Raw genomic sequence first — 144,179 nt, 5'->3', positions numbered from 1 at the left:
CATTGTTTAAATACCTACAGAGTTAAAAAAAAAAAAAAAAAAGCGCCAGATAGTCAGATGACATATGGTGTCAAAGTTCATGGTTCACAAAAGGTTAATACAACTTTGTCGGCACAGAATTCATTGAAGGATAATCTTGCATTAATTTATATTTACAGGATATTAAGTTAAGAGATGGTAATCAGTTGGTTAAGTTAATCGGTTAAATGTCTCTTCAATGAAAAAAAACAAAAAAAGAGGAAGGTAGCTGATAAGAACCTGTAAGATGAGATTCCCCAGTTACGTAGGTCTGCTGCATAATGCACAGGCTACTGAGCCACACTATTCAATTCTTTGCGTATAAAAGCTATTGATTATTAAGTTTGAATTCCACCTTAAACAAAAATGTATTATTAAAAAAAGAAATCTTTTATTAAAACAACTACTAAAAAAAAAAATATAGATATAAATTCCTGGATAGGTTGTCTCTATTTCTTTTTTTGGGGTTGTTCCATTCTATAATATCAGGATTGAGATACAGAAAAAAGTCTGTTTGTTTCTGTTATGCTGTGGTTTTGTTTCCTCTTGTCTACAGCAGCAATCAGCTGTGCCAAAGGATCGCCTCCCAAGTAAAAGTATACAGCACATCACCAGCCCCACTGGCGAACATGCACTTTTTTATATTTCAAAGAAATAATTTCATTAGTGGGGATTCATTAAGCTATAGAAGTCACAATCCAAACACATGTCAGCACAATAAACACATCCACTCAAAAGACATTTGCTTCACATCCACATACATAGGAAGCACATACAGTACATATAGAGTAGGTCATGCTATAAGAAACTTTGACAGATATATAGTCTTAGATAATTGAGGGACTTCCTTTCTTAAAAATAGGTGACACATGCACACGATCATCTAATTTTGCATGCATTACAGCTAAAAAAGGCTTTTTTTTTTTAATCAAGGCAAACCTTGGAAGTAATTTAACTCAATTGGGAGCGACATGGCACTGAGCTCCAAACAAAAATATATGTCCACACTTCAATCCAGGAGATCGACACCAATACAAACCAATCAACCACATCAGGGGGCTATATACACACTAGACTATTTACTAGATATATTTCTCACGAATTAGGATATATAGATTCAGGAAAGAAATATATATTGGTACCGTGTTAGCCAGTAGGTAGAAAAATATTTAGAATTGAGAGTCTTCAGTGGTTGATACCTTTTAATGGCTAACTGAAAAGATGGTAACAAATTGCAAGCTTTCGAGACTACACAGGTCTCTTCATCAGGCAAAGACTAAAAGAAAGTCTGAAGAATCACATATTTATGCACAACATAGTATAGAAAAAAAAATATAGATATATAGATTAAATTATAAAAAAAATAAATAATTAAAAACATTATTCATAGCAAGGGACAAAAAATACATCAGACTATTTGATCATTTTTATGAATTAAAAAAAATATATATATAGATTAGCATTTATAAAAAATAGAGATTACATAGACAATTCTGTATACATAACCAAATTAAATGAAAGCTGCCCTCAGTGATCTCATTCAGACCCTGGGTTTCAAGCTCCCTAGTTTGTACATCCAATACACCTCCTTTCTATTTAATTTCATAGTTCTGTTGGGAACTTTTTCAGGGATGTGATCAATGGGACTGATTTTCAAATTCTTAAAATCCTTATTATGTATTAGAGTGTAATGTCTAGGTAGTCCATGGGTAAGGAGGCCCTTTTTTATGTTGTGCCTGTGTGAATTTAACCGTAGATGGAGTGGTTGAGTGGTTCTACCAACATACTGTTTGCCACAAGGGCATTCAATTACATAAATTACATATTCTGAATTGCAATTCAGAAAATGAGAGATCATAAATTTCTCTTTGGTGACAAAAGAGATAATGCTGTCTGCTTTATGTTTGATGTTTTGGCAGCACAGACAGTTTTTTTGATCTACATTTATAAATCCCTCTGATTGTGTTGGTAATATGATAGTTTCAGGCTATCACAGAGCAGGTGCATTTATATGGAGACTTGATTACACACAGGTGGATTATATTTATCATCTTAAGGCATTTAGGACAACATTGGATCATTCAGAGATCCACAATGAACTTCTGGAGTGAGTTTGCTGCACTGAAAGTAAAGGGGCTGACTAATATTACACTCCCCACTTTTCAGTTTTTGAATTTCCACAAAAGTTTAAAATAACTGCGGCGCCCCAGGATCCTGGTCGTCGCAGTGGTATTGCTTTCCTCTTGGGGAGAGTTATGCTACGTTTGGAGGCAAAGAAGGATAACTGCATCCAGGTATCACAAACATGCAACACATTTCACACTCCAGGCCACCAGGGGGAGCTCCTGCTCCTATTTACTAGGTCACTCCCCACATTGGTAAAACTGCTCGCCTGTAGGGAAAGTTAGTTAGCTGCTGGCTGAGCTCCGCTCAGTTAGTTGGTCCCTGCAGGGGTGGGATCCTGTCAGAGAACGAAGGAGAAGGACACGGAGCTGTGCATGCCCTCACAGCTGCAGCTCCTAGAAAGAGACATCAAAGGCAGAACTGTATTGCAGTGAGCGTGCAAAGAAGTCGTAACAAAGGAGTGGATACCAGAAGGGGACCAGCCCTACACAGGCTGCCTCCTTCTGAGGTGCAGAATGCCAGTAGCCGGAACACCGAGGGAGTAATGACCTTTATGCCTTGCTCCAGAGACCGGCAGGACAGCTAATTTCATGTTACCTTTCCGCCCTACACCCAGGAGGCACGGTGGCAACCTTTGGAGGCAGGGGCGTGCTAGAGTCCCCCTATAAACAGCCTCTAGCCACTAGTCATACGGGTTTGTCCTATACTATACGGAGGACAGAGAGAAAGACATTACATCTGTGAGGACCTTACGTGAAGCCTTAGGCAGTAAGGAACTAGAACACTGCAGCGCAAGGGAAGGCTATTGATTTCCACTTGGACAAGGGGACTCTGGACTTGCCTCCAAACCGGCCAGACTTTGCCTGCCCTGTGATCTGGTGCCCTGGACTTTGGATGCTGAAGTCTTCAGTAAAGGTAAAGAGACTGCAACCTTGTGTCCTCATTCTTCACTGCGCCATTCATCATTCACCATCTACACACTGGGAAGCCCTGGGGACATACTTTACCCATGGGAAAGTATACCATCTAGCTGCCATAACATCACCCCAGCGGACCCCTTAAAGCAGCGTCGGTCAACCTGACCGAATACCACAGGTGGCGTCGCGAACACAAACTTTATCCCTTTAAAGACCTTTCCCTTTTACACGGACGTCCCAGGGCCACGGACCGGGTCAGCCACCGTGACATCCCCCTGTGAACCGCAGGACCCGGTACAGAGTACCGCACGGTACCATGGGGGCGCTCCAACTTTGGCGTCATGAACAGGATCTACTAAAGCCTGAACATCGGGTCATGTGCGCCTAGAGACTGTGCCAGAACTGTGCCTAACCGTGATTTATGCTAAATGACTGTGTGACTAATGAACTGTGTTTTGCCGCCAAAACCGCCACCATTACAGTGCCACGAGGAGCGCTGGAGAAGAAGGGCGTGCCATCGTGGGCGAAAAATAATGGCCGCCCAGTCCAAATACCTCTGTACCTTGAGGACGTGTCAGTCAGCAGATCCACCTCCTGATCCTAAATGGTGGGAGGAGACAGAAAACGGTACCGCCCCTGGAGGAGAGAGCAGGAAAGAGATCAGGATGGAGCAAACAACGTGGAGAACGCCATGGCCAGCTGCCCGGAACCAGAGCATGGGGTGGAAGCGGAGGAATCCCCCAGCCACCTGGAAAGATACCGCAGCCAGGCATCACCCGTTGGCCCTGACTTCCTGCAGGCCGGAGTGGAGGAGCTCATAGACCAGTTCCTGCAGATGCAGCTGGGCGCCAAGGCCACGTATCGGGCGGTGTCCGCGGAAGACCCACCAGCACCGCTTCCAGCACTGCTGCCAGCACCGCTTTATACTCCGCCACCAACAGGACCGACCGGCATTGGAGACACCGCTGCGGCAGGTAAGGACGCCGGTGACCGAGGAACTGTTAGTAGGCCCCGTAGCAGCGCCACCTCCCTAAGGGTCCAGCCGGCTCCAAAACCTTGAACCATGGGACCAGGTCACGGGGATGGAGAGTTTTATGAAGGCCCCGATAGCACCTACCACCTTGCCAGGTGAACTGTATGCGGAAAAGACAGTGTACCGCTGGGTCAACCCTGGACCCAACCTCATGGGGTTCCCCGAAACCGCTAAGCAGGAGGGAGAAACCCTGGAGGTCCAGACCTGGGACGAGTATCAGGGACAACTCGCCCACAAATGTGAGGCACAGGAGGAAGAACACCAGGCCCAGTGCAGAGCCTTTGATAAAAAGGATCTCCAGGCCAAGGCCCAGGGGCGCAAGGACCGCTCCATTAACCAGGCCCCGCGTAAGTAGGGCATAGTAGTGGCCTTTAAATTAACTGGAGGCTGGGGCTTCATCAAGGAACAGGGACTCTATGCAAAGATCTTCGTAAACAGGAGGGACGTGGAGTCTCACTTGTGGGAAGGACACCCGGATAGGGATCTGTACCCAGGGGATCGTGTCACCTACACCAGGCACTTTGGTGCCAAAGGGTGGTTCGCTCTCATTGTGCACAAATACAAGGACCCTGTCACTAAGTCACCTAGCACCAAGATGCCAGCTGCACCACTTTGTGCAGTCGCAATGCTCCCTTGTGTTAAAGCAGCTGTCACTACCCTTACCAAGACAACAGTGTGCACAATCTCCACTACAGAGACTGCAGTAGCCACAGGACCAACTGTCACCTGCACTAAAGCTGCTGTTGTGGAACAGAGAACAGTCAGCACTCAGACCCCCGTCTGGAGTGAGGGAGCCCCATATGTAGCACCTGGTAGCTGCCAGTACCCTAAAGGACTACCTCCACCAGTGCTACCTCCAGAACTGCAATAAGGGAACCAAACCTGAACCATGACTGTACATAGTTTATTTCCATCATTTTGCTGCTAAAGTTCACTAAAGCCGACCAGGGTTATTTCTTAAAGGGGTCCTCCGTTCCAGGAGGATCCTATGTTTGCACATGTTTGCACAAGTTGCTTTAAGGAACTGTGAATCATGAAGTGTGCATGATCGGAACTTTGTTGTAAATAGTTTGCACCTTCTTAAAGGTGATTTTTACTGGTTTTACAAAAGAAGCTTTTACAGAGACTACTTCTAAAAGAGACTGTTTCTAATCTTGTCATGAGAATTGCTTTGTTTTACAGAGACCTGAAGAAAAAAACCCGTTGGTGTGGCAGAATTCCGGGTCAGGATACACACCTTGTAGCCCGCCCAACGCCAACGATGGGGGTTAATAACGGGTCCCTCGCATCGTTCCTGCTGTTAACACTTTGCACTACCTCAGAAAAAGAGACTCGAGTTCACCCTTAAATGGAATGTTTGCTAGTTGCACTTTGCTAGCATACATTACAGAGTTAATATAGTAGGTAGTATTGAAAGCTGAAACTTGAATAGCTGATAATGAGTATTGATGTCCGGATGCACTGTTAATAAAATGAAGAGTAACAAAAGTAACCCATGGGGGTTAGGCTACTTTCACACTAGCGTCGGACTCGGCCCGTCGCAGTGCGTCGGGCCAAGGTTCCGACGCTAGCAGTGAAAGCGCCGCACAACGGAGGCAGCGGATGCATTTTTCCTGCGCATCTGCTGCCCCATTGTAAGGTGCGGGGAGGTGGGGGCGGAGTTCCGGCCGTGCATGCACGGTCGGAAAAAGCGGTCCTTTGGCAGCTCCCGGCGGTCCGCCACAACACGGCGCAACCGTCGCACGACGGTTGCGACGTGTGTCAATGCGTTGCTAATGTTAATCTATGGGGCAAAAACGCATCCTGCAAACAACTTTGCAGGATGCAATTTTTACCCTAAACGACGCATTGCGACGTATTGAAAAAAACGCCAGTGTGAAAGTAGCCTTAGTCAGAAACTTTGCACTAGAATAAAGATAGAACGTTTGCCTTTGCAATTAATATAGTATACCCGTTCGGGTAATCGTATTTCATAGTTAGTAAATTGCTGCACTGTTCCATTAAGTTGTTTTATGTTTAAAAAGTGAATTCACAATGTAAATATGTTTTTGTTATGCAACGTTCAAGAGTCCTCACCTCCCATAAAGGTAAGCATCAGTTATATTACCTTATTTATAGCATTTCAAAATTTGTATGTCTTTTTGCTAACCTGTATCTGTTGTTTTCTTTTCCCAGTCCGGGAGTACTGGATTTTACGTTGCGTCGCCTTAGGGCCCTGGTCGTCGCAGTGGTATTTCTTTCCTCTCGGGGAGAGTGATGCTACGTTTGGAGGCAAAGAAGGGTAACTGCATCCAGGTTTCACAAACATGCAACACATTTCACACTCCAGGCCACCAGGGGGAGCTCTTGTTCCTATTTATTAGGTCACTCCTCACATTTGTAAAACTGGTCACCTGTAGGGAAAGTTAGTTAGCTGCTAGCTGAGCTCTGCTCAGTTAGTTGGTCCCTGGCAGGGGTGGGATCCTGTCAGAGAACGAAGGAGAAGGACACGGAGCTGTGCATGTGCTCAGAGCTGCAGCTCCTAGAAAGAGACATCAAAGGCAGAACTGTATTGCAGTGAGCGTGCAAAGGAGTGGATACCAGAAGGGGACCAGCCCTACACAGGCTGCCTCCTTCTGAGGCGCAGAATCCCGGTAGCCGGAACACCGAGGGAGTAATGACCTTTATGCCTTGCTCCAGAGACCGGCAGGACAGCTAATTTCACATTACCTGTCCGCCCTACACCCAGGAGGCACGGTGGCAACCTTTGGAGGCCGGGGCGTGCTAGAGTCCCTATAAACAGTTTCTAGCCACCAGTCATACGGGTTTGTCCTATCCTATACGGGGGACAGAGAGAAAGACATTACATCTGTGAGGACCTTACGTGAAGCCTTAGGCAGTAAGGAACTACAACACTGCAGCGCAAGGGAAGGCTACTGATTTCCACCTGGACAAGGGGACTCTGGACTTGCCTCCAAACCGGCCAGACTCTGCCTGCCCTGTGATCTGGTGCCCTGGACTGTGGATGCTGAAGTCTTCAGTAAATGTAAAGAGACTGCAACCTTGTGTCCTCGTTCTTCACTGCACCATTCGTCATTCACCATCTACACACCGGGAAGCCCTGGGGACATACTTCACCTGTGGGAAGGTATACCATCTAGCTGCCATAACATTACCCCAGCGGACCCCTTAAAGCAGCGTCGGTCACCCTGACCGAATACCCCAGGTGGCGTCACGAACACAAACTTTATCCCTTTAAAGACTTTTCCCTATTTACATAGACGTCCCAGGGCCATGGACTGGGTCAGCCACCGTGACATCCCCCTGTGAACCGCAGGACCCGATACCGAGTACCCCAAGGCCCCATGGAGGCGCTCCATAACCAATAAAATTTGTTCAACTTCACAATTGTGTTCCACTTGTTGATTCTTCACCAAAAACTTACAATTGGTATCTTTGTTTGAAGCATGATATGTAAGGAAAGGTTGAAAAGTTCCAGGGAGCTGAATACTGTCGCAAGGCACTGTATAAAAGTAGCTGATGCAACTGTAATTAGGATTATGTCTCCAGCGTGGAGTTAGCATTTTTTGATTGGTCATCTTAGCGTGCTAAGATGACAAAATACTGAAGGCTCAGTAGACTGAATAGATGATGTAATAGACGAGCGACTAACAATGCAATAATGATGATGAAATAATGAAGATTCAATTTTTCTAAAAACCTGCATGAAAGGTGTCATAAGTAATTACAACTTTCTATCGATCTTGAAAATTAGAGCCAATCAGTAAATTTAAGAATCACATTCATTTTCAGCAACACAAAATTAGTTCAGTTCAACTGTTTTCACCTCTGAACCAATTTGTCTGTAGAACCGTGTTATAGCCGATCGCTGGGTATTTTAGCATTAGGACACTTAATGGTGATCCTATTGTCTTACCTGTTTTGTCTAAAGCATAGAACCCCCTCTAAATTTAGTGCAAATCCTAATGGGGGGACTTCATATAAGGAGTAGGGTGTAAGTGCTTATGAGGATTTTGTAACATAATTATAGCTAGAGAGTTCCTAAAAACAGTTTGCCACTTCCTGGACTTGGCTGCTACCAGAAGTGGTCAAGATGATCACACACAAGCAGAAGGAAGACCTATCTGAAGTTTTCAGTAAAGATCTGCTTTAATTGTGCACATTCCCAAAGTATTTGGTTATATTGTGCCATTGATTTGAAAATTTTCCTTGAATTGATCCCCATATTTATTGACACTACTTATGAACCAACCATTATATATTTTTTAGGGGTAACAAGAGACTGGAATAACATTCTACTGCATGCAAGTATGCTTAATTGCATTTATAAGGCTTTGTTCACGCCACATTTTATTCAGTGCATCTGTAGTTTGGCTAAATATCTATAAAAATGGGACTCAGATGAGCCTATTAGATCACTTGGTGAGGTGGTTTCTCTAAGATATAGGTCAAAGTGAGCAGCACAGACTAGAGGCAATGATGTACCTGGTTATTGACTATCACATGAATCAGTGAGGAGCAGGACTTTCAAGAATGGTAGGAAGCACCAGGTGAAGCAGTGACAGGTGTAAATGGATAGGCAATTTGGTAAGTTGCTTGCAGAAATTCAGTTACACTCAAGAATAGTAGATGTACAAGCGCTTCTTACAAAATTAGGAGATCACCAAAAAGTTAATTTTTCAGTTCTTCAATACAAAAAGCGAAAATCGTATATTACAGTTGTGTTCAAAAGTTTACATAACATGACAGAATTTTTGCTTTTTTTTGCCTTTTTTCAGAGAATATGAATAACACAAACTTTTTCTCCACTCGTGGTTGGGTGAAGCCATTTATTGTCAAACTACTGTGTTTTCTCTTTTTAAATCATAATGACAACCCAAAACATCCAAATGACCCTGATCAAAAGTTCACATACCCTGGTGATTTTGGCCTGATTACATGCATGGAAGTTGACACAAATGGGTTTGATTGGCTACTAAAGGTAACATGCTCACCTGTGACCTGTTTGCTTGTAATTAGTGTGTATGCATAAAAGCTGAGTGAGTTTCTGGGATCCAGGCAGAGTCTTGCATCCAACCACTGACGTTTCTGGATTGTGAATCATGAGGAAAGCAAAAGAATTGTCAATGGATCTATGGGAAAATGTAGTTGAACTGTATAAAACAGAAAAGGGATGCAAAACGATATCCAAGGAATTGATAATGCCAGTCAGCAGCATTCAAACTCTGATTAACAAATGGAAAATCAGGGGCTCTGTAAAAATCAAAACCACGGTCAGGGAGACCAACAAAAATGTCAACCACAACTGCCAGTAAAATTGTTCCGGATGCAAAGAAAAACTCACAAATAACATCAGCTGAAATACAGTACTCTCTGAAAACTAGTGGTGTGGCCGTTTCAAGATGCACAATAAGAAGGCACTTGAAGAAAAATGGGCTGCATGGTCGAGTCGCGGGAAGAAAGCCATTCCTGCACAAATGCCACAAAGTATCTCACCTACAATACAGAAAACAGTACAGAGACAAGCCTCAAAACTTTTGGAACAAGGGAATTTGGAGTGATGAGACCAAAATTGAACTTTTTGGCCACAACCATAAATTATACATTTGGAGAGAGGCATATGATGAAAGGAACACTATTTCTACTATAAAGCATGGAGGTGGATCGCTGACGTTTTGGGGATATGTGAGCTAAAAAGGCACAGGAAACTTGGTCAAAGTTGAAGGAAATATGAATGCAGCACGTTATCAGCAAATACTGGAGGCAAATTTGCACTCATTAGACCGGAAGCTGCGCATGGGACGTACTTGGACGTTCCAACATGACAACAATCCAAAACACAAGGCCAAGTCGACCTGTCATTGGCTAGAGCAGAACAAGGTGAAGGTTCTGGAGTGGCCATCTCAGGCTCCTGACCTCATTATCATTGAGCCACTCTGGGGAGATCTCAAGCGCGCAGTTCATGCTAGATAGCCCAGGAATTTACAGGAACTGGAGGCTTTTTGCCAAGAAGAGTGGGCAGCTTTACCATCTGAGAAAATAAAGAACCTCATCCACAACTACCACAAAAGACTTCAAGCTGTCATTGGTGTTAGAGGGAGAAATACACGGTTATAAGAAATGGGGTATGTGAACTTTCAATCAGGGTCATTTGGATGTTTTGGGTTGTCATGATTTGAAAAGAGAAAACACAGTAGTTTGACAATAAATGGCTTCACCCAATCCCTAACCATGAGTGGAGAAAAAGTTTTGGAGTTATCATTCATATTCTCTGAGAAAAGGCCAAGAAAGCAAAAATTCTGCTGGGGTATGTAAACTTTTGAGCACAACTGTACTACAAACAGAGTGATCTATTTCAAGTGTTTTATTTCTGTTAATGATGATTATGGCTTAAAGCCAATGAAAACCCAAAAGTCATTATCTCAGTAAATTAGAATAATTAACAAGAAACACCTGCAAAAGCTTCATAAGCATTTAAAAAGGCTCCCTAAGGCCGGTTTCACACGTCAGTGGCTCCGGTACGTGAGGTGACAGTTTCCTCACGTACCGGAGACACTGACTCACGTAGACACATTGAAATCAATGTGTCTCTGCACATGTCAGCATGTTTTCACGGACCATGTATCCGTGTGCAAAACACGGAGACATGTCAGTGTTCGTGGGAGCGTGCAGGAGACAGCGCTACAGTAAGCGCTGTCCCCCCCACTTGGTGCTGAAGCCGCCATTCATATCTTCTCTCCAGCAGCATTTGCTGGAAAGAAGATATGAAAAATCCTTTTTTTTTTTTTCGTGTTTAAAATAAAGATCCCTGTCCCCACCCCCTGTGCGCCCGCCCGCTGTTAATAAAATACTCACCCGGCTCCCTCGCAGCGTCCTGTCCTCGCTGCACCTTCTCCTGTATGAGCGGTCACGTGGGGCCGCCTGTTATGAACTGGTGGTTTAGGAGCAACATGGGACGAGCTCTGAAGGAGGTGGTACCTGTACTGACCGCAGTCCCTAAGCTCAACACGTAGCCGTGGGATGCTCCTGACACTCCCTAGGCACCTCGTCACAGCCTGAGAACTAACTACCCCTAAAGATAGAAACAGGAAAACTATCTTGCCTCAGAGAAAATCCCCAAAGGATAGATAGCCCCCCACAAGTAATGACTGTGACTGGAGAGGAAAAAGACATACACAGAATGAAACCAGGATGTAGCACAGGAGGCCAATCTAGCTAGATAGATAAGACAGGATAGATTACTGTGCGGTCAGTCTTAAAAACTACAAAAATCCACACAGAGTTTACAAAAATCTCCACACCTGACTAAAGGTGTGGAGGGTAAATCTGCTTCCCAGAGCTTCCAGCTTAACTGAAAATCAATACTAACAAGCTGGACAAAACATAGAATGCACAGAACGAATAAGTCCACAACATGTGGACAGAAAAGAGCAAAGCAAGGACTTAACTTTGCAGGACTGGTCAGGATATCAGGGAAATCCAAGAGAGATGTGAATCCAACCAGGAACCATTGACAAGTGGTACTGGCTGAAGGGAAAAGCCAGGCATAAATAGCCGAGCAGAAAGACAATCAGTGGAAGCAGCTGCAGACTGCTAAATCCAAGGAGCAGCCATACCACTTAAAACCACCAGAGGGAGCCCAAGAGCAGAACTCACAAAAGTGCCACTTACAACCACCGGAGGGAGCATAAGAGTGGAATTCACAACAGGCGCCCATTACAGTAATGAATATGCAGCTCCACCCCTATGGGAGGTGGAGCCGCATATTCATGACTGTAATCATGACAGTCCTAAGTTAGGCATGACCCGAGGAAAGGATGCGTCTGCCCAACTTACTGACATGATGTCACCTGAAGTGTACCACAATATGACTAGTAGTGGTCTGGTAGTTAAAAAGAGTGGAGCTGACACCCAGATAGAGAGTGGGTTGAGGGTTCACCATATTGTGGGGTGTGACACAGACTCTTGGGGTGACTGTGACTCTAAGAAAGAAAGGGAGTACAGTAAAGAAGAGCCCCACAAAGAGGGCAAGTTCTCCCATAGCTGGATATGTAAAGGGTGCAAAGAGGCTGAACAAGATGCACCCTTTGCGGATGTAATTAAAGAGAAAGCAGTGACTTGTGCTTGTATTCAAGACATGAGTACTCTTTCAGGAGGTCTTCTGCAAGAGAAGAAGTTGGTGATCGCAGACTTACAGTGGCAGTGCCAGAGTGGTAACGAGGCGGAGCTACAAATGCCCATCTTGGCGAAAGGTCTTGAAGAGGGTAAAGCTCAGGAAGAGTTTGCGCTAAGAGCTGAACAAGACAGTCACCTGTCAGGGCAGATGACTTGCGGGAGTCCTTCGTCCAGGAAGAGAGTGAGTCTTCGCTCTTCAAGTGCATGGTAGTGGTATCTGAAGACGTGCGAGAAGTGTGTGCTAGTGTGGATGTGCATGAGGCCTTTAGAAAGGCAGTAGAAGCATGTAGTGTTAACTGGGCACCAGAGATGAAACAGTTGGTGATACTGTCAACTAGGGAAGTCACAGTGAAGCGGGTTTGCTATCCTGACGGATGTGCACCTACGATGCCTCCACATGAAACAGATGATCATGTTGAGGAATAAGGAAGCCGCTCAACGCTTGGAGCATGCCAGGAAGGCTGGGCTTTGTTAAAGTACCCAGAAATCTGGTGAAGAAAGTCATTGGAAGACATGGAAAGGAAATGGTGAATAAATCCAGTGTGGTGAGACTGAGGATACCAGCTGATGATGAAGCCCAGGTAGCTGGTGAAGATGGTACCATTTGTCATTATCGGCTCAATGGGAAGCCTTATGTATATCCGAAAGCAGTAACGTTTTTTGTCTGCGGTGAAAAACCGGACAGGGCCGAATCCAGCGCTTCCGGCTTTTGGCTAGAATGGAATCCAATTGTATCGGAGCCTTTAAATGAGCATGCTCCGATACAATTGGCTAGCCCCCAATTAGGAAACAGATATAAAGCCTGCCATTTACCATTCATCCATTTACCAGCAAGCAAGACACAGACCTGCCAACCACAGCTGAAACTGCCACCAACCAGAGCTGAACCTGCCGCCAGCCAGAGCTGAACCTGCTGCCAGCCAGACCTGAACCTGCCGCCAACCAGAGCTGAACCTGCCGCCAACCAGAGCTGAACCTGCCGCCAGCCAGAGATGAACCTGCTGCCAAGCCAGAGCTGAACCTGCCGCCAACCAGAGCTGAACCCGCCGCCGGCCAGCCAGCTACAGCCACAGCCAGCCAGAAGCCAGCCATAGCAAGCCATGTCCCTCCCCCACAGCATCAGCGCTGTGAGGTAAATAAATGTATACAATCCTTGGCTTGAAAAAGGATTGTATCGAAACGTTGCCACGCTATTTGGGCAATAAACATCACTTTTTTTTCTGGAAGTCTGCTGTGCTGTTTCCCCCCTTTTTTTCTAATATATACAATGCCTACAAGTAGTATTCAACCCCCTGCAGATTTAGCAGGTTTAATAAGATGCAAATAAGTTAGAGCCTTCAAACTTCAAACAAGAGCAGGATTTATTAACAGATGCATAAATCTTACAAACCAAAAAGTTTTGTTGCTCAGTTAAATTTTTATAAATTTTAAACATAAAAGTGTGGGTCAATTATTATTCAACCCCTAGGTTTAATATTTTGTGGAATAACCTTTGTTTGCAATTACAGCTAATAATCGTCTTTCATAAGACCTGATCAGGCCGGCACAGGTCTCTGGAGTTATCTTGGCCCACTCCTCCATGCAGATCTTCTCCAAGTTATCTAGGTTCTTTGGGTGTCTCATGTGGACTTTAATCTTGAGCTCCTTCCACAAGTTTTCAATTGGGTTAAGGTCAGGAGACTGACTAGGCCACTGCAACACCTTGATTTTTTGCCTCTTGAACCAGGCCTTGGTTTTCTTGACTGTGTGCTTTGGGTCGTTGTCTTGTTGGAAGATGAAATGACGACCCATCTTAAGATCCTTGATGGAGGAGCGGAGGTTCTTGGCCAAAATCTCCAGGTAGGCCGTGCTATCCATCTTCCCATGGATGCGGACCAGATGGCCAGGCCCCTTGGCTGAGAAACAGCCCCACAGCATGATGCTGCCACCACCATGCTTGACTGTAGGGATGGTATTCTTGGGGTCGTATGCAGTGCCATCCAGTCTCCAAACGTCACGTGTGTGGTTGGCACCAAAGATCTCGATCTTGGTCTCATCAGACCAGAGAACCTTGAACCAATCAGTCTCAGAGTCCTCCAAGTGATCATGAGCAAACTGTAGACGAGCCTTGACATGACGCTTTGAAAGTAAAGGTACCTTATGGGCTCGTCTGGAACGGAGACCATTGCGGTGGAGTACGTTACTTATGGTATTGACTGAAACCAATGTCCCCACTGCCATGAGATCTTCCCGGAGCTCCTTCCTTGTTGTCCTTGGGTTAGCCTTGACTCTTCGGACAAGCCTGGCCTCGGCACGGGAGGAAACTTTCAAAGGCTGTCCAGGCCGTGGAAGGCTAACAGTAGTTTCATAAGCCTTCCACTTCCGGATGATGCTCCCAACAGTGGAGACAGGTAGGCCCAACTCCTTGGAAAGGGTTTTGTACCCCTTGCCAGACTTGTCTCTGATGGCCTTGGAATGCTCCTTTGTCTTTCCCATGTTGACCATGTATGAGTGCTGTTCACAAGTTTGGGGAGGGTCTTAAATAGTCAGAAAAGGCTGGAAAAAGAGATAATTAATCCAAACATGTGAAGCTCATTGTTCTTTGTGCCTGAACTACTTCTTAATACTTTAGGGGAACCAAACAGAATTCTGGTGGGTTGAGGGGTTGAATAATAAAAGACCCTCTGAAAAGACTTTTCACAATTTAAAAAAAACAAAACAAAGAAATAACATTCTTTTTTGCTGCAGTGCATTTCACACTTCCAGGCTGATCTACAGTCCAAATGTCACAATGCCAAGTTAATTCCAAATGTGTAAACCTGCTAAATCTGCAGGGGGTTGAATACTTCTTGTAGGCACTGTATATATGTGTATATATATATATACAGTATGTGTATATATATATATATATATAATTTTTGGATAACAGGAAGCTGCAGCATCAGAGGTGCTTCCCGAAGCAGACGGTCAGGGTGGAGAAATACCCGGAGTGGGCTCGCAATTGCTAAGTTTCTTACATGCATCGCAGAACCACATCATCACAGACATCACCGTACACACAACACATAAGCCTACATCCAAGCACATTTTTTTTTTTTTTATTCCGCTTTATGTTGTTGTTTTGAGTCTAATGTCTTTGTTTTTTGTCTTTTTTTAACAGGCTTCATAGCGTGCTCCTGACTCGGACGGTGAGGAGGCCGGGCTAGACATCGACCTCCTCATTGATCTAATCCGAGAGTGGGAGCCGCTGTGGAACATGGGAGACCACCGCCACACAGATCTTGGTGTTACCCGTCGGCTCTGGGAGGAAGTATGCCAACAACCTGTGGACCACTTGGAGGACCTCGATGCTCGGGCCCAGAATCAAGCGCGTAAGTATTCACAGTTCTGTTATGTTGCTGGATGTAATGTATTGTATACTAACCTATTTTTGCTTTCACTTTTCAGGCAAAAGAGTTGTCAAGCGGTGGCGGTCAATCAGGGATCACTTTAAGAAGGAGTTTAACAAGGAGATGCGGGCCCCGAGTGGATCGGGAGGACGCAAGAGCAAGTATAAGTATGCAAGAGCCCTGTCGTTCCTCCGGTCGACGATGGTGAGCGGAAGGTAAATATTACCCACCCCATTTAATAAAAATGTTTACGTCTAACACGTTTTTGGGGGTTTCAGCCAGGGCCAAGCAATATCAATATATTAATTACCTTTTTTTTTTTTTTTCCACAGCACCGTCTGCAGCACTCGGGAACCTGCAGACTTGAATCCTTCTGGAGCGATCCCTCAGAAGACTGCCACCGTGGGATACTTCAACAGACTGACCCCTCTGCACCTTCTGAGCCTTCCCTCACATCTGATCCCTCGGTCCCATCCACCAGTGCTGGAGCATCGTGGCTGACTTTGTTACATGAAGCTGCTGGTGAGGATATAGCTTTTCCTTTACCCCACCCCTCTGATGCTGCCACCTCTAAAACACCTGTGGGTTCTGGGCTGCAGCGCCAGAGGGATCAGGAAAAGAGCTATGCTTCCAGAACTGTCTGAAACTGTTGTCTGAGCAAATGACTGCAGGATTTAATTTGCTCGACAACAGTATTCTTGAGTTACACACACGTCTGGATAGGATGCATTCAGATGCAAGTAAATCGTCAAACCACTCGTTTTTCCAGGCAGTACTCGAGTGCATAGACAAGCTATCTCCTGACCAGAAGAAGCATGTAATGCAAGCCTGCCAGTTTGCCCAAGCACATGTTACCTCCCAAGCCCCTCCACCCACCCTGGTAGTTTCTCCTGCACCTACCCCCCTCCAGCCACTTTCCCTCCTCCCACTCTTATACAATACCAGCATTCTGCCCCGTACCAGTTCCCAACCACATCATCTGCGCCTCCACTCCCTGCCCAAACTGTACTCCCTGCCCACTACCAACAGTCTCCTTCCACACCCATCATGCCCCAAACACAACCCTCTTCTCCACCCACCACCTCTTCTGCCTCCCAATCCCTCCACTCCATCCCTCCAACCTTCCAAATTCCCAACACTACTCCCGGTTTCATGTCCACACGTTCTCTTTCTTTCTCCACCCCTTCTCCTTCTGTTTTTCCTCCTGATCAGTCTACACCACAATCCTCTCGCCACACTCCCACTGTCGAAGTGTCCCAATCTGACAGCCCCTCCAGTATTATCTCCACCCCACACTTTTTAAATTTATAAACATTTTGTAAATAATTTGTAAATAAAACAGTTTTTTTGGTTTAAAAATGTTGTCTTTCATTTATTAAATTATAAGGTTCAATACTTTGGGTAAAACAGGTACAATACTTTGGGTAAAACCCAACCAGGTACAATACTGTGCGTAAAAGAGGTACAATACTTTGGGAAAATCCCAACCAGGTACAATACTTTGGGTAAAACAAGGTTAAATACTCTTGGTAACAAGGTCCAAGACACATTTTTCAAACTCTCTCATCCTGCCAGTCTACACTTCCTTGAGGTGAAATAAAGTATTCAGCAAATTTGTCCCTCATTCTGGAAACTGAAACAGATCTTCCAAAAGTAATGTTCTGATAATCATGCAAGGTGGTTTCTTCAGAGTGGTCATCAATGGAAATATGTTCCTTGCATATGACAAAATTGTGCAGGACCATACAAGCTTTCACCACCTCGTCAACAATCTCAGTCTTCAGGTTAATTGGGGTCAACAGAACTCGCCATTTGGCTGTGAGAATCCCATCCCTCCACCATTCTTCGTGTTCGTGTTAGGCGGTAACTAAAAATTCTTTTAGTTTGCGTCAATCCACTACTGGAGTATGGTTTCAGCAGGTGTTCCAAGAGTTGGAAGGCTTCAGCTCCAACACATACAAATGGCATTGGTGGCCCAGAAGTTTCAGGCAGTGTTCTTGGGGGTGGAAATTGGAAGGTGTTTCCATAGATATGACGCCCCATTGCAGACACTTTAACAACTTGCGAATCATTGGAGCAGCCATAGGCCCCAATATCGACCACTATAAATTTGCATTCTGCGATGGCCATGAGCACAATGGAGAAATATTTTTATAGTTAAAATATTCATATCCAGATCCAGCAGGTTTGACGATGCAGATATGTTTCCTGTCCACTGTGCATACAAGCAACTGGGAAACTGACATATTTGTTACAATTTTTCTGCTATTTCCAGCCAACTCTCCGTTGTGGGATGTGGCATAAATTCGCTATGTAAAGAGTCCCACAATGCACGGCAGGTGTGCTTCACAATTCCGGATATGGTGGAAATCCCAAGTCTGAACTGGAAATGGAGTGATGAAAGGGATTCTCCAGTTGCAAGGAATCTGTGAAAAAAAAGAGAAAAATTAGTACAAAATACCAGCAATAACAGTACAGTTAGAAGTCAGCTTTAGCATTAGGAGATACAATGAAAACTATATTTAAAAACTACTAGCAACAACATTACAGTTATAAGTGTGCTTTAACAGTAGGGCATACAGTAAAAATGGCTTACATAAGAGTCACCATCAGATGCTCCGCCGGTGAAACTGAGAAGCGGCAATATGTATCACTTCTTGCGATGAGGTGTCCAATCCGTTCCACCAACAAATCGAAGATCTCCGCTTTCATCTGCACGTAGCTGAAAAACTTCTCAGGGTTTCCTCGTAGCTCCATGTATAAAGTGATTGGGTGTATCCACAAACGCCGCTGACGCATGATGCGCTGTCTCTCTCGCTCCTTCTCCAGAACAATCGCTTTCAAACGATTCGCCTCAACAGTAAAATCCACATTAACCTTCAGAATGTTTGCCATCACGCCTTCCATCTTCGCCACTTGCTCCGCTTCAACCTGTCAAAGATGGGCTGTAGGAACACTGTATATATAGGTTTGCAGTAGCCAATCGCGTTTGCGAGCCTCCCATGGGCGTTTTTAAAAAACGGATCCATCCCATCAGTTTTTCACAATTTACGCCGGATCCATTGCTCTGATGCGCCGCTGGATTCAGCCTGATGTGTGAAAGTAGCGTAAGCGAGTGTCCCCCAACACATGCAGTAAGCGTTATCTTACAGTTGGCTAAAATGTTTGGTCATGATCCAAGATTTTAATAGTTTGGACATTTACCTACAGAGTAGCTGCCTATTTCACTCATTAGAGAGACCATTTTCTCCTTTCTAGAGGAGACCTTTTTTGCATAACTATTTTCAAGAGAGCATTGCCTTAACTGTAAATCTTCCTATGTCAGCTGGTGCATTCTGCAAGAAGAAACAGGACCCCTCCAGGAACTACACCCAGTGCCTCAGAGTGAGCCAATCACTACTAATCTGTTCCAAGAAGGAACAAAATCTTGAGACTGCTGTCTACAGTAGTTACTAAGTTCCTGATATTATTGGGCAAGTAAACTGCAATCAAATTCATAACCTGTATCCCCTAATCAGAAACTACAAGAGTCCAGATTTATCCATAATATAAATCACAGTCTTAATAAAACAATCTAGGTCGGCGTCAGCACCCAGGCAAGTGTCAATGCTCTGAGCAGGAAGGAGACACTCGCCGTAGGGAACTCGCTATGCGAGCCTGGTGTCTGTGCCAGTGCCGACAACTTCAGTGGCATCCCCCCGCTTACTCAGGGCCCTGATACTTGCAATACTTACCTCTTCCTGTTCCTCCGCTGCGGCGTCTTACATGTCTTCTGACTGTGAGGTTTCAGGTCATAGGGAACGATGAAATCACGTCTGTGCACCCTCTGTCTGAACAGTCACAATGCAGAGAGCTGGAAGATTCCAATGCTAAGGAGTCCGGATCAGAGCAGGGGCCAGCGAGGAGACATGAGTATTTCATTTTCTTTAATGTATAGAGCAATATATGGGGACCCATAAAACACTGGAGCATCATATATGGGGCCCATTATATATGGAGAAGTATATGGGGCCCATCATACACTGGAGCATCATATATGGGGCCCATTATATATGGAGCATTATATGGGGCCCATCATACACTTGGAGCAGCATATATTATTATTATTATTATTATACATTTTTATAGCGCCATTTATTCCATGGCGCTTTACATGTGAATACGGGGCAAATATAGACAAATACATTAACCCCTTTACCCCCAAGGGTGGTTTGCACGTCAATGACCAGGCCAATTTTTACAATTCTGACCACTGTCCCTTTATTTAGTTATAACTCTGGAACGCTTCAATGGATCCTGGTGATTCTGACATTGTTTTCTCGTGACATATTGTACTTCATGATAGTGGTAAAATTTCTTTGATAGTACCTGCGTTTATTTGTGAAAAAAACGGAAATTTGGCGAAAATTTTGAAAATTTCGCAATTTTTAAACTTTGAATTTTTATGCAATTAAATCACAGAGATATGTCACACAAAATACTTAATAAGTAACATTTCCCACATGTCTCCTTTACATCAGCATAATTTTGGAACCAAATTTTTTTTTTTGTTAGGGAGTTATAAGGGTTAAAAGTTGACCAGCAATTTCTCATTTTTACAACACCATTTTTTTTAGGGACCACATCTCATTTGAAGTCATTTTGAGGGGTCTATATGATAGAAAATACCCAAGTGTGACACCATTCTAAAAACTGCACCCCTCAAGGTGCTCAAAACCACATTCAAGAAGTTTATTAACCCTTCAGGTGTTTAATAGGAATTTTTGGAATGTTTAAATAAAAATGAACATTTAACTTTTTTACACAAAAAATTTACTTCAGCTCCAATTTGTTTTATTTTACCAAGGGTAACAGGAGAAAATGGACCCCAAAAGTTGTTGTCCAATTTGTCCTGAGTACGCTGATACCCCATATGTGGCAGTAAACCACTGTTTGGGCGCATGGGAGAGCTCGGAAGGGAAGGAGCGTCGTTTGACTTTTCAATGCAAAATTGACAGGAATTGAGATGGGACGCCATGTTGCGTTTGGAGAGCCACTGATATGCCTAAACATTGAAACCCCCCACAAGTGACACCATTTTGGAAAGTAGACCCCCTAAGGAACTTATCTGGATGTGTGGTGAGCACTTTGACCCACCAAGTGCTTCACAGAAGTTTATAATGCAGAACCGTAAAAATAAAAAATCATATTTTTTCACAAAAATTATATTTTTGCCCCCAATTTTTTATTTTTCCAAGGGTAAGAGAAGAAATTGGACCTCAAAAGTTGTTGTCCAATTTGTCCTGAGTACGCTGATACCCCATATGTGGCAGTAAACCACTGTTTGGGCGCATGGCAGAGCTCAGAAGGGAAGGAGCGCCGTTTGACTTTTCAATGCAAAATTGACAGAAATTGAGATGGGACGCCATGTTGCGTTTGGAGAGCCACTGATGTGCCTAAACATTGAAACCCCCCACAAGTGACACCATTTTGGAAAGTAGACCCCCTAAGGAACTTATCTAGAGGTGTGGTGAGCACTTTGACCCACCAAGTGCTTCACAGAAGTTTATAATGCAGAACCGTAAAAATAAAAAATCATATTTTTTCACAGAAATTATATTTTTGCCCCCAATTTTTTATTTTTCCAAGGGTAAGAGAAGAAATTGGACCTCAAAACTTGTTGTCCAATTTGTCCTGAGTACGCTGATACCCCATTTGTGGGGGTATACCACTGTTTGGGCACATGGGAGAGCTCGGAAGGGAAGGAGCGCCGTTTGACTTTTCAATGCAAAATTGACAGGAATTGAGATGGGACGCTATGTTGCGTTTGGAGAGCCACTGATGTGCCTAAACATTGAAACCCCCCACAAGTGACACCATTTTGGAAAGTAAACCCCCTAAGGAACTTATCTGGATGTGTGGTGAGCACTTTGACCCACCAAGGGCTTCACAGAAGTTTATAATGCAGAGCCATAAAAATAAAACAAAATTTTTTTCCCACAAAAATTATATTTTAGATGGATTGGTCTGCAGGCGTCACATTGCGTTTGCAGAGCCCCTAATGTACCTAAACAGTAGAAACCCCCCACAAGTGACACCATTTTGGAAAGTAGACCCCCTAAGGAACTCATCTTGATGTGTTGTGAGAGCTTTGAACCCCCAAGTATTTCACTACAGTTTATAACGAAGAGCCGTGCAAATAAAAAATATTTTTTTTTCCACAAAAATTATATTTTAGCCCCCAGTTTTGTATTTTTCCAAGGTTAGCAGGAGAAATTGGACCCTAAATGTTGTTGTCCAATTTGTCCTGAGTACGCTGATACCCGATATGTGGGGGGGAACCACCGTTTGGGCGCATGGGAGGGCTCGGAAGGGAAGGAGCATCATTTGGAATGCAGACTTAGATGGATTGGTCTGCAGGCGTCACATTGCGTTTGCAGAGCCCCTAATGTACCTAAACAGTAGAAACCCCCCACAAGTGACCCCATATTGGAAACTAGACCCCTCAATGAACTTATCTAGATGTGTTGTGAGAACTTTGAACCCCCAAGTGTTTCACTACAGTTTATAACGCAGAGCCGTGAAAATAAAAAATCTTTTTGTTTTCCCACAAAAATTATTTTTTAGCCCCCAGTTTTGTATTTTCCCAAGGGTAACAGGAAAAATTGGACCACAAAAGTTGTTGTCCTATTTGTCCTGAGTACGCTGATACCCCATATGTGAGGGTAAACCCCTGTTTGGGTACTTGGGAGAGCTCGGAAGGAAAGGAGCACTGTTTTACTTTTTCAACGCAGAATTGGCTGGAATTGAGATCGGACGCCATATCGTTTTTGGAGAGCCCCTGATGTGCCGAAACAGTGGAAACCCCCCAATTATAACTGAAACCCTAATCTAAACACACCCCTAACCCTAATTCCAACGGTAACCCTAACCACACCTCTAACCCTGACACACCCCTAACCCTAATCCCAACCCTATTCCCAACTGTAAATGTAATCTAAACCCTAACCCTAACTTTAGCCCCAACCCTAACTGTAGCCCCAACCCTAACCCTAGCCCTAGCCCTAACCCTAGCCCTAACCCTAGCCCTAACCCTAGCCCTAACCCTAGCCCTAACCCTAGCCCTAACCCTAGCCCTAACCCTAGCCCTAACCCTAGCCCTAACCCTAGCCCTAATGGGAAAATGGAAATAAATACATTTTTTTATTTTTCCCTAACTAAGGGGGTGATGAAGGGGGGTTTGATTTACTTTTATAGCGAGTTTTTTAGCGGATTTTTATGATTGGCAGCCGTCACACACTGAAAGACGCTTTTTATTGCAAAAAATATTTTTTGCAATACCATATTTTGAGAGCTATAATTTTACCATACTTTGGTCCACAGAGTAATGTGAGGTCTTGTTTTTTGCGGGACGAGTTGACGTTTTTATTGAAAACATTTTTGGGCACGTGACATTTTTTGATCGCTTTTTATTCCGATTTTTGTGAGGAAGAATGACCAAAAACCAGCTATTCATGAATTTCTATTGGGGGAGGCGTTTATACCGTTCCGTGTTTGGTAAAATTGATAAAGCAGTTTTATTCTGCGGGTCAGTACGATTACAGCGATACCTCATTTATATCATTTTTTTATGTTTTGGCGCTTTTATACGATAAAAACTATTTTACAGAAAAAATAATTATTTTTGCATCGCTTTATTCTCAGGACTATAACTTTTTTATTTTTTTGCTAATGATGCTGTATGGCGGCTCGTTTTTTGTGGGACAAGATGACGTTTTCAGCGGTACCATGGTTATTTATATCTGTCCTTTTGATCGCGTGTTATTCCACTTTTTGTTCGGCGGTATGATAATAAAGCGTTGTTTTTTGCCTCGTTTTTTTTTTTTTTTTTTTCTTACGGTGTTTACTGAAGGGGTTAACTAGTGGGCCAGTTTTATAGGTCGGGTCGTTACGGACGCGGCGATACTAAATATGTGTACTTTTATTGTTTTTTTTTTTTTATTTAGACGAAGAAATGTATTTATGGGAATAATATTTTTTTTTTTTTGTCATTATTTTAGAATATTTTTTTTTTACACATTTGGAAATTTTTTTTTTAACTTTTTTACTTTGTCCCGGGGGGGACATCACAGATCAGTGATCTGACAGTTTGCACAGCACTCTGTCAGATCACTGATCTGACTAGCAGCGCTGCAGCCTTCACAGTGCCTGCTCTGAGCAGGCTCTGTGAAGCCACCTCCCTCCCTGCAGGACCCGGATCCGCGGCCATCTTGGATCCGGGGCTGGAGGAAGCAGGGAGGGAGGTGAGACCCTCGCAGCAACGCGATCACATCGCGTTGCTGCGGGGGGCTCAGGGAAGCCCGCAGGGAGCCCCCTCCCTGCGCGGTGCTTCCCTGCACCGCCGGCACATCGCGATCATCTTTGATCGCGGTGTGCCAGGGGTTAATGTGCCGGGGGCGGTCCGTGACCGCTCCTGGCACATAGTGCCGGATGTCAGCTGCGATAAGCAGCTGACACCCGGCCGCGATCGGCCGCGCTCCCCCCGTGAGCGCGGCCGATCGGCTATGACGTACTATCCCGTCCAGGGTCAGATAAGCCCAGGGCACCTCGACGGGATAGTACGTCTAAGGTCACAGAGGGGTTAAACATAAGCAGATAACAAGGCACACGAGTACATAAGGAGGGAGGACCCTGCCCGCGAGGGCTCACAGTCTGCAGGGGGTGGGTGAGGATACACTAGGAGAGGGAAGAGCTGGCTGTGCGGCTGTTCAGTAGGTTGAGGATCACTGCAGGCTGTAGGCTTGTCGGAAGAGATGAGTCTTCAGGTTCTTTTTGAAGGTTTCTATGGTAGGCGCGAGTCTGATATGTTGGGGTAGAGAGTTCCAGAGTATGGGGGAAGCACGGGAGAAGTCTTGGATGCGGTTGTGGGAAGAAGAGATGAGAGGGGAGTAGAGAAGGAGGTCTTGGGAGGATCGGAGGTTGCGTGTAGGTAGGTACCGGGAGACCATGTCATAGATGTATGGAGGAGACAGGTTGTGGATAGCTTTGTATGTCAGTGTGAGGGTTTTGAACTGGAGTCTCTGGGCGATAGGAAGCCAGTGAAGGGCTTGACACAGTGGAGAGGCTGGGGAATAGCGGGGGGACAGGTGGATTAGTCGGGCAGCAGAGTGTAGGATGGATTGGAGTGGTGCCAGAGTGCTAGAGGGGAGTCCAGAGAGTAGGAGGTTGCAGTAGTCGAGGCGGGAGATGATAAGGGCATGCACTAGCGTTTTTGCAGTGTTGCGGTCAAGGAAAGCACGGATCCGGGAAATATTTTTGAGTTTGAGACGACAGGAGGAGGCAAGGGTCTGGATATGTGGCTTGAAAGAGAGGGCGGAGTCGAGGATCACCCCGAGGCATCGGGCGTGTGGGACTGGGGATAGTGAGCAGCCATTGACATTGATGGATAGGTCTGGTGGAGGGGTAGAGTGAGATGGGGAAAGATGATGAATTCTGTTTTGTCCATGTTCAGTTGTAGAAAGCGAGCAGAAAAGAAGGCTGAAATGGCAGACAGACAGTGCGGGATTTTGGTAAGCAAGGAGGAGAGGTCAGGTCCGGAGAGGTAGATCTGCGTGTCATCAGCGTAGAGATGGTACTGCAAACCGTGGGATTCTATGAGCTGTCCCAGGCCGAAAGTGTAGATGGAGAAGAGTAGGGGTCCTAGAACAGAGCCTTGAGGAACACCGACTGACAAGGGGCGAAGTGAGGAGGTGGTGTGGGGGAGGGAGACACTGAATGTTCGGTCTGTCAGATATGACGAGATCCAGGAAAGGGCCAAGTCTGTGATGCCAAGGGATGAGAGGATTTGTAGCAAAAGGGAGTGGTCCACAGTGTCAAAGGCAGAAGACAGGTCCAAGAGAAGGAGGACAGAGTAGTGTCGCTTGCTCCTGGCAGTTAGTAGGTCATTGGTGACTTTAGTTAGGGCAGTTTCAGTTGAGTGATGGGAACGGAAGCCTGATTGTAACCGATCAAAGAGGGAGCAGGAGGAGAAGTGGGAGGACAGTTCAAGATGGACGTGTTGCTCCAGCAATTTGGAGGCATATATGGGGCCCATTATATATGGAGCATTATATGGGGCCCATCATTCACTTGGAGCAGCATATATGGGACCCATTATATCGGGCCCATCATACAATGGAGAATCATATATGGGGCCCATTATATATGGAGCATTATATGGGGCCCATTCTGTTCAGAGCAATATATGGGGCCTATCATATACTGGAGCATTATATGGGGCCCATCATATAGTGTATTGAACATTATATGGGGTCCATTATGTATGGAGCAATATATGGGGCTCATTATACTGTATAGAGCATTATATGGGGCTACTTATACTGTTTGGAGCATTATATGGAGCTCATTATACTGTATGGAACAATATATGGGGCTCATTATACTGTACAGAGCAATATACAGTACAGACCAAAAGTTTGGACACACCTTCTCATTTAAAGATTTTTCTGTATTTTCATGACTATGAAAATTGTACATTCACATTGAAGGCATCAAAACTATGAAATAACACATGTGGAATTATATACTTAACAAAAAAGTGTGAAACAACTGAAAATATGTCTTATATTCTAGGTTCTTTAAAGTAGCCACCTTTTGCTTTGATGAGTGCTTTGCACACTCTTGGCATTCTCTTGCCTACTTTGAAGAACCTAGAATATAAGACATAATTTCAGTTGTTTCACACTTTTTTGTAAAGTATATAATTCCACATGTGTTAATTCACAGTTTTGATGCCTTCAGTGTGAATGTACAATTTTCATAGTCATGAAAATACAGAAAAATCTTTAACCCCTTTCTACCATTGGACGTACTATTTCGTCCATGTGGGGTGGGCCCTACTTCCCAAGGACGGAATAGTACGTGCAGAGCGATCAGCCGCGTTCACGGGGGAGCGCGGCCATGTGTCAGCTGACTATCGCAGCTGACATCCGGCACTATGTGCCAGGAGCGGTCACGGACCGCCCTCGGCACATTAACCCCCGGCACACTGTGATCAAACATGATCGCAGTGTTCCATTGGTATAGGGAAGCATCGCGCAGGGAAGGGTCTCCCTGCGTGCTTCCCTGAGACCCTCGCAGCAACGCGATGTGATCGCGTTGCTGCAAGGGTCTCTTACCTCCTCCTCCCTGCAGGCCCAGATCAAAAATGGCCGCGGGGCTGCATCCGAGTCCTGCAGGGAGGTGGCTTACCAGCACCTGCGCAGAACAAGCGCTGGTAAGCCTCCCTGCTGTGCCTGTGTGATCGCTGATCTGACACAGTGCACAGCAAAGTGTCAGATCAGCGATCTGTCAATAAAATGTAATGCCCCTCCCCCCTGGGGCAAAGTAAAAAAAAATTTTTTTACATGTGTGAAAAAAAAACATTCCTAAATAAATAATAATAAAAAATATTGTTCCAATAAATACATTCCTTTATATAAATTAATAAAAAAATAAAAGTACACATACTTAGTATCACCGCGTCCGTAACGACCCGACCTAGAAAACTGTCTTACTAGTTAACCCCTTCAGTGAACACCGTAAAAAAAGGCAAAAAACTACGCTTTATTATCATACCGCCGAACAAAAAGTGGAATAACATGCGATCAAAAAGACAGATATAAATACCCATGGTACCGCTGAAAACGTCATCTTGTCCCGCAAAAAGCGAGCCACCATACAGCATCATCAGCGAAAAAATAAAAAAGTTATAGTCCTCAGAATAAAGCGATGCAAAAATAATTATTTTTTCTATAAAATAGTTTTTATCGTATAAAAGCGCCAAAACATAAAAAAATGATATAAATGAGGTATCGCTGTAATCGTACTGACCCAAAGAATAAAACTGCTTTATCCATTTTACCAAACAGGGAACGGTATAAACGCCTCCCCCAAAAGAAATTCATGAATAGCTGGTTTTTGGTCATTCTGCCTCACAAAAATCGGAATAAAAAGCGATAAAAAAGTCACGTGCCCGAAAATGTTACCAATAAAAACGTCAACTCGTCCCGCAAAAAACAAGACCTCACATGACTCTGTGGACCAAAATATGGAAAAATTGTAGTTCTCAAAATGTAGTAACGCAAAAAATATTTGTTGCAATAAAAAGCGTCTTTTAGTGTGTGACGGCTGCCAGTCATAAAAATCCGATAAAAAACCCGCTATAAATAGTAAATCAAACCCCCCTTCATCCAATTCTGCATTGAAAAAGTAAAACAGTGCTCCTTCCCTTCCGAGCTCTCCCGTGCGCCCAAACAGGGGTGTACCCTAACATATGGGGTATCAGCGTACTCAGGACACATTGGACAACAACTTTTGGGGTCCAATTTCTCCTGTTACCCTTGGGAAAATACAAAACTGGGGGGCTAAAAAATAATTTTTGTGGAAAAAAAAGATTTTTTATTTTCACGGCTCTGCGTTATAAACTGTAGGGAAACACTTGGGGGTTTCAAAGTTCTCACAACACATCTATATAAGTTCCTTTGGGGGTCTAGTTTCCAATATAGTGTCACTTGTGGGGGCTTTCTACTGTTTAGCTACATGAGGGGCTCTGCAAATGCAACGTGACGCCTGCAGACCAATCCAAGTCTGCATTCCAAATGGCGCTCCTTCCCTTTCCGAGCTCTGCCATGCACCCAAACGGTGGTTCTCCCCCACATATTGGGTATTAGCATACTCAGGACAAATTGTACAACAACTTTTGGGGTTCAATTTCAACTGTTACCCTTGAAAAATACAAAACTGGAGGCTAAAAAATAATTTTTGCAGAAACAAAAGGATTTTTTATTTTAACGGCTCTGCTTTATAAACTGTAGTGATACACTTGGGGGTTCAAAGTTCTCACAACACATCTAGATGAGTTCTTTGGGGGGTCTAGTTTCCAATATGGGGTCACTTGTGGGGGGTTTCTACTGTTTAGGTACATTAGGGGCTCTGCAAACGCAATGTGACGCCTGCAAACCATTCCATCTAAGTCTGCATTCCAAATGGCGCTCCTTCCCTTCCGAGCTCTCCCATGCGCCCAAATGGTGGATCCCCCCACATATGGTCTATCAGCGTACTCAAGACAAATTGGACAACAACTTTTGTGGTCCAATTTCTCCTGTTACCCTTGGGAAAATACAAAACTGGGGGCTAAAAAATAATTTTTGTGGGAAAAAAAATTATTTTCACGGCTCTGCGTTATAAACTGTAGTGAAGCACTTGGGGGCACAAAGCTCTCACAACACATCTAGATGAGTTCCTTACGGGGTATACTTTCCAAAATGGTGTCACTTGTGGGGGGTTTCAATGTTTAGGCACATCAGCTGCTCTCAAAATGCAACATGGCGTCCCATCTCAATTCCAGTCAATTTTGCATTGAAAAGTCAAATGGTGCTCCTTCCCTTCCGAGCTCTGCCATGCGCCCAGTGATTTACCCCCACATATGGGGTATCAGCGTACTCAGGACAAATTGTACAACAACTTTAGGAGTCCAATTTCTTCTCTTACCCTTGGGAAAATAAAAACTTGGGGGTGAAAAGATCATTTTTGTGAAAAAATATGATTTTTTATTTTTACGGCTCTGCATTATAAACTTCTGTGAAGCACTTGGTAATATAGAGTGCTGACCACACATCTAGATAAGTTCATTAGGGGGTCTACTTTTGAAAATGGTGTCACTTATGGGGGGTTTCAATATTTAGGCACATCAGTGGCTCTCCAAACACATCATGGCGTCCCATCTCAATTCCTGTCAATTTTGCATTGAAAAGTCAAACGGCGCTCCTTCCCTTCTGAGCTCTCCCTTGCGCCAAAACAGTGGTTTACCCCCACATATGGGGTACCAGCGAACTCAGGACAAATTGTACAACAACTTTTGGGGTCCAATTTCTTCTCTTACCCTTGGGAAAATAAAAAATTGGGGGTGAAAAGATCATTTTTTGTGAAAAAAATGATTTTTTATTTTTACGGCTCTGCATTGTAAACTTCTGTGAAGCACTTGGTGGGTTAAAGTGCTCACCACACATCTAGATAAGTTCCTTAGGGGGTCTACTTTCCAAAACGGTGTCACTTATGGGGGGTTTCAATATTTAGGCACATCAGTGGCTCTCCAAACGCAACATGGCGTCCCATCTCAATTCCTGTCAATTTTGCATTGAAAAGTTAAACGGCGCTCCTTCCCTTCCGAGCTCTCCCTTGCGCCCAAACAGTGGTTTACCCCCACATATAAGGTATCAGCGTACTCAGGACAAATTGTACAACTTTTGGGTCCAATTTCTTCTCTTACCCTTGGGAAAATAAAAAGTTGGGTGTGAAAAGATCATTTTTGTGAAAAAATATGATTTTTTATTTTTACGGCTCTGTATTATAAACTTCTGTGAATCACTTAATGGGTCAAAGTGCTCACCACACATCTGGATAAGTTCCTTAGGAGGTCTACTTTCCAAAATGGTGTCACTTGTGGGGGGTTTCAATGTTTAAGCACATCAGTGGCTCTCCAAACGCAACATGGTGTCCCATCTCAATTCCTGTCAATTTTGCATTGATATGTCAAACGGCGCTCCTTCCCTTCCGAGCTCTCCCATGTGCCCAAACAGTGGTTTACCCCCACATATGGGGTATCAGCGTACTCGGGACAAATTGTACAACAACTTTTGGGGTCCAATTTCTTCTCTTACCCTTGGAAAAATAAAAAATTGGGGGCGAAAAGATAATTTTTGTGAAAAAATATGATTTTTTATTTTTACGGTTCTGCATTATAAACTTCTGTGAAGCACTTGGTGGGTGAAAGTGCTCACCACACCTCTAGATAAGTTCCTTAGGGGGTCTACTTTCCAAAATGGTGTCACTTGTGGGGGGTTTCAATGTTTAGGCACATCAGGGGATTTCCATACGCAACATGGTGTCCCTTCTCGATTCCAGTCAATTTTGCATTGAAAAGTCAAATGGCGCTCCTTCGCTTCCGAGCTCTGTCATGCCCCCAAACAGTGGTTTACCCCCACATATGGGGTATCGTTGTACTCAGGACAAATTGTACAACAATTTGGCGTCCAATTTCTTCTCTTACCCTTGGGAAAATAAAAAATTGGGGGTGAAAAATCATTTTTGTGAAAAAATATGATTTTTTATTTTTACGGCTCTGTATTATAATTATAAACTTCTGTGAATCATTTAATAGGTCAAATTGCTCACCACACATCTGGATAAGTTCCTTAGGGGGTCTACTTTCCAAAATGGTGTCACTTGTGGGGGGTTTCAATGTTTAGGCACATCGGTTGCTCTCCATAGGCAACATGGCGTCCCATCTCAATTCCTGTCAATTTTGCATTGAAAAGTCAAACGGCGCTCCTTCCCTTCCGAGCGCTCCCATGCGCCCAAACAGTGGTTTACCCCCACATATGGGGTATCAGCGTTCTCAGGACAAATTGTACAACAACTTTTGGCATCCAATTTCTTCTCTTACCCTTGGGAAAATAAAAAATTGGGGGCGAAAAGATAATTTTTGTGAAAAAATATGATTTTTTATTTTTACGGTTCTGCATTATAAACTTCTGTGAAGCACTTGGTGGGTCAAAGTTCTCACAACACATCTAGATAAGTTCATTTCGGGGTCTACTTTCCAAAATGGTGTCACTTGTGGGGGGTTTCAATGTTTAGGCACATCAGGGGCTCTCCAAACGCAACATGGTGTCCCTTCTCGATTCCAATCAATTTTGCATTGAAAAGTCAAATGGCGCTCCTTCGCTTCCGAGCTCTGTCATGCGCCCAAACAGTGGTTTACCCCCACATATGGGGTATCGGTGTACTCAGGACAAATTGTAAAACAACTTTTCGGGTCCATTTTCTCCTGTTACCTTTGGTAAAATAAAACAAATTGGAGCTGAAGTAAATTTTTTGTGAAAAAAGTTAAATGTTCATTTTTATTTAAACATTTAAACATTGAAAAAATTCCTGTGAAGCACCTGAAGGGTTAATAAACTTCTTGAATATGGTTTTGAGCACCTTGAGGGGTGCAGTTTTTAGAATGGTGTCACACTTGGGTATTTTCTATCATATAGACCCCTCAAAATGACTTCAAATGAGATGTGGTCCCTAAAAAAAAATGGTGTTGTAAAAATGAGAAATTGCTGGTCAACTTTTAACCCTTATAACTCCCTAAGAAAAAAAATTTTTGGTTCCAAAATTGCGCTGATGTAAAGTAGACATGTGGGAAATGTTACTGTATTTTGTATGACATATCTCTGTGATTTAATTGCATAAAAATTCAAAGTTGGAAAATTGCGAAATGTTCAAAATTTTTGCCAAATTTCCGTTTTTTTTCACAAATAAACGCAGGTAATATCAAAGAAATTTTACCACTATCATGAAGTACAATATGTCACGAGAAAACAGTGTCAGAATCACCGGGATCCGTTGAAGCGTTCCAGAGTTATAACCTCATAAAGGGACAGTGGTCAGAATTGTAAAAATTGGCCCGGTCATTAACGTGCAAACCACCCTTGGGGGTGGTAAAGGGGTTAAACTGCATCTGCCACCTCTTGACCCAAGTTTCCAACTTAAGTCAGATTCATCCAAAGACATGAACAGTCTATAATTTTAAGGGTAGGTTAATTTTAACATTGAGAGATAGAATATCAAAAATAAAATACAGAAAATCACATTGTCCAGTATCTCCAGCCACAGGTTTAAATCCTCACACGTAAAGCACATGTATACGTAGTATGTCCGCTTCAGGTGTTGACAGAACACAAATTGCATTTCACAGTATGTGTACGTCATCTCCAGCAGATGGAAAACGCTCCACACTGTATTGCACAGTGCGAACACCTATTGGCGCATCATTATTAGGCACCACAAAAATTCCACAAATCGGCGTCGCATGTGTAGCATCATTCAGTGCTGTGTGCATTCCACGACAGATGCCCGGTGATGTCACGCACTTTACACACTGGAGCACACGCTGACATGTCACCGTAATATCCTGCGCGTGGCTTCCATTCTCACATGCCATCCAACATCTCCACCACCAGGCGGCCATGTCAGCCCCCAAAAAAGTGTTAGGTAAAAATGAGCACGCTAAGGTAGAACAATGGAAGGTCTGACCAGACGCAGAATAAAAAACAGAAAACTACCGATCAGATGAGAACTCAGCGGTCACCGTATTAAATATGACCGATTATGGGAGTGATACTCGTTTGTGAAACAACCTTCCACCTTCCTAAGGCTATAGTCACACATTTGTGAGAAATGTCCTTGCGTTGTCAGGATTTTTTTTACTGGACGGCACGCAGAACCATAGAGTTTTATAGATCCATTCACTCACAGTTCCAAGAATCAAATCTGCGATACCCAGAGCAGGTTCTATTATGATCTGATTTTGAAGATCAGAATGGGACGTACTCAATGGGTCTGTGTGCTGAGAAAAAATCGGGAGCACACTGCCACGTTACAGGGATGCATGAATGCAACCTTATAATTTATAGCGCCATCCCTTAGTATATAGTTAAGGACACGTTCAGTATTTTATCTCAGTATTTGTAAGCTAAAACCAGGCGCGGGTGATAAATACAGAAGTGGTGACAAGTTTCTATTATACTTTCCCACTCCTGACTTTGGCTTATAAATACTGAGGTAAAAAAACTCACCAAATGCAGACCGTGTCCTTACTCTGTTATACTTCCTTTAGTATATAGTGTACTTCTTTGTTCCATACAGCACCATCCCTTAGTATAGTGTACTCCATTGTTATGTATAGCACACTCTTTAGTATATACTATACTCCTTTGTTACTATAACACGGTCCCTCTATAGTGTATTTTCTTGTGTCTAGCACTGTTCCTTAGTACATAGCTTCCTCTCAATATGTAAAACACTAGTTCTAACATAATACCCTCTCTCCTTATGTACAGCACCAGCTCTCACTATGGTGCCACCTCTTATTACAGTGTTCTCTCTTATTATATACAGCGTGGTGCCATTAATACATAGGACCGGCTGTTGGTATGTATAGCACCGTCCTTTATTACACGGCCTCTTATTTCTCTCTTTATTACAGAGTCCTCTCTTGTTAAATGTATATAACACAATGTTGATGCAGCAGAATGTGACCCGACCAGTCCATGAGAAGAGGCTCTCTCACCCCACGAGGCAGGGTCCAGACACCGCTCTCCTGCATGGCCCCCAGAGACCTGCGCTCCGCACCTGTAACTGATCAGTGGCCCCGCCCCCCGCCTGCCACTTATGTGACCATCTTTGGTAACAGAACGAGCCTCGAGCTCCCGATTATGTCATCCGCTGACCACGTCATGGCTTGATCTTCCTTATCTCTATGGCAACAGCCCACATTCCGGGAATCTAAGGCGGTCGCTCCCGCCATCTTTAAATTGGGCAACAGACACGTGCAATAACAACCAGTAAAGGGTCCTGTGCCGCAGTCCATATAACCCCACACACTGAGATAACCGACAACTATAGCGCCTCGCGACTGCTCCAGGGAGCGGAAAACCGCAACTGCAGCAGAATAGTGCCGCCCGCGGGTAACGGCGCTCCCAGGCCCCGCCCACAAGGTGTCGCGGAAGTGATTTCCCGCGGCGCATTCTGGGAGGTGACTGCCGGAAGTGGGGCAGAGAGAGGCAGCGGCGGAGGTGAGCAGGGCGGGGCTCCTGTGGTGACCGGTACGGTTTGCCGGTGTATGTGTGCCCGTTAGGGTGGCCTCGGGCTGTGTGTGCGGAGGACGCAGGGTGGCGGCGTTATTAGTGTGAATGGGCGCCTGTCATGAGAGCGGCTCCGTGCTCTGCGGAGTGACAGGAGTGTGTGTCAGCCCCATGTCAGGTGTGGCTGGGTGTGCCGGCCGCGGCGGTCTTCCTGGCTATTCTAATGGCTGACACTCCTGTCCCCAGGTGCAGACTGTGCTCCCCTCATTGCGCCATTGTTTTGTCGCACCAGATCTGGACCCTTCTATTTAGTGCTCTTCTTTCTGGACTTTATGAAGGGGGCATTGCTTGCAGAATTCTCTGGGGGGCTGTGATTAGGCTGATCTGCCTTTATACCCACGTGTGCCCCCCCATAAAATATAAAGACCCATAGCTCAGAACCCATATGGTCATACAGCAAGACTAATGTCAGAGCCAAAGCTGGCCACTTTTGATGGGTGAAGTTTAGGAGGAGCCCGCCCCCAAGATTTCCCATTTAAACCATTGTCGCCGCCATGTTTAACCTGAACATCTTCCTCAACTTCCAGATTAGTCCATTGTAGCGCTGCACGTGAACTGTATGAATTAAACTCCCTCGTCGTAGCCATATTCTTTTGTGCTGGTCATCAAATAAATGGGGAAGACCCTGTACAAGTGCAGAACCTTGGTTACCTTGCTTACACAAGGACATCCATGGATGACCTTGAAGTGAAATACGCTTCTATCAGAAGTTCCGTGGAGGCTCTGATGAAGATTTTGGCTGGGGCTACGTGGTGATTTAAGGTGCGAGTTAGGTTCTGCTGCATTGAAGCATAGTGCAAGTGTATTGGATCGTATTGCTCTGCGCAAGGTCACCACAAGCCGGTCTCAATAGCATGGGGCTGCAGTTTTAGTGGCGGCACACAGCTACCAGTGTAGCCCCAGACTTAACAGGGCACGTAAGCGGATGCTTTGCGTGCGACGCAGGAGTGTTTCATTGGTCAAATCAGAGCGGATGCGGCTCTGCAATTCACTAATCTCTGCAACATTGTAAAGATCTTTTCAGGTAAAACAAGGTGGTGGCGGCAATGGATTATAGAGGAATCCCGTTGGGAGGTTCCCTTTAAAGTTGGATAGTAATAAATCCCCCTCCCGTGTATTACTCCTGTTACTAAGTATCCATAAGCTCAATGGTTATCTGCAATTATCATGGATGGATCTCTGCTCCAGTCTTACTGTTGTGTACGGTAATCCCAGCCATTTATGTACCTGCTACTATTTGGTACTCTAGGATGTTTCCATTTTAGAGGCCCAATTATCGATTTAATGACGAGGAAGTTTGATATAACGGTCACTGATCAGTATGATGGGAGCACTTATGGTACTTGATTTGAACCAGGAAAGTAAAAGGCGGTGTTTGCATTTGTGGAATACCTTGTGTCTGCTCGGACATGCTCAGCCACTTCCCGTAGTACTGATATAGGTTGCCTCCAGCACTGGCTGCAATACTTCCTTGTTCGGTGCAGCAGTACATACTCTGGTCTTGGAAACATCCTTGTAGATCTTCAGGAAAGCAGTTTTTCCCAGTGTCTTATTTCATTTTCTTTCTTTTAATCTGTTCCATTGTTTTCCAGTTATTCTCCTTGCTATTATTCCATCAGGTTGTAAATCATGGCGGACCTGCAAAGCCTAGTTCAGCGTCTGGAGACGGCAGTGGGAAAGCTGGAGCTTTTCGCAGGAGGATCAGGAGCTGGATCTTGTGCCGCAGGTGAGGAGGTTGATGTTTTATCGGCATGCAATATTTATAGACTTATGATTCGCTTAACGTCTCTCTTTCTTGTGTGATTTTACTGTAGACACTGCACAGTTTGTTCAGGCCTATGATGCTCTCGTCAGTGGAGCAGTAGGAGAATTTCTGAAAATCAGCAAGGAAATAGGTGGAGATGTGGAAAAGCAGGTGAGTGTAATTGAAACCATGTATAGAGTTTCCTGGGTCACTTTTACACTCGTGTCAGTAGTTTGCATTACTATTTGTAAGCCAAAATATAGAGTGGAACCTATGGAGAAAGAAAAATTAATGACAGATTTGCACCTCTTCTATTTCTTCTTCATACTCCAGGTTTTGGCTTACAAATGCTTGATGCCAAATACTGCTGAAATATGTGATTAAAATATAGTGTATGTCAGCCAAGATGAAGGGAGAAGTCCATAGTGTTGGCAATGAATGGGGTATGCTCCATTATAGTCAGGGTAAACACTAAAGCTATATTCACACTTGGCGTTCTTACTTCATTTTTTTGCAGCATTTGAGTGCGGATTACATGTGTGATTTGTCTACAGTATATGTTTAATAAAGTTAGTTTTATTCACTGAAAACATTGCAAAAACGCAGCAAGACCTGTTTGCTCTTTTTTTTGCAGTATTTTTGAACTTTCTAATTGATTTCCATGGGTGAAAAACACTGAAAGAATTGTTATTTTTCAGATTTAGGCTATATCCACACATTGCGGATTTACTGCGGATCCGCAGTGGTTTTTTTTTTTCCGTGCAGAAACGCTGCAGATCCGCAAGTGCAGTACAATGTAAATCAATGGGAAAAAAAATGCTGTACTAATGGTGCGGAAAATTCCGTGCGGAAACGCCGCCGATCAAAAGAAGTAGCATGTTATTTTGTGCGGATCTGCAGTGTTTTTGTACCCATTCCATTACAGAAATCCGCAGGGGTAAAAACGCATGAAATCCGCACAAAATCAGCATAAAAAACCGCATCATAGTTTTTGCTGGTATTGTAAAATTCAATTGCTTTTCTGCAGAAAAAAATCTACAAAAATGCTGCATATGAACATGCATAAAGCCATGTTCCCAAATGACATAACCACTACACTTTTTCCACTGAATTTTGTTGTGTGCAGAAAATCTGTTGTGTTTAACAGTTCAAGCAAATTAAATGTGATTGCATAAAAACTCATGCCATGCTACACATTTTTTTTTCCCTCATATAGGTTTCTATGGGGATTCTGGAAAAAAATGCATTTTAAAAATGTACCTTATTTTGAGGACTATATAAGATACTACCATACTTTGGGGGAGAAAAAAAAAATATATATATATTTTTTATGAAATGGTGGTCCGTCTAAGGGCTCATACTCACTTGCGAGAAACTGAGTCTCGCACGTCAATACCTGGCACTCCACCCAGCACTCGGATCGAAGCGTGCGGCTGCATGTATTGCTATGCGGCCGCACGCTCCGCTCCTGAGTGCAGGGTATTAGCGTGCGAGACTCATCCGAGTTTCTCACAAGTGAGTATGAGCCCTTATAGTATGAATTTACAGGCGGGCATGGGAGCGAGGTCACAGAAGGCAGGAATGAGGCGATGCTGCGGGCCCTGGGCTGGGAGGAGGGGGTTGTCCTGGTGGTGCGAGGCTGAGGGCCCTGGACTTTCAGAAAATGTTGGCGGGGAGTCCCCACACTTCCCATTGATTTCCTGGTAGTCGGCTTTAGAAAAAAAATGATCGCCAGAGGCGGCGCATGCTCAGATTGAGATCATGGGGGAAGAGATTAGCCTGTGATTTCCTCCCAACCATTCCCCACGGTAAGCTACATTTGGCTTATAATACCCTCCCCCGTTTTCTTCACAAACTTCTGCAACAAGCGCAGACAGAAAATTATCAATGCAGATTGCTGTTCTGTATTTTGGTGCAGACCAATTCTGAAAAAAGCCGCATTTTTGAACATAGACTTTCCATCTCATTTTTATGTGCATATCCAATATATGTATAGAACATATTTTCTTTGGATAAGAACAAAAGTATGCAAATGTTGATATAGGTGTGTGAGAGATGCCTTTTGCAAGATGTATTTTGATGGGTAGATGAGGAAATGAGTGAAGTGATCAATAATGATGTGTGCACTTGTGGGGAGTGGGCAAGATCTGTATCTCCCTCTTCAGAAATGTAAAATGCTGTAGCCATGTGCTGTGGATTGCTCCTGGTGACCCGTGATAGACTCTACGGCCTGCAGACTGATTGTCGCACTCAGGTACTTTTGTTAGCTTTGATCATATTGATATAAACATCCAGAAATGATGGCGGATGATAACTTTCCCATTCTTATTTCTTTAGGCTGGTTTGTTGCTTGCAGGCCTAAACATACAGCGTGATATCTTGGTTAAAGCATCACAGTTTCAGCAGCCAGACGAGGTATGCTACATTTGGCACAATATTTCCTGTCTTGCATGTCAGTATTTCCTGTTACGTGTTCATGCTCTGTTCCTTGTTCCTCGACCTTGTATGTGTAAGTGTTGCACATATTGTTCTGCTTTCAATGGCACGACTATTAAAGGGAACCTGTCGCCCCGAAAATCGCGGGTGAGGTAAGCCCACCGGCATCAGGGGCTTATCTATAGCATTCTGTAATGCTGTAGATAAGCCCCCGATGTTACCTGAAAGAGGAGAAAAAGACGTTATATTATACTCACCCCGGGGCGGTCCCGCTGCTGGTCAGGTCGGATGGGCGTCTCTGGTCCGCTGCGGCGCCTCCCATCTTCATTACAAGACGTCCTCTTCTGATCTTCAGCCACGGCTCCGGCGCAGGCGTTCTTTGCTCTGCCCTGTTGAGGGCAGACGCAGTGCGCAGGCGCCGGGCCTCTGACCTTTCCGGCGCCTGCGCACTACAGTACTATCCTCTGCCCTCAAGAGGGCAGAGCAAAGAACGCCTGCGCCGGAGCCGTGGCTGAAGATCAGAAGAGGACGTCTTTGTAATGAAGATGGGAGGCGCCGCAGCGGACCAGAGACGCCCATCCGACCTAACCAGCAGCAGGACCGCCCCGGGATGAGTATAATATACCGTCTTTTTCTCCTCTTTCAGGTAACATCGGGGGCTTATCTACAGCATTACAGAATGCTGCAGATAAGCCCCTGATGCCGGTGGGATTACCTCACCCGCGATTTTCGGGGTGACAGGTTCCCTTTAAGAATGGAAAATTGACATATGTTGTAAATTTTCATGGGAATCTACACACTAAATTTTTTAAGTGCCATCGACTGACTCATCACATACCTACGTTCACAGATCTGGTACCTTAACACTAGGACTACTGGACTCATGAACCCTGACTAGAACTACTGCGAGTAAGTAGTCAAAAATGACTATACCAGTAGTCCTAGTGTTAATATGCTGCCCCATATCTGGGCAACTTATTAAAGAAATCTGTCAGTCCTTATACAAGGCAAAATGGGTATTGGCAACAGACTACCATTTATTGAATAGTAAAGATGGGAAATAAGTAACTCCCACACCCTACTGTCCATCATATTCCAAGAGGACTTCTGTTGAGTGCATGGGCATCTGTGGAAATGGGTGCGGGGACTTTCCTCAGTACATACGCCAAAGTTTTAGATCAAGATTCGAGTGCAGCATATTTAGGGGACAGATCCATTTTGTCACGCAGATCTCTAGCCTCTCATGACTGAAAACAGTCATATGCTTGAATTTTGCATTTAACAAGTAGTTGGAGCCAGATCCATATGTTTTTTTTTTTTTCCTCCCCTCAATAGAAATGGAATAACACTGAGTAGTAATTAATCTTATTGATGTCCTGTTACTCCACTACTATAGTAAAGCCTAATGAATAATTCAGTTGTTTTTATTTTTGGTTGCTAATTGTACATATAAATAATGCAGAACCTTTCAACTGCATTTACGGACATTATAGTGAAAGGTTTAATTGTCATTTCCTCTTTAGTAAGAACATTTCATAATTGGGAGAAAAAAACCTATAATACTAAATCTAATTTTCTTTCCTTTTTTTTTTTTTTGGGTGATTGCGTCCTATAGAAAGATCTTTCTGCGCTGTTAGCTCCTCTGTCCAAACAGATTCAGGCTGTTCAAGACTTCAGAGAGAAAAATAGGACCAGCAAACAATTCAATCATCTTTCCGCCATCAGCGAAAGTGTTCCTGCTCTTGGATGGGTGGCAATGGTGGGTTGCAATGCATCCATTTTTCTCTAATCCTTCCTTTTTCCTTTCATTTATTCTAATCTAGTGCAGAAATGTTTGTGTGGGTGTTTATATGTCCCCCATTGCTTTAGAAAGAATGACTAGCATTGTGTAAATGAACTACTCTAAACACTGCCTTAGAATAGAGGACATAGGCTTTTAAAGACAAAAAATATTTCTGTAAAGACGTAGTTGTGGGGTGGGTTACCATGGCAGCCAGGGTCTTGCTGAAATCCTGCCATCTTGGTGCTCCTATTAGATTGTTGTTGTACTATATATGCCAGTACAATAGTGCAGCAAATTCAATTCCGAAACAAAAAAAAGTGTAAAAGAATTAAAGGCTTTAAAAATTAAAAGAACTGCAAATCCCAATGCAAAAAAAGGCACTTGTACTGCTCCACCAATGGAAAATTAAAGTTATGGCCTCAGAAAATGGCAACACAAATCCAGCATGATGGCGCAGTGGTTAGCACTGCAACGCTGGGGTCCTGGGTTCTAATCCCACCCAGGACAACATCTGCAAAGAGTTTGTATGTTCTCCCCGTGTTTGCGTGGGTTTCCTCCGGGTTCTCCGGTTTCCTCCCACATTCCAAAGACATATTGATAGGGAATTTAGATTGTGAGCCCCATCGGGGACAGTGATGATAAAGTGTGCGACCTGTAAAGCGCTGCGGAATATGTTAGCGCTCTATAAAAATAAAAGATTATAGATTTCCTTCCACTGCAGATTTTCATTTTTGCATTTTTATTTTTCCCTCTCGTTCCTTGAAGCAGCCATAACTTTTTTTTTTTTGCCAGGCAAGATGTAGTTTTTAATGACCCTATTTATTTTACAATATATTGTAGTGTGTAAGGGTACATGTAAAAAAAAAAGTCTAAGTTCAGTGAAATGGTAAGGCTAGGTTCACATTGCGTTAGTGCAGTCCATTTAACGCATACGTTAAATGGACTGGGCTGACGCAAGTGCTGACTTTGCACAGCGCTAGCGCAGATGGAGCATCTGCTAGCTCCATCTGCGCTAGCGGTGACGGACCCGGAAACGCTGCAGCCCACGACTCGGGTCAGTCACTCAATGTCGGACGCATCGCTAGTGCACGCCCATTGTGGGCGTGCACTAGCGATGCGTCCGACATTGCATTCAATGGCGCCGTTAACGGACTACGTTACACCGCATTATGCCGTGGTGTAACGTAGTCCGTTAAACGGAGACACTGAACGCAATGTGAACCCAGCCTTAGAAAAACCCTGCATTTTTGCCATTGTTTCTTGGGTGTTATTTTTGCAGTTCATTGTACAGTACAAAATTACCTGGGAACATGATTCTCCAGGTCAGTAGGATTTATATGGCTACCAAACATTCAGGAGTTTTTTGTTTTTAGTTTGCATGGTCATTTTCTAAGATCCATAACTATTTTTCCTTACCATCAATAAAGCTGTGGGGAAAGGGGGGGCTTGTTTTTTGGTTAGGCCCCTTTCACACATCAGTTTTTTGGCATCAGTCGCAATCCGTCGAGTTTTGAAAAAAAAAAACCATCACAGGTTGTGAAAAACTGATGCAACGCATCCGTTTTTTTTCGACTCATCTGACTAGCTGATCCGTTGACTGATTCCGTCATTTGACGGATCCGGCGCCCATGGGCTTCAATTCTAGCAAACGACGGACGGCGGCTGATCCGTCGCTGTCTGTTTTTTCAACAGACACAAACGTTACTTTGTCCGTTGTCTCCGGCTGCCAGACAATTTTCTACGTATCCGGTAAACGACTAATGAAACGTGAGGCCATCCGTCGCTAATACAAGTCTATGAGAAAAAAACGGGTTCGGCGGTATTAGTCGCTGGATCAGTTTTTTCAAAATTCGACAGATTGAGGCAGATAGCAAAAAAACTGATGTGTGAAAGGGGCCTTAGTGAGCCAGTGTTTTTACTTCTACAATTTTGGGTTACTTACTGTACTGATCGCTTCTTTTTCCATTTTTTTTATAGCATTGGGGTAACAAAAACATGCAGTTGTAGCATTTAACCCTTATTTCTCATTACAGCGTTTACCAAAATATTTAACTTTATATTTTGACTGGACTATACCAGATGCAGGAATACCAAATCTATATAATTCATATTTAAGCTGTTAACGGCAGTCATCGACTGAGCTGATCATTGCTGTCAGATTAATGTGTGTGGAGTAGGCTCGGCTTCTGAGCCTGCTCCAAAGTTCCTTACAGGCTACATGATGTAATGGTATGTCATGGAGCATGAAGGAGTTAAACTCAACAAACTTAGAGGGAACCTGTCACAAGATCTTCCCATATAAAGTAGGGCCAACACCTGTACACGCTCATACACAGCGTTCTATAATGCACTCTGCAGAACACGAAAAAGACCTTTTATTATACCCGCCTACACTGCAGCACGGTCCGATGGGCGTCTCTGGTCTTGATCCGGTGACTCCTCTTCTTATGATCGCCGTCATTCTTGCTTCGTATGACATATCCGATGTCATCCACATAGTGTCTTTCATTTGGCAAAGTGGCAAAACTATCCATTTTCTATGTTGACAGGGAAATAAAGTTATGGCTTATGGAAGAAGTCAATAGAAGAAACCAGTGGGCAACAATGAAAAATGTCCCTGACTTTAAAGGGGTTGTCCACTACTGGGCAATCCTAGTTTAATCATTTCGGGGCTCCAATTGAAATAAAAACTATAGCCACCACCTCCAGCGGCACTATTCCAGTGATGTTGGCACTGCTGTCCCTGATGTAACTGGTTGTCTCACAAGCTTAGTGCAGCCAATGAGTGGCCACTCAACAGATAGTCCAGTCCGGCTCACCCCCCGGTTGACTTTTCCTAACATTGCTATAGATGATTGACAAGTCTCTTGCATTGTACATGCGAGGAAGACACCTGTTGATCACCACAAGCAACACTGAGAAGAATCTGGGGCAGAACCAGCATAGCCTCATCTCCCGGGTATGGTCCCCAACCAGATCTTCAAAGTATACCCTACTTTCTCTGAAATGCCGGAGCGGAGGTGCAAATGTGCAGCCAGACTGTGGTTCAGGCTGCCTGCAGTTCGGGTGGGCAGCAAAAATCACATGAGTAGTTCTCTTTAAGTTGGGTAGAAAGTGTGAACTGTTCTCTAATGAGTGATTTATTATTGCGAAGTCCCGTTGTTACCATTATTTCCACTTAATTTTTACTTGGTAGTTTTATCTTCTACATTTATGCTTTTTATCTTATTTTTCCATTCTCCACTTTTAAGTCTCCCAAGCCTGGTCCCTATGTGAAGGAAATGACTGATGCAGCTATGTTTTACACCAACAGAGTCTTAAAGGAATACAAGGATGTGTAAGTTGTTGTTTCAGTGATTTCCTAGATCCAGAGCACATGACACACATAGAAACAGAAGTAATGTATTGGTTACCTTTCTGGGTTTCTGACAGTGATAAGAAACATGTCGACTGGGTCCGCTCATATCTGAACATCTGGACGGAGCTGCAGGCGTACATCAAGGAACATCACACAACTGGCTTAAGTTGGAGAAAGACTGTAAGTGTAATTCTTGTTTCCTTAAACTTGTAATGATATTTGAATAGTCCTTTACTTGATTGCTTAGAAATTGTGCTTTGTCTTTGCTTTTTCATTAGGGGCCAAAGGCTGGACCTTCTACTTCTGCACCAAGTGCTCCGTCTGCCCCCAAAGTTGGACCTCCACCACCACCACCACCTGGGGGACCACCTCCCCCTCCCCCACCAGCCCTATCCTCAGCCTCCGCTCCAAGTGATGATTCTCAGGCTCGTTCACAGCTGTTTGCACAACTTAACCAGGGAGAGAATATTACTAGAGGTAAGAAGCCAGTGGCTACTTTTTTATAAAGTGCTAGATGATTTCAGCAGGTGGGAAGAAAAAAATATTGGGAATGACCCTGCAACATAAGTGTACAAAATGGGGAAAAGTTGTTCAATTCATATGCCGTAAACACTATTACAATTTACATATTGCTATCATCCTCAATATCATTGCATGATACAATACCAATATTGTAAGAATATATAAATACAGTTGAAAGCTGGATTTTCTTCAATCAAAGCCACAGCTAAAGAGGAGGTATGTGGTGGGGGACCGTAGAAGTTTACAGTATGAAATACTATAGTGATAGTCTGTAAGTGTGGCCATTTTAGTCTGTAGCCTATCCAATAATGGAACTGGTGGTAGAAGATTTTTATATACACTTCTCCATAAGTAAATTTCAGCAGTGGGGGTTAAAACAATAAGAGCATGCATACTTTTTCATGCTTGGCAGACACTGAGGGAGCTGATGGCCAAGTGCGGGAGTATGCAATCTATTATTGTAACCCCACTGCCGAATTCACCTTTTTAGAGGAGAACCCTTTTAAGTTAGGTGCACACGTTGTTTAGGCATTGGATTTTACAGGCGGAAAATCTGCAGCATGTTACAGTAGCAGCACTTTATAGATTTCACAAAATTGGATCCACTCGCTATGGATACAATCCACAGCGTAAATTGATTGGCATTATATTTGAAATCTAGCAGCAGAAGAGTCCCATGTACACCTTCTCTTAGCCTTCAAGGCAGTAGAAGTGCTAACCTGCCTGTCACAACTCAAGATAAATGGAAAGATGTGGGAGCGACTCTAGAGGGAGGGAGGAGAGGTTTCATAGAGTTAGTGGCTTGATGAATCGAATAGCTGAGTTACAGATCCAATGAAGAGGTCCGAGAGGAAGATGGATCTTGTCCATCCTAAGTGTGATGAAGGCATGCACTTTGGTTAAATCGTTGGTAAAGCTAGCCATGCATATGAGATGTCTGCCTGTAGAATGAACGCTTAGCTAACAGCTGTCTCACCTGACTTCTCATACACATCAGCGCCCATCCTGGGACAAGTGTGAGCTGTTGGCACACATCTCTCCTCTTTCATGAGAACAAATGGATCAGCTGTTGAAATTCTACTAGCCTGATCTTTGTCTCCTGACATCTCTGGGGAGGCCTCGTACACTGATGGTCTGCCAGTCCTGTCAAAATCTGCGGGTTCAACCAATTTTCTTCTAATATGTATGAGGACCTTAGGGAATGAGAAAAGAGAATAAAAATTGTATCCATGTTGGTTTTCAGAAAGTGTAGGAATATAAATAGGACAGCTGTTCAGTCAAAAACTCTGTCTTTAATTAAAAAATGGCAGCATGTTGGCTGTGGATAGCACGGTTGCTTTGCGGCACTGGGGGTCCTAGGTAGTGATGAGCGAATATACTCGTTACTCGAGACTTCCTGAGCACGCTCGGGTGTCCTCTAAGTATTTTTTTTTAGTGCTCGGAGATTGTTTTTTTTTCATCGCGGCAGCTGAATGATTTACAGCTACTAGCCAGCTTGATTAAATGTGGGGATTCCCTAGCAACTAAATCTCCGAGCACTAAAAAATACTCGGAGGACACCCGACCGTGCTCGGGAAATCTAGAGTAACGAGTATATTCGCTCATCACTAGTCCTAGGTTCAAATTCCACCAAGGACACAATCTGCAATCTGTACAGGGCTGTGGAAATAATGGTGCTATAGAAGTTTAAATATAAGAATTTAAGATTGCAAAACTGTGAAAGGTTTTACTATCATAAATCTGTAAAAATTGCAAAGTGCTTGGAAAATCAGCAACTTTCCATTTATTTCATTTTAAAAATGCCGTCCGTTGACAAGAATGGATGGATTTTTATTTTTGTTCTGTACTGCCTGTTGCCTAGGTTATTTGCCACCTCTGCAGTCTCAGGAGTTCCCAAGGCAAGGAGTGTTGCACTTTCATTCTTTTTGCTCTAAAGCCTGAAATCGCTGCTGTGACACTGGCTGGATTCGGCAAGTGCCCCTAGATTTCTTCGGTACTGCAGAGGTGTAAATGAGCTCTGTTTTTAGTATAGAAGCACACATTTTGGGCCCGCGGCAAGACAGTGTTGCTGGTTTGAACTGTTAGTCATTTAAGAGCACTGCCTGGGAGACTGGGGAGCTGTGTGTTTCTGAAGAGGGAGCACCATAATAATCATTTAAAGTGAACCTGCCACCAGGTTTGGCTGATAAGAGATACGGCCATCACCTTTCAGGGCTGATGTACAGCATACTATAATGCTGTATACCTGCCTCCAAACCGACACGTAAGAGAAGAAAAATAACTTTTATTATACTCATTTGCAGGGTGGTCCGGTCCAATGGGCGTCGCTGGTCCCGTCCTCCTGCTTGCTTTGTGTGGATGACACGTCCTGTCATCATCCACACAGTCCCCTTGGCACAGTGCTCCTGCACAGGCGTACTTCTCTGCCCTGTTGAGGGCAAGGCAAAGTACTGCAATGACCATGCGCCGGGGCTCTTTGACCTTTCTTGGCACCTGCGTACTGTAGTACTTTACTCTGCCCTCAATGGGGCAGAGAAGTACGCCTGCGCAGGAGGGCGATGCTACGGAGACTAGTCATCCACACAAAGCAAGCAGGAGAGAGGCGCCGAACCAAGACCAGTGACATCCATTGGACCGGACCGTTCCGCAGGTGTGTAGAAGTTATTTCTCTTCTCTTACAGGTCAGATCGGGGGGCTTATATGCAGCATTATAGAATGCTGTATATATGCCGTGAAAGGTGATGCTGTATCTATTATCGGCCAAAACTCACCGTTATAAAGTGTGTACTCCGGATGCAGTGTTAATAAAAGGCGGTCCAGCAGCTTATTTTAATACCTGAGACCCACTGTGTACTTTAATAGTCCAAATGTCTTTCTTCTCAGGCAGCACATTTATACTTTATCATAAAACATGCTGGATTTTGAAGGTGGTTTTTTTTTTTTTGTTTCTTTTATGCCATGAGCAAGGGCAGAATCTGCATTGTGTATCTTGAGGCGAGCATTGTTGGTCTACAGAGAATACCAGTGCACATACAATATTATTCCTCAGTAAGTGATGTGACTGTCATAACGATTTGCTTCTTTAATGTATTCTAGCTCTGAAACATGTGCCTGAAGATATGAAGACTCACAAAAATCCTGCTTTGAAGTCTCAGAGCGGTCCAATCCGAAGCGGACCTAAACCATTCACAAGTCCTAAACCAACAAACATTGGTTCTCCTGCATCCAAACCAGCTCCAAAGAAGGAACCACCTGTGCTTGAACTAGAAGGAAAGAAATGGAAGGTGGTAAGTATGCAATGGAGTGATCAGAGATATTTTGTGGCGTTAACTAGATTTAAAAGGATGGGGAAAAAAGTTGTTGGCAAAGGAATCATTCAGGTATTATGGAGCTACGGTAGATTGAGTTGTGGCCTAATGCCCAGTTAATAACTGTGGATTGCTGTACTTTGTTAGCAAAGTGACCAAATATGATTGATCCTTGACAATGGCAATAGTGGACAAATTATGGTGCAAACCACTTATCCCAGGAATGCATGACCAAAATTTCTTTTCTGGGACTTGACTACGCAAGTTGGACAACCAGCATTGCAGAGGCTGAAGATAGCACTGTATTTCCCCAAAAATAATAATCCCTAGCATGATTTGATAGGATTTATGTTTTAAATATAACAGTCATTTGGAGTTTGGGGGGAGGTGCAAACTGGTCACTTGCCTAAGGCCCTCAGTCTTGGGGGTCCTTAGCATTTCTATTCCAAGATTAAAATTGCTTAAGGACCTTTGGTGACTACACGGTCATATGCTATAATGCCCTGATGAAGCTGCTTTATAACCGCTACAGTACAGACCAAAAGTTTGGACACCACCTCATTTAAAGATTTTTCTGTATTTTCATGACTATGAAAATTGTACATTCACACTGAAGGCATCAAAACTAAAAATTAACACATGTGGAATTATATACTTAACAAAAAAGTGTGAAACTGAAATTGTCTTATATTCTAGTTCTTCAAAGTATCCACCTTTTTGCTTTGAGGACTGCTTTGCACACTCTTGGCATTCTCTTGATGAGCTTCAAGAGGTAGTCACTGGAAATGGTCTTCCAACAGTCCTGAAGGAGTTCCCAGAGATGCTTAGCACTTGTTGGCCCTTTTGCCTTCACTCTGCGGTCCAACTCACCCCAAACCATCTCGATTGGGTTCAGGTCTTGGGACTGTGGAGGCCAGGTCATCTGGCATAGCACCCCATCATTCTCTTTCTTGGTAAAACAGCCCTTACACAGCCTGGAGGTGTGTTTGGGGTCATTGTCCTGTTGAAAAATAAATGATGGTCCAACTAAATGCAAACCGGATGGAATAGCATGCCGCTGCAAGATGCTGTGGTAGCCATGCTGGTTCAGTATGCCATCAATTTTGAATAAATCCCCAACAGTGTCACCAGCAAAGCACCCCCACACCATCACACCTCCTTCTCCATGTTTCATGGTGGGAACCAGGCATGTTGAGCTCATCCGTTCACCTTTTCTGCGTCGCACAAAGACACGGTGGTTGGAACCAAAGATCTCAAATTTGGACTCATCAGACCAAAGCACAGATTTCCAATGGTCTAATGTCCATTCCTTGTGCTCTTTAGCCCAAACAAGTCTCTTCTGCTTGTTGCCTGTCCTTAGTAGTGGTTTCCTAGTAGCTATTTTATCATGAAGGCCTGCTGCACAAAGTCTCCTCTTAACAGTTGTTGTAGAGATGTGTCTGCTGCTAGAACTCTGTGTGGCATTGACCTGGTTTCTAATCTGAGCTGCTGTTAACATGTGGTTTCTGAGGCTGGTGACTCGGATAAACTTATCCTCAGAAGCAGGAGTAGCTCTTGGTCTTCCTTTCCTGGGGCGGTCCTCATGTGAGCCAGTTTCTTTGTAGCGCTTCATGGTTTTTGCCACTGCACTTGGGGACACTTTCAAAGTTTTCCCAATTTTTCAGACTGACTGACCTTCATTTCTTAAAGTAATGATGGCCACTTGTTTTTCTATACTTAGTTGCTTTTTTTTGCCATAATACAATTTCTAACAGTCTATTCAGTAGGACTACAGCTGTGTATCCACCAGATTTCTGCACAACACAACTGCTGGTCCCAACCCCATTTGTAAGGCAAGAAATCCCACTTATTTACCCTGACAGGGCACACCTGTGAAGTGAAAACCATTCCCGGTGAATACCTCTTGAAGCTCATCAAGAGAATGCCAAGAGTGTGCAAAGCAGTCATCAAAGCAAAATGAGGCTACTTTGAAGAACCTAGAATATAAGACATAATTTCAGTTGTTTCACACTTTTTTGTTAAGTATATAATTCCACATGTGTTAATTCATAGTTTTGATGGCTTCAGTGTGAATGTACAATTTTCATAGTTATGAAAATACAGAAAAATCTTTAAATGAGAAGGTGTGTCCAAACTTTTGGTCTGTACTGTATATGAATGGGACTCATCGCCACTAGCAATATATTGCCTGGCATGCTGGATCCTTTATTTATGGACTCCACACTTTGATGGTATCCCCTTTGCGCACTTTCTAATTGATACGCATTTGCATTGTCACTAGGGCTTTATTTATGGTTATGTATATTTAGATATCTATGTGTATATCGTGGGCTTATTTCCATAGACATTATATTGTTTGTTACATGGGGTAGTTACTCATGGATTTTGCATTTCTATGGTAGATCCTTCTTGCATTTTCTAAGTGATACACACTTGCATTTCCATTGGGGCACTATCTGCAATAACATGCGGTTGGATATTCATGTATACTTAGTTCATATGAGCATAGATTTACACATTTGAGGAAAACCAATTGGGGATTGTATTTACATCCTAGTGTCATGGCTACAGTGTATTTTTGGGGATATCTGGTTTTTAATTGTCTTCAAAAAGCATGTTTTTGTATCAAAACATTTTCATACAATGGGTATTTTCATACAAAGAAAATACCTAATGATAAGACGCAAAACTTTGGCGCAACTCCGCGTTACACCAAAATTTGGCAACTTTTGGCATTGTCACAAGTTTGTCCAAGCTCCACCAAAATGAACGGAGCTGGCCCAGACAGGGACTCCACGCCACAGCTCATCTGTGATGAAATGGGGTATTTGGAATGCCAGAAATCTCAGACCAATTGCTGATTGGAGTCCGATTTCTGGATTGGCAAATGGAGGCGCATGCCATTCGTCAGACAAACCAGATTCATGAAGAGGTCTGACTCCAGCATGCCCCGTCATCAAAACCAGCAAGAAAATCACCAGTCTTGATGAACCTGGGCCAATGTATTTAGCACTAAGCTGGAATATTTGCAATTTTAACTCTGTAGTATCCACTGCATGGTTTTTAGTTCTTTTTGGAAAATGCCTTTCGAGTTCAAAATAGTCACTGCACAATTTGTTGAATTCAGCAAGAGATCTAGGTAAAAAAATGGGGTCACTTTTGGGACTTTTCTGCTCTTCCAACACCTTAGGGTCTCTGCAAATGGCGCCTGCATATTATTCCAGCAAATCTCCATTGCAAGTGTCAAATGTCAGCCCTTCCTTGCTATCATGCTGTGGGACCAAAGGGTATTTTCTCAGGACACATGGATTTAGGAGAAATTGAAATAGGAAGCATCGGTGGGTTAAATATGAACACCACATTCCTATATCAATTCATTGGGTTTGCACTTTGGGAAATCTAGAAATGTGACTTGATGATCACAATTTGTTCCAGTAAAATTTGCTCTACAAAAATGAAACGACATTTCCTTAACCTGAGCCTCGCTGTGTGCCTAACTAGCAGTTTTTGACCACATATGGGGTTGCCACTTTTGAGTGAAATTGCGCAACAAATTTTAGGATCCATTTTCTCCTGTTAGCCCTTGTGAAAATGAAAAACTTAGACTATATCAATATATAGTGGAGAGTTTAGTATTTGCAGCATATTTTTCTGCTGCAAAAACAAGTGTGTGCAAAAAAAATGCTTTTTACATTTAGTTTTTTTTCCCATGTGAACATGTGAAAACTGCTACAAAAAGTCTGGAAAAAAAAAAGTCATGCTGCAGATCTGAAAAAAAGCCTTGGTTCGAATCTGCAAGGAGAATATACGAAGCATGTGCGTGATATTTTCAGGAATCTCATTGACTTAGCTGGTTTTAGAAAACCTTGGAAGAAAAAAAAAACTAGGATTACCCAACCCAAAGGGTTTAAAGTCATACAAATGTACGTCTATTGTATGTATATGGGAACTCCTGATAGATGTGAGGGGAGTGCAGATCAGGCAGATTGCATTGATATGCCCAGTTCTTTTAAGGTACCTTCACACTGAATAACTTTCCAACAAGAACGACAGCGATCCGTGACGTTGCAGCGTCCTGGATAGCGATCTCGTTGTGTTTGACACGCAGCAGCGATCTGGATCCCGCTGTGACATCGCTGGTCGTCGCTGAAAGTCCGGAACTTTATTTGGTCGTCAGGTCGGAGTGATTCGTCATGTTTGACAGCAAAAGCAACGATGCCTGCAATGGTTTTCAATGGAGCGAACAACCAGTGAGAACGATAAGTACGTCACTGGATCGCTCCTGCATCGTTCTGCTGTTGCCGGTGTTTGACGTCTCCCAGCGACCACACAGCGACGCTGCAGCGATCGGCTCGTTGTCTATATCGCTGCAGCGTCGCTAAATGTGACGGTACCCTTTACTCTCTGGGAACATAAGTCGCCGCCAGATGTGTCTTGCAAAGGCTTTCTCCTAAATAAAAATGCATTAAAGCACTGTCTCTAGAAACCAATGATTGGCCAATATCTTTCTATGGTGTATGGACACCTTTAGACGAAGCCTGCAATACAGGTAAAGCCTACCAGAAGTCGCACCATCTCTTAATGGTGTTAGGCTCATGGAGTCATCCATCTGCTGAAGACTATTAGCTTTTTGGCTGACACTCACATTCATACAAACTACCTTGTCTTCACAGGAAAACCAGGACAATGCATCTAATTTGGTGATAAGTGACACTGAGCTTAAGCAGGTGGTTTATGTATACAAGTGTGTGAACAGCACCCTGCAAGTCAAGGGAAAGATAAACTCCATTACTATAGGTAAGCAAAAAAAAAAAAAAGTGCAAAACATATAGTTCTAATTATTTCGTAGTCTTACACCTGTGTTAAATCCCTGCAGACAACTGCAAGAAGCTCGGCTTAGTGTTTGAAGATGCAGTAGGTATTGTGGAAATCATTAATGCTCGTGATGTTAAAGTGCAGGTATGATTTATTATATTTTTCATATTCGTTCAGTTTGTGCTTTAGCTATTGAAGAGAAAAGTAGCCAAACTGGGCCATCAGTTTTATGACCTTTTTCCAAATTAAGATTGTCCTGTATCTCTGGAAGTGATGGCTTCTTTTCTCTGTTGTAGCTGATGGGAGTTAGTGACCATCACTAGCTAAAGATATTGAGCAAGTCAGTTTGGTTTATACTTCTCTCTTTAGTATCTGTTCATGGTTTGGTTATGAATTGAGAGGAGTAAACTTGCTTAAATTAGATTGCTGGAACAACATGATCAGTAATTGTTTGAGGAAGTATGAATTTCCCAACAAAGTATTAAAGGGGTTGTCCAGGTTTGAGATGAAAATCTTGGTTGTATTGAGCCTGGCCGCACACATCTGGTTGGAATATGGCCGGAAATATGCAAATCACATACTTGAGACCACCCGCATTCTCCACCGATACCAGACCATCCTGACTGTGCGGTGCATACACTGTAAGGATTCAGAAGCCTGCAGTCACACAGTAAATGTAGACTTTCATCCCAAACTTGAACAACCCCATTTAAACTGTATCAAAAGTCTATTTGCAAAGTGATATCATAAGATTATAGTTTGCCTTTTATTTGCACAAAACTTGTCAGATTTTGCAGCTTAACCCAGTTGTGGTAAACTGCAGTGGTTAAGAGTAAATTGTGGTGAAAATAAATTAAATTGCCTTATTTTTTTTGACTATTAGATGCACTTTTCAGCAAGAAAAATTGTTGCTAAAAATGGGATGCATCATATAGTCCGTGTCTCTTCAGAGAGAAAGAGGACTAGAACTCTAGTGCCACTTATAGGAAGTAGCAATCCTAAAAGTCAATATTGACTCTCTAAACAGCCTTGTCACAGGATGTGGGATAAAAGACAAAACCAAAATCTCAATTTACAGACACTGTTTTGGGGTACTGCCCCTCATCAGTGCAAAGTGTGAGATCTGGATTGGCTGGGTGTGAAGCGTCCAACCAGGATCCAAGAGGTAACATTTCTCCTTGCGGAGAGGGACCTGTCAAGTCGTATAGTCCAGACACGGCTTCCTATAAATAAGGAGAATGTTGACATGGCGTTCGTTCTGATTGCTGAAAGAAATTTGCTGTAGCACGGCTTTCTTCTCCTGCCCAACACTGATCAGTGCAAGTCAGTGAGGAAGGTATCAGTACCTGCACTTCAACTCAAGATTAGAGGACCTTTCAGGTCACATACCTGGAAGGTATGTCAAATGTGGTAGTATTTACACTTAACTTTTAAGATCACCGCGAATGATGAGCGAACCTGCTTTGATAATGTCTTATGTGAGCATCTGCACGTGCTTGTCTATTATGTTAGGAGTCCCTGCGGCTGCATGATTTGCAGCTGTTAAACAGCCTTAGCACGTGGGGGTTCCCTAAAAAACAGGCAAACAGGCAATCCCCCACATGTGTTGACTGTCTAACAGCTGCAAATCTTGCAGCCGCAGGGACTCTAACATAATAGACGAGCATGCCCAGATGCAGATGTCCGGGTAAGACATTGTGCGAGTACATTCACTCATCACTAATTTCTATAGTGTGACGATGGGAATAAATCTGAGTATATCTGTACCTGCTCCTGCAATGTCTGTTTCCAGGCACCGCTGCATTCACTCTGTGGGTGACGCTGTTGATGTACAAGGCAGCATTACAAGCACCACGGGTGGCACATGTGCTACTGTGGCTGTGACTTGTAGTGCTGTAAAGCCGGGGAGTGTGACTATGTAGCAGACCTGAATGTGCATGCAGCAGGGTTGTGTATACAAGTGCTTCTCACAAAATTAGAGTATCATCAAAAAGTTAGTTTATTTCAGTTTAAAAGTGAAACTCATATGTAGTCATTACAAACAGCGTGATCTATTTCTAGTGTTTATTTCTGTTAATCTTGATTATGGCTTACGGCCAATGAAAACCCAAAGTTCACTATCTCAGTAAATTAGAATAATTAACAAAAAGCACCTGCAAAGGAGGCTTCCTAAGAGTTTAACCCTTTAGTAACCGGGCTTTTTTTTTTGTTTTTTTAAAAATCTGACAGTGTCACTTTGTGGTAACTCGAACGCTTCAACAAATCCTAGTGATTTTGAGTGTTTTTTCGTGGCATATTATAATTTCTGATAATGGTAAAATTAGATCGATATTTTTTTATTTATAAAAAAATATATATTACAAAAATATAAAAAAAAAATGCAATTTTCAAACTTTGATATACCATTTTGAAAACTGTACCCCCCAACATATTGAAAATTGATGTCGGGTAGTTTAACCCTTCAGGTCATTTTCAGGAATGAATGCAAAGTGACATGACCGGAATGAAAAAGTGTATTTTTACCACCTATGTCACTAATTCTTGAACAGGTTACTACAGCCAGCAGACAGTAAAGCTGCTATTTGGCCATGAATTGCCATGGCAAAGATCAGGACCACACAATCATGATCTTGGGGTGCCGATGGGGTTAAAGGGAACCAGTCACCACTTTTTTGTTCTAGCAGCTAAAAATATCATTTAATTGCTTGTATGGTATGCATTCCACATCTACATTTGAAACCCCCCCGACAACCCATGCAATTAATATATATTCTTAGCTGATTGTCACCACTTTTTTGCTCTATCAGCTAAGAATATATATTAATTGCATGGGGGGGGGGGGGGGGGGTCATTTGTAGATGTGGAATGCATACCTGACAAGCAGTTAAATGATATTTTTAGCTGCTAGAACAAAAAAGTGGTGACTGGTTCCCTTTAAAGAGGGAGCCCCCACACTGTTAACCATTTATGATGTTGTAACTTGACAGCAGCATCTAAGGGGTTAAACAGATATGGATGTTGCCCACACTGATCGTGGCTGATACAGCAAGTTGTCAGCTATGGTGTCCAGCTGACAGCTGCTGGATTGTCACCTTTATGAGGGTGCTATTCTCTTATATGGCCAGTAAAAAGACATATTGGCGTTCATTAAGGGGTTTTAAAAAAGGTCTTTTAGTCTGTTTCAGTAGGCTCCACAATCATGGGGAAGACTGCTGGCTTGACACTCCACAAGGAGGATAAGAAACGATCATTGCTAAAGAAGCTGGCTGTTCAGAGTGCTGTATCCAAGCATTAATGGACAGTTAAGTGGAAGGAAAAAGTGTGGTAGAAAACGGTGCACAAGCAACCTGGATAACTGCAGCCTTGAAAGGAGTGTTAAGAAAAGGCCATTCAAAAATTTGGTGGAGATTCACAAAGAGTGGACTGTTGCTGGAGTCATTGCTTCAAGAGCCTCCACACACAGACGTATCCAGGACATGGGCTACAAGTGTCAAACCACTCATGACCAATAGACAAGGGCAGAAGCGTCTTACCTGGGCCAAGAAGAAAAAGAACTGAACTGTTGCTCAGTGGTCCAAGGTGTTTTCAGATGTAAGTAAATTTTCATCTGGAAATCAAGGTCCCAGAGTCTGGAAGAAGAGTGGAAAGGCACACAATCCAAGCCATTTGAGGACTGGTGTGAAGTTTCCCCAATCCGTGATGGTTTGGGGAGCCATGTCATCTGCTGGTGTAGGTCCACTGTGTTTTATCAAACCAAAGTCAGCGTAGCCGTCTACCAGGAAATTCTAGAGCAATTCATGCTTCCCTCTGCCGACAAGATTTTTGGACATGGAAATTTCATTCGCCAGCAGGACTTGGCACCTGTCCATGCTGCCAAAAGTACCAATACCTGGTTTAAAAACAGCAGTATCACTGTGCTTGATTGGCCAGCAAACTCACCTGACCTTAACCCCATAGAGAATCTATAGGGTATTGTCAAGAGGAAGATGAGACGCCAGACCCAACAATGCAGACAAGCTGAAGGCTGCTATCAAAGCAACCTGGGCTTCCATAACATCTCAGCAGTGCCACAGGCTGATCGCCTCCATGCCACACTGCATTGATGCAGTAATTTATGCAAAAGGAGCCTCAACCAAGTATTGAGTGCATTTACTGAATATACATTTCAGTAGGCAAACATTTCGAATTTTAAAATCATTTTTCAGGCCGGTGTTATAAAGTATTCTAATTTACTGAGATAATGACTTTTGGGTTTTCATTTGCTGTAAGCTATAATCATCAACATTAACAGAAAAACACTTGAAATAGATCACTCCGTTTGTAATGACTTATTTATATAATAAGTTTTACTTCTTGTATTGAAGTGAAATAAATTAACTTTTTGATATTCTAATTTAGTGAGAAGCATTTGTATCTGTGTTCATAACATGTGTGCTGTAAATCTATGTATAATATATATGCTGCAGAGAAACATTAAAAATGTTGCCCCTCTACTCTAAACGAGTGCATTAATATTAAGGATATTGACCTCTCCACTTATTTGTATCGGTAGGAAATGTTTTTCTTTTTTATGATATGTAAATCTGAGGGGTCTAGTCAGGGGCAACATATAGTTAGAAAAATATGGTATATGCTGCAATGCATAAACAATAAGCATATGCAAATAAGTTTGATTAGAAACGATACTACTTCGTGTGTGCATTCCAATGCAGGCCAATGTGTTTCCATGGTTTAAAAATGCATATAGACCTGGTGTAGGCTAATCCTATGGTCACTTTCATTCATTTCCTACTTTTGGTAATTTACAGAATGTGTATGTTTGCACTAAGCAGGGGATAAATGGAACGGAGTCTTTTTTCTTTAAGCCTGTAACTATGTAGACACCACTCTGCAGAGGAACTGTGGACATTAATGAACTTTGTAAACCATTTTTATCAAAATAAAAACAATTGTTAGATGTGTTCATTAGTTGAGCAGAAAGATTCATAGGACCAGACAAGAGGCCTGTGAACCTCCTCCAATCTGCTAGCGCCTCATCTGAGTACTAGGCCGGGTATAACGTCGTCATTCACCATACAGTGTAATAATTTACAATTGTGTGGTTTTTCTCTTAGGTGTTGGGTAAAGTGCCAACAATATCCATCAATAAGACTGATGGCTGTCATATCTATCTAAGCAAGGACAGCCTTAACTGTGAGATCATCAGCGCCAAATCATCAGAAATGAATATTTTGGTCCCAGGCAGTGGAGGGGAATTTGTAAGTATGGCTTGCCTGTCCATTGCATTGCCATTAAATGTTTTTTCTTAGATGTACGGTATATAGCATGTCTGATTTCTTAGTGGACATTTTTCAAATGGATAAAGCTACCATTTATTGTCTGTTTACTAATTCCTCTGTTCTATATATCCTAACTATGCACTTGGCTTTATTGCAGAGTGAGTTTCCGGTACCAGAACAGTTCAAGACTGTTTGGAATGGTGAGAAGCTGGTAACGACAGTGACTGAGATAGCAGGGTAGAAGCAGTAACCCGCCTGCAGTGACATGGGCTGGACACCATGTCCTCTCCAGCCCTCTGTGTTCTCTCTGCTGCTTCTTTCTTGAGGATTACTCTAGCTGTAGGTAGAGACCCGATCCTCACAGCTCTATTCTGATAATGTCCTACTGTACCACACCTAATTAGTGCCAGAAGTCCACTGAGAGCTGCTTATGCTAATCTGCTGTCCTACCCCTCCTGTGCCAATTAAAAGGGAGAGGTTCTGACTGTCATAAACGTAATTCTGGTTAGTGGCTGGATGACCGGTAAAATGTTAATTGGACCAAAGTTTAAATAGCTAATGAGCACTTTGCAAATGGATCTTGTTCATTTCATACACAGGGAATAATACAACTCCTGACTATTGGCCGACGCTTTTCAGCACTTCCAGGGTTTACTTTTTATACATAAGTATTTTCAGAAATATGCAATGGTTTTCCCTCTTTGAATTACTGTCCTGGCCTGTCACTTCTGTATTGATCCTAAACTAATAATGCCAATGTGTACTGAACATTTCCAACATGTTGTAAGCAGGTTCTGCTCTGATATTAAGGGAATAGAAGCAGTCCTTGCACAGACTGTGGAATACACAAGTTTACAAATCAAGCATTTTATTAAAGATTCAAAATAAAGGAAAAAAAAGTCTGCTTTGTTTTTATGAGGGAAAGGGGATGGCATCCAACAATACAACACCATGGCTCTATTACCTTGCTTTTTAACCAGAAATTTCATATAGCCAAAAGACTAGAATCGCATCCACAGCAGGTAAAACAATGTCATGGGGGAGTGTAAAACTTCCCTGGTAAAGAGTGTAAAAAGAGGGAGTGGTGTTTGCAGATTAATGCCTGTTATAGCTATCAGTTAAATAGTAAAATTATGACTCCAGTGCAATTGATAGAGGCTTTTCGCCAAAAACAGTCTCAATACAAAGTCAACGGATAAATGGTATGATGTTCTCATTGAACCATTTTTCTGAAAACTGTAAGTGGTCTCCATCCGCAGCCAAAAACACCAACTTTCCAGCCTTGTCCATTTCTCTCAAACCCAAACGATCCTATGACAAAGAAAATTGATAAGGCATCAGAAAAATATTTAAATGCATAGCTCCTGCTTTACTACTGGGATACCTATAGGCAAGTTTTCCTTAACTTTATTGGGTGACACAATGGCAAGGTTTTATAGGCCCTTCCACTATGAGACTGACACCAGTTTGGGGGGTGGAGTGTTGGGGCTACCCTGTCTACTTACAAACTAGAATGATCAGTTTCACCTCCGCTTGCTTTTCTACCTCACAGTGGCATTCCAGCCCTATATGCCATGTACGCTATTGTCTAGCAAGAGGTTAGGGGGAACAGATCTCCAGAGACCCCTTGTCTCCACTATCTGTGGTGAACTCTTTGCCCACACTTCCATGCTGTCAGCAGGCCCGAACATGCAAGCCTCCAGTTCATCTGACACTCCCCTGATGATGCAGACTTGTGCCAGTTCCACCTTTCCCTTTAATAGTCCACCTTCCTGTTGAAACATCACCTCGGTGGTCAGTGTGTGTGTGTTGAACAACCTATATTACTGACAAAATGCCCCTGTAATTCCTTGTTACAAAGATAGATGCTATCAGATGGCAAAGCTTCTGTTGCTTCTACGCTGAGGTCATCACTCACCTCCCTATCTTGTCAGTTCCCAAGTTTCTGTTAAGTCATTCTAGATTCTACACGGATCATAAGATCTAAGGTCATGATAAATACACGCTCAGCACCTTTCAGTTCAGAGTCAGCCATCAGGCTCTATATATTGTCCATATGCTGTTTCTAACATTAGTCCTCCCTCTCTCTAAACCTTTCCAAAATCAAAGTCCTCGCGTTTCCTCCTACTGACCTACCCATGGAATAGTATCAGGTTTAGATAGGTCTACTGTAATCGCAAGCAGCAGGTTCACTTATCTTGGGTTTATATTTAACTACGTTCTTTCCTTCACTCCCTACTAGAGATGAGCAAAGTTGTTCGGCTCCCTCCTTATTCGGCAAGCTATAGCGCTTATCGAATAAGTTGCATAGGGAACCTGGATTGCTCCTGCTGATCAGCTCTGCAGCTGCATGTCACGGCTGTGTCAGTCAAACACATGCATAGAGAGCCTGGGTGTTGGGTTCTCCAGGCATGTGCTGTGACTGAAACAGCCGTGACACATGCAGCTGCAGAGTCGAACAGCTAATCAGCATTAGTGATCCAGGTAGCGGGGTTCCCTCTGCAGCTTATTCGGTAAGTACTATGGCTTGCCAAATAAGGAGGGAGCCGAACATATTCGCTCATCTCTACTCCCTACATCCCCTCACTTGGACCTCAAAAACATCTCTAGAATGTACCATTTTCTTAACTTTTGAAGATGCAAAAACTGAAAGGGGTTGATCCAAAATAGACCTTTATTTAATAATAATCTTTATTATATAGCGCTAACATATTCCGAAGCGCTTTACATTTTTGCACACATTATCATCACTGTCCCCGTTGGGGCTCACAATCTAAATTCCCTATCAGTATGTCTTTGGAATGTGGGAGGAAACCAGAGTACCCGGAGGAAACCCACGCAAACACGGAGAGAACATACAAACTCTTTGCAGATGTTGTCCTTGGTGGGGTTCGAACCCAGGACTCCAGCGCTGCAAGGCTGCAGTACTAACCACTGCGCCGCCCATTTAATCCTAAATGTCTTTAATGTAATCTAATATTTTCTCCTTCGCCTCATTGGGGGACACAGGACTATGGAGGCTGACACTAAGTAAACATAAAAAAGAGTTTAGCGCCTCCTCCGACGTATACACCCTGACACTGGCCGCAGGCGAACCCAGTTCATGCTTAGTGTCTGAAGGAGGCACAGGTCTGGTTTCCAGACCTCCCAGATTTTCTCTTCACCTTGGAAGCGAGGCAGGGGCGATGGACCCTTTCGAAAGGGTCCAATCTCCCCAAACCATCAACTGGCGAGCACGTGGAGTGTTGTCTCCACGTATCCTTTCCTGCAACATGGGACCACTTGCCGGACTTAGCCCTGACAACCCTAAGGTAACGAAACCCTAGGCTGTACAGGTGCAGCCCCTACTGCATCACAAATGCTTAGACAGCGGTGATGGAAGGCGGTGGATGGTCCCTCTCCTCATCCCCTGAAGGGAAGATAAGGTTAGAGGGGGGCCGTATAAAGGATGGTGCAGGCACCCTAACTCTAAGACAGACGGGGACATAATCTTCGGGTGGGGGGGGAGAGGGTCGGGGGCTCCTGTGGAAACGTGCATCAGAGGGCATCTGGAGGGCAGCGGGCGCCGCAGCCTTTCCTTTGCTGGTGGCGCCGCGGTCTTTCTACTGCTGGCAGCACTGCGGTTTTTCGGCTGCTTGCGGCACCACGCCGGATATCCCGCCGTCAACTTCCAGTTCGGATGGGAGCCGGCAAATCTAGTCCCCAGCTTTTGACAGGCCAGGCAGCGGGTGGAAGCTCCGCCCCGTCCAGCTGCATCATCTTCCGGCAGGTCCTCCCCTCATCCTCGCCGAACGCTGGGGAAGAAATTTAGGCCCTGGCTTCAACCTTCTATAGGCCGCAACGCTGCCATTTACGGCGGTACCGCCACCAGTGGAGCGCTCTTTATAAGGTCAGTGCTGACGCGTCACTCTGTGACAGGTTCCACAGGACTGGGGTAAGTGCTACCCTCCCCCAGTCTGACAGCTGCACTGGAAGGACCAAATCTCATACGGTTTTATATACCGCATGTGTAGCCTGTCGGTCCGCTTTTCCTCTGTGAGGCCTGCGATTCCGAACGCGCTCAGGCAGAAACTGTAGTTTCTCTCCCCAAATGGGTCACGTCCTTGTCGCAATCTATGGCATCCCTAACAAAAGCGATTGAATCCCTTCAGACCCCAGCGGGGGTCAGGGACAGCGGTTCATCTGCCTTAGAGAGGTCCTCCGACTCTCAGGAGCCTTCGGCCTGCAGGGACTGCGTTCGTACTAGGCAGACACAGGGGAAACGAACCCACACAGCGTCTCCCGGTCCATCATGTGCATCGGCATCCTGGAGTTTCGGCTCTCGTTCACCCTCACCAGTGGAGAGTAGTGAACACTGTTCGGACTGCGATTCTGAGGGGTCCCTCAATTAAGAGGCACCTGATTAGCAGGAGTCTGTAGATAGTCTATTTGAGGCAGTCAACCAGACCCTGGGAGTAGAGGACGAATCCGCCTTGGCCTCTAGTCATAAGGTATCGTTTAAGAGGGTCAAGCAGCCTCATAGGGTGTTCTCCACTCATCCTGAGTTTGAGAACTTGGTCCAACGTCACAGGGAGCGTCCGGACAGGCGTTTCTCGGGACAAAAGGCCCTAAATGCCAGATACCCGTTCGCCACCGAGTTGCGTAAGAAGTGGGCAGAATCCTCTTCGGTAGATCCACCGGTTTCTCGTTTGGCTTCTAACATGCTGTTATCCCTTCCCAACGGCTCCTCTATTAGGGATCCAACTGATCGGCTCATAGAAAGTTTGGCTTTTTCAGTTTTTGAGGCTTCAGGTTCAGCGCTAGCCCTCTTTTGCAGCGACTTGGGAAGCTAAGGCCATGATATCTTGGTCAGAATCTTTGACTAAGGTTCAACAGGAGAGGGATCTACCAGCAGAGTTGATAGAAATGTCAGATAGTTCTAGCTGGGAGCTACCTGATCAATGCATCTTTGGATGCAGCGAACTGTGTGGCATTAGCTGCCACAAATGCAATTGCCATTAGACGGGCTCTTTGGTTGAGAACATGGCGGGTGGATTCTACCTCCAAGAAATCCCTTACAACTCTTCCATATCAGGGGGGCCAATTGTTTGGAGAAAAATTGGATTAGCTCATTTCTGATACCACAGGAGGGAAAAGCAATTTTCTCCCACAGCAAAAGATTAAAAAGCCTTTTCGTCGCCAATTCCAGGCTTGTTTGAAGTCCTTTCGTAATACCAGGTGGACCCCAGCATCAAACCCCGGTGGCCCAGGTCGACCTAATCAGGACAGAGATCATCAGATCTCCTACAGGGCCAATCCATTGGGAAGAATGCAGTCCCAGCTGCCAAGATCAAGGGGATCTAGGTCCCATAGGTTTTCAGCCAAATGACTGGAGGCGGTCTCCGACAGAGTAGGCGGCCGTCTACTCTTGTTTCATCAGTCTTGGCTCACGGTGGTTCACGACAGGTGGGTAAGCGAATTGGTGTCCTCAGGGTACAAGATAGTTTGTTAGCCACCCACCATGCCGGTTCTTTCCCTCCCGCCTTCCCAGTTCAGAATCCAGAGTACAAGCCCTGTTCAAAACTGTAGAATCCCTTCGACGGGGTCATCACTCCAGTTCCAAAGGAAGAGATATTTCAGGGGTTCTATTCCAACCTGTTTCCGGCAGGAGGTGAGGGTCCTTCGCCAGCCGAGCTACCATACAATTCGGTTCTGCATAAGGGTCTTGGAAAGGATGGTAGCGGCAATAGAGGCAGTGCCATTTGCGCAGCTCCATCTTCGTCCTCTCCAACATGCACTTTTGGGAGAATGGGACAATAATCCATGCTCTCTCAACCTCAAGTGCCGTCTGTCTCCCCAGGTCAGACAGGCTCTCGCATGGTGGTCATCCGAGTCCTTCTCTACGACTGGGGAAGGCATTTCCCCCAACACATTGGCTGGTAGTCACAACAGTCTCCTCGGCTGGGGAGCAGGGTTTTGTCACCACATAGCCCAGGGATCCTGGCCCTCGCAGGAGTCAACCCTCCCGATCAATCTTTTGGAGATTCGGGCGGATCGGCATGCGCTGCAGCATTTTCATCATCTTCTGGCAGGCCGCCCTGTCCGGATTCAATCGGACAATGCCACAGTGGTGGCATACATAAATCATCAAGGGGGTACCCGCAGAAGGACAGCCATGCACGAGGTAAAACAGGTCCTCTACTGGGCCGAGAAGAATCACTCCGTGATTTCAGTAGTCCACGTCCCGGGAGAGGAAAACTAGCCTGCGCATTTTCTCAGTCGTCAGGGCCTTGCTTCCGGGGAGTGGTCTCTCCATCCCGAACTTTTTGGCAAATATGCCAGCGCTGGGAGACCCCGGACGTGGACTTGATGGCTTCCGGGATGAATGCCAAAGTACCCAGGTTTGTCGCCCGGTATCAAGATCCACAGGCGATTGCTGTGGATGCGTTAGTCCTACCTTGAAACCAGTTTAGGCTCCCATACCCGTTTCCCCCTCTGGCACTGCTCCCGAAGGTAGTCAGGAAGGTCAAGACAAGGAGTCCCAGCAATCCTGGTCGCCCCAGATTGGCCTAGTCTGTCATAGTACGCAGACCTGGTGCAGCTGCTCGCCGAAGTTCCTTGGCGGCTTCCAGAACGCCCGGATCCACTGACTCGGGGCCCGATTTCCACCAGAACTTAGAAGCCCTGTGTTTGACAGCCTGGCCTTTGTATCTAGGATTCTGAAGCAGGCCGGGTTTTCCCAAAAGGTAGCCGCTACTATGATTAGCGCCCGAAAATCCGTCTCAGCACGTATTCTTCATCACACCTGGAAGGTTTTCCTTTCATGGTGCAGAAAGCGTGAGCTTCCACCACTACATTTCTCCATCCCTAACATTCTAGCTTTGCTCCAAGTACCCTCAGAAGACAAATATCAGCCTTGTCAGTTCTTTTTCAACTCAAGATCGCTATCAATCTACAGGTGAAGACTTTCTTACAGGGAGTCGCTCACATGGTACCACCTTACAAGGCCCCCTGGATGCTTGGGAGCTTAACCTGGTCTTGAGTGCCTTGTGGGAAATTCCTTTCGAACCTCTTCAGGATGTCTCTTTATCTTACCTTTCCTGGAAAGTTGTGTTCTTGGTGGCCATAACTTCCATTAGGCGGGTCTCAGAACTGGCGGCTCTATCCTGCAGGGCTCCGTATTTACGGTCCATCAGGATAAGGTGGTGCTCAAGCCAGCACCCTTTTTTGCCAAAGGTGGTTCCCTCATTTCACATTAACGAGGACATTGTTTTACCTTCCTTTTGCCCGGTGCCAACACACAGTGTGGAAAAAGCTCGCTAGACCTAGTGAGAGCGCTCAGAATGTACATTTTACAGACGGCACCTTTTTGGCAGACTGATGCGCTGTTCGTCATTTCAGGGTCGCAGGAAGGGATTCGCATTAAAATCGACCATAGCCAGGTGGTTTCGATCAGCTATTCAGAAAGCCTACCCCGTCAAGGGCATGGTCGTTCCGGCCGGGATCAGAGCACACTCCACTCAGGCAGTGGGGGCTTCCTGGGCGCTTTGGCACCAGGCTTCAGCAGAACAGGTTTGCAAGGCAGCAACCTGGTCTAGTTTGCACACCTTTTCCAAACACTAATATTCATACTCAGGATTCTGCGGATGCAAGTCTGGGTAGAAGGGTTCTTCAGGCAGCAGTAGCGCACCTATAGACGACAGATGCCTGGATGTTATTCGGTGAGTCCATTTCCCACCCAGGAACTGCTTTAGGACATCCCACAGTCCTGTGTCCCCCAATGAGGCGAAGGAGAAATAGTGATTTTTGTGTTACTCACCGTAAAATCCTTTTCTCCCAGACGCTCATTGGGGGACACAGCTCCCTCCCTGTTAGCCAGATGGCTCCTTTTTTGTTTCATTTTTTATTATTTGACTATTTGTCGGTGGGTTTGTTTCTAGACATGTTGTTTCTGTATTAATGCTGATTTATGTTTTTTTCTTGTTCTTCTCCTGCTTTTTACACTAAACTGGGTTCGCCTGCGGCCAGTGTCAGAGTGTATACGTCGGAGGAGGAGCTTTTTCCAGGACGTCCCCCTGACAGCACATTGGAGGACGTCCTCCTCCTCCTTGCAGGGACAGGAAACACAACACGAGAGGTGAAAAGGTCCCACTCCACCCCCTTTTCCTCAGTGTTTTTCCTGTCCCTGCATGGAGGGACACACGAGAGGATACAGCGCTATACAAGCGGGAAGACTCACCAGTCCGGAGGGCTCGGGGGATCGTGCGGCTAACGCCAATATCCTTTCCCCCGCATCACTAAGCCCCAGGCAGAAACTTCCCGGTGGGGAGTCCCTCTGCCAAAAAACCAGTCGAGCGGACGAGCTCCTGGGTCGAACCGCTTCCTCCCGGTGGGGGGCTCTCGGTTCGGGCGCCAGGAGAAGAGGCGCCGCAAGAGGTCCGGCGCCAGCGGCAGCAGCGTGCGTTCCACTGAGTGGAACGCGGAAGTAGGATTGTTAGACCGAGTGCAGTACGTCCGGTGTCAGGCGCAGGTAAGGTGACGTCACATCCGGGGACGGGGCCATCTCGGCGTGCGTTCCACCTGGTGGAACGCGGAAGTATGCAGCTTTAAGGGAGCAAGGCTCAGGGCACTCGCAGATGGTTATCCAGCGCTTCCTCTGGTGGTAGGAGAGCACCGGAGTGAATCCCTGGAGAATATTTGCTGCAGGACAGACGTGCGAGCAGTCTGCTGCAGACATGCCGGAGACCAAGGGTGAGTGCAGCAGACGCTGCTATATCCCTTTTATACATATGGGATCATATGAGATCATGTACTTATAGTAGTATTTCTCCACAGAAGATATGGAGAACAGGAATGAGGAGATAGGGGTAAGTGCGCAATGCGCAGAGTACTCAAATATACGCCTGCACACACTGAGCCGTTCTTGTCCTTATTCTTACATTTAGGATAAAGAGGCCAGTCAAGCTCCCCTCCCTCAGTCTAAAAAGTCTGGCAAGGTATTGACTAAATCTAAGAGGTGCTCTCTTTGTAACACAAAACTGTCAGAAACATACAAGAAGGATCTGTGCAGCTCTTGTATTAAGAAAATTGTCAGAGAAGAACAACCATCAATGTTGTCCGAAATGAGGAATATAATCCGGGAGGAGGTCCAGAATTCCTTAGCTTCAATGTCACAACGGGAAGTGTACAGTCCGGGCCCGGCTCGTAAAAGACCAAGGAAAGATCCAGAACAGGAGGTTCAGGATGGTTCGTCGGAGGCGGAATCAGAATATAGAGGTTCTGATCAAGAAGAAGGAGAACTGCCAGTAGAAGAACAAGAAGGGAAGAGGTACTACTTTCCAGTTGAAGAAACAGAAGAACTGGTCCAGGCGGTCAGACGTACTATGCAGGTGAAAGAAGATCCACAGCCGAGATCTAGACAAGATCAGATGTTCGGAGGGCTCACATATCAGGAACGGACGGTGTTCCCGGTGAGTGAACACATACGTAAGATCTCGCAAGAATGGAAAGATGCGGAGCGAAGATTGGTGATGTCCAGAGAGTTTAAAAACCGTCTTCCGTTTGATTCAGAAGAGATCAAGACATGGGAAGAGATTCCGAAGGTAGATGTCCCTTTAGCCAAGGTGGCAAAGAAAACATCCATACCTTTCGAAGATTCATCTAGTCTTAAGGATGCAATGGATCGCAAGGCGGATATCCTTTTACGTCGAGCCTGGGAGACTTCAGCAGCTTTAATAAAAACTAACATCGCAGCTACTTCTGTAGCGAGATCCATGTTCCTGTGGATGGAACAGCTGGAAGAACATTTAATTAATAAGACTTCACGGGCGGATATAATTGCTTCTCTGCCTATCATTAAGTCAGCCACGGCCTTTATGGCAGATACATCAGCTGAATCTGTGAGATTTGCGGCTAGGAATAGCTCCTTGTCCAATGCAACACGAAGGGCTATTTGGCTTAGATCTTGGTCGGGGGATAATGCATCCAAAAATAAATTATGCGCCATTCCATTTTCAGGTTCCAGAATATTTGGTCAGGCTTTAGATGACATCCTAGAGTCAGCAGCTGATAGTAAAAGAGGGTTTCCCGAGGATAAACCCAAGAAGTTTCAGCCCTTTCGGAGGAGGCCTCTCCCCCCTCCCCCTCCCCCCCGCAGATTTCCAGAGTATAGAGAACAATGGAGATCAGGTAGAGGATCTTTTAGGAGTTCCTACGCTCAGAATAGAAGGGGTAGGAATTCCTTGTTCGGTTCTGGCTATAGACCAAGGAAACAATGACGCCATAGGGATAGGCGGGAGATTAAGTTTCTTCCTCAAACAATGGAGTCAGATCTCAGACAACGATTATGTCCTCAAGATAATCTCAGAGGGTTACAGAATAGAGTTAACATCCCGCGTACCTCAAAGGTGTATCTTACCAACAATGTTAGCCAAAGATTCCCCTATGTTTCTAGACCTACAAAAACTGTTCGACTCCGGGGTTATAGTTCGGGTTCCTACTCCAGAAATAGGTGCAGGTCACTATTCCTCTCTTTTCTATTCCAAAACCGTCAGGGGAATCCCGTACAATAATAAATTTAAAACCTCTGAACGTTTTCGTCAAATACAAACGGTTCAGAATGGAGTCGATCAGGTCCATCATTCATCTTATAAACAAAGATTCGGTAATGTGCACTCTCGATCTGAAGAGTGCGTATTATCAGGTCCCGATACATCTCTCTTCTCAGGAGCTTCTGAGATTCTCGGTAAGTCTCTCGGACATGACCTGCCACTTCCAATTTCAATGCCTCCCTTTCGGTCTAGCATCCGCCCCAAGAATTTTCACCAAATTGGTAGCAGAGGTGGTGGCTTTCTTAAGAAACCAAGGAATAACAATAATTCCATACTTGGACGATTTTCTGGTTGTGGCACGATCAAGGGCCATTCTGCTACAACACAGAGATCGGGTCATAGCAGTATTAGAGGAAATAGGATGGGTGGTCAACAGGAAAAAGTCACATTTAAAGCCAGAATCCCAGAAGATATTTCTAGGAGTACTCTTGGATTCTACAACCAGGCAGTCCTTCTTACCAAGGGACAAACGAACCTCATTAAAAAAGATGATCTTAGAATTCCAAAGAAGTCCAGTGACGATAAGAGCAGCTATGAAAGTCTTGGGGAAGATGACAGCATGCATTCCGTGTGTCAGATGGGCTCAGGCTCACTCAAGGCCTTTACAAGAACAGATACTCATGGTATGGGATCGACGTCGTTCCACATTAGACAAGAGGCTAGAGCTATCAATGAAGACAAGAAGATCACTACGATGGTGGATCCAGGACTACAATCTAAAAAAGGGCATCCCTTGGATATCAACCCCTTGTGTGATAATCACCACAGATGCAAGTCAGTGGGGATGGGGAGCGCACCTGGAAGGAAAATTCTTTCAGGACAAGTGGCCCGAGGAGATCAGTCAGATGTCGTCAAATTACAGAGAATTATACGCAGTCTGGGAAGCTCTCAGAAGAAACCGTTCACGCCTAAAGGACAAACATGTAAAAATCCTATCCGACAATGTAACAGCGGTATCCTTTTTGAGGCATCAGGGAGGTTCCAAACACAAAGCGCTTCAAGGTCTAGCGCAGAGAATATTTGCCTGGGCAGAAGACGTTGTCTTATCTATAACAGCAGTGCATCTAGAAGGGTCACAGAACATACTAGCCGACTATCTAAGCAGAAAGAAAGTTTCTCCAACCGAATGGGAACTAAGTCAAGAAATGTTCCAAATTCTTTGCCACCGTTGGGGAACGCCCAGGATAGATTTATTCGCCACAAGGAAAAATTCAAAGGTTCCCAGATTTTATTCCCTCAACCCTCTAGACATGCCGGAAGCAGTCGACGCCTTAAGTCAAGCATGGAGCGAACCTCTGTCTTACGCATTTCCACCAATAGCACTAATTCCAGTAGTGCTCAGGAAGATTCAGGAAGACCAGGCAACAGTGCTGACGATTGTACCATTCTGGCCAAAGAGAAGTTGGTTCCCATTGTTGGGGGCCATGGCAACGGAAGACCCTATCATACTCCCGTTATGGAAGGATATAATTCATCAAGGGCCTGTTTTACACCAAAACCCGGAGAGACTGCATCTATCAGCATGGATCCTGAGAGGGACATCTTGAAATCCAGAGGTCTTTCAGATGAAGTAATTACAACCATCCAGGCTAGTAGGAAGCCTGTCACCTCAGCCATCTACCACAAAATCTGGAAAAAATTTTGTATGGGAAGTGGCGGGTCAGCTGTGATTCCGGGGGTCTTAGATGTTCCTAGAGTCTTAAAATTCTTACAGGCAGGCTTTGACTTGGGGCTCAGGCCAGGTACAATTAAAGTCCAGATCTCGGCCCTTAGTACTTTTCTGGATTATCCATTAGCTTCCCACCCCTGGATAATCAGATTTGTGAGGGCTATCCAAAGATTACGGCCTACCTTGAGACAGCTAGCTCCCACATGGGACTTAAATTTAGTCCTTAGGGCTCTATGTAAAGATCCCTATTCTCTAGAGGAGGACATGCCTATTTCAGTTCGTACCTGGAAGACGGCCTTCCTAGTAGCGATTACAACAGCTAAACGCGTAGGGGAAATTCAGGCTCTATCAATTAAGGATCCATATCTTCAAGTCAGAGAGGATCATATAATCCTAAAATTAGACCCAGCTTTTATCCCAAAAATAGCTTCAGCAAAAAAAATCGAGATCAGGAAATAATTTTACCTTCCTTTTGTGAGAACCCTTCTAATGAAAAAGAACAGGCTTTACACTCCCTGGATGTTAGGCAGGCAGTATTAAACTATCTAGAGGCCACTAGCTCCTGGAGGAAGGATTCTAATCTTTTTATCCTATTTGGAGGTAAGAATAAAGGTAAAAAAGCTTCCAAGGCGTCTATAGCTAGATGGATTACTACTATAATTTCAAAAGCCTACGCATCAGAAGGGATAGCGTGCCCAACAGGGATTAAAGCTCACTCTACTAGGGCTGTTTCAGCATCATGGGCTGAGCGAGCAGGAGCGTCACTAGATCAGATTTGCAAGGCAGCAACTTGGGCCAGAGTAAACACGTTCTGTAAGCACTATAAGCTAGACGTAGTAGCAGCTCAGCAGACGTCTTATGGGAGGAAAGTTCTCCAAGCAGTTGTCCCACCCTAAACGTAGTTTTCTTTGGTATTCTCCAATGTGCTGTCAGGGGGACGTCCTGGAAAATGGGTATTATTACCTACCGATAATTCGGTTTCCAGGAGTCCATCCTGACAGCACCGTTATTTCCCCCCCTATGCATGCCAGTTCATATGCTGTAATATGTTTGGTCAAATAAAGTTTTCAAAAGTATATCTATCCATGGTGTGGTACTTGTCAAAACACTGAGGAAAAGGGGGTGGAGTGGGACCTTTTAACCTCTCGTGTTGTGTTTCCTGTCCCTGCAAGGAGGAGGAGGACGTCCTCCAATGTGCTGTCAGGATGGACTCCTGGAAACCGAATTATCGGTAGGTAATAATACCCATTTTTTTTTTATGTTTACTTAGTGTCAGTCCTGTGTCCCCCAATGAGCATCTCGGAGAAAATGATTTTACGGTAAGAAACACAAAAATCCCTATTTCTGAATTTTATATTAATATCATTTGACGTAGCTTTTCATTTTTTTCCTCAAACAAGAGGAAGAAACAATAAGATATTAAGTTACAGATAAGTTAATTTGCATTATTTGCTGAACACAGCCAAAAGTCAATGGGAGTAGAAATGACTGAATATGTTCAGAATCCATCGTCAAACATTAATTTGGCACAAATAGGGTTTCGATATGGCACATTCAGATTCAGCAACCGAATCTGAACATATATGCTCAACTCTAGATGAGATCTAGATGGGGGGGTTCCTGTGTCAAGTCAGGGATCCTTAGACTTTTGTGGTTTAACCGATTGTCACACCTTGAACCTAGTTTGCCATACTTTCATCTTCTTTTTCCTCTCTAGTCTTGAGTTCTTAAGTAAGTTAAGGCAGATAACATCCCAGTCTTCCTTTTTCTGTCCTACCATACTTTGTGTTAGCAATCAAGCCTTCTCATTAGGCTGGTTTCAAGGCAAGATTGCCTTGTGCAGGCATGTACTACGGAGGACAAAGAATGAACTTCAATCCAATATTGCAGCCAGCATGCAGCCGGCGGGTAAGGAAAGGGTGAATCAAACACCTGAAAACCCCGCCCCTATGGCTGAAGATTGTTCCCTCCAAATTCAGGTGACAGAGTCCCTTTAAAAATATAGGGAGGACCCCACTTCGGTTGTTTCTTTCATTCATTGTCCCCTGCTCGCGCTGTTGCCGGCAGAGCAGGGGACAATGGCTGAAAGTTGCATTCAGCACCACACGCAGAGGGACAGCACTTACAGTAGCGCTGCTTCCCCGGTGGCCATCCGTGCACACAGAGGACATTGTACACTATTCTCCATGTGCATGTGTGTCTGGGTAAAAACTGACACGTCTGCCAAAACACGCTGACATGTGCATAGACCGATTCACCTGAATGGGTCTACATGTGTCAGTGTATCTCGTACGTGAGAAAACTGTCACTACACGTACTGGAGACACTGACGTGTGAAACCGGCCTTAGGGTGTGGCTCACTGCAATGAAGCTTGGGCCCTTCCCCTAGTTACCTGGAAGGCCATCCTTTGTGCTATCTTGCTGAAACTCCCTTCATCTAAAGCTGCATTCCTGGTGGCATCAACTCTTTGCTGGGCCTTCAGAACCTCATTTTAAAAAAAAAATTCACCACATCACGGGCTTCTCAGAACCTGTGCCATATTCCTTCAGAAGATGGTCTCCTGCAGCTGGCATTTATTAAGTAATTTCTCTTTGTATCACAATCTCTCTCCCATCGGAGCATTCTCTTCATTGTCCGGATCGGACAAGGACATTTTTCCCCTCTTTTTCTGTCATAAAGCTTCTGGCTTGCCAATTTATTTTCATGGCTCCTGGGGGACCCCAATATGGTCCAGCAACATTTTAGCAGTTATTTCATAATGCACTTGGTGTGATATTATGGAAGCCTACAAGGTGAAGGGTACAGTTCCACCCTTCCAAGATACTCTAGAAGCAGACCGAGTTGGGTATTAGGCTTCCATACCCCAGGCATGCAAAGCTGCCACATGGGCTTCTGTTCTCGCCTTCACAGAGATTCACGAGGTGACACTATGGCATCTGCTGTTTCAGGCTTAAAGGGAACTGACATGGCCGACTGACAGCTGGCCTTAATGGAGAGTTTGCTGTCAGTCAGTGCTGGGAGCGCGGTTACAGCTGCCGCCTTCTACACACAGCGCGGTTGACAAACCATGCTGACGCCGCCCTGTGACTGAATGCCAAATGCTGTACATTGCCAGGGGGAATAAATTTGATTTCCTCCCAGCACCGCGGCTCAAAGAGCAGGTGCCGCAGTGTCATAACGCTATTAACCTGCAGATTAACCCCATATCTTCAGGTTTTTTCATGTGACATGCTGTCTTTAAGTTGTATGGTGCTGCAGTCCACTGTGTACCAGACAGAAAAATCTGTAATGCAGACTTCCTTGCCAGTTCTATGGGACTGCTTTTGAATGGTTCGCGGTACTTGGTTCCCCAATGAGATCCCACAGTGCTGGTGACATACTGTTCTACGTGTGAACTATGGGTAATATTTAGTGGAGCCACACTACTTTTGATTTTAATGCATCGTTAAAGGGGTTTACATACCTTTAGTTATAACATGATATTTTCTTCAATGATGTTATTATATATAAGTGGATACATGGGCATTGGAGGTTTAGTTCAAAGGATTAATGTAGTATGATGCTACTGATTATAGAAGCACTGGCACTCTATGCAAGCTCTGGTTATCCATTTGTCTTCCCACCAGTAAAAAGACTATTTTGTGGACAGTAAGTTTTTTTATACCCGTGTCCAAGTGTATACATTTTTTTTTTTTGGGGGGGGGGGTGCTATGCATTTTGAAGTTTATGCCTAGTCCTCTCCGGACATATAACAAAGTTTATTTCAATATTTGACTGCAGACAATATTGCTCAATGTTTCTTGTGGAACAAGAGACAAATGGAGCATGACAAAAAAAACAAAACCTGCTGGAAAAAAACGCTTAGTGTGAACATAGCCTTATTTCTTTTCCTTTCATGAGGGTCTGTTGTCCTGATATCTTTGGGATTTCCTTCCCCTTACTTACATGTTTCTGTTCTACTGTGTATAGGCTACTGGGCAGAGCCAATGTTTTTTTTTTCTACCTAGTGCTAGGGCCTATATCTAGAGTACTGTGTCCCCAATGAATTCAACAAGAAAGTTATTTTATGGCAAGTACAACAATCCAAGTATTGCAGTGTAACCTTCCTACAGTACAGCAATGCTAGGAGTAAGCTACCCACAATTGTATATCTGCTGACCAAAGCAGGTGCCTCCATCTACAGCTAAAAGTCTCGCAGTCTGAAAGATTAGTAGACCATCGTTCCTATGAAAGCTCCTTTCACAATAATCTTGTAGTGTAAACAGACTGCTGATCATCTGATGAACAAACAAAATTTTTGTTTGTCAGGTGAAATGATTTTTCAACTTTCTTAAAAATCATTGTTCTCAACAGCGCATTGTCCTGAATAAACAATGCTTGTCCTGCCTAGAAGAATGGCAGCATCATTTTGCATGGTCAGACTGTGTAAACAGGCTTTTAAACTACCGCCAATCAGTAAATATTTAGTGCTGCTGTTCGGTTTGTGTAAATTGATCCTTACACGGAATAACCACATAAGAAAATGTATATGAAAATATGTTTTGTATCAAAGTAAACTAAAATATGCCAGTGCACTTGGCTTAAAGGGAATATATCAACACAAGTCTAAAGAGTTTTATACAAAAATTTGGAAGGTGATAAAATATAAATACTTAGACCATTACCTCTGTATACAAAGAACTCTCTTGTAATGCAATAGTCTCTTTGCTTTGTCCGGGTCTATAGAATCCGAACCACTAGAAGAAGAAGAACCAGTCATGAACATTCCTATCCTGGGTCTGAGACTAAGAAATTAAAATTATTAGGATTATTCACGTTATTAATATGAACCTCAGAGTCTACAGGATCCACCATGGAGTCCTTGAGGAATTTCACCATAACAAACTTTTCCAGAGTTTGAAGATTGCGCTTGTAACTCTCATTTATGCCCTGTTAAGATAGAACATAAATTAGGGAAAAAAATACAAGCTAAAATAACTAATAATTCGGAGCCAAAAGTTTTTAGACTGACGCAAGTTATGGTTGTCAAAGTTTGCTGCTTCGATTTTTATGGTGGCAATTTGCATTAACTCTGCATTGTTAGGATTACTGATCAGATGAGTAGGAAAACTCAATATCAATCCTCAAAAAGGAATAGACAAACGGACACAGAAATTGTGAAACACTGCCAGCACTGATTAGGTAACAATGGGTTGTCACGAGTCAGGATTTGGCCCAGAAGCTGACATCCAACATGCAGGGGGAAATTGTATAAATCTTGAAAAAGAAGGGTCAACGCTGTAAATATTAAATCTTTTTATAAACCTGATTTATCAAAAGTGTAAAAACATATTAAATGGTTATAAATGCACTTCTGTAACCACAGAAACATCTGACTAAAAGACTGAAATCGCAAAACCAAGTCTCAAAACTTTTGGCCATGATTATTTTAATATTTACATGTGGAGGGTAATGTTGGATTGCTTTGTCTTCTACGTATCATAGTACACAGATTCCAGAACACTCCTCGTACCTGTCTGTAAAGGACTCCATAAACAGACTAATATCAGTGACAGGTTTGGCAGACATTCTATTCTATTTTGTATGGGGGCAACGGCTGACTGATCACATGTATCAGCATATCCCAGTGATTTAGAGATTGTTTTTATGTCACACATTATACAGTAAATTTAGGTCGATATGTTGTGTTTATTTTGAAAAATATCAGAAATTTAACATTTAAAAAAAAAATAGCAATTTTTCAACTTTATCTGGATTAAAGGATAATACTTCAGTCTTGCCTCATAGTTAGTAAGTAGCATTTTCCTCATGTCTGCTTTATATCAGCACCATCTCTAAAATTTTCTTTTACTTTGTAAATTGTAGCAGTCATTTTTCATTTTATTTTTTTGACCCCTTCATGACCCAGCCTATTTTGACCTTAATGACCTTGCCGTTTTTTGCAATTCTGACCAGTGTCCCTTTATGAGGTAAGAACTCAGGAACGCTTCAACGAATCCTAGTGATTCTGAGATGTTTTTTCGTGACATATTGGGCTTCATGTTAGTGGTAAATTTAGGTCGATAACTTTTGCGTTTATTTGTGAAAAAATTGAAATTTGGCTAAAATTTTGAAAATTTCGCAATTTTCAGATTTTGAATTTTGATTCTGTTATAAACGAGAGAGTTATGTGAGACAAAATAGTTAATAAATAACATTACCCACATATCTACTTTACAGCAGCACAATTTTGGAAACAAATTTTTTTCTTGCTAGGAAGTTATAAGGGTTAAAATTTGACCAGCGATTTCTCATTTTTACAGCAAAATTTACAAAACCATTTTTTTTAGGGACCACCTCACATTTGAAGTCAGTTTGAGGGGTCTATGTGGCTGAAAATACCCAAAAGTGACACCATTCTAAAAACTGCACCCCTCAAGGTGCTCAAAATCACATTCAAGAAGTTTATTAACCCTTCAGGTGCTTCACAGCAGCAGAAGCAACACAGAAGGAAAAAATTAACATTTAACTTTTTAGTCACAAAAATATTTTAGCAACAATTTTTTTTATTTTCCCAAGGGTAAAAAGAGAAATTGGACCCCAAACGTTATTGTACAATTTGTCCTGAGTACGCCGATACCTCATATGTGGGGGGGAACCACTGTCTCAGAAGGGAAGGAGCGCCATTTGACCTTTTCAATTAAAAATTGGCTCCAATCTTTAGCGGACACCATGTCGCGTTTGGAGAGCCCCTGTGTGCCTAAACATTGGAGCTCCCCCACATGTGACCCCATTTTGGAAACTAGACCCCCCCCAAGTAGCTTATCTAGATGCATAGTGAGCACTTTGAACCCCCAAGTGCTTCACAAATTGATCCGTAAAAATGAAAAAGTACTTTTGTTTCACAAAAAAATTCTTTTAGCCTCATTTTTTTCATTTTCACATGGGCAACAGGATAAAATGGATCCTAAAATGTGTTGGGCAATTTCTCCTGAGTACACGGATACCTCACATGTGGGGGTAAACCACTGTTTGGGCACGCGGCAGGGCTCGGAAGGGAAGGAGTGCCATTTGACTTTTTGAATGAAAAATTAGCTCCAATCGTTAGCAGACACCTGTTATGATCCGGTGGTTTGGACAAATAATGGACCTGATTGTTACTGATAATAAGGACGAGCTCTGGGACGTGGAACTCTGCTGACCGCAATCCCTAAACCTATCAAAACACACTAGAAATAGCCGTGGATTGCGCCTAACGCTCCCTATGCAACTCGGCACAGCCTAAGAAACTAGCTAGCCCTGAAGATAGAAAAATAAAGCCTACCTTGCCTCAGAGAAATTCCCCAAAGGAAAAGGCAGCCCCCCACATATAATGACTGAGTAAAGACGAAAATACAAACACAGAGATGAAATAGATTTAGCAAAGTGAGGCCCGACTTACTGAACAGACCGAGGATAGAAAAGGTTACTTTGCGGTCAGCACAAAAACCTACAAAAGACCACGCAGAGAGTGCAGGGAAAAATACCTTCCGCACCGACTCACGGTGCGGGAGGCGCCCCTCTGCGTCCCAGAGCTTCCAGCAAGCAAGGCAATATTGACAAAAGCAAGCTGGACAGAAAAAATAGCAAAAAGCAAAATAGCACAGAGGAACTTAGCTTCTGCTGGAGCAACAGGAACTCAGAATGATCCAGGAGCGAACTAGAGCCATAGTACAACATTGACAGCTGGCATGGGGCAAAGATCTAAGTGGAGTTAAATAGAGCAGCCCACTAACGAATTAGCCTCGTCACCTGTGGAAGGAAACTCAGAAACACCCACAGGCACCAGAGAAAGTCCATGGACAGAACCAGCCGAAGTACCATTCATGACCACAGGAGGGAGCCTGACAACAGAATTCACAACAGACACCATGTCGTGTTTGGAGAGCCCCTGTGTGCCTAAACATTGGAGCACCCCCACATGTGACCCCATTTTGGAAACGACCTCCCATGGAACTAATCTAGACGTGTGGTGACCACTTTAAACCCCCAAGTGCTTCACAGAAGTTTATAACGCAGAGCCATGAAAATAAAAAATCATTTTTCTTTCCTCAAAAATTATTTTTTAGCCTGCAATTTTTTTATTTTCACAAGGGTAACAAGAAATTAGACCCCAATAGTTGTTGCCCAGTTTGTCCTGAGTACACTGATACCCGATATGTGGGGGTAAACCACTGTTTGGGCACACGTCGGGGCTCGGAAGGGAAGTAGTGACTTTTGAAATGCAGACTTTGATGGAATGGTCTGCGGGCGTCACATTGCGTTTGCAGAGCCCCTGGTGTGCCTAAACAGTAGAAACCCCCCACAAGTGACCCCATTTTGGAAATTAGACCCCCCCAAAGGAACTTATCTAGATATGTGGTGAGCACTTTGAACCCCCAAGTGCTTCACAGAAGTTTACAACGCAGAGCCGTGAAAATAAAAAATAATTTTTTTCCTGATATGGGTTATTGGATGCGCAAGATTATTGTTTCTGCATGCGCTGGTCTCTCATTCTGCAATCCCTCACACAAGAGGCACCTGCTTTTTAAACTATTTTGTGTTATTATTTTGTGCAATTTCATAAAATCTACTGTTTTAGTCACTTTTCAAGTGTTCACTTTTATTTACCTGGTACCCTGGCTGTATAACAATTATCATCTAACTTCTGGATTGGTCACTTATACTCAAGTTCGTTTTTTTTTTTTTGGGGGGGGTTAAGTAACTTCTGAACAAGTCACTATAGCTGACGGACTCTATGGCCGTTATTTGTCATGGGAACCATCAGGCCCACACAGTCATTATCTCAGGAAGTTGATGGGGTAAAAGAAAAAGCCCCCCACACTCTTAACTATCTAGATGCACTAGTCAATATTGACTGCAACATCTAAGTAGTTAAACGTCCATGGTTGGATCCAACACCAATTGTGACTGATGCAGCAGAGGGTCAGCTATAGTGTACAGCTACTGGATTGCTACCCGTCGGGGGACGCTATTCACTTCTATCTAAGGTGAGCTTTAAGTCGTATTGGTAACTAAGGGGTTAATCTTGTAACCCTTATATCTTACACAAGATCAATCTTTTAAAATGGTACATTTCAAAGGTGTCCACTGCCTTTAAAACACAAGGCGCGAAAAAGAGTTGCAAAAAAAAAAAAAAAAAACAAACAAACGCCGTATTAGCCTATGTTTTCCCCTGGGAACATATGAAAGATGTCCCTGAATATGGTGACATTTCCCTTATAATGAGTGCAGATAAACTGCTCCTGATCATGTATTCAAATAGGCAGAACAAAAACTCACACGCTCCTGGTTGATATCCGCTAGGAAAATGCTGCCATTTCTGTAGTGCTCTTCATTCAGGGGATCATGCCAATACTCTGCCTGTACCAAACTGAAAAGACAGGTTACTTTTTTCATACAAATGATTGGCAGCAGCAGTCACATGTGCCAGAGGGACATCTCTGCAGCAAGAAGCAAATACTGGTGGGGTCCAGGCAGTGTCGTAATCTGAGCACAGGGTCCGTGAGATTGCGTTAATAAAACCAGTCTGAGCATTTTTGTACATTTTTGCACATGTTGCGGATTTGACTGGAGTTTTTTGTGCAGATTCTGCATTTCTTGGCAGAAAACGCAGGTCAGAATCTGCGCTTTTTTTTTTGCGGATTTGCTGCAGATTCTGTGCGGATTTCATGCGTTTTTTTACCCCTGCAGATTTCTATTATGGAATAGGTGCAGAAACTATGCAGATCTGCAAAAGGAATTGACATGGTCCTTTTTTGAATCTGCTGCGTTTTCCGTGCAGATTTTTCCGCACCATTAGCACAGCATTTTTTTTCCCATTGAGTTACATTGTACTGTAAATCACTTGCAGATCTGCAGCGATTCTGCGCGTAAAAAAAACACTGCGGATCCGCAGGAATTCTGCAACGTGTGCAAATACCCTCAAACAGTTATCAGTCCTGTCATGCTTTACAGCGTTCAACCAGTCTTACAACCACGTTTTCTGTCACCCATTTTACTACTCGGAGCTGACAAGTTTTAAAGGTGTTAACCATGACTTAGGTCATCAATATCAAGTAGTCGGGGGTTTGTCACCTAGCACCCCACCGATTTTTCAGATTTCTCGGCTATATTGTATATACTGGACATGTGCACATACCCTTTGTTTGGATACACGAAGTCATGCAGTAAACATGCAGGATCAATGATTATTTATCAAAAACATGATTAAATATAAATGAATATACAAACCACTGCCTACATGATTGTTAACCCAAAATGCAAAAATTAAGAGACCATCACATCAAAACCCTGTCATGGGCAGCCCTATCTCCAGACCTGAACCCCTATGAAAACCTCTGGAATGTAATCAAGAGGAAGATGGATAGTCACAAGCCATCAAACAAAGAAGAAATGCTTAAATGTTTGCACCAGAAGCAGTGTGAAAGACTGGTGGAAAGCATGCCAAGACGCATGAAAGCTGTGATTAAAAATCATGGTTATTCTACAAAATATTGATTTCTGAACTCTTCCTGAGTTAAAACATTAGTATTGTTGTTTCTAAATGATTATGAACTTGTTTTCTTTGCATTACTTGAGGTCTGAAAGCACTGGTTATTTTATTTATTTATTTTTTTTTTAATTTTGACCATTTTTCTTTGTCAGAAAAAACAAATACAAAATTTATTGCTTGGAAATTCGGAGACATGTCAGAAGTTTATGGACTAAAAGAACAATTTACATTTTACTCAAAAATATACCTTCAGACAAGCTGAACATTTTGAAGGTCTCTTAATTTTTGACAGAGCTGTATGTAGCAGCCAGGGCAGTCCACAGCAATACTATACTAATAATAACCATATAGTAGCAACAATGATAGTAAATGAATGTAGTAAAGTGCACTGGTGTATATGAGATATAGCTGTATTCTGCAGACTAGTCATATATAATAGACTAATAGGAGCAATGATTGAGTGGCGGCTATAGTTTTTTGTACCTAGTATAAAGTGCAGTGCTTACCCATGACAGCAGCTATTGCTGTGTCCTCTGTCCTACCCAGACATGCGTTTTGCATCTAGCTTTCTGAAGGGGTTTGTTAGCCATGTACATCTGGTTGATTGAGGAACTACAAACAGTGTCAGACCTCCACAATCTGATAATGATGACCTAGCTTAAGGTTCCCAAAGTCTACAAAAATCCCTTTAAAAAGGTGTATTCCCATAAGTAGAAGTTATCTATCCACAAGTTTGTCTTTTATTCTGCACTTCCACTGAATAATCTGGAAATACAGATTCTTGATCCATTGATTGTTAAATCTTAAAGAGCTCTTGCTTGTTATAAGACAATATATATTGGAAAATATAAGCATGCACGACCACTGCCTCATTAATTTCCTGGAGAATGCAAGAAAAAGTGACTGCACTCTGGCAGTTCCATAGCGAATGAATGGAACAGCAGTCATGCGCCTCACTTCAGTTTTATTCTAACGTAGATAAAAGTGCCCCATTCGGATGAACGGTAGACCCACAGCAGTTAGACCCACAGATCAGTTGTTTGTCATCGCCTATCCAAGGTATTGTCCAAATATCCCTTTATTGGTAAATGTCAGACTAACAATGGCCATTACAGCTTCCAAAAAAAAAGTAAAGTAGCTTTTCATACTCACTGTTCCTGTACAAGTTTGGTATAGGCACCAACATTTAAAGTCTCTCGGATCCAATCACAAATGTGGGAGCTTTCTCCAGGACATCGAGGAAAGCCATATACACCTAAATATAAAGCCAAAAGTAATTACGGTAATAAATCTACACACGCGCCTCTACATTCCCAACAGGTCTCCCCAAAAGTTGGGGTCTTTGCTCCATATAAGGCTCTGCTCACGTGTCCAAATTAGACAAATCTGACACAAAAAAACTAATTCAGTTCATGTGAATAGGATTTTCATGCACTCCTACAGCAAATCCGCAACCAAAATTTGGATATCAGTCTCGGAAGTAGAGGGAAGATCACATTGTCAGCACAAAAGAATCCGGGTGAAGTGTCACTGCCGATGGAGACTGATGACCAGATCGTTTTCATTGAAAAAAGTCAACTTGTTTAGTGGTCAATGCAGGACCTCTTCCTCAGGACAAAAACCTAATAGCAACTGTCAGAACTGATATATATGTGATAAATATATGATATATATGTGGTCGCTTTTTAACCCCTTAATGACCGCCAATACGTCTATTAACTGACCTGACATATAAGAGAATAGCCTACCCATACAGTTAATAATCTATAATCTGTCGGCTGTACACTATAGCTGACAACTTGCTGTATCAGCCACGATCAGTGTTGTCACCGTCCAAATCTGTTTAACCCCTTAGATGCTGCTGTAAATAGTGACTACATCATTATATGTGGTTAACAGTGTCAGGGCTTCCTCTTTATCCAAATTTGTGCCCTCAGATCATGATCCTGATGTTTGCGATGGCAATTCACAACTAAATAGCGGCCTTAGGGTATGTTCACACTATGCGGTTTTAACTGCGCAACCGCCGCGGGTCCGCAGCTGTTTTCCCATGCAGGGTACAGTACAATGTTACCCTATGGAAAACAGAAACCGCAGTGCACATGATGTGGAAAATCCGGAAAAAAACCGCGCAGAATTGCTGCGGAAAAAAAGAAGGACCATGGCACTTCTTTGTGCAGAATCGCAGCGATTCTGCACCCATAGAAATGCATTGATCCGCTTACTTCCCGCATGGGGCTGTGCCCACCATGAGGGAAGTAAGCGGATAATGTGCGGGTTATACCCGGGGTGGAGGAGAGGAGACTCTCCTCCAGGCCCCGGGAACCATATTTGTGGTAAAAAAAAAAAAAAGAATTAAAATAAAAAATAAGCTATACTCACCTCTGAAGTCTCAGCGCTGCACGCGGCCGTCCGGTCTCAGGTTTGCTATGCGACCAGGACCTTCGGTGACGTCGCGGTCACATGACCGTGACGTCACCGAAGGTCCTGGTCGCACAGCATCTTTGGAACCGGACCGCCGCCTGCAGCGCCGAGGAGATCGTGACGTCAGAGGGTGAGAATACCATGATTTTATTATTTTTAACATTACTATTGATGCTGCATATTGCTGCATATGCAGCATCAATTGTAGGGGTAAAATCCCGCAGCGGAACCCGCAGGACAAACCGCAATAAATCTGCAGGGATAACTGCAGCGGGTTTGCCCTGCAGATTTATTAAATCCGCTGCGGGAGAACCCGCAGGACAGAACGCAACGTGTGAATGTGGCCTTAGAGTCTGACGGCTGTAGTAATCTGTTCAGAAGTTAGAAGCATTTAGGTGGTAAAAATACACATTTTCACTTCTGTCATACCACTTTGCATTAATACCTGTACAGCACCCGAGGGGTTAATAAACTACCTGACATCCGTTTTCAATATGTCAGGGGGTGCCGTTTTTAAAATGGTATAACGTTTGGGGGTTTCCCAATATAGGAGACCCCTAAAGTCACTTCAAACATGGATAAGTCCCTAAAAAAATAAATTTTGTAAATTTCCTTGAAAAAAATGAAAAATTGCTGCTACATTTTTAAACCACCTAAAATGCTAACAAAATAAAATAACATTTTACAAATGATGCCGATGTAAAGCCGACATGAGGGAAATGTTATTTATTAATGGTTTGCTGTGGTATGACCATCTGGATTAAAGGGATAATCATTCAAATTTTGAAAATTGCTAATTTTTTAACAAAAAACATATTGACCTAAATTTACCATTATTATAAAGTATAATGTGTCACGAAAAAAAAATCTCAAAATCACTGGGATTTGTTGAAGTGTTGCAGAGTTATTACCACATAAAACGACACTAGTCAGATTTCAAAAATTTGGCTCCGTCACTAAGGGGTTAAAAAAAACTGCCAAACAGGGTAATGACAATGTCAAAGTTCATCAAACAATAAAAACAAACATTAACATACAGCATAAAACAATTAAAATCATCTGAGATTTCTAATTTATATTTAAAAAAAAAAAAAATGCGTATTTGCGAAAATATAGAAAAATAAAAAGGAAAACAAGAAATAGATGAAAAAAAAAAGTTCATTCGGGGAAAGCAGGATTCATATGCCTGAGAAAATAGCATCAATTATGATTGGAACTGGTATTGAGTTGGTCTTTAACCCCTTAGCGACCGCCGATACGCCTTTTAACGGCGGCCGCTAAGGGTACTTAAACCACAGCGCCGTTAATTAACGGCGCTGTGGAAAAAGTCCATAGCGCCCCCCAGAGGCCGATTTTCTCCAGAGAACATGATTCGGGGGGTTTTTAACCCACCCCGCATTTGCGATCGCCGGTAATTAACCGTTTACCGGCGATCGCAAAAAAAAAAAAAAAAAAAAAAAGCGATCTCTTTTTAATTTCTCTGTCCTCCGATGTGATCGCACATCGGAGGACAGAGAAAAGGGGTCCCAGGTGGCCCCCCAATACTCACCTAGCTCCCCCGATGCTCCTCGTGTCTCCCGGTGGGCGCCGCCATCTTCAAAATGGCGGGCGCATGCGCAGTGCGCCCGCCGGCCGGCACCGGGAGAATCTTTGGGGTCTCGGCTGCCGGGGGTAGCCGAGACCCCAAAGAGCACGATCGGGGTCGGTATTACCGACCCCTGTTTTGCGATCGCCGGTAATTAACTGTTTACCGGCGACCGCAAAAAAAAAAAAAAAAAAGTAAAGTGTAATTCTCTGTCCTCTGATGTGATCGCACATCAGAGGACAGAGAAATAGGGGGATTCGGGGACCCTAGCATACTCACCTAGGTCCCTGGATCCTCTTGCTGCTCCTCCTGGCCGCCGGCAGCAGAACATGGCGGACGCATGCCCAGTGCGCCCGCCATCTGTCTCCATCTGCCGGCCGGCAGGAGAACAGCAGTTGGGGCTAAAATTAGGGTTAGGGGTAGGGTTAGGGTTAGGGGTAGGGTTAGGGCTAGGGTTGGGGCTAAATTTAGGGTTAGGGTTGGGGCTAAATTTAGGGTTAGGGTTGGGGCTAAACTTAGGGTTAGGCTTCTTTCACACTTACGTCGGTACGGGGCCGTCGCAATGCGTCGGCCCGACATACCGACGCACGTTGTGAAAATTGTGCACAACGTGGGCAGCAGCTGTAGTTTTTCAACACATCCGCTGCCCAATCTATGTCCTGGGGAGGAGGGGGCGGAGTTACGGCCACGCATGCGCGGTCAGAAATGGCAGATGCGAAGTACAAAAAAACGTTTCATTGAACTTTTTTTGTGCCGACGCTCCGCCAAAACACAACTGATCCAGTGCACGACGGACGCGACGTGTGGCCATCCGTCACGATCCGTCGGCAATACAAGTCTATGGGCAAAAAACGCATCCTGCGGGCACATTTGCAGGATCCGTTTCTTGTCCAAAACGACGGATTGCGAGGGAAATCCAAACGACGCAAGTGTGAAAGTAGCCTTAGGGTTAGGGTTGGGGCTAAAGTTAGGGCTAGGGTTGGGGCTAAAGTTAGGGTTAGAGCTGGGATTAGGGTTAGGGTTTGGATTAGGGTTGGTATTAGGGTTAGGGTTGGCATTAGGGTTACGCTTGGGATTAGGGTTAGGTTTGGGATTAGGGTTAAGGTTAGGGTTGTGATTAGGGGTGTATTGGGATTAGGGTTAGGTTTGAGGTTAGGGTTGAGATTAGGATTAGGGGTGTGTTGGATTTAGGGTTTTGATTAGGGTTATGGTTAGGGTTGACATTAGGGTTGTTTTGGGGTAAGGGTTGTGATTATGGTTAGGGTTAGTGATTAGGATTATGGATGAGGTTGGGATTAGGGTTAGGGGTGTGTTGGGGTTAGGGTTGGAGCTAGAATTGGGGGGTTTCCACTGTTTAGGTACATCAGGGGGTCTCCAAACACGACAGCCAATTTTGCGCTCAAAAAGTCAAATGGTGCTCCCTCCCTTCTGAGCTCTGCCGTGCGCCCAAACAGTGGGTTACCCCCACATATGGTTCATCAGCGTACTCGGGATAAATTGGACAACAACTTCTGGGGTCCAATTTCTCTGGTTACCCTTGTGAAAATAAAAACTTGGGGGCTACAAAATCTTTTTTGTGGAAAAAAAAATATTTTTTATTTTCACGACTCTGCATTCTAAACTTCTGTGAAGCACTTGGGCATTCAAAGTTCTCACCACATATCTAGATAAGTTCCTTGGGGGGTCTACTACAGTTTAGGTACATCAGGGGCTCTGCAATCGCAACATAATGCCCACAGACCATTCTATCAAAGTCTGCATTCCAAAAAGGCGCTCCTTCCCTTCCGAGCTCTGCCGTGCGCCCAAACAGTGGTTTACCCCCACATATGGGGTACCAGCATACTCAGGACAAATTGGACAACAACTTTTGGGGTCCAATTTCTCTTGTTACCCTTGTGAAAATAAAAATTTGGTGGCTAAAAAATCTTTTTTGTGGAAAAAAAAAATATTTTTTATTTTCACGGCTCTGCATTATAAACTTCTGTGAAGCACTTGGGCATTCAAGGTTCTCACCACACATCTAGATAAGTTCCATGGGGGGTCTAGTTTCCAAAATGGGGTCACTTGTGGGGGATTTCTACTGTTTAGGCACATCAGGGGCTCTCCAAACGCGACATGGCGTCCGATCTCAATTCCAGCCAATTCTACATTGAAAAAGTAAAACGGCACTCTTTCTCTTCCAAGCTCTGCGGTGTGCCCAAACAGTGGTTTACCCCCACATATTGGGTATCGACGTACTCAGGAGAAATTGCACAACAACTTTAGTGGTCTAATTTCTCCTGTTACCCTTGTGAAAATAAGAATTTGTGGGCGAAAAGATCATTTTTGTGTCAACAAAAGCGATTTTTTATTTTCACGGCTCTACGTTATAAACTTCTGTGAAGCACTTGGGGGTTCAAAGTGCTCACCACACATCTAGATAAGTTCCTTAAGGGGTCTAGTTTCCAAAATGGTGTCACTTGTGGGGAGTTTCCACTGTTTAGGTACATCAGGGGCTCTCTAAAGTGACATGGTGTCCGATCTCAATTCCAGCCAATTCTGCATTGAAAAAGTCAAACAGCGCTCCTTCACTTCTAAGTTCTGCGGTGCGCCCTAACAGTGGTTTACCCCCACATATGGGGTATTGGCGTATTCAGGAGAAATTGCATAACAAAATTTATGGTTACATTTCTGTTTTTACACTTGTGAAAATAAAAAAAAATGGTTCTGAATTAAGATGTTTGCAAAAAAAAGTTAAATGTTCATTTTTTCCTTCCACATTGTTTCAGTTCCTGTGAAGCACGTAAAGGGTTAATAAACTTCTTGAATGTGGTTTTGAGAACCTTGAGGGGTGTAGTTTTTAGAATGGTGTCACACTTCGTTATTTTCTATCATATAGACCCCTCAAAATGACTTCAAATGTGATGTGGTCCCTAAAAAAAAAAAAATGGTGTTGTAAAAATGAGAAATTGCTGGTCAACTTTTAACCCTTATAACTCCCTAACAAAAAAAAATTTTGTTTCCAAAATTGTGCTGATGTAAAGTAGACATGTGGGAAATGTTATTTATTAACTTTGTCATGACATATCTCTCTGATTTAAGGGCATAAAAATACAAAGTTTGAAAATTGCAAAATTTTAAAAATTTTCGCCATATTTCCGTTTTTTTCATAAATAAATCGCAAGTAATATCGAAGAAATGTTACCACTAACATGAAGTACAATATGTCACGAAAAAACAATCTCAGAATCAGCGGGATCCGTTGAAGCGTTCCAGAGTTATAACCTCATAAAGTGACAGTGGTCAGAATTGCAAAAATTGGCCTGGTCATTAAGTACCAAATTGGCTCTGTCACTAAGGGGTTAAAAGTGACAAAGGTATAAGTCTAAGGTATATGGCTGTGAGCCACTGGATAGGTGCCTGAATGAGTTAACCGTGAGAAAGGGCGCGTGAATATGTATCAGGCTGGAGTCACACTCAGCGTAAGACAATACGGTCCGTATATTACGGCCGTAATACGCTGAAAAGTCCCCAAAATAGTGGTCCGTAGCTCCTCCGTAGGCAGGGTGTGTCAGCGTATTTTGCGCATGGCATCCTCCATATGTAATCCGTATGGCATCCGTACTGCGTGTTTTTCTCGCAGGCTTGCAAAACCAACATACGGATATACAAGGGATCCATGTGTGGAAAAAAAAAAAAAATATATACTATATATATATATATATATATATATATATATATATATATATATATATATATATATATATATATATATATATATATATATATATATATATATTTAGTATATTTTTCTTTTTAGTATATATATCTATATATATAATTGTCTAAGGGTTTTTCCGTCTGTCTGTCTGTCTTTCTGTCTGTCCTGGAAATCCCGGCTCTCTGATTGGTGGAGGCCGCCAGGCCTCGACCAATCAGCAACGGGCACAGCGACGATGATGTCATAAAGGACGTAGACATCTCACGTTTCTGATTCAGCGACGGGCACAGTATGGACGTAGATGTCATAATGGTTGCATGGCGACGATGATGTCATAAAGGTTGCCTCGACCAATCAGCGACGGGCACAGTGTGCCGCGAATTCTGGAATCATCATTGTCCATATACTACGGGGACATGCATAGTCTAGAATACCCGATGTGTTAGAATCGGGCCACAATCAAATATAAATATATATATATATATATATATATATATATATATATATATATATATATATATATATATATATATATATATATATATATATATATATATATATATATATACACACACACCTTCCTAAACCCGACATGATATGAGACATGGTTTACATACAGTAAACCATCTCATATCACCTTTTTTTTTGCATATTCCACACTACTAATGTTAGTAGTGTGTATATGCAAAATTTGGCCGTTCTAGCTATTAAATTTAAGGGTTAAATGGCGGAAAAAATTGGCGTGGGCTCCCGCGCAATTTTCTCCGCCAGAGTAGTAATGCCAGTGACTGAGGGCAGATATTAATAGCCTGGAGAGGGTCCATGGTTATTGGCCCCCCACTGGCTAAAAACATCTGCCCCCAGCCACCCCAGAAAAGGCACATCTGGAAGATGCGCCTATTCTGGCACTTGGCCACTCTCTTCCCATTCCCGTGTAGCGGTGGGATATGGGGTAATGATGGGTTAATGTTACCTTACTATTGTAAGGTGACATTAAGCCAAATTAATAATGGAGAGGCGTCAATTATGACACCTATCCATTATTAATCCAATAGTAGTAAAGGGTTTAAAAAAACAAACACAAATATATATCTATGTGTACACATTTATTCTACCTATTCTACTGTAAGCTGTCAGTGTGATTTTACTGTACACCGCACTGAATTACCGGCTTTTCTCTCTAACACCGCTGCGTATTTCTCGCAAGTCACACTGCTGGTCCGTGTGTAATCCATATTTTTCTGGCTTCCATAGACTTTCATTGGCGGTTTTTTTTTGCGCAATACGGTGACAAACGCAGCATGCTGCGATTTTCTACGGCCGTCTAAAGCCGTATAATACGGCAGATAGGAGCAGGGGCATAGAGAATAATTGGGACGTTTGTTAGGCGAGTTTTGCGGACGTATTTTCTGCACTCATACGTCCGTAAAACTCGCTAGTGTGACTCCAGCCTCAGAAGAATGAGCCCGAATATACCTCAGGGGAAAAAAAAAAAATATATATATATATATATATATATATATATATATATATATATATATATATATTTTTTTTTTTTTTTTTTTTTTTTTATTCTAGGTAGGTCATGAATATATGAAAGTATTTAATAAAAAATTCAGTTATATTTCGGTACAGTTTGAAAGGATACATGGCAGGTAAAAATGAGAGGCAGAGAAGGACCAAAAACATTAGAAAGGGGGTAGACAACAATCAATAGTATGAACCGCGGACAAAATAATACTCCTGCCGTGGAAACCTTATGGTGTTGGGGAGTAATTATCAAGTTTGAGGTAGTTTGAACTATCCAATGAATTGGCAATGAAGTGTTCCTGGATCGAGATATAGTAAACGGCTGCCAACACTAGCCACCTGAGCGTGAGCCAACGAGTGGACTGCAAACAGTATCCGCCGCTCTTGCTCATAGCATGATCAGGTACATCATAAAATGCCGATGGAGTGAATGAATGGGTTCCTACAGAAGGCAACCCAGTGCAAATGAGATCTGCAGAAGACAGGGAGAGCATCCGGAGTCAGGTTCAATGAAGCACAGGCAGCAGCACTTTTGCGTTCACAAATCACACATTATTATTTATTTATATAGCACCATTAATTCCATGGTGCTGTACATGAGAAAGGGGTTACATACAGGGTTATAGATATCATTTACAGGACACAAATTTACAAATGACAGACTGGTACAGAGGGGAGATGACCCTGTCCTTGCAGACTTACATTCTACACATCCAGCATGCTTCGCAGGAAAAAGGACACCTTTATGGGCTAAATCGGAAACTAGGAGCAGGCTCCAAATTGATTATCAAGTAGTATAAAATGACTGCAGGAACTAAAATTGTAACCTGAAACTTTGAGCAATATTTTTACAATTACATCAAGTTGTTAACACTAGAAAACTGGTGAAAAACACTTTGAATAGTCGCAACACTGTTTCGCAACATGGACTTGCTCAAAAAAATGTTTTAGCTATTAGATTAGGTTCACATGACTGATAGATATGAATGGCCGAGTGCGATCTGATAATCGGATGAAACTCGTGTATGCTGCAAGATGGGAGAGAAAAAAAATAAAAATCATACATGTGCACGGCCCATAACATGGAGATGAGTGCTACCAGTCAAAATGACGGTTAGCACTCATTCGATTTTTACGGTCATGTGCACAAACACATAGTGCCTGGTCATGCTGAGCGCTTCTGTATGGGGGCTGTCAGAATATGAAGGTTTGGCAAATAGCTACCAAATTTGTATGTTATGTTATAGGTTATGTACCTTGGTGCTGTCCTCCAAAGGAGATAAGATTTTTCATAGGAGGTGAAGGACATCTCTGAGCAACAGCCCTCCTGCACAGAAATAAAGAAAACAGATTTAACCACAAACGTTCAGACATGTTTCTATTACTTATGTTCAAAATAAATGTGGTAACGAACTAAATCTACAGTTTTTAGTAATTGTGCTGTTTTTCCCCCCTATCTAAAACAGTACATATTGGCTTTATACAACTAGACATAAGGTACCGTTACACTAAATAACTTACCAACGATCACGACCAGCGATACGACCTGGCCGTGATCTTTGGTAAGTCGTTGTGTGGTCGCTGGGGAGCTGTCACACAGACAGCTCTCTCCAGCGACCAGGGGAACGACTTCGGCATCGTTGAAACTGTCTTCAACGATGCCGAAGTCCCCAGGTAACCAGGGTAAATATTGGGTTACTAAGCGCAGAGCCGCGCTTAGTAACCCGATATTTACACTGGTTACCATTGTAAAAGTTTAAAAAAAAAAAAACAGTACATACTCACATTCCGATGTCTGTCACGTCCCCCGCCGGCGTCAGCTTCCCTGCACTGATTGTGTCAGCGCCGGCCGGCCGTAAATCAGAGCACAGTCCATCTACTGATCTGCAGTTTCAGGTAAATACACCCTGACCTTCCCTCATGCCTTGCACTTTAGCACTATACGCACCTTTCAGCCACTATATGGGTGGGCTTATTAGTCCTATTTAGGATCATAAGGGCCTTTGTATATTATGTTGTAGGCAGTTTTTTTTGCCACATACTTTTTACTACAAAGGCAACCTTTTTTGTATCCTCTGCTACAGTTCAGGCGTATGATTGCTTTTCATATATTTTTAGGTGTATTATCTATAGCCCACATATCTTAGATATACATTTTCTTTTGAGCTCTTATACAATATACATTCTTCTATTTGCCCACTGTGACATATGAATGACTTATCTAAACTGAATGTATTTTGAGTATGCACTATATACAGTTAGGGCCAGAAATATTTGGACAGTGACACAAGTTTTGTTATTTTAGCTGTTTACAAAAACATGTTCAGAAATACAATTATATATATAATATGGGCTGAAAGTGCACACTCCCAGCTGCAATATGATAGTTTCCACATCCAAATCGGAGAAAGGGTTTAGGAATCATAGCTCTGTAATGCATAGCGTCCTCTTTTTCAAGGGACCAAAAGTAATTGGACAATGGACTCTAAGGGCTGCAATTAACTCTGAAGGCGTCTCCCTCATTAACCTGTAATCAATGAAGTAGTTAAAAGGTCAGGGGTGGATTCCAGGTGTGTGGTTTTGCATTTGGAAGCTGTTGCTGTGAGCAGACAACATGCGGTCAAAGGAACTCTCAATTGAGGTGAAGCAGAACATCCTGAGGCTGAAAAAAAAGAAAAAATCCATCAGAGAGATAGCAGACATGCTTGGAGTAGCAAAATCAACAGTTGGGTACATTCTGAGAAAAAAGGAATTGACTGGTGAGCTTGGGAACTCAAAAAGGCCTGGGCGTCCACGGATGACAACAGTGGTGGATGATCGCCGCATACTTAATTTGGTGAAGAAGAACCCATTCACAACATCAACTGAAGTCCAGAACACTCTCAGTGAAGTAGGTGTATCTGTCTCTAAGTCAACAGTAAAGAGAAGACTCCATGACAGTAAATACAAAGGGTTCACATCTAGATGCAAACCATTCATCAATACCAAAAATAGACAGGCCAGAGTTAAATTTGCAGAAAAACACCTCAAGAAGCCAGCTCAGTTCTGGAAAAGTATTCTATGGACAGATGAGACAAAGATCAACCTATACCAGAATGATGGGAAGAAAAAAGTTTGGAGAAGAAAGGGAACGGCACATGATCCAAGGCACACCACATCCTCTGTAAAACATGGTGGAGGCAACGTGATTGCATGGGCATGCATGGCTTTCAATGGCACTGGGTCACTTGTGTTTATTGATGACATAAGAGCAGACAAGAGTAGCCGGATGAATTCTGAAGTGTACCGGGATATACTTTCAGCCCAGATTCAGCCAAATGCTGCAAAGTTGATTGGACGGCGCTTCATAGTACAGATGGACAATGACCCCAAGCATACAGCCAAAGCTACCCAGGAGTTCATGAGTGCCAAAAAGTGGAACATTCTGCAATGGCCAAGTCAATCTCCAGATCTAAACCCAATTGAGCATGCATTTCACTTGCTCAAATCCAGACTTAAGACGGAAAGACCCACAAACAAGCAAGACCTGAAGGCTGCGGCTGTAAAGGCCTGGCAAAGCATTAAGAAGGAGGAAACCCAGCGTTTGGTGATGTCCATGGGTTCCAGACTTAAGGCAGTGATTGCCTCCAAAGGATTTGCAACAAAATATTGAAAATAAAAATATTTTGTTTGGGTTATGTTAATTTGTCCAATTACTTTTGACCTCCTAAAATGTGGAGTGTTTGTAAAGAAGTGTGTACAATTCCTACATTTTCTATCAGATATTTTTGTTCAACCCTTCAAATTAAACGTTACAATCTGCACTTGAATTCTGTTGTAGAGGTTTCATTTCAAATCCAATGTGGTGGCATGCAGAGCCCAACTCGCGAAAAATTATGTCACTGTCCAAATATTTCTGGCCCTAACTGTATGTGCTTGTAATTTATTAGCTATTGTGTCTAATTGATATTCGTTTGGCTACGTTTAATATACCTTGTTAACTCATGTTTATTTAGGCTCGGTCCTGTCTATTTTTTGTGTATTTGCAATTTCTGGGATCACTTGATTGTTTAGAAGGTTTTTGGTGTATTTCTCCTGTGCAGACAGTATATTCTGTCACATGTATCTCCACTGACTGCTATTGGACTTGTTTAGAATTTTTTATGTGTATTAATAAAATTTAGTGTTTTTATTGGCACAAAGCTTCCGTTTCTTCTCTATTTTGATATATTGTGCAATTTGGAAGTGCCCTTGATATAGGCCTCTGTTTTGGGACTTTATCTAAACCAACGAAATGACATCATAACTCATTAATGTAGGCAGAACATATGAAAAAACTGCAAACTGCAAGCAAACATACAAAGAATAATAAAGTGAAAATAAATAAATTCCCAAATATATAAAAGTATATAAAGCATATAAAACAAATCATTGTCAAACTCCAAATACATATATAGAATCTTAATAATATGCACAAAATGTATCCCAGAAATAAAAAAAAAAAAAAAAAAAAAAACACACACAAACATACCCCTTACTATAAAATCAAACAAGATTAATTTGACCGATATCAATACATGTAGAGTGGAAAAATATTAATGGGAAAATTGTTTTTTTTTTTTTTTATAAAGAACACAAAAAAAAAAAGGTACCCTTTCAATATTCAATCACTAATAAATATCTCTAATGTATAAATCAATAGTTTTCCATTTATTTCACAGTTTTAAAGAGCATATTTTATAAAAGTTATACATTTTCCAATTCCACAAAAAAGTGTATTTTGATGTCCACTAACATGTAGTATGACTTCATGGAGAGAGGAAGTATATTCAATCAACACATCTGGGATGTCTAGAGAATAAAAGAGACGTTTAGAGAGGAAAACAGGCGATTAAATTCATGTAATGTAATTGATTTTGTAGTCCCTGTTCAAACCATTGGGAGATAGTGAATACATTATTAGATGCAGTGATACTTCATTGCTGCTTCCATTTCATTTTAAAGGAGAAAGGACACTCAATTGCCCAAGTGAAACAAGATCGGTTGCGTGCCCATGATAAGTTATAGCAGTGTTTTGGAAGCAACACATTTGCACTGCGTTGTATATTACAAGCACAGTGAATGTTCTTTATAGAAAACTCATGCCCATTGTGCTTCTATTTACACAGCGTAAACTCACACAAGGTAAGAGGAGATTAAAGGCCCCTTCACATTAAGCGACGCTGCAGCGATACCGACAACGATCCGGATCGCTGCAGCGTCGCTGTTTGGTCGCTGGAGAGCTGTCACACAGACCGCTCTCCAGCGACCAACGATCCCGAAGTCCCCGGGTAACCAGGGTAAACATCGGGTTACTAAGCGCAGGGCCGCGCTTAGTAACCCGATGTTTACCCTGGTTACCGGCGTAAAAGTAAAAAAAAAAAAAAAAAAAAAAAAACACTACATACTTACCTACCGCTGCCTGTCCCCGGCGCTGTGCTTCTCTGCACTCCTCCTGTACTGGCTGTGAGCACAGCTGACCGACGCTCACAGCCAGTACAGGAGTGCAGAGCACAGCGCCGGGGACAGACAGCGGAAGGTAAGTATGTAGTGTTTTTTTTTTTTACTTTTACGCTGGTAACCAGGGTATACATCGGGTTACTAAGCGCGGCCCTGCGCTTAGTTACCCGATGTTTACCCTGGTTACCAGTGAAGACATCGCTGGATCGGTGTCACACACGCCGATCCAGCGACGAAATAAAGTTCTGGACTTTGTTCAGCGACCAACGATCTCCCAGCAGGGGCCTGATCGTTGGTCGCTGTCACACATAACGATTTCCTTAACGATATCGTTGCTACGTCACAAAAAGCAACGATATCGTTATGTGTTAAGGTACCTTAAGAGGAGATGACCCTCCGCTAGCTGAAATAAAAACTCTGTCACCTCCATCAATGCTTTCAAACGGGTTCTCCCTGGTGATTTAAATAAGGCACTGAATGAATTGTCCAAGAGGATCCCGACATGCTGGCCTTGTAGAGGTACAAGGAATTGACTTCCAGTCTGCTCCACCGCCAGTAACATTTGCATTTGATGACAGTGCTTTTTCACTACCGGTCCAGGCCCCTTGGATCACCTCCCTTCCTAGATGAGCCCCCCACCTCATGGGGATCGCATTCGTGGTCACAACTCGTGTGATAGCCACAACCCAGGGAACTCTCTGGACAGGTTTGATCCATTTAACCACCACAGAAGGGATTCTACTGCTCATGGGGATAGAGTCATTTTGCCTTCCAGGTGAACACCCAACCCCTCTCTCAAGGGAAAATAAGTTGTACAACACATCCCTTTGCAAAGTTCTGGAATGGAATTGGGCCCACAGAACTGCTGGAAAAGCACTATGTCAAAGTACCCAAGAGGGACATGGCACTCCCAAGGGACATGGAGGGGACCTCTATAGCTTTTTACATCTGGCAATGGATCTTTTCTGTTTTAGTAACTGGGATTAGATACTCCTGCACTTCCAAGTTCAACATACGGTAAAAGCCACATAAACTCTTCAGGGGGTACTAATCTGAATTTTCTTAGATTCAGTAAGCAGCCCAGGCCCACTAGGGTAGCCATCACCTCTTCTAGCTGATTTCTACATTTGTGAACTGACTCGTCTAACATCAGGAAATCATACAGATATTGGATGATTAAGACATCTTTTTCCCCCAGAGATGAGCCATTACTTCCACAACAACGTTCATGAAGACCCTAGGGGCTACCACCAGAAATAACCGTGAAAAAGCAATTTTATTGCAGATTTGCATGGATTCCATTTTAAAGGACTGCACCTTCAGGAACTTGTCTAGAGCCTTCAGATAGTTCTGAAGACGCAGTCTGATTCGGTTATTAGAAAGAGATGGGAGTAAAACCCCCTCCCTCTTTCAGACTCCGGGACTTCCAGGACAGCTTTCTGAACTGGATCCAGGACTTCTGTCTCTAGTGCCAATTACTCTTTCAGGGAAGAATCAACACAAATTTTTCTCGCAGAACCAACTGGAACTCTAGTCTTAATCCTGATTCAATCAGGTTGAGGATCCAATTACTGGCCGAAATGCTCTCCCAGGCAGGGAAGAAGGAAGAAAGCTTTCCTCCAACCTGGGCTGGGAGTCCCTGACCCAATTTTCTGGCCTCCTGGAAAGAGGTTCCGAACATAAAGTCTCTACCTTTCCTTCTACGATATTTCCATTTGTCCTGCTCCCTGGAACCTAGAGAGCTTCCGTCAGACAGACTTCCTTCTTCAGAAGTATCGTCTGTAGTTAGGCATAGATAGTTTGGGGAACCCCTTCTTGCATCTCCTGCCTTCTCCAGGATCTCGTCAGTGTCTGCATCAGGGACATCAGACGCTGAGAGGGGGATGATGGGACAGGGAGCGTAACGCTCCCCCTCTCATCAATGCGGTCAACTGTATCAGCATCCAGCAGATACAGTTGAACTTGCGATGACAGGCGAGGGGCCCACTGCTGGCACTGGGCTCCCTGCCTGCTCAGGGGCGTCATAGCAGCCGGGTGGCAGAACAGGGAGATAGATCCTCCCTTCTCTGCCTGTGAGTGTAATTATATGGGCACGCTGTTCACGCCGATACAGTTACAGTAGCATGGCTCCGGGTGAGGCCCCTCAGAGAGCGGAGCACGGGGAGCGACCGCCCCCCATGACCCCCCCCAGTAGCTATGCTACTGCTGGCACTGAGGCATCCAATATGCAGGGGGCAGCGGCATTCCTAAGTGGAATGGTGTCCAAGATGTCATTCCTTGCCACCCTGTCCTTTAACTGGGATTCAAGCCTATCCAAATAGATCATAAAGGACATGGTCAAACACGTCGCTGCTACTGCCGGTTTCAAAGCTCCCGCTGATGTCTGCCACGTACCCTTAAGAAAGGTGTCCGCTATCCATACGATTTCTCAATGCCCCCATATCAAAGGGTAGAGAAGCTCTTTTAGAAACCTTAATCATTGCGACTAAGTTTAGGGGGCTTTGTCCCATAATGACAGACAGGTCATCGACGGGGTACTTTCTCTTGAAAGAAGGGGGCAGGGTGCCCCTCCTTTCTGCCTCTTCCATTCTCTCTGCACTAAAGCCCGGATTCCTTCATTTTAAACGGAAGGATCTTCGGTACCTCTGATCTAGGCCTTGGAACATTATATCTCCTGCACTGATTTCTCAGGGCTACTGTCCATAACGCCCACAGTGTATCTGACTGATTTTACCAGTCTATCCACCTCTTCTTGTGGGAAACAACGGCGCCCTGCTTCACTATCTGAAGATAAGGCCGACGAGGAGGAACCACCCGAGTCATAACCGTAGTCTGATTTAAAGGAATTGTCTGATGCTGTGGAGACCTCCCTAACACATTTATCTCTCTTCCCTTTCTGCAGTTCTCAGAGAGGGATATAAGGGACTCCTTAACATCTGCTTCTATGATGGCCCTTAAGTTGATGGTACAGCTAGGAAGGGGGGGTCTATTCCATTACTGTCTGCTCTATACAGGATTGACAGCGCATCTTCTGACAGGAGTCTGGCAATAAGGTTTCACACAAAGCACATTCTTTGTGATTGGCTTTGGTCACACACTTCTTTCCATGGCAATAAATCACAAGAAAGAAGGTGACACTACATTACCAAATATCACTTACCACCTTGACGCAATGAAATGATACCGGTTTAAAGGAAGGACACGTTTCAGCCACAAGATCATCCCTGGAAGTTGACTGAATCTGCTCTCTTGGCGACCCCCGTCTCTCCGTGGACCAGTTGCCCCATCCACTGACAAGGGGACGCATCCGCTCCACTCGCTCCCGGGGCTTCGCAAGCTGCTGCTCCAAATCTGTCTCCATAATGCTAAAGAGGACAGGTGAGCTAGGAAGTCCTGAGCAGAGGTGCCAGCTTACCTATGTGCTCCCCAGTAACCCAGTCTCTGAGTCACATGGCTCGAGTCCATCTTTGACAAGCATCTTGGCATCGTCATCCGCATGACCCCCTCAGACAGAATGCCTCCCTGCATCATCCACACACCCTCCAGAGTGTCTTTCTGTCTGGTGTGATCGCTCTCTGGGCACGTTCTTATCATGACATCGGCTGCATCACAGGCCTCGTCATACCAACCGCCTCCCAGCCTAGTCATCAAGGAGCAAGACATTTCCAGCTTCAGTCACACTACACATAGTTGCGGGGAGGGTATCCAGGACAGGGCAGGCACTGCAAATGCTTGCTGACTCCTGAGCCACACCAGAGCCGTCCATCACCAGTTAGGAGATACAGCTCACCTTGTGTCCGCACAAGAGTGAAAGACCCCTTGTACCCACGGTGTCGCTTACAGGAATCCTGCACCAGCCAAGGTAGAGACGGGATCCCTGCTTGAGCCAGCCGGCCAGGTCTGGGAAAGAAACTTACTTCTAAAAATCACAGGAAGCCTGTACCAGGTTCCCTCGTCAAGAACAGGAAACCAACTGATGCCTGGGAGAGGAGCTGCCCTTTTTAGCCCGTAGGTTTCCTGTCCTTGGTGGGCAGACCCCCTATCTCGCGGTGCCGTCATGAGTGATTTATAAAAATTTATTTGCATGTTTGCACTTGTACATGTTCTGCCTATGTTAATGATTATGATGTAATTTTCTTTATAATGTTGCTCCACAATTGACAAAAACCTAAGATGGGCTGAAACATCTTGTGTGGATTTCCATGCATTGGATAAAAAGGAGCATTATTCAACACGAGTGCCATGTTGCACCCTAAACTCAAACTCCAACTAACAAATCACAGGAAGCAGTCACTTGCCCCAACAATATCCTCCAACTATGGGCTAGTCCCAAATAACTATCTTACCTCAACATAATTACCTAAACTACAGTAAACTATGACCAACACTATACATTACCACTAGTGATGAGCAAGCATAAAATGCTCGAGTGCTCGATACTCAATCAAGAAGGTCGGACACTCGGACAGACTCAGGGCTCAACTCGAGGAGTAATGAATATAATGGAAGTCAATGGGAAAGGCTAGCATGAATTCTGATCTGGGAGGTTCAGAAAGGGTAAAAAAAAAAAAAACGCTGCAATGGATGGAAACAGCATGGGGAAGATAAGATGCCTGGATGATTCTCTGACACCCAGGTCGCTCCTGGGGACAATTACTCCACTTTCATGGACTGACAAGAAAACATACAAAAGCTAAGACAGCTAAGCTAAGAATTGATTATACAGGAAAAAAAAATATAATCTATAATGACTTGTATAAAAGGCAAAAATAAAAAATAAAAATGGCCTCCTCCACCCCTTAATAGCCAGGCCATCTCTTACTGTATTTCCCCGTTACCTATGACTACAGTAGATGACAGAGAAGGAAATAAAACTACACCCACTGGCAAATGCAATTTTATTATCTTGGCATGTATGACATGGTCAGACACATCCTGTTTAATTTATGGAGGAAGGACTCAAAACGCACAATGCCTATGCGGACAATACAAGAACTGCCAAAAGAAGAGGGACTCGGATACATCCTGTATTATACATAAAGGAGGACCTCATACACATTGTGTTTAAATTGATAGGTAGGAGGACTCAGTCTCATAAAGCCTATGCACCATGACACTGGACTATGCTGGGAAACATACTGGAAGCATCATCAGCCATCCAACCGAGCATCTGTTGGCACTTTTCTGGCTTCAAGATTGGTGTCTCACGCTCTGCTAATGGGACAGGAAGATGGGTCTCATGGATGGGCATGTTTGTTGTGCTTCCGCAGCAGGCACAGTTTCACCTGGCCTATGGCCTCTCCATGCACCATTAGCAGCACTTCTATTTCCCTGTCCCTTATACACACCTTGCGCATTTAAAAATTAGGTATAAAATATATGCTGCAAACTTTCCAGAATTAATAGGGAAAAGAAAATACTTTATGTAGCTCTGAAAAGGACTTTTGTTTTCAGGATGCGGCAGTAGTATACCTACTTAAGGCCTGTAAGGCAATAAACCCTGCTTATATGGCTCTAACCAAAGCCCATCACTACACTGAACGCAGGTAACAGTGGTCTTACTGGAGAATGGAGACATTTGGAATGCAATGTATACATCACAAGAGACATGGGGCATATACATTACAGGAGACACGGGGGGGGGAAATGGGGGCACATAGCATGCTAACGCCATCCACAAACCTGCGTCCTATGCACCTAGCCAGTGTCCGGATGTAACCCTTCATTACACGTGCTGCAGTGTTCAGTAGTGAATGCTGCGTGCTCACAAGGCAAGGAGAAATTACAGTACTGCCGTCCCAGAGATTCTAACCAATGGCCAGAGAAAAGGTCATTGCGGGCAATAAATGACCCCAGATTCCCCACCCCTGGTATACAGGGACATGCCATTATATGGCTTGATAAGTTCAAGCTCCTGGCAGGAGGGGGATGAAACTTTTAATATGATTTTTGTTTCGAGAATTCACTGCTTAGAGATACACTGGCAAGTTAATTCCCATATTTTGATTTTCTTTAGATGAATTTGTAAGAAAAATGATACAGGAAAGAAATATATCTTGGTACCGTGTTAGCCAGTGGATAGAAAAATATTTAGAATTGAGAGTCCTCAGTGGTTGATACCTTTTAATGGCTAACTGAAAGTTCAGTTAGCCATTAAAAGGTATCAACCACTGAGGACTCTCAATTCTAAATATTTTTAAGAAAAATGAACTATTCTCCCATTATATTACATGGAGCAATGTGTAAAATTCTTTAAGATGTCGGCACCAGGCTCCACTTCACCACGTCGATGCTATATACAGTCCGCTTCCTCCTCAGCCTTGGAATCTCCCAGAGAAGAGAATCTCACAGCTCGATAGTGAAGTGAAAGTAGAACATGCATTGCCGTAATACTAATGGAAATAATCCAATTTGCCAATGACATTTGAGAAACAGCTTACAATTCCATCTTTTGTCAATTGTTTATATTTTTTCATAACCAATAGATTGTCTTTGAAATTTGATGGTGTCGTATAGTTGTTTACATGCTCATCTTAGGGCATAATGGTTTAGAGGGTCCAGGAACCCAGCCCTCTTGTGATCTGCTTATCATTAGGGGACCTGGAGGCAAACTTCACATTCCAAAAATAATACACTACAAGTTGAAGAAGCATTACTTACAGAAACTGCCCACCCTGTGAGAAACCCATGCCATTGTAGCCATTCTGAAGTCCGGGGTCCTTTGCCAGCTGCTCACAAACCATGGCCAGTTGTTTATTCACATTCAGAAAGAAGCTGTTCTCCATGTCCTGGGGACAAAGGAAAACAAAGTGTCAAGTTTGGGAAAAAGGCTCATTTGTCACGTAGCAATCATGAAAACGGACAGCGCTCACTTATCAAGCAAAAAGTGCCATGATGTATTAGAAAATGGAAAAGTGACACAAGTAATGTTACAAAGCTAAAGTGGGTTTGTGAGAACAAGCGCTTTTAGGTAGAGACATGAGACATGTATGAAGTTAGCGCACCTTCATTTATTATGTGTGGAAGTCTCAGCTTGGATGATCGTTGTAGTCAGAAGTGCGATCTACTCACACACTAGAAAGGAAACCTGTCATTTAAAAAAATTGCTAACCTGCAGCTATGGGGTTAAAAGGGACTGTCAGCACAGAATGATTGCCAAAACAAAGTACAGGCGCTCGGTGCTTCACGGCATGGCCAGTCATTTATATACACCTTCCCCCCTGCTTGGTTTCTATTTCCACCCTTCCCTGGCCCTATGAAGCCAGAGCTGTCAATAAAAAAAAAAAAGTGGTGGGGTGGAGATAGAAGGGGAAAATAAGCAGGTGGGAAGGTGTATATAAATAATTGGCCTCACCATGATGAACGGTGCGGTGGGACTTAGTATGAACAGACTAATGGTGTTCTGAAGCTGTGCAGCCGTCGCACTGAAAGCCCGGCTACAGGGAGGAAATGAATTGCACTCTTCCCAGCAGCCTCCGGCTTTCAGTCAGAGAAGTAGCCGGTGTGGCTTCAGTCATCGCTCAGTACATAACCTCTCTTCAACATTGACTGACAGTAAGTGCATCCGGCAGTGCATCAGTACAGGGTCAGTGCCTGCCGGGGCATGGACACATGCATCATTCACTGTGTATTGAGTGGAGACTGAAGCCGCACCTTTATGACTGAAATCTGGAGGCTCCTGGGGGGAATAAAGTTCATTCCCTCCCGGTAGTCAGGCTCTCAGTGCAGTAGACCCATGGCTTCAGAACTCCATTAAAAGTACAGATTAACCCCATATCTGCTCTACTTTTATTTTTACATAACAGGTTCCATTTAAACAGTATGCGTTACCAGATTTCACAGTGTAGACTGCATACATTATTAAATAGTTCCACTGAGGCTGATACACTTTGAAAATCCATGTTATATTGGATTTATCTTGCGGATACTAGAAAGAGCATTTTTTTAAATCCAGGTCTAGTTATTATTCAGCAGAAAAGCTTTCAGAAAGGATTATTCAGCCGTTCTAGAATGTAAGGTCAAAGCAAGTCTGCCAGCCTCATCAGGTCTAAAATCTGTTTAATAATGAATGCAGTATGTATTGTGGAATGGGGTGATTGGATTTAAAGTGGTTCTTCTGTGGATGTACGAGAAAGGTTTGTTTTTTTCAGTCAGACACTTGAGCTTTCAAACATTTTTTGGAGAATAACACAATCACAAAATGGTAGGAAGGTGGTCATGACCAAGTAGGTAGGTTAGCCCCCTATGAGTAAGCATACAGGGTTATTGTGTACTCACTTTTCAAGGCAGTTAATCCGTTTGTAAAGTTCCAACTTAAGCATTAATTGTTGGTCTCTTTACTTTTTTTTTTTTTTTTTTTATGATGCGATCATGTAGATAAGTAGCATATATGAACGCTGCACTTTAAGAAGAAGTGTGTCTATGGCTCTGTTCACATTAGAGATGGAGGCTGTTGCCTCCTGATGGGGTAGGAGTCTTCCAAAGCCCAACAGATTTCCAAAAATGTACACCATGGCAGAAATCATAGCAAACATCTACGCCAACTAGTACCTTTTGGCATTTCATGTTACCCTTGTACCATCTGATAGGTTTTTTTAAGTCTCGGTTTACCCATGTATTTCCAGGAGGAATATCTACGTTCTAAGTAAAAGTGCTCCGGCATTTTTATTCCATAAGGAATACGAGTATAAAGAGAAAGCGACCTGTCAGGAGAGGCGGCGGGTCCTCCGTACACTAGGTAGCATACAATGATCACTAATCGGACAGCGGTGGCCCTGCGGTGGTGGATATGATGCAGATAGGAATGTGTGTGCCCCTTTACACTGCGAAGTCACTCCCTCCTTACGTGCTACATTCCCCATGTAAAATAACATACTCACCTCGCACACCGTCCCAGCGATGGTGCCGTTAGGCCTCAGTGACATTCTTATGCCAGTCGGCGGCCACTCATGGGCTGTGCTCTCACCTTCTTTGGACGTCTGAGATTCATTAAAGTGTAAGTGAAGTTGTCCATCGCCGTCAGTGATTGGCTGCAGCGGTCACGTGACATTACATCTCGCTATCCCAGGTGCTGACAGCGCTGCAATGTCGCCGGTGGGGGAGGCATCACTTATCTTTATTTTACACTGGTGAACACAATATAAGAAGGCGCTGTCCTGGAAGCGTCACGTGGGCTCTGCCCCAGATCCACAGTACGATCGGACATCGTGATGCCGTCACACTCATCACTATGAGAAGCGAAGAGACCTGACCCGTCACCCAGCTACATGGCATGTCCTACCAGCACCCACCATAGAATGCAGGGCGCGGCGCACACAGGCACCCTCACCACTCCGCATGGCTCCTCTCACCTCAGCAATAGTGTTCCCTATCTTCAGGGACAGGACATATATTCCAGGGACTTGCTGCTCCACCATCTTCTTAATCCCGCCCATACTGAAGGGGTTGCAGCAAGAGTCACCTGAAAACACATGTTATGGTAAGGAAGGCAGTAATGAAGAGGAACCTGCGCCACAGAGAACTCCCACACTCTTACCCATTCCGTGCCAGATCACCAATGGCAGCGGATCTTTGCTATCCTGAAAGGCCTCCCCGCAAAACACCACGATCCCGAGCACAAAGATCGCCAGCCTCACCCGCTCCATGTTACCGGAGCACCTGACTAGCGACACTTCCTGTTGTGGTCATATGATGCGGACACGTGTTATGTGGGCGGGGCAAAGTAACTGATAGGAACGGTGACGGCGGCTATCGGTGTACAGCTGTAAGGGCCACGGCCGCCTGTCAGCGTTACTATCAGTGCGCGCCCTGCAAGAGTCCTCCTGTAACACAGAATAAACGGGTGCCCCCATAACGGTGACTGCCGGGGGTTCCTGTAACCGTGACACCAGGGTACTTCCATAATAGTGACAGTCAAGAAGCTCCCATAACTGTGACGGCCGGGGGGCTCACATACACAGTCCCGCAGGGACAGGCAGGGTGCCTATATAACTGATACCCACAGGGACAGGCAGGGTGCCTATATAACTGATACCCACAGGGACAGGCAGGGTGCCTATATAACAGATACCCACAGGAACAGGCAGGGTGCCTATATAACTGATACCCACAGGGACAGGCAGGGTGCCTCTATAACAGTGACACCCACAGGAACAGGCAGGGTGCCTATATAGCAGTGACACCCACAGTGCCAGGCAGGGTGCCTCTATAACAGTGACACCCACAGGGACAGGCAGGGTGCCTATATAACAGTGACACCCACAGGGACAGGCAGGGTGCCTATATAACAGTGACACCCACAGGGACAGGCAGGGTGCCTATATAGCAGTGACACCCACAGTGCCAGGCAGGGTGCCTCTATAACAGTGACAGGCAGGGTGTCTATATAACAGTGACAGGCAGGGTGCCTATATAACAGTGATACCCACAGGAACAGGCAGGGTGCCTATATAACAGTGACACCCACAGGGACAGGCAGGGTGCCTCTATAACAGTGACACCCACAGGGACAGGCAGGGTACCTATATAGCAGTGACACCCACAGTGCCAGGCAGGGTGCCTCTATAACAGCGACAGTCAGGGTGTCTATATAACAGTGACAGGCAGGGTGCCTATATAGCAGTGATACCCACAGTGACAGGCAGGGTGCCTCTATAACAGTGACACCCACAGTGCCAGGCAGGGTGCCTATATAGCAGTGATACCCACAGTGACAGGCAGGGTGCCTCTATAACAGTGACACCCACAGTGCCAGGCAGGGTGCCTATATAGCAGTGATACCCACAGTGACAGGCAGGGTGCCTCTATAACAGTGACACCCACAGTGCCAGGCAGGGTGCCTATATAACAGTGACACCCACAGTGACAGGCAGGGTGCCTATATAACAGTGACACCCACAGGGACAGGCAGGGTGCCTATATAACAGTGATACCCACAGTGCCAGGCAGGGTGCCTATATAACAGTGACACCCACAGGGACAGGCAGGGTGCCTCTATAACAGTGACACCCACAGGGACAGGCAGGGTGCCTATATAGCAGTGACACCCACAGTGCCAGGCAGGGTGCCTCTATAACAGCGACAGTCAGGGTGTCTATATAACAGTGACAGGCAGGGTGCCTATATAGCAGTGATACCCACAGTGACAGGCAGGGTGCCTCTATAACAGTGACACCCACAGTGCCAGGCAGGGTGCCTATATAGCAGTGATACCCACAGTGACAGGCAGGGTGCCTCTATAACAGTGACACCCACAGTGCCAGGCAGGGTGCCTATATAGCAGTGATACCCACAGTGACAGGCAGGGTGCCTCTATAACAGTGACACCCACAGTGCCAGGCAGGGTGCCTATATAACAGTGACACCCACAGTGACAGGCAGGGTGCCTATATAACAGTGACACCCACAGGGACAGGCAGGGTGCCTATATAACAGTGATACCCACAGTGCCAGGCAGGGTGCCTATATAACAGTGACACCCACAGGGACAGGCAGGGTGCCTCTATAACAGTGACACCCACAGGGACAGGCAGGGTGCCTATATAGCAGTGACACCCACAGTGCCAGGCAGGGTGCCTCTATAACAGCGACAGTCAGGGTGTCTATATAACAGTGACAGGCAGGGTGCCTATATAGCAGTGATACCCACAGTGACAGGCAGGGTGCCTCTATAACAGTGACACCCACAGTGCCAGGCAGGGTGCCTATATAGCAGTGATACCCACAGTGACAGGCAGGGTGCCTCTATAACAGTGACACCCACAGTGCCAGGCAGGGTGCCTATATAGCAGTGATACCCACAGTGACAGGCAGGGTGCCTCTATAACAGTGACACCCACAGTGCCAGGCAGGGTGCCTATATAACAGTGACACCCACAGTGACAGGCAGGGTGCCTATATAACAGTGACACCCACAGGGACAGGCAGGGTGCCTATATAACAGTGATACCCACAGTGCCAGGCAGGGTGCCTATATAACAGTGACACCCACAGGGACAGGCAGGGTGCCTCTATAACAGTGACACCCACAGGGACAGGCAGGGTGCCTATATAGCAGTGACACCCACAGTGCCAGGCAGGGTGCCTCTATAACAGCGACAGTCAGGGTGTCTATATAACAGTGACAGGCAGGGTGCCTATATAGCAGTGATACCCACAGTGACAGGCAGGGTGCCTCTATAACAGTGACACCCACAGTGCCAGGCAGGGTGCCTATATAGCAGTGATACCCACAGTGACAGGCAGGGTGCCTCTATAACAGTGACACCCACAGTGCCAGGCAGGGTGCCTATATAGCAGTGATACCCACAGTGACAGGCAGGGTGCCTCTATAACAGTGACACCCACAGTGCCAGGCAGGGTGCCTATATAACAGTGACACCCACAGTGACAGGCAGGGTGCCTATATAACAGTGACACCCACAGGGACAGGCAGGGTGCCTATATAACAGTGATACCCACAGTGCCAGGCAGGGTGCCTATATAACAGTGATACCCACAGGGACAGGCAGGGTGCCTATATAACAGTGACACCCACAGTGCCAGGCAGGGTGCCTATATAACAGTGACACCCACAGTGACAGGCAGGGTGCCTATATAACAGTGACACCCACAGGGACAGGCAGGGTGCCTATATAACAGTGATACCCACAGTGCCAGGCAGGGTGCCTATATAACAGTGACACCCACAGGGACAGGCAGGGTGCCTCTATAACAGTGACACCCACAGGGACAGGCAGGGTGCCTATATAGCAGTGACACCCACAGTGCCAGGCAGGGTGCCTCTATAACAGCGACAGTCAGGGTGTCTATATAACAGTGACAGGCAGGGTGCCTATATAGCAGTGATACCCACAGTGACAGGCAGGGTGCCTCTATAACAGTGACACCCACAGTGCCAGGCAGGGTGCCTATATAGCAGTGATACCCACAGTGACAGGCAGGGTGCCTCTATAACAGTGACACCCACAGGGACAGGCAGGGTGCCTATATAGCAGTGACACCCACAGTGCCAGGCAGGGTGCCTCTATAACAGCGACAGTCAGGGTGTCTATATAACAGTGACAGGCAGGGTGCCTATATAGCAGTGATACCCACAGTGACAGGCAGGGTGCCTCTATAACAGTGACACCCACAGTGCCAGGCAGGGTGCCTATATAGCAGTGATACCCACAGTGACAGGCAGGGTGCCTCTATAACAGTGACACCCACAGTGCCAGGCAGGGTGCCTATATAGCAGTGGTACCCACAGTGACAGGCAGGGTGCCTCTATAACAGTGACACCCACAGTGCCAGGCAGGGTGCCTATATAACAGTGACACCCACAGTGACAGGCAGGGTGCCTATATAACAGTGACACCCACAGGGACAGGCAGGGTGCCTATATAACAGTGATACCCACAGTGCCAGGCAGGGTGCCTATATAACAGTGACACCCACAGGGACAGGCAGGGTGCCTCTATAACAGTGACACCCACAGGGACAGGCAGGGTGCCTATATAGCAGTGACACCCACAGTGCCAGGCAGGGTGCCTCTATAACAGCGACAGTCAGGGTGTCTATATAACAGTGACAGGCAGGGTGCCTATATAGCAGTGATACCCACAGTGACAGGCAGGGTGCCTCTATAACAGTGACACCCACAGTGCCAGGCAGGGTGCCTATATAGCAGTGATACCCACAGTGACAGGCAGGGTGCCTCTATAACAGTGACACCCACAGTGCCAGGCAGGGTGCCTATAGAACAGTGACACCCACAGTGACAGGCAGGGTGCCTATATAACAGTGACACCCACAGGGACAGGCAGGGTGCCTATATAACAGTGATACCCACAGTGCCAGGCAGGGTGCCTATATAACAGTGACACCCACAGGGACAGGCAGGGTGCCTATATAACAGTGACACCCACAGGGACAGGCAGGGTGCCTATATAACAGTGACACCCACAGGGACAGGCAGGGTGCCTATATAACAGTGACACCCACAGGGACAGGCAGGGTGCCTATATAACAGTGACACCCACAGTGCCAGGCAGGGTGCCTATATAACAGTGACACCCACAGGGACAGGCAGGGTGCCTATATAACAGTGATACCCACAGGGACAGGCAGGGTGCCTATATAACAGTGACACCCACAGGGACAGGCAGGGTGCCTATATAACAGTGACACCCACAGGGACAGGCAGGGTGCCTCTATAACAGTGACAGTCAGGGTGCCTATATAACAGTGACACCCACTGTGCCAGGCAGGGTGCCTATATAACAGTGACACCCACAGTGCCAGGCAGGGTGCCTATATAACAGTGACAGGCAGGATGCCTCTATAACAGTGACAGGGTGCCTCTATAACAGTGACAGGCAGGGTGCCTATATAGCAGTGACACCCACAGTGCCAGGCAGGGTGCCTATATAACAGTGATACCCACAGTGCCAGGCAGGGTGCCTATATAACTGATACCCACAGTGACAGGCAGGGTGCCTATATAACAGTGACTCCCACAGGAACAGGCAGGGTGCCTATATAACAGTGACACCCACAGTGCCAGGCAGGGTGCCTATATAACAGTGACACCCACAGGGACAGGTAGGGTGCCTATATAACAGTGATACCCACAGGGACAGGCAGCGTGCCTATATAACAGTGACACCCACAGGGACAGGTAGGGTGCCTATATAACAGTGATACCCACAGGGACAGGCAGGGTGCCTATATAACAGTGACACCCACAGTGCCAGGCAGGGTGCCTATATAACTGATACCCACAGGGACAGGCAGGGTGCCTATATAACAGATACCCACAGGAACAGGCAGGGTGCCTATATAACAGTGACACCCACAGGAACAGGCAGGGTGCCTCTATAACAGTGACACCCACAGGGACAGGCAGGGTGCCTATATAGCAGTGACACCCACAGGGACAGGCAGGGTGCCTATATAGCAGTGACACCCACAGTGCCAGGCAGGGTGCCTCTATAACAGTGACAGGCAGGGTGCCTCTATAACAGCGACAGTCAGGGTGTCTATATAACAGTGACAGGCAGGGTGCCTATATAACAGTGATACCCACAGGAACAGGCAGGGTGCCTATATAACAGTGATACCCACAGTGCCAGGCAGGGTGCCTATATAACAGTGACACCCACAGTGCCAGGCAGGGTGCCTATATAACAGTGACACCTACAGGGACAGGCAGGGTGCCTATATAACAGTGACACCCACAGTGCCAGGCAGGGTGCCTATATAACAGTGACACCTACAGGGACAGGCAGGGTGCCTATATAACAGTGACACCCACAGTGCCAGGCAGGGTGCCTATATAACAGTGACACCTACAGGGACAGGCAGGGTGCCTATATAACAGTGACACCCACAGGGACAGGCAGGGTGCCTATATAACAGTGACACCTACAGGGACAGGCAGGGTGCCTATATAACAGTGATACCCACAGTGCCAGGCAGGCTGCCTTTATTACAGTGACACCCACAGTGCCAGGCAGGGTGCCTATATAACAGTGACACCCACAGTGCCAGGCAGGGTGCCTATATAACAGTGACACCCACAGGGACAGGCAGGGTGCCTATATAACAGTGATACCCACAGTGCCAGGCAGGGTGCCTATATAACAGTGACACCTACAGGGACAGGCAGGGTGCCTATATAACAGTGACACCCACAGGGACAGGCAGGGTGCCTATATAACAGTGACACCCACAGTGCCAGGCAGGGTGCCTATATAACAGTGATACCCACAGTGCCAGGCAGGGTGCCTATATAACAGTGACACCCACAGTGTCAGGCAGGGTGCCTATATAACAGTGACACCCACAGTGCCAGGCAGGGTGTCTATATAACAGTGACACCCACAGTGCCAGGCAGGGTGTCTATATAACAGTGACACCCACAGTGCCAGGCAGGGTGCCTATATAACAGTGACACCCACAGTGCCAGGCAGGGTGTCTATATAACAGTGACACCCACAGTGCCAGGCAGGGTGCCTATATAACAGTGACACCCACAGGGACAGGCAGGGTGCCTATATAACAGTGACACCCACAGTGCCAGGCAGGGTGCCTATATAACAGTGACACCCACAGGGACAGGCAGGGTGCCTATATAACAGTGACACCCACAGTGCCAGACAGGGTGCCTATATAACAGTGACACCCACAGTGCCAGGCAGGGTGCCTATATAACAGTGATACCCACAGTGCCAGGCAGGGTGCCTATATAACAGTGACACCCACAGTGCCAGGCAGGGTGCCTATATAACAGTGACACCCACAGGGACAGGCAGGGTGCCTATATAACAGTGACACCCACAGTGCCAGGCAGGGTGCCTATATAACAGTGACACCCACAGGGACAGGCAGGGTGCCTCTATAACAGTGACACCCACAGTGCCAGACAGGGTGCCTATATAACAGTGACACCCACAGTGCCAGGCAGGGTGCCTATATAACAGTGATACCCACAGTGCCAGGCAGGGTGCCTATATAACAGTGATACCCACAGTGCCAGGCAGGGTGCCTATATAACAGTGACACCCACAGGGACAGGCAGGGTGCCTATATAACAGTGACACCCACAGTGCCAGACAGGGTGCCTATATAACAGTGACACCCACAGTGCCAGGCAGGGTGCCTATATAACAGTGATACCCACAGTGCCAGGCAGGGTGCCTATATAACAGTGACACCCACAGTGCCAGGCAGGGTGCCTATATAACAGTGACACCCACAGTGCCAGGCAGGGTGCCTATATAACAGTGACACCCACAGGGACAGGCAGGGTGCCTATATAACAGTTGATGCCACAGTGACAGGCAGGGTGCCCCTATAACAGTGACAGGCAGGGTGCCTCTATAACAGTTGCTGCCACAGGATCCCATAAATCGCTGTTCACGTTTCCATTTGCATATTACATTCGTCTGTTCCATTTAGAGGAAAACAAACAAAATTCATGTGTAAGAAGCATTGAGCCCGCGCCCCGCTAGTCGGATTGTGTCCGGGAGTATGTACGTCGTATACTTGTAATCACATAACCGCCGTTCCTGACGCTGACACTTGGTTATATGGTGGCGCTGTAGGAGATGGGGACCCAGACATCCATTAAAAACATCAAGCATTATCCATACATGTACATATACATTTGTATAAATGAATAAAAATGCTCTAGACTACATAAAAAAATGACAGCTACTGTCATGACGCCTTATCAGTGCCTGCCAGGCTGCTCTCATCAAAGTGATGTGTTCCCACAACAATGCAGCACAGTGCCTTCCAGTCAACATTGGCAGCCACAATATCATTACTGTAATATGTCCCTCAGCCCCTCCTCCACCCCTATATACATACACATGCTGCCATCTGGTGGCTATCATATAAAACTGCAATACGGAATTGCACATGAGAACTCCGGTGCCCCAAGCCTCCCAGGATTCAGCCTCACTACCGATAATGACAGAGGCAATAAGTTTGTAAATAAATGGCCGCTGTGTTTGTTAATGTTTTACATAATAATTAGTAAATATTATAACTACATTCTATGTTCAAGAAATTAAGCATGAAATCTATAAAAGTCAAAGCAACTAAAGTAAAACAACTGTATACCCAGCGACCACCCATCTAATAAGCACCAGGACTGCTAATACAAGGGGGAAGTGTGCAGCTGCTTCCAGGATGCCATCCTAGCTCTCACGGACACCCAGGACCAGCCTGCTGGGTTTTTATCTTTCCTGCAGCTTTGGCCACTGGACCTGTACCAATGACTGTCCAACTAGCCTCCCACGCGGCTCGGTCCCCAGCAACTAATAAACTATGTTTTTTCCGAAACTTTAGCAGTGTTTCAGAGTTAAACATGTGGCTGATATCATGCAGCCAGTGTCTGATACATGCTGAGCATGGACCGGGCCGCATATACCGGCCGTCCGGTTCACTATAAAATTGTCTCATCAGCTCAGCACAAAAAAAGATATTTTCCGAAAAGTCTTATTATGAGCAAAATGAGCAATGTGGCAGATTCCCTTCCTACACAACACAGTAATATCCCTGCTTGAAACTTGCACCTGCACTTCAAAACAGAAATTCAGACCACAGCTAGGCATACAGAGATGGACCAGTAATTTTACAGTCTTGTGTTTATTTAGATGGGTGTCATCCTGGCATAAAATGGGTAAATATTTTGTGACCTTTTTTTCTCTGATTAAATTGTGCTGAGGTGGGTAGGTTGGCATCCTTATTGGTGTGCTGAGGTGGGTAGGTTGGCATTCTTACTTGTGTGCTGAGGTGGGTAGGTTGGCATCCTTATTGGTGTGCTGAGGTGGGTAGGTTGGCATTCTTACTTGTGTGCTGAGGTGGGTAGGTTGGCATTCTTATTGGTGTGCTGAAGAGGGTAGGTTGGCATTCTTACTTGTGTGCTGAAGAGGGTAGGTTGGCATTCTTACTTGTGTGCTGAGGTGGGTAGGTTGGCATTCTTACTTGTGTGCTGAGGTGGGTAGGTTGGCATTCTTACTTGTGTGCTGAGGTGGATAGGTTGGCATTCTTACTTGTGTGCTGAGGTGGGTAGGTTGGCATTCTTATTGGTGTGCTGAAGAGGGTAGGTTGGCATTCTTATTGGTGTGCTGAAGAGGGTAGGTTGGCATTCTTACTTGTGTGCTGAGGTGGGTAGGTTGGCATTCTTACTTGTGTGCTGAGGTGGATAGGTTGGCATTCTTACTTGTGTGCTGAGGTGGGTAGGTTGGCATTCTTATTGGTGTGCTGAAGAGGGTAGGTTGGCATTCTTACTTGTGTGCTGAGGAGGGTATGTTGGCATTCTTATTGGTGTACTGAGGTAGGTAGGTTGGCATTTTTATTCGTGTGCTGAGGTTGGTAGGTTGGCATTCTTATTGGTGTGCTGAGGTGGCTAGGTGTGGAATTGGTGTAGAATTTCTCTTGCGTAACTTTTCCAAATAGTTCCATTTTAGATTTTTTTTAAACTTTTTTTTACATGTGATATTTTTTAATAAGTTTTCCTTTTATTTTTTTATTTACTTTATGCAATCTACTATGTCTGAGTGTCCGCTTCTAGTAGGTGTATAAGCCCAAAAATTATGCAGGACTCCGTATGCACCGTTATAGTCAATGGCACCATCAGTGCATACACCCGAATCCCATTTTGTAGGGTGTTCGGACACAAGCCCCAATGGAATCACTGAACATGAGCAACAGCGCAATGTGAACGGGGTCTAATACATAACACAATAAAATTATGTATTGTGTTATATATTCGTTACCAACTGGGTGTGGAAGTTGGTTTGGTATCGCAGCAAGGATTGACAGTTTTTAACATTTTGCGCCACCGGGGTCTAATACATACTTTTTGAGAAACTAAAAATTTACCGTAGCAGGGGAAACTCCAATCTACAGCACAAGATCACCATCTAGTGCCTTTTTTTTATATATATATAACTACAACTACAGTGATTAATACATACGTATTGGGTTGATGAGGTGTTGAGAGAAGAAGGAACAATCTCTGCAAACACTACTGCAAGAAACAATATTTGCCTAAGATGCTGACACCCTTGCAAATGTAGAACCACTTTGCTTAAATTCCCAGGATAAGAATTTTGTTTTGCTTTAGAAGCCCTCTCATTACATTCCTTCTCTGCCTATCTCATTATGGACAAATTCACCTCTTCTCCTTCACAACTGACCCCCAAAAGGTCTGCATGAATATCTGCTTCCGGAGCATGTTTTTAAAAAAAGAGGGAATTACTAATGTGATATGTAGTGGACGCTCTCTGTGCTCCTGATCTCACTGCAGAGCTGTGTGTGATTATAACTGCCACATCTGCAGGTTCCTGTCAGCTTCATCTTCCAGCTCAAAAGAAGCCAGTATTATTGTAATACAGCAGAGGCTGTGAGAGCTGCAGCTGCTAACTTATTTGTAATGAGACACAGTTCAGTTCTACTGTACTGTGCTAGTTACTTGTCTCACACTGGTAATGTTCCCTTTTATATTTATAACTAGATGGTGGCCCAATTTTAACGCATTGGGTATTCTAGAATATGTATGTAGTTTATTTATGAAGTTTTCAGAATAATGCAATTTATACACAGGATTCAGCCGGCCGGCCGCAACCAATTAGCGAAGCGTGGTTCAAATTCGGCGCCAATTTGCGGGCGGACTGCGACTGTTGCTGATTGCTCGCGGCCGGGCGTGACCAATCAGTGAAGCCAGCGCCGGCTTCAGGTTTTTGAGGGCCCCGGGTGAAAGATTCTCAGTGGACCCTATTTTTAGGGACTCTATAGCGACAGGGTCTGTTCCGCAGGATTGGCGCATAGCAAATGTGGTGCCAATATTCAAAAAGGGCTCTAAAAGTGAACCTGGAAATTATAGGCCAGTAAGTCTAACCTCTATTGTTGGTAAAATATTTGAAGGGTTTCTGAGGGATGTTATTCTGGATTATCTCAATGAGAATAACTGTTTAACTCCATATCAGCATGGGTTTATGGGATATCGCTCCTGTCAAACCAATCTAATCAGTTTTTATGAAGAGGTAAGCTATAGGCTGGACCACGGTGAGTCATTGGACGTGGTATATCTCGATTTTTCCAAAGCGTTTGATACCGTGCCGCACAAGAGGTTGGTACACAAAATGAGAATGCTTGGTCTGGGGGAAAATGTGTGTAAATGGGTTAGTAACTGGCTTAGTGATAGAAAGCAGAGGGTGGTTATAAATGGTATAGTCTCTAACTGGGTCGCTGTGACCAGTGGGGTACCGCAGGGGTCAGTATTGGGACCTGTTCTCTTCAACATATTCTTTATTGATCTGCAAGAAGGTTTACACAGTAAAATATCGATATTTGCAGATGATACAAAACTATGTAAAGCAGTTAATACAAGAGAAGATAGTATTCTGCTACAGATGGATCTGGATAAGTTGGAAACTTGGGCTGAAAGATGGCAGATGAGGTTTAACAATGATAAATGTAAGGTTATACACATGGGAAGAAGGAATCAATATCACCATTACACACTGAATGGGAAACCACTGGGTAAATCTGACAGGGAGAAGGACTTGGGGATCCTAGTTAATGATAAACTTACCTGGAGCAGCCAGTGCCAGGCAGCAGCTGCCAAGGCAAACAGGATCATGGGGTGCATTAAAAGAGGTCTGGATACACATGATGAGAGCATTATACTGCCTCTGTACAAATCCCTAGTTAGACCGCACATGGAGTACTGTGTCCAGTTTTGGGCACCGGTGCTCAGGAAGGATATAATGGAACTAGAGAGAGTACAAAGGAGGGCAACAAAATTAATAAAGGGGATGGGAGAACTACAATACCCAGATAGATTAGCGAAATTAGGATTATTTAGTCTAGAAAAAAGACGACTGAGGGGCGATCTAATAACCATGTATAAGTATATAAGGGGACAATACAAATATCTCGCTGAGGATCTGTTTATACCAAGGAAGGTGACGGGCACAAGGGGGCATTCTTTGCGTCTGGAGGAGAGAAGGTTTTTCCACCAACATAGAAGAGGATTCTTTACTGTTAGGGCAGTGAGAATCTGGAATTGCTTGCCTGAGGAGGTGGTGATGGCGAACTCAGTCGAGGGGTTCAAGAGAGGCCTGGATGTCTTCCTGGAGCAGAACAATATTGTATCATACAATTAGGTTCTGTAGAAGGACGTAGATCTGGGGATTTATTATGATGGAATATAGGCTGAACTGGATGGACAAATGTCTTTTTTCGGCCTTACTAACTATGTTACTATGTTACTATGTTACCCCCCTCTTTAACACATACCATGATTCATGATGCACAGATACAGCAGAGAAATATAGCACAGCCAAGTAGTGTGTAACACAGCCCACATAGTATATAACACAGCCCATGTAGTATATAGCACAGCCACGTAGTATATAGCACAGCCAAGTAGTGTGTAACACAGCCCACGTAGTATATAACACAGCCCATGTAGTATATAGCACAGCCACGTAGTATATAGCACAGCCAAGTAGCATATAACACAGCCCACGTAGTATACAACACAGCCACGTAGTATATAGCACAGCTACATAGTATATTGCCCAGCGACGTAGTATATAGCACAGACATGTAGTATATTGCCCAGCCATGTAGTATATTGCCCAGCCATGTAGTATATTGCCCAGCCGCGTAGTATATAGCACAGACACGTAGTATATAGCACAGCCTACATAGTATATAGCACAGAGATGTGGTATATAACACAGCCCAGTATATAGCAATGTAGGCACCATATCCCTGTTAAAAAATAATTAAAATAAAAAATCATTATATACTCGCCTTCCTTCGGCCCCCGGATGCAACCCAGGTGTTTACCGATGCTCCTCGCGATGCTCCTGTTCCAAGAGTGCATTGCGGTCTCGCGAGACAATGACGTAGTGGTCATTATCTCGCGAGACCGCAATGCATGGACCGGACCGTCGCGAGGAGCGGGAAAGGCCTGGGCTGGATCCGGGGGGCCGACAAAAGGCGAGTATATAATGATTTTTAATTTTTTTTATTATTTTTATCATTAGATCTTTTTACTATTGATGCTGCATAGGCAGCATCAATAGTAAAAAGTTGGTCACACAGGGTTAATAGCAGCGTTAATGGACTGCGTTACACCGCGGCGTAACGCGGTCCGTTAACGCTGCCATTAACCCTGTGTGAGTGCTATCTGGAGGGGAGTATGGAGCGGGCACTGATGGCAGGGGAGTAGGGAGCGGCCATTTCGCGGCCACACTGTGCCCATCGCTGATTGGTCGCGGTCAAACAGCCACGACCAATCAGCGACTTGGGATTTCCGTGACAAAAAGACAGAAGTGACCCTTAGACAATTATATAGTAGATACACGTCTATAGGTCATGGAAAACATCGGTGTGCACTCGGATACATCCCAGTGCAGTTTGATTTTCAGGGACAGACTAAATGAAGAAGATGGAGAATGTTTAAAAAAAAATTCTCCACATCTGAGAAAATCATATCCCACTCTGATCAAACTCTGATCTGAGTCTGATCAGAGTGTGTTTAGCATAATTAGACTGTTTTTCTCAGAGTTAGAACATACGGTCATCTACACCCACCCTAAGGGCTCATTGAGACGTCAGTTATTTTCATATATGAGAAAATCGGTCCTAGTAGCATCAGTGCTTTTGATCAGAGCATCATCAGATTTTCACCAGGGTGTCATCAGTGTCATTAGAGTGAGAGAGACAGTTGCAGCGCCCCAGAGTCCTGGTCATTGCAGTAATGTTATTCTTCCACTAGGGGGAGTGATGTTACGTCTGAAGGCAATGAAGGAGATCTTCTGTCCAGGTATGACAACCACAAAACACACTTCACACTGCAGTCCGCCAGGGGGAGCCATGCTTCTATCTATTAGGGCACTCCTCACACTTAGGTAAAACTGGTGGGTTGGTTAGGAAGTTAGACAGAAGCTGACTGGAGGGAGTAGGAGATAGTCAGTGAGTCCCGACCGAGTTTGGCAGAGGCTGGTTGGAGTGGGTTCCAGCCAGCTCCAGACTGCGGCCTGAGGAAGAAGAGGGTACACGGAGCTGCGCCTGCATCCCATGCGGCAGCATTCCAAGAAAGAGACTTTGAAAGGAATTGTGTTGCAATGAGTGAGCAACGAAGTCATAGCAATAGGAGAGGAACATCAGCGGGAGACCAGCTAGAAGCAGGCTGCCTCCTTCTGAAGCGCAGTACCGGTAGCCAGAACACCGAGGGAGTAAGGATCTCTACGCCGTTACTTCAGAGACTGGCAGGACAGTTGATTCCACGTTGACAGCCCGACCATATACCCAGGAGGCAGGGTGGCAACTTGTGGGGGCCGGGGCATCTCTAGGGTCTCTATAAAAAGCCTCAGGCCACCAGTCATACGGGTTTGTCCTATCCGTCAGGGGGACAGAGAGAAGAGGCTTAACATCTACAATAGTTGTGAGGACCTTACCAAGTTGCTCAGCAGGGAGGTACTACAATGCCCAGGTGGTAGAGGAAGGCTATTGAATTCCACCTGGATAAGGGGACTCTGGATTTGCCTTCAGACCGGCCGGACTCTGCCTACCCTGTGGTCCTTACCCTGGACTGTGGATGCTGAAGCCTTCAGTAAAGGTAAAGAGACTACAACCTTGTGTCCTCATTATTCACTGCGCCTTACATCATCCACCATTCACCATCTACACTCTGGGAAGCCCTGGGGATATACTTCACCTGTGGGAAGGTATACCATCTAGCTGCCATAACATCACCCCAGTGGACCCCTAAGCAGCGTCGGTCACCCTGACCGAATACCACAGGTGGCGTCACGAACATTATCCCTTTAAAGACCTTTCCCCCACAATTTACAGCAGACGTTCCCCTAGGGCCACGGACCGGGTCCGCCACCGTGACATCCCCACTGAGTACAGAAGAAGAAGGGCCCGGATCCGAGTATCCCACAGCCCTTGGGGGCGCTGCATAAATTTGGCGTCACGAACAGGATCTACTTAAGCCTGAAAAATCGGGTCATGTGCGCCTAAGAACTGTGCCAGAATCGTATTTGAACTGTGAATTGCTTAAAGACTGTGCATTGCTATTTACTGCCAAAATTCCCGCCAAAACCGCCGCCATTGCAGCACCATGTGGCGTGCTGGAGGAGTGGGGCATGTCATCGTGGGCATAGCCTGGAAGAACGGCGCGAAAGTGGAGCCAGCCCCTCACAGATACTACTATGTCTGGGAGTTATGTCCATCAACGACAAAGGTCCGCCTCCTTGTCTGGGATGGTGGAGGACGAAGAAGGAACCGCCCTCCGGAGGAGAAGGACCGCTGGACACCATTCGGCAGAACCAAGTTGGCATCATGGTGAGCAGAGGTCGTCAGGAAGAGGGGGAGAACACCCGCCGCTGTCCCAGCCAATGGGAGCCGAGCGGAACCCTACCAGGACGCATGAACCAGGAGGTTCTGGGAGCGGAGGTCGAGCTGTGTCGACAGCTCCGGAGCTTGTGCTATCGTGCGACTGCTGGCCCTGAGGAGCAATGATGCAGCCAACCGCCAGAACCCCAGCCTGCGACAGAGGAGACCGGCACCAGAGACGCCACGAAGGCAGGTAATGACACCGACCCTTCCCCGGTAGCCGAGGAATCCTTGCTGGTAGACGTAGACTCACCCCCACCACGACCACCCGGCCGGGTGTGTAACCATCTAACGTGGGAGAGGCCCTGGGAGACTTTGAAGACCTCAGACGTCCCGCTGCAGCCCATCAAGCAGAAAGTGGACATCCAGGGAAAGTGGGTGACCTTTAAGAGGACCCGCGCTACCACCAACCTAATCGGGTTCCCTGGGGAGGCCCAGCCAGAGGGGGAGAGTATTGAGGTCGTCTCCCAACAAGACTATTGTCAGCAGCTACGTCAGCAGCAGGAGGAGTGGGCCAGGAAAAAGGAGCTCCGACGTCAGGCCGACCGCGAGAGGGACCTGCAGGCCAAAGCTAAGGCTAGGCAGATGACTGAGGAGGACTGGGGCCCGCAACATTATGGGACCATCGTAACCTTCCACCTGCAGGGAGGCTGGGACTTTATAAAGGAGCCCGGCCTCGATCTTGAAGTGTTCGTCAATCGGCGCGATGTGGAGGCGCACCTCATCGAGGGACACCCAGGCCGGGATCTATACCCGGGCTACCGTGTTAGGTACACGCGACATTGGGGAGACAAGGGGTGGTATGCCCTCCATGTCCGCAAAAATAAACCAGACGTCACTGTAACACCGTCCTACCACTCTCCACCCGAACAGGTGACCCCTGCACCGGTCACCATGTGTTCCAAGTGCACCCAGACCTCAGTGGCACGGAGAACTGTGAGCACACAGACCCCTATCCAGAGTGAGGACGCACTCTATGTAGTACCCGGTGGTAGCCGACACCCCACAGGACTACCCCACCGGTACTACCCCCAGCGTGGAACAAATAAACCTCGAAAACCTGAAAACTGTATATAGTTCCTTGTTTTTGCTGCATTAAAACCCGTCTAAGGGTCTTCCTTAAAGGGGTCCCGCGTTAAAGGGATCCTCAGTTTGCACAAAGTTTTATCATTGTTTTAAAAGAACTGTGGAATCATGAACTGCGCATGATCACAAACTGTCCACTGTATATAGTTTGCACCTTCTTAAAGGTGCTCTCTACTGGTTTTACAAGAACAAGCTTTTGCGAAGAGACTGTTCCTGATGACATTGTGAAAGTTTTTATTGTTTTAAAGTTAATAAGTGACTTATGTATTGATACTTTGCACTACCTCAGGGAAAGACTTGAGTTTCCTCTTAAAGGGAATGTTGAAGTATTGCACTGTGCTAAAGAGTTAATATAATAGATAGTAAGTTAATGCAATAAAGTTAGACATTTAAGTCAGATAGTAATAATGTTTACATAGCAGATAGTATGTAGCTAGGAGGTTAGATAGTGATAGAATGTTTGATAATGTTGGGGATAAAATGTTAGATGATGTACTTTAGATAAAATTGAGGTTTAAGGGTACCGTCACACACTGCCATTTCGATCGCTACGACGGCAGTCAGTGAGTGCGGGAAGCAGACGGCAAGGGACCTGACGGACACCGGAATGTAAGTATGTCCTGTTTGTTTGTTTTTTTACATTTACGCTGGTAACCAGGGTAAACATCGGGTTACTAAGCGCGGCCCTGCGCTTAGTAACCCGATGTTTACCCTGGTTACAAGCGAACGCATCGCTAGATCGCATCGCTAGATCGGTGTCACACACACCGATCTAGCGATGACAGCTAGAGATCCAGCAACGAAAGAAAGTTCCAAACAATCTGCTACGACGTACGATTCTCAGCAGGATCCCTGATCGCTGCTGCGTGTCAGACACAGCGATATCGTAACGATATCGCTGGAACGTCACAAATCGTACCGTCGTAGAGATCGAAATGGCACTGTGTGACGGTACCCTTAGATAGTAATTGTTTTCTATTTGCCTTTAAAAGTTGTGCGCACAATGTAAATATGTTATTGTTTGCAACGTTCAAGTGTTCTCACCTCCCATAAAGGGAAGCTTAGTATATATTAACTTGTTTTCTAGCATTTCAAAAATTTTGCATGTCTTTTGCTGATGTATTGTTGTTTTCTTTTTCCCAGTCCGGGAGTACTGGATTTAACGGGGGGGGGGGAGGGCAGCACCCCGAAGTCCTAGTCGTTGCAGTAATGTTATTTTTCCACCAGGGGGAGTGATGTTACGTCTGAAGGGAATGAAGGAGATCTTCTGTCCAGGTATTACAACCACAAAACACACTTCACACTCTAGTCCGTCAGGGGGAGCCATGCTTCTATCTATTAGGGCACTCCTCACACTTAGGTAAAACTGGTGGGTTGGTTAGGAAGTTAGACAGAAGCTGACTGGAGGGAGTAGGAGATAGTCAGTGAGTCCCGACCGAGTTTGGCAGAGGCTGGTTGGAGTGGGTTCCAGCCAGCTCCAGACTGCGGCCTGAGGAAGACGAGGGTACACGGAGCTGCGCCTGCATCCCATGCGGCAGCATCCCCAGAAAGAGATTTTGAAAGGAATTGTGTTGCAGTGAGTGAGCAACGAAGTCATAGCAACAGGAGAGGAACATCAGCGGGAGACCAGCTAGAAGCAGGCTGCCTCCTTCTGAAGCGCAGTACCGGTAGCCAGAACACCGAAGGAGTAAAGATCTCTACGCCGTTACTTCAGAGACTGGCAGGACAGTTGATTCCATGATGACTGCCCGACCATATACCCAGGAGGCACGGTGGCAACTTGTGGGGGCCGGGGCGTCTCTAGGGTCCCTATAAAAAGCCTCAGGCCTCCAGTAATACGGGTTTGTCCTATCCATCAGGGGGACAGAGAGAAGAGACTTAACATCTACAATAGTTGTGAGGACCTTACCGAGTTGCTCAGCAGGGAGGGACTACAACGCCCAGGCGCTAGAGGAAGGCTATTGAATTCCACCTGGATAAGGGGACTCTGGATTTGCCTTCAGACTGGCCGGACTCTGCCTACCCTGTGGTCCCCACCCTGGACTGTGGATGCTGAAGCCTTCCGGAAAGGTAAAGAGACTGCAACCTTTTGTCCTCATTATTCACTGCGCCTTACATCATCCACTATCCACCATCTACACTCTGGGAAGCCCTTGGGACATACGTCACCTGTGGGAAGGTATACCATCTAGCTGCCATAACATCACCCCAGTGGACCTCTAAGCAGCGTTGGTCACCCTGACTGAATACCACAGGTGGCGTCACGAACATTATCCCTTTAAAGACCTTTCCCCCACAATTTACAGCGGACGTTCCCCTAGGGCCACGGACCGGGTCAGCCACCGTGACATCCCCACTGAGTACAGAAGAAGAAGGGCCCGGATCTGAGTATCCCACAGCCCTTGGGGGCGCTGCACAGTCATTATAGACAGATTTTCATCAGTTTTTATCTGATGGGGAAAAAACATTTTTACAGCTTCTCCTATCATTCCATGAAAAACAGGCAGCACATAGACGGCATCTGAATGCTGTCTGTTTTTTTTCACGGACCCACAGACTTACGTTGCTGAGTTTGATCCAACACTATTGGATATGTCTCCATGATTTTGCATGGACCACTCAGTCCTAGAGAAAAAATGTTACAGCCCCATTATTTATCATGAGTATGAATGCTATCTGTGAAAAACCACAGATACCACACGTTTGAGATGTGTTTTTCACAGATAGCACCCACAATTATGATAGCCTATGGGGCTGTTCACATGTCAGTGATTTTTTTTGCTGACTGGTTTGTGCAAAATCACTGTGATATGTCTGATATTGATCCAAGTGCTCAAAATCTGCAATGAAAGTCTATGGGTCCATGAAAACAATTGGACCCATAGATGCCATTCGTGTGCTATTTGTTTTCCACCGACTGAGAAAAAGGAGAAAGTGGAAAAAAAAAATTGTTTTTTCTCATCAGTAAAAATAACTGATAAAAATCTAACCTCTGATGTCACTCTGATGCTAATCTGATAAAACTCTGATGTATAAAAAAAGTTTCATCAGTGATTTTCATTATACATCTCCAATTTTAATTCAAGTCACAGATCAAACTGTCCAATGCAAGTCTATGGGTCCATGAATAAATTGGAAAGCACTTGATTGCCATAGATCTGCTTTCAGGTTTTTTTCCACAAACTGTTTGATAAAAGAATCTTGAATAACCTCCATCTGTTTTGTTTTGTGTTTGCATATGAGAAAGGGTACCTGCAGACGAGAATAAGAAAAATCATCTGAGTTTCATCCAGAAAACTCAAACTTTTTTTTATACATTTTTATCCATGTGCCATCCGTGTTTCCTCTTTTTTTTGTCCGTGTGGATAACAACAGTTTCCTAGGTTTATAATAGAAATGTATCCGTAAAAATCGTATGCTACTCTGATGGTCAGTGTGGGATTCAATTTTTTTTTTCACACCCATAGACTCAAAGAAAGTAGTGTATGCTGCGATTATTTTCTCACAGACACTCGGAAATCATTCATACAAACAGCAGTACTGCATAACATGGGCCAGTGTGCTGTCCAATTAAGAATCAGACAGCACATGTCGGAATTATACGCTTGTCTGCATGAGCCCTAGAACTAATGAAACTCTGATGGTAAAAACTGACACTCTGGCCAAACACTGGTGAAAATCTGATCAAAAAGACTGATAACATACATTGAGGAGTCTGATTTTCCTTCTTTGACTGAAGATGCAACTGATTCCCTCAAACTACCTTTTACTGTAGGGGAACTGCAAACAGCTGTAAGGGGTGCTAAATCGGGGAAGGCCCCCGCTCCTGATGGGTTTATTTACCATATTAGGCCGGTTTCACACGTCAGTGGCTCCAGTACGTGAGTTGACAGTTTCCTCACGTACCGGAGCCACTGACACACGTAGACACATTCAAATCAATGAATCTGTGCAGATGTCATTGATTTTTTGCGGACCGTGTCTCCATGTGCCAAAAACGGAGACATGTCAGTGTTCGTGGAAGCGCACGGATTATACGGACCCATTAAAGTCAATGGGTCCGTGTAAAACACGTACTGCACACAGACGTTGTCCGTGTGCAGTCCATGTGCCGTGCAGGAGACAGCGCTACAGTAAGCGCTGTCCCCCCCCCCACTGGTGCTGAAGCTGTGATTCATATCTTCTCTGCAGCAGCATTTGCTGTAAAGAAGATATGAATAATCTTTGTTCTTGTGTTTAAAATAAAGGTCCATGTCCCCACCCCCCTCCCACCCCCTGTGCGCCCGCCCGCTGTTCTTAAAATACTCACCCGGCTCCCTCGCTGACTGGCGCTGCTTCCTGTCCTGGCCGCACCTTCTACTGTATGAGCGGTCACGTGGGGCCGCTCATTTACAGTGATGAATATGCAGCTCCACTCCTGTGGTCCAGAGAAGCAGAGCGCTGAGGACAGACAGCGGTAGGTAAGTATGTAGCGTTTGTTTTTTTACTTTTTAGGATGGTAACCAGGGTAAACATCGGGTTACTAAGTGCGGCCCTGCGCTTAGTAACCCGATGTTTACCCTGGTTACCGGGGACCTCGGGATCATTGGTCGCTGGAGAGCTGTCTGTGTGACAGCTCTCCAGCGACCAAACAGCGACGCTGCAGCGATCCGGATCGTTGTCGGTATCGCTGCAGCGTCGCTTAGTGTGACGGTACCTTTAGATTCTCTTTCTCCCTATCTTATCTCTAGCCTCAATGCTTTATCCAAAAGATCCTCTCTCCGATAAGATTCTCTGCGAGCACACATATCAATTATACACATGGAGGGGAAAGACCCACTCCAATGTGCAAGCTACATACCTATTTCCCTTTTTAATGTGGATATTAACCCCTTCATGACCGGAGCTTTTTTTGGTTTTGCATTTTCGTTTTTTGCTCCTCTCCTTCCCAGAGCCATAACTTTTTTATTTTTCTGCGGGACAAGTTGTACTTTTGAATGACACTATTGGTTTCACCATGTCGTGTACTAGAAAAAATTCCAAGTGCGGTGAAATTGCAAAAAAGTGCAATCCCACATTTGTCTTTTGTTTGGCTTTTTTGCTGGTTCACTAAATGCTAAAACTGACCTGCCATTATGATTCTCCAGGTGATTATGAGTTCATAGATACCAAACATGTCTAGGTTCTTTTTTATCCAAGTGGTGAAAAAAATCCAAACTTTGCTAAAAAAAAAAAGAAAAAAAAATTGCGCCATTTTCCGAAACCCGTAGCGTCTCCATTTTTCGTGATCTCGGGTTGAGTGAAGGCTTATTTTTTGCATGCCGAGCTGATGTTTTTAATTATATCGTTTTGGTGCAGATACGTTCTTTTGATCGCCCGTTATTGCATTTTAATTGTCCGGTCCCGAGTGTATTGATGCGAGACACTCGCGCGAGTTTCTCGCATTGCACTCGCAAGTGTGACCCCTGCCTAGTTTTCATTCTCACATTGGAACCCTTTCATTGGAGAATTAGATCTAACAATAACATAGCAGGTCCCGGCATTCGCGGCTCTCCTAACAAGATTATGGTCTATGCTTACGACCTGCTTTCCTTCATCAATAAACCGACTAATTCTTTACCGAAGTTGATGACAGAATTCAGTCTATACAATAGCCTTTCAAACTTTAAAATTAATTTTTCCAAATCGGAAGCCGTGAACATTAATATCCCACATTTCATCCTGGCACCCTTGAAAATAACCTTTAATTTTAAATGGGCTAAGACAGCCATAAAATATTTAGGAACATTGCTACCAAATGATATTAAATAGTGACGACGAGCGAATATACTCGTTACTCGAGATTTCTCGAGCATGCTCGGGGGTCCTCCGAGTATTTTTTAGTGCTCGGAGATTTAGTTTTTCTTGCCGCAGCTGAATGATTTACATCTGTTAGGCTAGGTTCACATTGCGTCAAGTACATGGCGTTAAACGGATTCGTTAAACGCATGTACAGAAAAGGAGCCAAAATCTGTGAAATTCGTCGTCACGGTAACGCTAGCGTTAACGCATGTGATCGCGTTTTTACATTTGGATGTCCATTACGAAGTATCCGTTTGGCTGCGTTTGTCACTGTCAATAAAGTTGTTCTTTTCTTTTTTTTTCCCTTTTGTCATTGTCGGGTGTGGGCACAGACTCATTCTCCATTTTGAAAGCATTGAGTGAACTTCTGCTAGCAAGATGTTTGTGTCTGAGCTCGTCAGATTTCGCTTGATGCGGTTGCGACTTCGGCAGAGAAAGCGTAGTTCGCAAAGGAGATATAGTGCAGTAGGCCTCAGGAGAAATGTGTGGGTGGGATACTCCTCATTTGGCCGAAATCACATTTCCTGTCACATGACCACATGTGACCACCCTCAAACGCTATTAAAACGTGTGGTCCTATTTGGAAATTTTTCATGATTTGCGTCTGACTACGTTTGCCATAGCCTTCTATGGCAGAATGAACGCTTCCGTTAGTAGTGCGTTAGCTTGGCCGGACCCGAAAACGCTGCAAGCCGCGTTGAAGGTCCGTCAGAAAAAAAACGTTATGTGACAAACGCATACCAATTTAGGGATGCGTCACGATGCGTCAGACAATGCAAGTCTATGGGCGCGTTAGTATGTGCGTTACATTGCGTTTTTACTACTTAAAAACGAGTCCGTTAGACGGACACACCTAGCCAATGTGAATCTAGCCTTAGCCAGCTTGATTACATGTGGGGATTCCCTAGCAACCAGGCAACCCCCACATGTACTTATGCTGGCTAACAGATGTAAATCATTCAGCTGCGGCAAGAAAAACTAAATCTCTGAGCACTAAAAAATACTCGGAGGACACCCGAGCATGCTCGAGAAATCTCGAGTAACGAGTATATTCGCTCATCACTAATATTAAACTAACGTACTCTCTTAATTTTTGTACGTTACTTAAATTGGTGCAGGGGGACTGCTCGAGATGGACTTTTTCATAGTTTGGCCAAACAGCAATCTTTAAGATGAATATTTAAGTCACTCTGGCTCTTCTGATCAGCGTTCCATCGTCCTTCTTTAGGAGTCTCGTGGCAGTCCAAACCAAATTCATATGGTCGGGTAAAACTCCATGTGTCGTTAGGACCACACTATATCTCCCAAAGTCCTCAGGGGGTATAGGGCTACCTGATTTCAGATCACATTATATTGCCTCTCACCTCGCCTCTCACCCACAGTCTCTCTCTGTAGAAGGACGTAGATCTGGGGATTTATTATGATGGAATATAGGCTGAACTGGATGGACAAATGTCTTTTTTCGGACTTACTAACTATGTTACTATGTTACCTTTAGAGTTTTGGATTGGTGTAGGAATGGATCTGGGAAAGCATGGGTTGGGATTGAACATGAACAAAGTTTTGCAAACATCCATCCAATAACTACCTCTTGGCTTGAATACAATTTCTACACTAAAAACTCATCTGTTAATTGGGACTACTCAGACATGCTGCAATATTCCCTCGGTTCGTTCATCAATTCTGCCCCCATATTCTTATATGTACTTTATCTTGGGTAATCCACTTTTTTCCTCGGGAATAGAGGATGACATTTTTTCGATCCTGATTAAGCAAAGGCAATTTCAGAGTGACACACTTTGGACAGGGAAACTCGTGGCCTTCAAAAGAACATCTTCAGGGTCTATTAACTACTTTTTCCTTCTGACACAGGAGAATTGGCCAACTTTCTCATTTTTTTCAATCTCTCCCACCTAGAGCCTTTTATAAAAACGATAAAACTATTTTTGAAGTGGAATGTTCAAATTCTTGCCCCATTAAGACATACTTTGTCATCCTCATATTCTCTACTGATTGAACCTCTGCACCAGTCTAAAACACACTTCCAATCTCAATGGGAAGGAGATCTGGGTTGCATCTTATCGAGCGATCAGTGGAGGCATATATTCACCTTGACACTTAAATCATCCATCAGCTTGGGATTCCAGGAGGCCAGCAATAAACTGCTTTCTTGGTGGTATAGGGTCCCAACTCGCCTACACTATAAATCTCAGCCCCACCAATCTTTATCGTCTTATGATGAACTGCCTAATTCACTATGGACATATATGGATGTCATTAAACTTCAACATCTACAGATACAAGACACTGAAAATTTGTTTGGCCGATTACTGTAATACACTTTATTATGTATGGTGACTATTGATGATATAGGGTGTTCATATATTATATTTTCTTGTTTATATTATGCAGATTACTATGCTAATGTAGTATGGCACAATATCTCTTTTGCATGTGGTCATATGTGGCTTTACTTAGACTTAGGTACGCTAGTTATGCTCATTTAAACTTTGAGATCCAGTCTCTATTTGTTATTAATTATACCTACAACCAAATGTTTACGCTGATATTAGATAATTTGTAAAACACTGTAGCGATATCACATATGTACTTAGTGTGCCGATCTAGCCATCTGCATATGCGATTTTGAATAAGGTTATCACCGTACTTTCCAGCCACAGTACGCATGCTCGCCATGGTCCCTGCTCGCCCGTCGGCTTGTATTTTTGATTATTTAAATTATATCTGGGAGTTTTTTGACGTTGGTTTTCTTGGTTTCTGTTGCGACTGTTTTTTCTGTTGCGACTCTTTTTCCCTAATTATGTCCATATAAGTATACGATCACATTATATATACAAATTGATTTTGCTGATAGAGTTATTGTGATTCCTTTTTTCTCATGAGGTGTTTTGACTATAAATCCAGATGCTAGTCCCAAGTGTTGGAGATGTGGGGAGGAGGATGGTGACCTATTACATATTCTCAGAACCTCTAAACTCCTTTCTCATTTCTGGGGAAAAGTATAACTAGCGATTTGTAAATTCACTCATTTTATCTCAGACCTTGACCCAGCTCTCGTCATTCACCATCACAGCAACATCCCTTTAAAAACATATAAAAATTTGATCCTGAGACACTTGATCACGTCTGCTAGAGCATGTATTCCCTTGCTATGGAAATGTTACACTATCCCAACAATCTCACTTTGGTTCTCCAAAATGAGATTATGTTAATGGAGGAGCTTACTTCCAGAAATCAATACCTCCCATAATAAGATTTATAAAACATGTTTCTACTGGCTGGAGTTTAAATATTCAGCTGATTACCTTGACCTTATAAGGGAGAAATAAGTCTATACTTCAGGAGCCACTATCCCTTGACCCACTCCCCTTTGTCTTTGGCCAGTTGAGTCGCCCGCCAGGGCCGTGGGGTACTCGGTACCCGGTTCGATGTTCACAGGGGGATGTCACGGTGGCTGCGACCAGGTCCGTGGCCCTGGGCACCCATGTAAAAGGGAAAGGTCTTTAAAGGGAATAAAGTTTATGTTCATGACACCACCTGCGGTATTCTGTCAAGGTGACCGACGCTGCTTTAAGGAGTCCTCTGGGGTGATGTTATGGCAGCTAGATGGTATAACTTCCCACAGGTGAAGTATGTCCCCAGGGCTTCCCAGTGTGTAGATGGTAAAATGGTGAGAGGTGCAGTAAGGAACGAGGACACAGATTTGCTGTTTCTTTACCTCATTTACTGAAGACTTCAGCAGCTACAGTCCAGGGCACTGGACCACAGGGCAGGTAAGGTCCGGCCGGTTTGGAGGCAAGTCCAGAGTCCCCTTATCCAGGTGGAAAATAGAAAGCCTTCCTTTGTGCTGTAGTGGTGTAGTCCCTTACTGCTAGAAGCTTCACATAAGGTCCACACAGATGTTATTTCTTTCTCTCTGTCCCCCGGATAGGATAGGACATAACCCGTATGACTGGTGACTTGAGCCTGCTTATAGGGTCTGTTAGATGACCCGGCTCTGAAGGGTGTCACCGTGCCTCTTGGGTGTTGGGTCAGACAGGGAACTTGAAGTTCAGCTGTCCTGCCGGTCTCTGATGTAAGGCGTGGAGGTCCTTACAACCTCGGTGTTCCTACTACCGGATTGCTGCACCTCAGAAGGAGGCAGCCTGCTCGGGGCTGGTCTCCCCCTGGTATCCTCTCCTGTGCTTCCTCTCCTGCACGCTCACTGCAATCAATTTGGCTTTCTAAATGTCTCTTTCCAGGAGCTGTAGCACTGTGGCATACACAGCTCCGTAAACCCTCTGTCCTCCTCAGACTACTGTCTGGAACTCACTATCTTTCCCTACAGACTACTAGTTATATATATATGATGAGTGACCTAGTAAATAGGATCAAAAGCTCCCCCAGGTGGCCTGAAATGTGAATGTGTTGCATGGTAATGACCCAGTGTCATTACCCTTTCCTAGTGTTTCATCACCCATCCTCTGCAGACTGTGAGCCCTCGCGGGCAGGGTCCTCCCTCCTTATGTACCCGTGTGCCTGTTATCTGCTCATGTTTAATGTATTTGTCTATATTTGCCTCGTATTCACATGTAAAGCACCATGGAATAAATGGCGCTATAAAAATGTATAATAATAATAATAATAATGTTTGTGGTATCTGGTTAGTTATCCTTTCTTGCCTCCAAACGTAGCATCACTCTCCCCATGAGGAAACCAACACTACTGTGACGACCAGGCCCCTGGGGCGCCACACAGTCTCACACGTCCAGATATTTCCGGTACCGGAAGAAATGGTCCCGGAGCTATCCGTGTCCGTGTGTGCACGTAGGCCATCCGTGTGTCATCCGTTTGCTGTCCGTGTGCTGTCCGTGTATTGAAAAATTTGTTTCAATTTTAACCCTATGACTTTTAAAAAAAGCACACGGACAGCACACGGACGGCATCCGTGTGCGGTACGTGTTTACACACACCCATTGACTTTAATGGGTCCGTGTGATCCGTGCGCTCCCACAAACCCTGACACGTCTCCGTGTTTTGCACACACACGGTCCGTGAAAACGCGCTGACATCTGCAGAGACACATTCATTTTAATGTGTCTACGTGTGTCAGTGTCTCCAGTACGTGAGGAAACTGTCACCACACGTACCGGAGCCACTGACATGTGAAACCGGCCTTTGTGTGTATTTGTGTTTTTTGGTTTTAACTTCTCATTTTTTCTTTTTTTACCCCTCTTTGTTAATTCACATGAATATGTAATGACTTAATGTTTAAGTCTGAGTCACCACGTCCGCATATCCTAAAACATGATGAACCAATGTCCTACCATGGACTCTACCTTAGATTGCATCTACTTCTTTCATTTTGTTTTCAAATGTTTTGGAAATACTGTTTATTGTTATGGTTATGTGGTCATGTTTGACCTACTACTTGTCGCACAACTAGTCCCCCCGGTGTTCGCATTTGTATTTGTATTCCCTTTTCAAGATTTAATATAGATACATTTATTTAAAAAAAAAAGACTGATAACAAATCAGATTGTTGCCTACATTAAAAATCACTGATGTCTGAATGAGCCCGCAGTTGGGGATCCTTCACGTCAGGTTTTTTTTTTACGTATGAAAAAAATTGATCGATTTGCATCAGTTACTTTGGTCAGACTTTCATTGGAGTTTTATCAGAGTTTGGTCCAAGTTTAGTCAGAGTGTCATCAGTTTTTCTCAGAGATGAAGAAAAAAGGTTTCTCCACCTTTTCCTGACAGTGAAAATTGAACTGCACTTGTATGATATCTGAGTGTTGTCTGATTTTTTTGATGGATTCATGGACTTGCATTGCTGATTTTGATCTGACACTCAATATTGGACATGTCTTAACAAATTTGCGTGGACTGCTAGATCCGCAAAAAATCATGGACTAGTGAACAGCCCTCTTCACTATTATAGTTACAAGTGCTATCCGTGAAAAACAAGGATAGCACTCGTACACAAAAAAACTACGTAAATGAGCCCTAAAGCATCATTCACACATTTTTGTTTAAACACGTACGTGAAAAAATGGTAATGGTGTCTTCAGTGTTTTGGATCAGTGTGTTATCAGTGTATGGTCCGTGTGTCTCTTTTTACCATTAGTTATCAGTGTTTTTCACAGATGGATAAAGAAATAAATGAACTACAAAGCCATCATGCCATCCAGGGGGGGATATACTGTCAGTGCAGCCGATGCAACTGCATCGGGGCCCGGAGGTGGAAGGGCCCCTTGCAGGCAAGGGCGGACTGCCCATAGCGGTAGACCATGCAGCCGCTACCGGGCCACTCAGTCAGGAGGGACCCAGTGCCATGAAGCATCGGGCCCCTCTCACTTCCTCTCGTAATCAAGTGGATACCCAGAGTTGGAGAGTGGTGCGCAGAGTGCAGGAATTCAAAAAGGGGGCATGTCATGCAGGGAGAGAGATGCCAGCCAATGAACGCTTTCCCCACCAATGGTGCTCCCGCATGGCGAGTCCCAATGGTGAGTGCTCACCTGTAGTCAGGAGGCCCGGGCCGCACAGCACACAGGGGACAATAATGTATAAAGAGCAGGACTTACAGTGCACCTTCTGCTCCCTCCACTGTTCAAGTCCCAGCAGGCTGCAGCATCTATGTACGGTGTATGTATATGTATTTATGTACAGTATATGTGTACATATGTATGTATGCAGGGGCAGACACTGACAGATTGGGGCCCCTGTGCTAGAAATGTATCTGGGCCCCACACATTTTATGGCGACAAAGCTACACATATACATTTATATATTTATCCACACACACATACATGTATATACATTACATAGTCTCCTTTATTATGTATATTGCCATCCCTTATTACACAGTGCCTTCTCTTGTTATGTACAGCTGTGTTCCTTACATATTAGATTATATAGAGCCCTGTCTTTATTACATGCTGCCCTACCTTGTTAGATATATAATGCAATGACTGCTGATGGAGCATGGGAAAGCTTCTTTTGTAATGGAGGAGCTGATGGACTGGTCGTCTGGTCACCAGCTGCTCCATCAGCAGTCATTTTATATCTAACAAGAGAGGGGACTATGTAATAAAAGTGGGCGCTGTGAATAACAAAAATAACAAGAATAAACTATGTAAGAGACAGCACTGTACATAACAGCAGAGGAAGCTATACAATAAGAGACGGCACCATATGCACTACAGTTCAAAAGTTTAGGGTCACCCTGACAATTTTGTGTTTTTCATGAAAACGCATACTTTTATTATTCAAATGATTCGCCAAATGGATTTAAAATCTAGTCCAGACATTGACAAGGTTCGGAAAAAAATATTTTTATTTGAAATAATAATTTTCCGCTTCAAACTTTGCTTTCATCAAATAATGCTCCCTTTGCAGCAATTACAGCATTGCAGACCTTTGGCATTCTAGCAGTTAATTTGCTGAGGTAATGTGGAGAAATTTCACCCCATGCTTCCAGAATCCCCTCCCACAAGTTGGTTTGGCTTGATGGGCACTTTCTGCGTACCATACGGTCAAGCTGCTCCCACAACAGCTCAATTGGGGTGAGATCTGGTGACTGCACTGGCCACCCCATTACAGATAGAATAACAGCTGCCTGCTTTTTCCCTATATAGTTATTGCATAATTTGGAGGTGTGCTTTGGGTCATTGTCCTGTTGTAGGATGAAATTGGCTCCAATCAAGCACTGACCACAGGGTATGGCAGGGCGTTGCAAAATGGAATGATAGCTGTTGTGAATTCTGTTGTTGAACTCCCTCCTGTGGTCGTGAATGGTACTTCGGCGAGTTCTATCCATGGACTCCCTCTGGTGGCTGTGAGTGAAGCTGCTGCTTCTGAGGTTCCTTACACAGGTGACGTGGTTTATCCTTTGGTTGGCTGCTCTATTTAACTCCACTCTGATCGTTATTCCATGCCAGCTGGCAATGTTCCTGTGCTGGTTCAGTTCGCTCTTGGATCTTTCTGGAGACCTGTCTCTTCCTGCAAGAAGCTAAGTCCCCGTTTGTTATTTTCGGTTCATGGTTTTCTAGTCCAGCTTGCTTTCATGATTTTGTCTTGCTAGCTGGAAGCTCTGGGATGCAGGGTGGCGCCTCCGCGCCGTGAGTCGGTGCGGGGGTCTTTTTGCACACTCTGCGTGGTCTTTTGTAGTTTTTGTGCTGACTGCAAAGATACCTTTCCTATCCTCTGTCTATTTAGTTAGTCTGGCCTCCCTTTGCTAACACCTGTTTCATTTCTGTGTTTGTGACTTTCTTCTTAACTCACAGTTAATATTTGTGGGGGGCTGCCTTTTCCTTTGGGGAAATTTCTCTGAGGCAAGGTAGGCTTTATTTTCTCTCTCTAGGGCTAGCTAATTCTTAGGCTGTGCCGAGGCGTCTAGGCCTGTTAGGTACGCTCCACGGCTATTTCTAGTGTGTGTGATAGGATTAGGGATTGCGGTCAGCAAAGTTCCCACTTCCCAGAGCTTGTCCTGTGAGTTTAACCATCAGGTCATTCCTGGTGCTCCTAACCACCAGGTCATAACAGATAGCCTTCCTTATTCAAAATCTCTTTTACCTTGTATAAATCTCCCACTTTACCAGCACTAAAGCAACCCCAGACCATCACATTACCTCCACCATGCTTGACAGATGGCGTCAGGCACTCTTCCAGCATCTTTTCAGTTGTTCTGCGTCTCACAAATGTTCTTCTGTGTGATCTAAACATCTCAAACTTGGATTCGTCTGTCCATAACACTTTTTTCCATTCTTTCTCTGTCCAATGTCTGTGTTCTTTTGCCCATATTAATCTTTTCCTTTTATTATCCAGTCTCAGTTATGGCTTTTTCTTTGCCACTCTGCGCTGAAGGCCAGCATCCCGGAGACGCCTCTTTACTAAAGACAATGACACTGGCGTTTTGTGTGTACTATTCAATGAAGCTGCCAGTTGAAGACCTTTGAGGCGTCGATTTCTCAAACTATAGACTCTAATGTACTTGTCTTATTGCTCAGTTGTGCAGCGGGGCCTCCCACTTCTCTTTCTACTCTGGTTAGAGCCTGTTTGTGCTCTCCTCTGAAGGCAGTAGTACACATGGTTGTAGGAAATCTTCAGTTTCTTGGTAATTTTTCGCATAAATTAGCCTTCATTTCAAAGAACAAGAATAGACTGTCGAGTTTCACATGAAAGTTTTTTTTTTCTGGCCATTTTGATAGTTTAATGGAACCAACAAATGTAATGCTCCAGATTCTCAACTAGCTCAAAAGAAGGTCAGGTTTATGGGTTCTCTAATCAGCCAAACTGTTTTCAGCTGTGCTAACATACTTGCACAAGGGTTTTCAAGGGTTTTCTAACCATCCATTAGCTTTCTTACACAGTTAGCAAACACAAAGTGCCATAAGAACAATGGAGTGATGGTGTTGGAAATGGGCTTCTATACACATACACATATGAAGATATTGCATTACAAACCAGCAGTGATGAGCGAGTATACTCGTTGCTCGGGTTTTCCTGAGCACGCTCAGGTGGTATCTGAGTATTTGTGAGTGCTCGGAGATTTAGTTTTTGTCAATGCAGCTCCATGATTTACGGCTGCTAGACAGGCTGAGTACATGTGGGGGTTGCCTGGTTGCTAGGGAATCCCCACATGTATTCAAGCTGTCTAGCAGTCGCAAATCATGCAGCTGCGGAGAAGAAAATGAAATCTCCAAGCACATCCAAATACTCGGAGACCACCCGAGCATGCTCGGGGAAACCCAAGTAACGAGTATACTCGCTCATCACTACAAACCAGACGTTTGCAGCTAGAATAGTCATTTACCATATTAACAATATATAGAGTGCATTTCTGAATCATTTAATGTTAGCCTCAATGGAAAAAAATGTGCTTTTCTTTCAAAAATAAGGACATTTCTAAGTGACCCTAAACTTTTGAATGGTAGAGAGGATGGTACGTAATAAGAGACGGTGACATACATAATAAAAGAGGAAACTATGTAACATAAGACGGTGTTCTAAATAATAAGTGAGTACACTATATACTAAGGGACTGTGCTATACATCAGGCATGTCAAACTCAGGGTACCCCGAGGGCCACATGAGTAACAAGAGGTTGTTGTGAGGGCCGCACACAGCAGCTAATGTCACACACGTATGTTAACAGCAGTCAATGGGGTTTGTACGTCCCCATCCCAGAAAGTCTGTGCACACTGCCAGGTGCGTGCATAACGTACAAACCCCATCCCAGAAGGTACGTGGACACTGCCAGGTGCGTGCATAACGTACAAACCCCATCCCAGAAGGTACGTGCACACTGCCAGGTGCGTGCATAACGTACAAACCCCATCTCAGAAGGTACGTGCACACTGCCAGGTGCGTGCATAACGTACAAACCCCATCCCAGAAGGTACGTGCACACTGCCAGGTGCGTGCATAACTTACAAACCCCATCCCAGAAGGTACGTGCACACTGCCAGGTGCGTGCATAACGTACAAACCCCATCCCAGAAGGTACGTGCACACTGCCAGGTGCGTGCATAACGTACAAACCCCATCCCAGAAGGTACGTGCACACTGCCAGGTGCGTGCATAACGTACAAACCCCATCCCAGAAGGTCCGTGCATGATGTGTACAGGAGGAGGGCCACTCACTTACTTCTTTGCCTGTGCAGCAGTGGGTCCCTTCTTCCTCGGTCACAGTATCCCAGTCACTCTCAGCCTTCCTGACTTAGGACGGAGATCAGCAGCCACGCGAGCCGCAGATGTACAAAACGCGCGATCAGCACTTCCGGCTCTTCATTCATTGGCCGATATCCCTGCATATGACCTGCTTACGTCATCAGCAACCGACCAAAGTACACACATCATGGATTGACACGGAGCTAGTTGGTCGGCTGCTGATGACGTAAGCAGGTCATATGCAGGGATATCGGCCAATGAATGAAGAGCCGGAAGTGCTGATCGTGCGTTTTGTACATCTGCGGCTTGCGTGGCTGCTGATCTCCGTCCTAAGTCAGGAAGGCTGAGAGTGACTGGGAGCATCTGTGGCCCGCACAAAAGTCTCAAACTTTGTGTTTACAGACAAAGTTTGAGACTTTTGTGCGGGCCGCAGATATGCCTGTAAAGGGCCGCATGCGGCCCGCGGGACGCGTGTTTGACATGCCTGACATACATTGTATACATACATGTGTCTCCCCCTGACTACAGATATGTACTCCACCATTAATATACCATGAGCCATGCACCGTTAAAAATATAAAGTGATAGGCAGCACTGTGTCCCCACTAACTATAATCTCTGACTCCCAATAATATAAATTATGCAGTCTGTGACTCTCCCCAATTAACTGAAAGGCTATGTGCACATGGAAAGTATGCAAGGTTTTACAGTACAGGAAAAGTGAATGAGATCCCTGAAGTCTCATGCACACGTTGCTTATTTTTTCCTTGCAGATTGCAGCAGATTAAAATCTGTATAATGTCAATTCTTCATATTTCACCCATACTAATGGGGAACATACGTAACAAAAGCATGGCAAAAATGTGGAAAAAAATTAATGTATTTTACGCAACTTTCTTTTTGCGAACACATTAGGATATGCAGCAGAATTTTTTCCTGCAAATCCTGAACATGTGTGGAGAGCCCCGTCAGGGCAATGGGTTACTCGGTACCTGGTCCTGCGGTTCACAGGGGGATGTCACGGTGGCTGACCCAGTCCGTGGCCCTGGACGTCTGTTTTAAAGGGAAAGGTCTTTAAAGGGATAATGTTTATGTTCGTGACGCCACCTGTGGTATTCGGTCAGGGTGACCGACACTGCTTTAAAGGGTCCGCTGGGGTGAGATTATGGCAGCTAGATGGTATACCTTCCCACAGGTGAAGTATATCCCCAGGGCTTCCCAGTATATAGATGGTGAATGGTGAATGGCGCAGTGAAGAATGAGGACACAAAGTTGCAGTCTCTTTACCTTTACTGAATGCTTCAGCATCCACAGTCCAGGGCACCAGACCACAGGGTAGGCAGAGTCCGGCCGGTTCAGAGGCAAGTCCAGAGTCCCTATGTCCAGGTGGAAATCAATAGCCTTCCCTTGTGCTGTAGTGGTGTAGTCCCTTACTGCATAAGCTTCAAATAAGGGCCTCACAGATGTGGTGTCTCTCTCTCTGTCCCCCGTAGTCGGTTAGGACAAAACCCATATAACTGGTGGCTTGAGGCTGTTTATAGGGACTCTAGCACTCCCTGGCCTCTGAGGGATGCCACTGTGCTTCCTGGGTGTAGGTGCGGACAGGTAACGTGTAATTAGCTGTCCTGCTGGTCTCTGAAGTAAGGCATAGAGGTCCTTATTACCTTGGTGTTCCGGCTAGCGGTTATCTGCGCCTCAGATGGAGGCAGCCTGCTCCTGGCTGGTCCCCTTCTGGTATCCTCTCCTGTGCTTTGCTTACCTGCACGCTCACTGCAATACAATTTTGCTTTCAAAATGTCTCTTTCTGGGAGCTGCAGCTCTTAGGGCATGCACAGCTCCGTGGACCCGCTGTCCTCCTCAGACGGCTGTCTGGAACTTTCTCTCTTTCCCTACAGACTACCAGTAATATATATATGGGGAGTCACCTAGTAAATAGGATCAAAAGCTCCCCCTGGTGGCCTATAGTGTGAATGTGTTGCATGCTTGTGGTACCTGGATGCAGTTATCCTTCCTTGCCTCCAAACATAACATCACTCTCCCCTGGAGGAAAGCAATGCCACTGTGACGACTAGGACCCTGGGGTGCCACATGTGCACATAGCCTTAGTCCCTGTCCTGTGTCTCCATCATTCATTATTAGTCCTTGATAGCATCATAATGAATTTTATGGTGGGAGAAGTTGCTATCAAATATTGAGCATCCTCCGGACCAGCCAATTCATTACAAGTTCCTGACAGCTTCTTCTCCCACCTTTCAGCTCATTATAAAGCATCCTATGCACCTTATCGCCTCCTCTCCCACTCTCCAATAAATTTTAAGTCCCCAATAGCATCACATAAATTGTGAGATGGAGGAGGACGCAATCAGGGTTAAGGACCCTCCTCCACCACTCAATTCATTTTACATCCATATCTAATGTCCTCCTCCCCCTCCTCCTGGTCATAAGTCCATTATAAGTCCCCCTTCCTCTGATCCCAATCCTCAACATCTCTCATTGTTCTCCTCCCCCCTGCATCCCATCATTGTTCTCTCCCCCATCATTGCCCTCTCCATCACCTCCATCATTGCCTTCTCAACCAGCCCCATCATTGCCCTCATCACCACCCCCATCGTTGCCCTCTCCACCACCCCAATCATTGCCTTCTCCCCCACCTCCATCATTGCCTTCTCCCCTACCACCCCATCATTGCCCTTTCCACCACCTATATCATTGCTTTATCCCCTACTACCCCCATCATTGCCCTCTCCATGAACTTCATCATTACCTTCTCCCCCACCTCCATCATTGTCTTCTTCCCCACCACTCCATCATTGCCCTTTCCACCATCTATGTAATTGCTTTCTCCCCCACCACCATCATTGCCCTCTCCATCACCTCCATTATTGCCTACTCTCCCACCACCCCCATCATTGCCCTCTCCATGAACCCCATCATTGCCTTCTCCCCACCTCCATCATTGTCTTCTTCCCCACCACTCCATCATTGCCCTTTCCACCATCTCTGTAATTGCTTTCTCCCCCACCACCCCCGTCATTGCCCTCTCCATCACCTCAATTATTGCCTTCTCCCCCATCACCCCCATCATTGCCCTTTCCACCACCTCCATTATTGACTTCTCCCCCACATCCTCCATCATTGCCCTCTCCATCATCTCCATCATTGCCTTCTCCCCACCACCCATCATTGCCTTCTCAATGACCTCCATCATTGCCTTCTCCCCCACCACCCCCATCTTTGCCCTTTCCACCACCTCCATCATTGCCTTTTCACCCACCACCCCTATGATTGCCCTTTCCACCACTTCTATTATTGCTTTCTCCCCCAGTACCCCTTCATTGCCTTCTCCATCATCCCCATCATTGCATTCTCCCTCATTACTCCCATCATTGCCCCTTTTAACCACCTCCATCATTGCTTTCTCCCCCACCACCCCATCATTGCCCTCTCCATCATCCCCACCATTGCCCTCTCCACCACACACCCACCCACATGCACACACAGACACACATTACTCACCTCTCCACACGTTGCCCTGCAGCCGCACACACACCACTCACTTCTCCGCACATTCCCCGCAGATGCAGTATCATCATTGCTGCCAGCAGCTTTCTGTCTGACACAGGCATGCGCTGAATGCTGACGTCATCCAACCACGCTGCTTTGTCAGACAGGAAGTGTGGGTAGGAAGCAGGACGGATCCCTGCAACTCTGCTCAGCTGCCATTTTCTCCTGTAGGGAGAATGAGGGGAATCTGGCCAGGGGCCCCCCTGGAGCCTCGGGGCCAGATAAACAGGCCAGATTGCCCTCAGTGTTAGCTGCACATGCAGTATGTCCACCCCTGTATGTGTATGTATGTATGTATGTATGTACGTTATAAGTATACGGAGCTGCCATCAGGAATTTCAGGGACCCATACAGGCAAAATTTTCAGGCCACCTTGAGACTCCACACAGGCTCCACCTCAGCTCCTCCTCCAACCTTCCACAGTTCCACCACCCACTCATAGAAAAACTCCACATCTGCACCACGTCCTCACCAATCACACATTATCAGTTTCCATCTAACACCAGATCACGTACATAACCAGCAGCTTTTGTTTTGGCTAAAAGATTTTTTTTAAGCCGCCACAATGACAAGGTAGATTTTGGCTGGGCCCTTGTCTTTTTAGGTATATTTTTATTTCTGTTTCTTTAAGGGAATATGTCACATACATTTTTTAAAATGAACAATAATACCACATACAAGGGACAAGTACCATCACACCATGATCAGACCACATATTACCACCACAGTGAGCAAATAATACCACATACAAGGGACAAATACCATCATACCATGGCCAGACCACATATTACCACCACATAGTGACCGAATAATACTACATACAGAGGACAAATACCACCACACCATGGCTTGACCACATATTACCACCACATAGAAACTGAATAAAACCACATACAAGGAACAAATACCGCCACACTATGACCAGGCCATAAATTACCAGAACATACAAGGAACAAATACTGCCACACCATGACCAGACCACATATTACCACCACATAGTGACCGAATACTACAATACTATACAATACTATATATTAATAAAAATGCACAATACTAATCTATATATATGAGGCATCGTGATTACTCACTAATCCCGCCCCCTGCACAGTAGCTCTGCCTCCCACACCACCACACACAATCCCGCCCCAACACATCACCACACATAATCCTGCCCCCCACCCCATTACCACACACAATCCCGCCCCCACCCCATTACCACACATAATCCCGCCCCACCACATTATCACACATAATCCCGCCCCCAACTCATCACCACACATAATCCCGCCTCCCGCCACATCACCACACATAATCCCGCCCCCAACACATTACCACACATAATCCCGCCCCCAACACATCACCACACATAATCCCACCCCATCACCACCCATAATCCCGCCCCCATCCATCACCACGCATAATCCCACTTCCCCAACACATCACCACGCATAATCTCGCCCCCCACCACATCACCATGCATAATCCCGCCCCCCACCCCATTACCACAGATAATCCCACCCCCCACCACATTACCACACAATCCCGCCCCCCACACATTACCACAGATAATCCCGCCCCCCCACCACATTACCACACATAATCCCGTCCACCACATCACACTCGCTAATCCTGCCCTCCTGCACAGTAGCTCCGCCCCCACAACATCACCACACATAATCCCGCCCCCCACCACATCACTACATAATCCAGCACCCAACACATCACCACACATAATTCCGCCCCGCACCCCATCACCACACATAATCCCGCCCCCACCCCATCACCACACAATCCCGCCCCCCACCCCATCACCACAAATATTCCTGCCCCCCACCATCACCACATATAATCCCGCCCCCCAACACATCACCACACATAATCCTGCCCCCACCACATTACCACACACAATCCCGTCCCCACACATTAAACTGTACCTGGTAGAAGTCAAGGAAAAATCTTTGAAAATGACGAAAATTACTATACATTTAATTGTGTTTACAGAGCAATTTTAACTTAATTTATGTTTCATTATGAAATTTGTTTAGATGCTGGAATGAATAAAAAACGCACATCTTACTGAATCCAGTTTGTTTTTTATTTTACACTGTGAATAAAATGTATTATTAGTATTACACATTTTTTTAACAATTATTATTGTTACTAACTTCATTTTAAGTTAATTTACCACCTGCGTAAGCGCTATTGAATGTTGTCACTATTTACTTTAGTTTAATCACCAGCAGCGTTAATTAGATAGCAATGAGCGTGCCGAGCGTTAGCTGGCTGGAAACAGCTAGTATTAAGGCCCCTTCACATTAAGCGACGCTGCAGCGATACCGACAACGATCCGGATCGCTGCAGCGTCGCTGTTTGGTCGCTGGAGAGCTGTCACACAGACCGCTCTCCAGCGACCAACGATGCCGGTAACCAGGGTAAACATCGGGTAACTAAGCGCAGGGCCGCGCTTAGTAACCCGATGTTTACCCTGGTTACCATGCTAAAAGTAAAAAAAAACAAACACTACATACTTACCTACCGCTGTCTGTCCTCCAGCGCTGCGCTCTGCTTCTCTGCTCTCCTCCTGTACTGTCTGTGAGCCGGAAAGCAGAGCGGTGACGTCACCGCTCTGCTTTCCGGCTCACAGCCAGTACAGGAGGAGAGCAGAGCACAGCGCTGGAGGACAGACAGCGGTAGGTAAGTATCTAGTGTTTCTTTTTTTTTACTTTTAGCATGGTAACCAGGGTAAACATCGGGTTACTAAGCGCGGCCCTGCGCTTAGTTACCCGATGTTTACCCTGGTTACCAGTGAAGACATCGCTGGATCGGTGTCACACACGCCGATCCAGCGATGTCAGCAGGAGTCCAGCGACGAAATAAAGTTCTGGACTTTATTCAGCGACCAACGATCTCCCAGCAGGGGCCTGATCGTTGGTCGCTGTCACACATAACGATTTCATTAACGATATCGTTGCTACGTCACAAATAGCAACGATATCGTTAACAATATCGTTATGTGTGAAGGTACCTTTACCAGAAGT

The 144,179-nt window shown here is 44.7% G+C and overlaps 2 protein-coding genes across 4 annotated transcripts; one reads left to right on the top strand and one right to left on the bottom strand.

The window, feature by feature from the left end:
- The first annotated feature begins 34,027 nt into the window (after window positions 1-34,027).
- On the top strand, window positions 34,028-58,492 carry CAP1 (cyclase associated actin cytoskeleton regulatory protein 1). 2 transcript variants are annotated; one of them, XM_069757153.1, is made up of 13 exons: window positions 34,028-34,279; window positions 35,968-36,074; window positions 36,163-36,263; window positions 38,430-38,507; window positions 40,144-40,287; window positions 43,563-43,648; window positions 43,744-43,849; window positions 43,948-44,146; window positions 47,288-47,478; window positions 52,173-52,296; window positions 52,376-52,458; window positions 57,429-57,572; window positions 57,751-58,492. In XM_069757153.1, the coding sequence occupies exons 2-13, from the start codon at window positions 35,978-35,980 to the stop codon at window positions 57,832-57,834; spliced, it is 1,437 nt and encodes a 478-aa protein (XP_069613254.1). In that variant the 5' UTR covers window positions 34,028-34,279; window positions 35,968-35,977; the 3' UTR covers window positions 57,835-58,492. The 2 variants fall into 2 exon arrangements, with proteins under 2 accessions (XP_069613254.1, XP_069613255.1); XM_069757154.1 differs by lacking the exon at window positions 34,028-34,279 and adding an exon at window positions 34,283-34,309.
- PPT1 (palmitoyl-protein thioesterase 1) lies at window positions 58,445-104,764 on the bottom strand. Of its 2 annotated transcripts, none has more exons than XM_069757155.1 (9): window positions 104,618-104,764; window positions 104,433-104,542; window positions 101,743-101,870; window positions 90,861-90,931; window positions 81,518-81,620; window positions 79,153-79,243; window positions 74,668-74,781; window positions 74,517-74,588; window positions 58,445-58,904 (listed from the first exon to the last, which is right to left on the bottom strand). In XM_069757155.1, the coding sequence occupies exons 1-9, from the start codon at window positions 104,724-104,726 to the stop codon at window positions 58,782-58,784; spliced, it is 921 nt and encodes a 306-aa protein (XP_069613256.1). In that variant the 5' UTR covers window positions 104,727-104,764; the 3' UTR covers window positions 58,445-58,781. The 2 variants fall into 2 exon arrangements, with proteins under 2 accessions (XP_069613256.1, XP_069613257.1); XM_069757156.1 differs by having other exon boundaries at window positions 74,683-74,781.
- Window positions 104,765-144,179: the final 39,415 nt, after the last annotated feature.

This window comes from Ranitomeya imitator, chromosome 3, assembly GCF_032444005.1.
Source record: "Ranitomeya imitator isolate aRanImi1 chromosome 3, aRanImi1.pri, whole genome shotgun sequence".
NCBI classification, from domain to species: domain Eukaryota; kingdom Metazoa; phylum Chordata; class Amphibia; order Anura; family Dendrobatidae; genus Ranitomeya; species Ranitomeya imitator.
Note: the sequence above shows the minus strand (reverse complement) of the source record. Positions and strands in the feature narration are given on the sequence as shown.

Bases quoted from the DNA above. Each gene is read 5' to 3' on its own strand.
- PPT1 (XM_069757155.1), bottom strand. From the start codon at position 104,726: ATGGAGCGGGTGAGGCTGGCGATCTTTGTGCTCGGGATCGTGGTGTTT. The intron at 90,932-101,742 runs GTAAGTAATGCT...ATTTCTGTGCAG, and splicing joins TCACAGGGTGGGCAGTTTCT to GAGGGCTGTTGCTCAGAGAT. The intron at 74,589-74,667 runs GTGAATAATCCT...TTCTTCTTCTAG, and splicing joins CTGAGGTTCATATTAATAAC to TGGTTCGGATTCTATAGACC.
- CAP1 (XM_069757153.1), top strand. From the start codon at position 35,978: ATGGCGGACCTGCAAAGCCTAGTTCAGCGTCTGGAGACGGCAGTGGGA. The intron at 44,147-47,287 runs GTAAGAAGCCAG...AATGTATTCTAG, and splicing joins GGGAGAGAATATTACTAGAG to CTCTGAAACATGTGCCTGAA. The intron at 52,297-52,375 runs GTAAGCAAAAAA...AAATCCCTGCAG, and splicing joins GATAAACTCCATTACTATAG to ACAACTGCAAGAAGCTCGGC.